The sequence below is a fragment of the Anabrus simplex genome, chromosome 9 (genome assembly GCF_040414725.1).
Source record: "Anabrus simplex isolate iqAnaSimp1 chromosome 9, ASM4041472v1, whole genome shotgun sequence".
Taxonomy (NCBI): domain Eukaryota; kingdom Metazoa; phylum Arthropoda; class Insecta; order Orthoptera; family Tettigoniidae; genus Anabrus; species Anabrus simplex.
This window is the reverse complement of record NC_090273.1, coordinates 68,742,933-68,887,111: the sequence shown is the minus strand read 5'-3', so window position 1 is coordinate 68,887,111 and position 144,179 is coordinate 68,742,933. Positions and strand designations below refer to the sequence as shown.

At 41.4% G+C, this 144,179-nt stretch overlaps 2 protein-coding genes across 4 annotated transcripts; one reads left to right on the top strand and one right to left on the bottom strand.

Annotated features, from left to right (window-relative positions):
* Positions 1-26,382: 26,382 nt before the first annotated feature.
* Usp5 (ubiquitin specific protease 5) lies at positions 26,383-73,927 on the bottom strand. Of its 3 annotated transcripts, none has more exons than XM_067153352.2 (4): positions 73,835-73,927; positions 69,749-69,839; positions 58,254-58,319; positions 26,383-29,705 (listed from the first exon to the last, which is right to left on the bottom strand). In XM_067153352.2, exon 4 carries the CDS (start codon positions 29,542-29,544, stop codon positions 27,127-27,129), a length of 2,418 nt encoding a protein of 805 aa, XP_067009453.2. In that variant the 5' UTR covers positions 29,545-29,705; positions 58,254-58,319; positions 69,749-69,839; positions 73,835-73,927; the 3' UTR covers positions 26,383-27,126. The 3 variants fall into 3 exon arrangements, with proteins under 3 accessions (XP_067009453.2, XP_067009454.2, XP_068085287.1); XM_067153353.2 differs by having other exon boundaries at positions 73,694-73,900; XM_068229186.1 differs by lacking the exons at positions 69,749-69,839; positions 73,835-73,927 and adding an exon at positions 58,916-58,940.
* Positions 73,928-76,252: 2,325 nt separating this feature from the next.
* Positions 76,253-139,490, top strand: LOC136880863 (protein G12). Its single transcript, XM_067153404.2, has 5 exons — positions 76,253-76,339; positions 106,457-106,508; positions 127,571-127,758; positions 134,278-134,502; positions 139,293-139,490. The coding sequence occupies exons 1-5, from the start codon at positions 76,253-76,255 to the stop codon at positions 139,422-139,424; spliced, it is 684 nt and encodes a 227-aa protein (XP_067009505.2). The 3' UTR covers positions 139,425-139,490.
* Positions 139,491-144,179: the final 4,689 nt, after the last annotated feature.

Here is a 144,179-nt window from a genome sequence, read left to right as displayed (position 1 = left end):
AACCACATGCCAGTTCTCCGACGGAGTTCTTGAGGTATAGGACATCCTTGGTCATCACCGATGGTTTGGAGAAGACAATCATGTCTCAGTATGTGTCCAAGGAACTTTGTTTCCCCTCTTCTTTATCGTATTTAATAAACATCGATCCTCTTTTTACGTTCTTTAAAACAAAGTTATTTGATTTTTATCTGTTCAACTTGTGTTTGTAACTCTCCTCCAAAACCGCATTTCAGCAGCTTCAAGTTTTGTTTTTCCTGTTTCCCTAATGTCCAGGTTTCGCACCTATACAGCAGCACACTCCAAACAAAGGTCTTGAGAAATGATTTTCTGGTCTCCAATCTGAGATGGTTGCTTAGCCGTAAGTTTTTCTTATTTTGGAAGGCTTGTTTTTCTACCACTATTATATTCTTGATTTCTGAAAGGGATCTGTTATCAGGGGTAATTATTATCGGCACACTTTATCTGGATGCATTTACACCCTAGTGCTGAATCGGTCGACCTCGGCAATCTTCGAGATTCGTACTGGCAACCTTTGAAACACAAACTATGAATCGCTTAAGCATCGTTGTGCGACAACTGGCGTACACTTTACGTACTAGTACTGTTGTTGTGTACACAGCAAAGCCAAACTATAGAATTATGCTAGGAAGAAGATTCGTATCGAGAAATGTTATATAATGTTACATAATGTGTATGTGACACAGTTGTTGGCTTAAGATGATAACGGTTTAGAAACTTCATATCGATCGATCATATTCTCGATTGAATTCAGATTTCATTTGCATTCAGTTGGCAGCACTACTGGGACCGGGACAGCTCCCTCCTTACTCCTCACCGCCGTACACAAATGCACCAAGATAAAGTGTGCCGATAATACACTAGCCAAACAGGAGAATTCTGTGACTTGTTCTATCGGTGTGTTATTTAATTTTAAGTGTTTTCTGCCTGTAGGCTTCTTTTTGTCCACTATCATGAATTTTGTTTTCTTTATATTTAGTTTAATTTTTTCTAAGGATTTGATGAATCTTACTCATATCCTTTTCAGAATAAGCTAAGAGAGCAATATCATCCGCAAAGCGGATACTGTGCACCTGAACACCGTTAAAATTCACCTCTTTAGTGTGCTCTTTCATTTCTCCAACTGCATTTTCTATAAACAAGTTAAAGAGATATGGTGACAGTGGGCAGACTTGACGCACTTCTCTTCTAATTTTTGGTTCTCTTGTGGTACGATTAATACACGGTCCTTTTTTTTTAGCTCGTTCCGTGTGTCAGCGGAACACGCACGGAAGCGATAACGCGGCCGGGTGACTCATTTGCCGAGAGATATATTGCTTCATGACCGGCTAAGATGATCTACTACAGTGCGGTAGCGACAACCACTGCTTCACAGCAAGAGTTTAGTTCAACATCTGTAGTACTGGTAGCGTGTTCAATGTGTTCGCTTCAAAATAGCGTAGTTTCTGTAGGAATACTAATCGTGTGTTTAACTAGTGATTTATACAGTAGAACAGCGTGTGTTCATTGTGTTGTGCTATGCGAAGCATTCTTCGTATACAGAATGCCGCTTTCGATTCATTCGAAAGTTTCCTGGCATCCTCCCTCCCCAAAGGAGTACGGTACGTAAATTAGTAAAGAAGTTCCGCACCACCGGGACCATTCTTAACAAAAAAAAAATCACGCAGGGGACGAACCGTTTTAACAGAGGAAAAGCTTGACGAAATAGGAGCTCTATTGGAAAGAACTTCAACAAAATCCATGTCGCGTCTCGCCGTACAAGCTAATGTGTCATTATCTTCTGCCCACAAAGCAACAACACTGTTAAAAGCAAAATCGTACAAACCCACCCCTGCCTAATATTTAAGAGAACCTGACAGTTTCGCTAGGGTTCGGTATTGTAAATGGTTGCTTCAGTCAGTTCACGATGGGTATGTTAACCCAGAACTTTTATTTTATAGTGATGAAACATGGCTACACTCAAGTGGCTGTGTAAATAATCAAAACAATCGCTACTGGTGTGCAGAAAATCCCCACCAGCTGCATGTCCGTCCACTTCATAGTATAAAGATAGGAGTTTGGTGCGCAATAAGTGCTCGCAGAATTATAGGGCCTATATTTTTCCGTGAAACAATAAATGGTGATCGATATATAGACCTCATTCTCAGACCATTATTTCAAGAGCTGACGGAAGAAGAAAGGATTAATGGTTACTTTATGCAAGAAAATGCGTCGGTACACACTGCTAATCGGTCTATGGAGTTAATACGGGATGTTTTCGAAGATCGTGTTGTTAATTATTCCCTAGATCTCCTGATTTAAATCCCTGTGATTATTACCTGTGGAGGGTGCTGAAGGGAAAAGTGTATGTGAACAACCTTCACACAAGAGAAGAACTACAAGAGAACATTACAAAAGTTATTTCAAACATAACACGGGCTGAGATTCGCTGAGTGTCTGCAAACCTATTTACGAGGTGTCAGGCGTGTTTGACAGCTGAGGGACAACATTTTGAACATCAAATGTAATGCCATATAGGTTTTAGACTAATAGTTTCACTAGAAATGGATTTCTGTAAGTGCGAATTGCCGCGATGAAGTGGGGAGGAAAAGCGCGCATTATACTGGCTAGCGACGGAGTGTCATTGCGCCAGCCGTGCCGTGCTCTGAATGGTGCTGCGGAGCGAGCCAAAAAAAAGACCCTGTATTAACTTCTGTGGTTTGGGCTTTATATAGATTCAGAATAAGGTGCCTGTCTTTCCAGTCAAGTCCCATATTCCTCATTAATGAAAAAGCAATTTCCACCCAACATTTTCAAAAGCTTTTTCCAAGTCAATAAATGCTACATAAGTTTTCCTGTTGACTTCTATGACAGCCTCCCTAGTTCCTTTCTGTGTTCTAAAGCCGTACTGATCGTTATCCAATTGTTGTTCTATTTTCCTTCTAATTCTGCCTTTAATTATGATAAGTAAAACCTTAGAAAAGCCGCCTCTGTGGTGTAGTGGTTAGCATGATTAGCTGCCACCCCCGGAGGTCCGGGTTCGATTCCCGGCTCTGCCACGAAATTTGAAAAGTGGTACGAGAGCTGGAACGGGGTCCACTCAGCCTCGGGAGGTCAACTGAGTAGAGGTGGGTTCGATTCCCACCTCAGCCATCCTCGAAGTGGTTTTCCGTGGTTTCCCACTTCACCTCCAGGCGAATGCCGGGATGGTCCCTAACTTAAGGCCACGGCCGCTTCCTTCCCTCATCCTTGCCTATCCCTTCCAATATTCCCATCCCCCTACAAGGCCCCTGTTCACCATAGCAGGTGAGGCCGCCTGGACGCGGTACTGGTCATACTCCCCAGTTGTATCCCACGACCAAGAGTCTGAAGCTCCAGGACACTGCCCTTGAGGCGGTAGAGGTGGGATCCCTCACTGAGTCCGAGGGAAAAACCGAACCTGGAGGGTAAACAGATGATGATGATGAAAACCTTAGAAACGTAGAAAGGATCGCTAATGTTCTATAATTCGAACAAACGCATGCATTTCCTTTTTTGGGGAGTGTAGTTGTTATACTTTTAATAAAATAAGTTGGTAAGGCTCCTGTTCTTAGCATTCAGTAATCACTTCAAACAGACCATTTTTAATGGTACCATCGCAGTTTCTCAAGAGTTCTGATAGAATGGCATCCACACCAATGGCTTTGTTCTGTTTTAGTTTAGAGAGTCCTGCATCGAACTCTGCTGTATTGATGGGCGGTCCTCTGTCGACTTCTTGAACTGATATCACATCCTCCAAATATAATTCAATATTAACAATAGCTTCTCCAGCATATAAGTCTTCGAGGTATTCTTTCCATCGGTCACTAATATTTTGGATTTGAAAGAGCAGTTTTCCATCTTTATTTTTAACCACATTGCTTTTAGTTCTTTTCTTGTAGCCTAGAGATTTTATCTTAATGTATGCTTTATCAGAATACCCCTTCTTCAAATCGTTTTCGATTTCACCACTTACTTCGTTCATCCAGTTGTCTTTGGCTAGTCGGCATTATCAAGTTTTAAAATTCTTTGTCTTGTTCAAATTGTATTTTCCTGAATCAGTTCCTTTCTTCAATGATCTTTAGAATTTCTGAGTTCATCCATGGTTGCCTTGGTTCTAATTTTGCTTTATCGAGGACTTCTGTGGCAGCTATCTCTAAGCCATCTTTTATATCATCCCATCCCGAGTTACCTTTCTTCACTTTGGCAGCATTCTTGAATGTTTGTAACACACTAGAATCTTGAAGTTTATTTAGGCACCATTTCTTCTGTCTGAGTGCTTGGAACTTCTTGAATCTGACATCACATTTAGCTGCAATAAGAATGTGATCACTGTCGATTTCAGCACCTGGATAACTATGACTGGATTTCACTTGATTTCTGTACCGTACCTCTGTTTAACCACTATGTAGTCAACCTGGTGTCTTGTTGTATCTCCAGGTGCCTTCCAAGTACAACGTCTTCTTTTGGGAACCTCAAAACATTTGTTTGATATAACCATCTCGTACTGCTCACAAAATTGTAACAGTCTTCTGCCTCTTGAATTTGTTTCTCCCAGACCAAATTTACCACTGTATTGAACACTTTCATTTGAACTTGCAGAGCATTAAAATTACCCATCAAAATCACATTGGCGTTCTTGTCCACAATTTCAAATAGTTCTTTGATGTTTACATCGTCATTCTTCTTGTTGGTAGTGGGGAAATACACTTATATTAAGACCAAGTCTACTGATCTGGCTTTTACTTTCACCATGAGGATTCTCTCATTAATATGATAAGTGTTCTCAACATTGTGGACCCATTTACCTCTCAATACGATTGCCACTCCACTACTTCCCGTTCTATTGTTGCCACTGTGAATTATTCGGAAGTCCTCAGATCTGAAGTCACCATTGCCGGCCCATCTTGTCTCACATACACCTAGAACATCTAATCTGTTCTTTGCCATTGATTTTTTTACTTCCTCCAGTCTTCCCAGTTTGAGCAATGTTTTAAAACTCCATGTGCCAATAAAATATGTATTGTTTTCCTTGCGAGGATTTCGCGGGATGACGACCGGAGAGGCCTCGCAGTTGTCCCCACTCTTGCCGTATCTTGGCTTCCGATTTCCATGATCAGTAGAATCAACTTTATCATCAGAACTCAACATGGCTACTATACATAGGATATCCTTACGATCTTTAATGCAGTAGTTTCCCGTTGCTTTCTGCATCATCATGCCGTTGACCTATAGATTCTTCCTCCTTGAGGGACGGTTTGCCATCCCAAGGGCAAGAGATTGCCCTGAACCTTCACCTGCTCATCCGCCCTCCTAAGAGGCCGTTGACGTGGTGGAGGAGGACTCCTTATCCCGGGAGTCACTCGGCTTTCCTTTTAAGTCGCCTTCTACGACTGGCAAAGGTTACTGTGGGTGCATTCTAATCCGCAATCCACACGGACAAAGGGCCACGAAGGGCTTGAAAATGAAAGACTCCCTAGGCCTCAAATGCTCTAATACCGTCGGGGTCGGAAAAGAACAAGAGTTGTCCAAGGGAGGTCGGACAGGATAGATGATAATGAGGAGTCGGGCACAAGTAAGTGTAAGCAATGCCAGGACTCAGCTAAGGGCCTCGTGGTTGCCAACCCACGCTCCCAAGTTGAGAGCCCTTGGTCCCCCTTTTAGACGTCTCTTACGACAGGCAGGGGATACCATGGGTGTATTCTTCATCTGCGTCCCGCACCCATAGGGGGTGAAATTCGCTCAGACAGCAATAAAAAAACTTACCATTTTGTACCTTTTGTTTCAATTTTGTTGTCTACCTCCCAGGAGCTGCCTGGCCGGGACGGTAAAGGCTTACTCGGTTCACCCGGAAGGACGTGGGTTCGATTCCCCGTCAGGAAGTCGAAAAATTTAAGAAACTAGATTTCCACTTTCGGAGGTGCATATGGCCCTGAGGTTCACTCAGCCTACACCAAAAATGAGTACCAGGTTAATTCCTGGGGGCAAAGGCGGCCAGCGTAGAGCTAACCACTCTACCCTACCAAGTGGCGAGGTTACGAACAGTGGAAGCCTTTACCTTCCACGCCTGCAAGGACCTTCATCATAGCCTGTACAGAGATGACTTTGACTTTGTCTACCTCCCACAATATCCCCCCTCCCTCTCACGCACACACACTTATCACCGCTACTGGATATAATCACTACCAGTGTCCGGCTCCATGGCTAAATGGTTAGCGTGCTGGCCTTTGACCACAGGGGTCCCGGGTTCGATTCCCAGCAGGGTCGGGAATTTTAACCATAATTGTTTAATTTCGCTGGCACGGGGGCTGGGTGTATGTGTCGTCTGCATCATCATTTCATCTTCATCACGACGCGCAGGTCGCCTACGGGAGTCATATCAAAAAGACCTGCATCTGGCGAGCCGAACTTGTCCTCGGACACTCCCGGCACTAAAAGCCATATGCCATTTCATTTTCATTACCACTATCAGTACAAGTAACTCCTGTAAAATGTTGGCATTGTACGTTCCCTTCTTGTGAGAACTGAGAGTCGCCTGCCATCGCAACGTGTTCCATGTTACACCTCTGCGAAGGCCAAGATAACTCTCGTGTTAAAAATGGAGCAACAGCGACTTCAGATCTCTTCGAAGAACCAGCAATGCAAATTATATTGGCAAAAACAAGCCATTAAAAAGGTTTTAAAATGTTTAGTACCATGACACTCGATCAAGCATACTAAGTGTGACTGTAAAAAAAACCGGTCTGGAAATGCGAGTTTTACTTGAAACCCCTCCAGCACTAATTATCAAGCCTGTTATTCGATGAAACATGTGGCATTCAGCGGTAGCATATTCTGAGTGACTCTTTCATTATACGCCAAGACACTTAGTTTAACTCTGAAACCAAAAACATCAACATTTTTATGGCGAATTTCACCTGCATGGCCTGGATTTCAAATCGCGGTCCACTTGGTGGCGGTTATAGTTTTAAGTGGAAGTAAAACACTAATCACAAGGGGAAAAGGAAGATGTCTTACTATGGATCTTTCTCTCAAATTTCTCGGCTTCTCTAAGCCCAGCCTTTCCTGTCATTTAGAGGTAGTCACTTGCATTCTTGCATAAAGACACTCCCTTTACTGTGTTATGTCTGAGCTTAGCTTGTCTTGAGATGATCTTTCCCTTGAACAGGCTGTATGTTCTACGGAAAGTAGTAGCAATCTTCCCTTTCGTATTATTATTATTATTATTATTACTAAGGAAAATACCCCTTCAGGCTTTGATTTCTCCCGTTCTCGCAGTGCTTGCGATACGTAATTGAGTTTTTAAAACTTCAATTGCTGTGAGCTTGCATTCGCGAGATAGCGGGCTCGAACCCCATTGTCGGCAGCCCTGAAGATGGTTTCCCGTGGCTTACAAATTTCACACCAAGCGAATGTTGCGGCTGTACTTTAATTAAGGCCACGGCCGCTTCCTTTCCACTCCTAGTCCGTGTCGGCGCGTCGTAAAGCCAAATTGTATATATATATATTTTTTTAAACTAAATTGCTCTGTGAGTTGAGTGGTTCTCGAATCTATGCAGCAAGCGGTTGCGGTGTGTTCTTAATTTTGTGTATAAAGATAGTTAACTTATTTTAGCTGGGTTCGTTTCCTGACCGGGCCGATGACCTTCGATGTTAGGCCCCTTTAAACAACAAACATCATCATCATCTCGTTTTCTGAGGTTATAACATGTCAAAGAATAACAAAAACGATACCAAGGTGGACAACAATATGGAAATGCAGAAGTCCTTGGAGAGCCAACGTGATGGTGCGGAAGGGATTGTTAACTCGAGTGACGCTAGTTTTGACCAAACGAAAACTGCAGCAACTGTACATAGAACATTCTCTGACTACCTTCCTGGACAAGCTGTTCGAGAATGTCATCACTAGGCTCAAAGACAGTATCGATTCTAACACTAAGGTAACACAACTTAGCAAACGTGATTAAGAAACCAAGGAAATGAAGCGGCAACTTGAAAATATCAAGGAAGACTCTAGTAATGAAAATTAACATTTCAACCAATACCTTACGCGAAATAATGTGGAGAAGCACGGGGCACTGCAACTACCACTTGAAGAGGTATACAACATCGTTACTGATATCGGCAAAGTAGTTGGGTACAAAATTACCAAACAAGACACATACATCACACATAGAATTCCTTCCGGTAATAAAACATTGTGGTGATGTTTATTAACAGATGGAAGAAGCATTAATTTATGACTGCTCAGAGAAATGTAAAAAAACTGTCTTCTTTCGAGGTAGGTTTCGGTATGCCGAATGATCACTTGGCACCGAAAGCAAAGGAGCTCCTCGAAAGAGCTAAAGACTTGAGGATGAAGGGATTCAAGTGCATATGGTCGCGGGAAGGAAATACAGTATATTTGCAAGGAAAGATGATTTATCAAATGCTAATGTCATCAGAACCCCTCCGTATATATTAAATCTTGAAGGTGTGTGATAGGTACCGGTACTTTGTTGTGTCTTACATAGGCCTACTATGGATATCATGGAAACCAGTTAAGAAAGCTAGCCTTCCTTTGGACATATCATTGTCACTTCGTGGAGAATATGAATTCGTCAACGAGATTTGTTCCATCAATTATGGATGAAACACTCTCTTTGGAAAACCGTGTTAAAGCCATTTGTGATAATATCATTCCTATAATAGGTAAATTGATCAGGATGAAATACAAGGTAACCCATGGATTGTTGAAGAGTATGCTTATTGGGAACCACCTCACTTACATTATCCATATTTAGGCATGTTGTAGGAAGGAACAGTTTGAAGAAATCAATACCTTGAATAACAGAGTAATAACAGAACTCTTCAGCCTACACCTGTTGACTCCAGCTGCACGTTTGTACAAATATTGTAACATCCTACCACTCACCAGTCTCCGTCAAAAAGCCTCAGGTAGCATGGTGTATAAGCTAAAGCGTAAGTTGATACACTCCTTCCTTGGTGCGATTTCCGCTTTTTCCTAAGGTCATGTCAGTCTCTTCTGTCAGATTTTGCGGAATGAGGTTCCAAGATTTTTTTGCACTAGCAGCCGTTTCATCCTCATTCCTTTCGTCTGTCCGCTGTTGGAATTTTAACATGGTATTCTCATCATTCAGCTTTTCTATTTGCCATTTTTGATCATTCTCTTCTCAATCTTTTAAAACTTCAGTATTCCCTTCATCATTACCAGGTTGTAACCTGTTTCTGCAGCAACCCCTGGATAGCTTCTGCTGTCTTTTACTTGGTCCCTAAACCTCTTTCTTTCTTTCTTTCTTTCTTCTTTTTTTCAATAGTATGTCGTGTTTGCTATGTGCCATTATCTCCTGTCGTTTTCCAGGTATACCTCATTCTCTTATGGTGATTAAACCAGGTATTTGTGATGACAAGTTGATTCCTTCACAAAATTCGATTAGTCTGTCACCCCTATCATTCCTCGTGGTAGTGCTGGTGGTGATTTTTGTTTTAAGAGGAAGTACAACTAGGTAATCATCCTCTCTGAACAAATTAAGTGGAAAAGAAAGTTAAAATAAAACAAAAAAATATTGAATTTAGCCGAAAAATCACTAAAGAATCAAAAGGGAACGCGAGTTCCCTGAGTAACAGAACACTTGCAATTTACATACCCTTGATTAATCCACTGTCGCACATTAAGCGGATGACGAGATCAGCAGTGGTCGCGTCATCGGCTAATATGCGTTCGAGTGTTTCGTGCAGGCCGAGGCTCTGACTTAGGCCAGACAGATCGGCGCACTCTGCGAGGATGTGGGCCACAGTGAAGTCGACACAACAAGAACACACTGAGGGGTCTTCCCTCTTTAGTAGATAAGAGTGCGTAGATCGTCCGTGACCTATCCTCGGCCTACACAATACTATGGCCTCTCCCCGTGAAGGGCGGCAAGAGGACCGCCACACGGTGGTTGTCTTCTTAATTGCTCTCAACTTGTTGGGAGTTCGAATAGCTAGTCACTCCGATTCCCAGGACGCCAAGATGGTTCGACGTAGCTGAGAACAAATCTCTTCAGCAGGTACATTCATATGTCTAGGAGGTAAAAGTACCGCTTCCTTTGCAGCTTCATCCACAAGTTCATTTCCCGCAATCCCAACGTGGCTTGGAAGCCACGTGAAAATGATTCTAGTTCTAGCGTCACTTAACCTGGCTAGAAGGTCATGAATCTGTTGCACCAGTGGGTGTAGCGAGAAAAAGGTTCTAGTAGACTGCAGAGAACTTAACGCGTCGGTGCATATAAGAAAATGGTTTCTTTCGTCACCCAGCGCAAACTGCAGAGTTTCGTCCCTAATCCGCAATTACCAACAACATCCTCCTGTTTTCCTACTATGGTACTGCGTTTATGTCTCCAAGTGTAATAATATTTTCATCATCTTTTACTCTGCTTATAGCATTTTCAATGTCATCGTACACTTCTTCTATTTTTTAATCGCCGGGCTGAGTGGCTCAGACGGTTGAGGCGCTGGCATTCTGACCTCAAGTTGGCAGGTTCGATCCTGGCTCAGTCCGGTGGTATTTGAAGGCGCTCAAATATGTCAGCGTCGTGTCCGTAGATTTACTGGCACGTAAAACATCCCCTGCATGACAAAATTCTGGCACCTCGTAAAAGTAGTTAGTGGGACGTAAAGTCTGTAACATTATTATTATTATTATTATTATTATTATTATTATTATTATTATTATTATTATTATTTCTTGATCGTCGTGATCTGATGTAGGTATGGAAACCCGTATGACTATTGTGTCTGTTGTTTTTGTTTCCAACCTGACCAGTATCAATCTTTGATTAAATTGTACTAGGCCTAACCTTTTACTCTTTGTCCAAACTCTTTGGTCAAAATTAATTCTACTCCTGCTTGTCTTGGGTTTTCTGGGGCTGTTCCCGAGTGTATAACTCTGAAATTACCACTCCAGAAATGTCCAGTGTCAGGCCATCTTATCCAGGAAATGTCTGGCTCCATGGCTAAATGGTTAGCGTGCTGGCCTTTGGTCATAGGGGTCCCGGGTTCGATTCCCGGCAGGGTCGGGAATTTTAACCTTAATTGGTTAATTTCGCTGGCACGGAGGCTGGGTGTATGTGTCTTCTTCACCATCATTTCATCCTCATCACGACGCGCAGGTCGCCTACGGGATTCACATCAAAAGACCTGCATCTGGCGAGCCGAACTTGTCCTCGGACACTCCCGGCACTGATAGCCATATGCCATTTCATTTTTATCTCGGAAATCCTATAATATCAATCTTCATCCGTTCCACCTCGTGTTTAAGGGTTTCCCGGTTCCAGTTTACCACATCTCAGCATTGTATTCACCTTCCATGTTGCTATTCTTCTTTCACCTTCATTACGATTGGCAGTTATTGCGTGAAATAACGTTCTCATATGAAAACGTGTGAGCCAATACATTTTGTCAAAAGCCTGTAAAAATATTGCATGTTCAACTATGAACCTACTAATACCATTAACGAAAGTGAAAACAGAATATCTTTATCTTAAACAGTTCACGACTTATTTGTGGTGGACATCTTAGCTGAATAACCCTGCACAAATTGTGAATAACTGTAGATAGAATGTACACCTACTTGGATACTAGAGGCGTGCTTTATTCAAACATGGGACGGGGAAGATGTGCTTTGCTACATATGCAACCCCCATTACACATGAGTGGAACGTGTAATCTAAGATGCCCACTTTGCTCCAATTCTTTCAGCAGGCGGTGATGAGCAACGCTCTCGAGACCCATTCTCGTATGCTGCGAGCTGTGCGACATCCCAGTAACTACGAGTGTAAGCTTGATAGTTATCATCAACATTTCTCATATGGAAACGTGTGTGACGATAAATTTTGCCCAAATCATAGGAAGGCACTGCATGTTGAACTATGAGCTCCTTAATACCATTAACGAAAGTGAATACAGAATGCCAGTATTTTAAACTGTTCACGAGTTATGTCAGGTGGACTTCTTAGCTGAATAACCCGTATATAATACCAATATAGGGGAGAGTCCTACAGTACCGGCCATCTTAACGTTTTCCCTTATAAAAAATAAAATGCTCTACGCTATGAGATTTTCATACAATAATCTTGTACTTTACTAAATGCTTTTTCAATGTAAGGGTGTGATTTTCATAAAATCTTACCAAAAGTTCATAATATTTAAAAATACAACAAAGCTTAATTTCCAAGGTCTACAAAAATCTTCTTCCAGTACCGGCCAGTTACTATTTTCTAAGATATAAGTTATATGTCTAATATATTACTAATATCAAACAAACACAGAAAGAACTCGACAACACATAATTATTGGAATTGACATCCACTAAATTCAAGTTTGGTTTATTTTTTGCAATAATTACAAATAAAATACAAAATATTCCCGTGGTCTACACATCCAACATGCGCCCAGTCTTTGCATTTGGTACACTGCACCCATTCTTAATCCAATGACTCACAACAAATAATACATGATGTGCCTTCTTCCATTTCCTTAGTATTTACATAATAATTATAATACAAGTGCTTTCCGGCAGTTTTGATTTCCTTTTTGAACTGGTGAGGTACGTTTAAATGCTCGGCCAAAGCGAATGCTAATTGTACATTTTGTTTCCTGCCCAGAGACATGAAGATTTTCTAGATCCTTCATATAAGTAACCAACTGATTTTACATATCGCAATAATCTGAGGAGTTAGATCCATAGCCACACCCACTCTAAGTGCTCTCAGACGATCTCCTAACGTACTTCCTCGCGCACAAAAAGCCTCAGCAGCTTGCCTTGCAGTCATTTTGTTAGAAATAATTTAGTTCAGTGCCATCTTCATCCCGTCCTCGATCCACTTTCATTTTACTTTACCCCCCTTCTCTGTCATTTCACTATGGAAAGTGATACGAAGTGGATATCATTTTATTTCTTTAAAGTCCTATTGGCCGGTACTGGAAGACATATGGTTGGCCGGTACTGTACGACACTCACGTGAAGGAACTTCCCCAACTGGATATTGTTTAATAGACGATGTCGTGAAACTCTTACCAGGTATAGCGTCCTCAAGGAATGTATATAATATATAAGTAAAAACATAATAGCTTACCTGGAAATGGAGTACCTGGGGCTTGAAAATAACTTTTCGCGCGCGATCATAGGCCGGCCAATGTACAACACTCACATCTCACATAAGACTTAACGCTAAACGAAACCCCCAAAGTATGACACGCGGGAATGTAGCATCCTTCATATGCCACCTGTAAGCTACTGCCATATAGCACCTAAAACGAGAACCAGCAATGGCCGGCACTGCAAGCCGGCCGGTCCTGTAGGACTCTCCCCTAATGGTCCTATATTGGACATTATACATTTTCCAGCTAACTCATTCTTTGTTGCCTGCGTTTCGCCCTCGTGTGCTAAGTTGGGCTCGTCAGTTGGGACACCTCCCAAGACGCAAGGCTAGTGCATACCGTGGAGGCCACTGCATAGGCACACGAGGGCGAAACGCAGGCAACCAAGAATGAGTTAGCTGGAAAATTTATAATGTCTAATAACGGACCATTGTATTGGTATTATAAATTTACTCATTCAGGACAAATATTTTAAGTTCCCTATGGGAATCAAAATCTATATCATAACCTGTATATATTTTGTTAATAACTGTTATTAGGATGTAAACCTACCTGGATGCCTCACAATCGTTGTCGGCAGAGTAGTTTCTTGTGATTCAGACTGGACATTCCCTTGTCGCTGAAGCTCCGTCTCTCTTCGCACGTCGCAGTCCGCAATTTTTTCGGCTGGGTGGCGCTCTTCTCTTCGCATTCCCAGTCGGCCCAAGAACAAGCACAACGGGCAGACGCCTAGTTGGCTGTCGCCTTCCTGATCCACCATGTCTACATGCCTCGTCAAGAATGTGGAAAACTCTTATTCCCCGAAAGTCATCCGGACCCGGTTTCACAACGACAACCTCGCAGTTCAGTGGGTTCTTCGCCTCTAAGATGCCTTATCTGGGCAACCTTCGCCTGACATTGTGCTATTCTTTGACTATACCTTTCATGGACCAAGGTTCATCGCTCAAGGCTACAAGACCTCTCTTTGATAAAAAAATATAAAGTTGTCCCCACTCCCGACCGTATTTTACAACAAATAGCCTTTGATCCTAACTTCCCTATCAAAATCCCGCCCTCCTGTTTCGCACCGACTACTACTGCCGTCACTTCTTCCGTTCAATCTCCCTCACCTCCTCTTACCACTACTACTCCCACTATTACTACCACTACTACTACCACTATTACTACCACTACTACAGCCACTACAGTCACCACCTCTCCCGAGCTTTCTCCGTCCTCTTCTACCGTTACTTTAACGTCCAGCCATCCTTCTCCTATTATGTCTACCCTTACCACCTCCCTCGCTATCAGTACTCAGCTACCTCAAGCCAACTCCAAGAATGTCACCACTGCAGCTCCGCCATCTTCCCAGCGCAATGAAGACGTCTCCTCATCCGCAAATCGACTGCTTCTTCTTCCGAGCTGCGTCGTCCGTGGGATTGACCCCGCCGTCCCTGAACGCGATTTACTCCATGAGCTCCAACTGTGGCGTGATAAGTCAATGTGGGGTGCCAATAAATATTTTATTCATACCAGTGGCAAAAGGAACGAAAACCTTAGCATAGAAAATGAGATGGTCGACCCACAACAACAAAGATCGTCAAAAGATAATCATTGGGACACCACAACGCTCAAGGTAAACCAAAGTTATTTCACTGGTGGTGACTTGTCGGACCACGGAAAGACTTGCGCTCAATGCCTCGTTGGGTGAAACCTAGCAGATTTTATCATTCACCAATCAGCAGAGCCAGTGGACGCCACGGCGGGCTACCCGAGAGGGGTGTTCGTGGTAAGTACAATTTTTTTTTGTTTTAAAAAGAAGAAGGGAAAAGGAAAAGGTAAAGAATGAGAGAGAACGTACAACTGACCAAATGTAAGAAAAGGAGAATGGTTTTAAAACAAGTTGTATTTTAAACTTCAAATGACTAGAATAAGCAAGGTACAACAAGCAAAGAAGGGGAATTACAAACTTTTGACAAGGGCTCAGCCCGTTTGACAACCAAGACACAATCAAGAATAATAATTATTAAGATTTCTTGGGAACTATTATTATGACTTTCAAGAAAAGCCCAAGACCAAGGTTCGACAGGGAAAACTAGAATCAACACCTATATAATTACACAAACACTTTAATTAAGAAACAAAGCCACTAAATCTTTATATAAACAATGATTTAAGGCCACCCTTACAATCTTCATTTTGCACCCAAAGGAGGGCAGGAGAGTTATAGCGCATCGGAGGACAAGAATTTTTAGAACTCAATATCCGAAAGGAAGGAAAGAAAAAGGAAGCGGAGTAAGGAGGGAAGAAGAGAAAGAAAAAAAAGGAATGAAGAGGGGGGGCGGGGGGAATCCTTCCAGGCTGCTTAGACGCTATCACGTTGGCAATGTAAACGACCACTCGGGTCAGTAAAAAGTTCAAGGTGTGGCAACACTACTCTCACTTGTCCAAGCACAGTTTATTCAGGCGTATGAGATTGATAAAGGTTCTAGTCTGAAGGACTTAGTTAGAATAGAAACCATGAAACCCATAAATAATTTAACATTCAAAGTTCAAATCTTGATATTGACCGCCAAAGATATAAAAGGTTGTAACTTTTTGCTCACCCAGTCTGTTGGTAAATCAATGCAGCTATTCACAAATAAAAGTAGGTAAAACGTCGCAACGGACCAGCCGTTGGCGAACAGTTCCGCTCTCTCCACTCGAGTTGTTTTCCAACTGAATGTCTGACCGCCGAGAGTAAGGAATAGCTTGCTTATATAAGTGGTGAACATATTCGAGAAGTTACTCGATGAAAAATACGTAGGTGTGACGTCACAACGAGGAAGCAGCAGCAGTGCCAGAGAGCAGGCCAGTTAGTGAACAGCTGGGCAAGCAAGCAGATGAATGCGACAGAAGGCAGAAGGTAAGAATAGTAGAGCGGTCGTAACACAACAGACAGGCGTTCCAGCACAACGGGCGTTTCACATCTTTAATGACGACGGCCCGACCTACATGATTCGCCTCCATCTTTCATCCGCTTCTGATATCGACCATCTCATCAATACTGGTGTCCGCTTCCGTCGAAGACATTATCGAGTGGAAACTTCTCGCACCCCTCCACGTATTGACCCTTCCCTCCCTCGTACCCCCTTCTTCCCGCTCTTCGTCCGCCTCGCCACCCCCCCCCCCCCCCTCCGTCACCTGTCAACCTACCCGCTTCACCACCCAATGTTCTCTTACCCCCGCTTCAGATCATGGATCTTCTCCGTCTCTGCCACTTCTGTCACCAACATGACCACCACCCTATATTACCTTCTCTTGCAACATTACCCTACTCCTTACTCACACTTCCTTCCACAGTCGTATACTATCCCATCTCCGTCTCTGTAATACTGTATGTTTATGTAACTCTATGTAGCACTTTTCTGTAATACGCGCCCGAGATGCCTTACTATATAATAAATTCTTCCTCTTCTGGTATTGGTTGGGGTTTTGCACGTGCGGGGTGCTTTGCGGGTCTTCTCTGGGTCCCGCCTTGCGGTGACCGGTCCCCTCCGCCACTATGAATCATCGTTACCCCTCCGGTATGTACCATACATACCTTCTATGTAGTCTTTTTCAATGTACCTTTTCTATTTCTCCGGCCGAAGAGCTCCTTTGTTGAGCTGATGGCCCGCTTCCCCTTCCTGGGGAAGAATTGAAATAACTGCTTTTCGCTTCGCTTCAGACTGGATCGGAGGTGTTCTGTGACGATTCCTCTTCATTGATATTATGAGTCTGTAAGTGCCGCATCATCCTAGAAGTATTTCTGCCGATGTATTTTACTTCTTTTGAATAAGCAACACAGTGGGCTGTGATACGTGACATTTCTTAAAAATAACCGACATCCATGACTTACGTTGCGTTTCGGACATCGTCTTCAAGTTGTCGCGTACAATTAGACACAATTTCACATTGCACCGTGATATATCGAAGTACCTAATTATGACGCGAATACTCTATAACATTGTAAGGTATTATTTCCTTCGTCACCAAAATATCGGTAAACAGAAGCAGTGGTCATAATATGATATTGAATGGGGGGTCTGATAACGATGTACACCTACCTGTCGAAAGAACTGGAGGTAGATCTCGAGATTCTCGCGGTTGGTACAGGTAGTCGGAGCTGAATGTTGTTCGTGCCGAGTATGCTTTCTCCATTTCGTAAATACGTGTCAACAAGCGACTATGGCGTTCATTTTTACCGAGTTCTATTTTGACGCAGTATAACATAATTATAAAGGATACGCATTGTACGCAGTGGTAAGTACACGAATGATTACGCTAAGTACAGAAACTGACGGCTACTGTAGGTACAGCTACATGGATGCTAGAGGCGTGCATTATTCGAACTGGAGACGAGGCAAGATGCGCCTTGCTGAGTATGCAACCACCATTACGCATTAGTGGAATGTGTAATCTAAAGTGCTTCAGTTTGTTCCAATTCTTTCGACAGATAGGTGTACATCGATATCAGACCCCACATTCAATAACATATGACCACTGCTTGTGTTTACCGATATTTTGGTGACGAAGGAAATAATACCTTACAATGTTATAGAGTATTCGCGACATAATTAGGTACGGTACTTCGATATATGACGGTGCCATGTGAAATTGTCTATAGTTGTACGCGACAACTTGAAGACGATGTCCTAAACGCAACATAAGTCGTGGATGTCGGTTATTTTGAAGAGATGTCACATAGAACAGCCCGTAGTGTTATTTATTTAAAAGAAGTAAAATACCGGTACATCGGCATAAATACTTCTGGGATGATCCGACACTTAAAAGCACACAATATAAATGAAGAGGAATAGTCACAGAACACCTCCGGCCCGGTCTGAATTACAAGAAGCTTCCCTGCCAACAACGATTGTGGGGCATCCAGGCAGGTTTACATCCTAATAACAGTTATTAACAAATTATACGGGTTATTCAGCTAAGAAGTCCACCTAAAATAACTCGTGAACAGTTTACGATACTGACATTCTGTCTTCACTTTCGTAAATGGTATTAAGGAGCTCATAGTTCAACATGCAGAGCTTTCCTAGGCTTTTGACAAAATTTATCTTTAGACACGTTTCCATATGAGAACTGCTGATGATAACTATCAAGCTTACACTCGTAGTTACTGGGACGTCGCGTCGCAAAGCTCACAGCACACGAGAATCGGTCTCGAGAGCGTTGCCCATCATCCCTGCTGAAAGAATTGGAGCAAAGTCGGGCATTTTAGATTACATGTTTCACTCATATGTAATGGGGGTTGCATATGTAGCAAAGCACATCTTCCCTGTTTCAAATTCTGCATCATTCTTGGTGTGAGTCTCCTGTATTGCTGTAACATCTACTTCATTCTGCAGCATCAGACGTGAAAGGTATTGACTCTTATCAAAGGACATCGATTCAATGTTCAAGTGATATATTTGTAAGCTGTTACCAACAGGGATTGAGGAGTGTTCTGAGCATGGTTGGTCCTGAAAAGGACTTTTCGTTGGCAAAGTTCTCTTGCATACTTGTTGCTGTGTAGCAACACCTTTGTGGAAGAATCAGCCGATATTAAACCGTTGCCCAGGAATCGCCCGATTGCAGTACGGCAACCAAAATCTTCGGGCAGGCTCCTTCCTAGATCCCCGGTAGAACACAATCAAGGTGCATGTATGACTTGTCATTACAAGGGCACTGAAATGAAATAGCGTATGGCTGATGTAAGTGAATTACAGATCTGTTGGTTCTACAATTATTTCTCTGAATGATTGTCAGTTTCTGTCTTTCTTTTTGTAAAAAAAAAAAAAAAAAAAAAAGTCCCATGGGGAGGGGGTTTCCAACTCCCAGTAACCCGCCCCCAACCCCCTGCTCCAAACACAACTTTAAGAAACACAGCAGATAACACGGTGAGAAATGAAGAGATCGCGATAGTTCAAAGCGATAAATTACAAGACAGCAGAGGATAGTACGTAGAGGGGCGATATGGTGTATTTCACTTTTATCGCTGCCTGAGAGGACGTAAAGGAGTTTAATTCCTTCATCTTGAAAATTAACGAGCACACACATAACAGCAACGTCGCTACCAAAGGCCAGATGCGCACAAGCTTAATCTGAACTTACTGAAATTAAATTCATATAGCAAGTGGTATATAAACAGCATTACTTGTGTCTTACAGCCGGTTCGGCGAATCTATCCCTTAGCTGTCAACTGTAATATGAGTATTGTTAATTCATTCGTTCATTTATTTCAATTGATTCCAACGAGCCTGCAGGCTCAAACATAGGAATTGTACAGGACATTAATTAGGAGCGGCAGTTTTCTGACGGCCTCTTAATGGGATATATTGTAGTGAGCACTAGTGATGGGCAACGCTCTCGCTCGAGACTGACGTCGCCGATCTCGATACTCTCGCGAGAATCCCGAGACCGATCCTCCTGTAGCGCAAGCTGTGCGACGTACCAGTAATTACGACTGTAAACTTGATAGTATATCATTGGCAGTTATTGCGTGAAATAACGTTCTCTTATGGAAACGTGTGAGCCAATACATTTTGTCAAAAGCCTGGAAAAGTACTACATGTTCAACTATGAACCCCTTAATACCATTAACTAAAGTGGAAACAATGTCAGTATCTTAAACTGTTCACAACTTGGGGTGAACATCTTATGTGAAAAACAATGCATAATTTGTGAATAACTGTAGATAGGATGTACACCTACTTGGATACTAGAGGCGTGCATTATTCGAACCAGAGACGGGGAAGATGTGCTTTGCTCCATATGCAATCCCCATTATACATGAGTTGAACGTGTAACAGGTGTGATGGGCAACGCTCTCGAGACCGATTCTCGTGTGCTGCGAGCTGTGCAACGTCCCAGTAACTACGAGTGTAAGCTTGATAGTTATCATCAGCAGTTCTCACATGGAAACGTGTGTGACGATAAACTTTTGTCAAAATCCTATGAAAGCACTGCATGTTGAACTATGAGCTCCTTACCATTAACGAAAGTGAATACAGAATACCAGTATCTTAAACTGTTCACGAGTTATGTCAGGTGGACTTCTTAACTGAATAACCCGTACAATTCGTTAGTAATTGTTATTAGGATGTAATCCTACCTGGATGCCTCACAATCGTTCTCGGCAGGGTAGTTTCTTGTGATTCAGACCGGGCCGGAAGTGTTCTGTGACGATTCCTCTTCATTGATATTATGCGTTTGTAAGTGCCGAATCATCCCAGAAGTATTTTACTTCTTTTGAATAAGCAACACAGTGGGCTGTGCTTTGTGACATCTCTTAAAAATAACCGACATCCACGACTTACGTTTCGGACATCGTCTTCACGTTGTCGCGTACACTTCGACACAGTTCATATTGCACCTTCATATCTGTGGCTTGGTTCTAAAAGGGCCAATGTCAAAAAACCTGTTTTTGAGCTATGAGCATCTGACGTTTTTCTTATACGTAGTTTTCCAAATTTTTTTTCAACAACTAACTTTAAACAACTTTATACTTTCTTTGTGATAGTCGCCTTATTAAACGCTAATCTTTTCTATCGTATTCTTTAAAAATTGCCAGGTCTCTAATCTTTATTGGTAATCTAACATTATTGACGAGGGCTTATTTAATTAAACGTTAACTGTTTGTTTAGTACTTAACAGAGACATTGGCTCTTTTAACATGTTGCAAGCCAGGATAAAACGCGTTTGTCTCATTTAATATCTCAATTTTGGTAAAAAGTGACATTGGCCCTTTTAGAACCAAGGCACAGATATATCGAAGTACCTACCTAATTATGACGCGAATACTCTATAGCAATTTAGATTGCACATTCCACTCATGGTGGTTGCATATGCAGCACGGCGCATCTTGCCTCGTCCCGAGTTCGGATAATGCATGCCTCTAGTATCCAGTTAAGTGTACCTACAGTAGCCGTCAGGTTCTGTACTTAAACCATTCATTCGTGTATCTACCAGTGCATACAATGCCCGAATGCGTATCCTTTATAATTATGTTATACATCGTCAAAATAGACCTCGGTATAAATGAACGCCCTAGTCGCTTGTTGACACGTATTTACGAAAATGAGAAGGCCCGTGGTTGGCTATTCGCATATTCGGAACAAACAATATTCAGCTCCGACTACCTGCAGGCCTACGACACGCTGCTCGCCGCACATTGTGGGGACAACGCTCTCGAGATTTCTCGCGAGAAATAATGCCTGCGCTAGTCTCGAGAAATCGTTTCAGACTGCCCATCACTAGTGAGCACCACCTAGATGACATCTACCGTATAACGCTTACTAAGAACTCTGTCAGCTACAAGTTTTAGTGTCTCATCAGCTCAGTTTGGTGTGTCATATTCTAACTCTCCTGTGTCCAAGAGTCTGTCCTGAGCATGGTGAATTGCTTTGTTGTAGGTTCTCCCCAGTTAGGCTCTCGAGCTCATTTACCCATCTCAATGGAGCACATACTCTTGGCCTTCGTCCAGTGACTTTCCCTTCAATGATAGTCTTCTCCAGTCCACTGGGTTTTTGGGATTGAATTTAAAATGAGTAAAAAAAAGGGGATATTTCTTTGCCAAAGAAATCCATAAACTAGCAGAAAATACGGAAACAGGAATCTGAACTAGGTGTCTCTCAGATGCTACCAACCCTATGTCACACAATTTTGTGTGGGGCAAGTCACCTCACCCTCAGTTCCTTACTACGCCACTGCACCCCGCCATCCTTATGAAGACTCCAATTACTGTTTAATGTCTGGAAGAAAATGAAAAAGTTCTCACCTTTCTGTTAATACATACACACACATCGGTGACCTATGTCAAAAGACAAATCAAGACAACCTTCTGGGAGAACTGTCCTTAACCTAAAGGACGGTTCCTTGAATATATCAGAAGCCTGGAAACAACAGTAGCAACAGCATTTCCTGGCACCCCAACATCAAATCACTTAAAAACCTCTGCAAATGGCTAGCTGGGTTTCTTCTGCCCAGTCGGCGCTGGAGGACATTACACTGCTCATGGTAAGTCTGTCACAGCTCTTTGCAAACGGGAACACTGCAGTGCAATTATGAAGAAAAGCAGGCAGTGGAGTATACTGCTTTTGAATAACCTCCCCATATGCTCAGAGGCAAGACAGGGACTTGAATAGTGTGACAGATGAAGTTATAAATTAATTTAGATGAAATTCTTCACTGGCTTCCACACTTTGATTTAGAACTGTTATGAACTTGATAAAAGTATACCTTTGCATAACTGTCTATACAGAGTGTAACAAAGTATAGCCAAACTTTCAAGACACATTCTTCAAACAGAGAAGAAAATATGCTATATGGGTGTGAGTTCAGAAATGCTTTCCTTCAATGATAGAACTAATTTTCAACAACTCTACATAGTACATTAATCGAGGGTAACACAGGGGACTAGAACACACCAGCAGAACACGAGAAAGACTTCTCACGCGAAATGTTCAAAATGCCTTCTGTTAACACTGATCTGTTCATCAAACAACAGTCACACTGAATCCCAGTACAAGATGCAGTCTTCATGCCAGTAAAAATGCTAAGAGGGTATTCTGAACATTCCATGTGGTATTCAGGTATATTCTGTTCCAGTGTGTTTACCATGATTAATGTACTATGTAGTTGTAAAAAAATGAGTTATGACATGGAAATAAATAGTTTGTAGACCCCTGTCCACATAACGTGTTTTATTGTTCTACATGTGAGGAACGTGTAATGAAAGTTTGACTATATCTCGATGCATAATGTAAATATTAAATTTATCATATGTTAAATATAAAACTGCTATGTTCAGGTCATTCTTTGCAACTCATTTTGATGTAAAAGTTCAGGTAAAAGAAGCTAACTGGAGCGAAATATACATGCATAAGAAACATTGAGAGTAACTCACCTTGTAAGTACACGTGGATAGAATACACATAAAACTGAGCATGAACTTAAGATTGTTAGGAAACCAAGCAATAAAAACTTTCTCGCAATACCAAAACGGTCATATTTTGATGTGATATTTCTGTATAATGAAATCACACATCACTTCAATCGCAGTTAATAAAACTTTTTTCCGTTTATGCCAGCTATTTCCAAGGTTACAGGAGCCAAACCGCTTACTTTAGCAGGAGCTATAAGGCCAGATGCCCAGGGGCGTATTTTCCTTGTATGCAAGGCATTCATTGCATGCGTTATGATTACGCAAAACTCTCTGAAGTACAATTTTAGGTTGTTTCAAGTCAAGTATTATTAATTTCATCTCTCAGAAGTTCAAAAGTTCCACAGAACTGCACTAGTTCCGTTACCTGGCTACGTGTGGTACTGGTGTAGTCTCGCCATCTCATCCACTGCAGAAAGAAAGAGGGAACAAATTGAGAAGTTACAGACGTAAGGCGTTCAATCTTAAAATTGCATTCAGTGGCAAATGTAGTTCTGAAACCCTCCGCATGATGTCACTGCACCTGAATCTTTGTCACCATTCACGTGCTATCTTCTGCCAACTGGTAACAGCTTTGGGGAAAGTCGGAATGTCCAAGATAACGACGAGCAGGAAGCACGGGTTACCCCTGGCGAGATGAGCTCTCTTCGGTACGCACCCTATACGGCTGTTCCATTTTCCAGGACTGGCCTTAATGAAGATAACCAGTCCAAAGCTGTGTGGAGGTTTTTTCCGATTTAGATTCTGTTGCTGTTAATCCATTCAAAGAGATGCTAATATTTTGCTACCTTGTTCTAATGCAGAGGCAGAAGGTCCCTTAAGTGAACATAAAGATGCGTAACAGGCTCCACGTCAGAAATGCTTCACGCCAGAAACTCTCTTAAAAGTGTTATAAATTCTCTGAAAATGCCTTGTGTAAAGACAGGAACCTCAGCTGCATATTCTATTCCAATTACAACACAATGAATCCTCTTATCCTCTACAACAGCAACTACACCAGATGAGAAACCTGAGTCTTCCCATTTTAATTATGCTGTATCAATATTCCTTCCACACAGAACTAGTCCACAAACTTTCACTTAGTGAGATTTTAACCCAATTAGGGACTTCATGATAGTTGGCAAGACTGCCAGTTTTTCATACCTCCCCTGAAGTGGAAGGCGGGCCTCTTAGATGGTGACGCCGTCTCTCAGACCGGGAGATTTATTATGGTGAAGGAGATGCTCGGAGAAGGCGAGGGGCTTGGCGGCCGTGGCCTATACCAGGAACCGTCTCGGCATTCACCTTAGTGCACGACAATGGAAAATAACGGGAACCATTCTCAGGACCGCCGACGGTTGCGGCCAGCCACAAGGTCCAGCCCTGTCCCGTCTCCCGATTGCAGGGGCGTAGACCACCGTGGCCACCCTTTCTCTGCTCGGTTGGCCGGTCGGAGTGCAGAGCTGTTGGCCACGGACCAGCCGTGGCCACTAATGGGCCGAAACCCACTCTGCATCTACTGACCGAAACAATGAATCTAGCAACTGCCGAAATTCAGTAAAGACTGCCAAACATTATTAAACGCAGCATGTCATTTCATCAAATTAAAAGGGGATTTTTCTATTCCTTAAATCAGGCCAAATAAAAATAAAATCAATTTGAAAACATTTATGCAAGTACCAAGCTATATCGCCGATGCGTCTGGAAATACTGCTATGTGACAATGTCACCAAAGAAGTACTGACACGCGGCAGATATATCATTAAGAACGATAATTCTTTGATAGAAATTCGCACAATATTGAACCTTAGATAAATGAATCTTACATGCCAGAGTTCTGAGCTGAAATATTTCTCACGATTTTTTGGGCACCACACAATGATAGTAAAAAAACTTCATTTTTTCCTGGTGATTTTCCTAAAGAGCAATTCAGTAAAGGAATTGAAGTCTATAGAAAATATGTTGATATAGTACGACTTAAATCCGAATTGAGGGCAATGTTCAGACGTCACCAAGGAATTCTAAAAAAAGAATCGCAGGTTGGAGTTCACCTACATGTAATTAGGGTGAGTAGAATTGTAATTTACTAAATAGATTGTGCTACTGCATTGTTACTAGTTGCATGCCTCCGTGGGGAATCCAGGATACGCCACTGCATATGCCCTTCCCAATATGTGATTTTTCAGGTGACATTCCCAACAAGGGATCACTGAGACTCAAAACTTGATTCATCCAGCACCTAAACCATTATGCTAATCACATTTCCTTATCATTTTAATGTTTGAAATAAGTTGAAAAATGCTATGAGAGAAATTGACAGTTATATTTGTTTAATAGACCTAGAGAATGCATAAGATGGAGTATCAAGGGAAAAGATTTTTGCTGTTCAGAGGAATTATGAAATCAGGGGCAAGTTATTGCAAGCAATTAAAGGCATTTATGATAATTGGGCTAAAGTGATAATTGATGGTAGAATGAGTTCTTGGTTCAATGTAGTAACAGACAAGGCTGTAATTTTTCATCTTTGTTGTTCATAGTTTACATGAAATCATTTGCTGAAAGATATAAAAAATAATAGGGAGGGATTCAGTTAGGTGGAAATGTCGTAAGCAGTTTAGCTTATCCCGACTTGGTCTTAATGGCAGATTGTGCTGAAAGCCTGCAATCCAATATCTTGGAACATGAAAACAGGTGCAGTGAGTAAATGAAAATTCTCATTTCCAAGAATAAAGCAGTCAATAAGAAACAAACTTAAAAGGACTGAATGGCACGTCAGTAATACAAAGATGATAGTACAGTAAGTGAAATAGAATCAATGTGCAGCAAAACTAATGTAGTGAGCTCACAGTTGAAATCACCAGAATTCGGTCAGAAGAACGTCAGCTCTCAGACAAAACATGATCTCCTTACAGCGATCAGTTTTCAGACAGGCTTTGCTGTACAGAAGCGAAAGCTGGGTGGACTCGGGATATCTTATTCACATATGTATGTTGGGTATTCAGGCAGAAGGCTGGTTGGATCCTCAACAGGTCCACCATTAGCTGTCATAGATGGCCTAGGTGTCACTGAAGAGGCGTACTAGGGAAATGAGTGAAGTAGTTTCCCGTTGCTTTCCTCGCTGGGTCAGAAGTTGCCACTGCATATCAGTCTGCCAAGCCCACTGAAACGCGTGCACTAACCAACCCTAAGAGCAACATTTTCACACCATTCATTGCAGGGACTAGCTCCATAACGAATGACATTACTAGCATCACTCATACCTCAGCCACTTTCATACTGTCAAAGCCAAGGATAAGACTGAGACAGGTCAATGAAAGTAACAAATTTATTCTAGCCCATACCAGAAGACATAGTGCACTGTTAACACTACATTTTGCCAGCAAAGGCAAATCTTATTCATATGCAGGGGATAATAAATATGGGAGGAGCAAAAATGATTGCTAGTGCAAACAAGTGGGAAGAATGGCATGAGTGTGGTTGAAATGAGGAAATAAAGGCTTCAGTGGTAGGGTCATGTGAGACGAATAAAGGAAGATAGGTTACCTATGAGAATAATGGACTCGGTTGTGGAAGGCAAGAGAAGTAGGAGACAAAGGTGACAATGGTTAAGACTTGGTTTTTAACAATTTGAAAAGGAGAGGTATGGAACTACCCAAGACCACAGAGCTAGTTACAAATAGAGGATTGTGGAGGCATTTAGTTAATTCACAGAGGCTTGTAGACTGAATACTGAAAGGTATAACAAGTTCAATTAGTTAATATACAAACAATATTTAAGAACTTCATGCTTCAGTAATTTTCTCAATCTTACAACAGCAAAATTCAACAAATTTATAACAATCTTATTAAGTATGATGGAAGATGGGGTAATGGTAGGATCAATGCAGTATATTTCTAAACCTCAAAGCAAATAATATTCAACATAAATAGTTCAGATATACAATTTGTTTCAATGACAAAGATATTATTAAGCATTTCCTTCTCTCATTCACAAAATCATACAAAAGGAATTAAATTAGCATCTCAAAAGTTAGCAGTTCACACAGATTAAAGCCTTACAGTCGCTCATATAAATACAGGTAACCAAGTTCTTTGGGAGGATTTTCAGACAAGGCAACCTTATTGTCATTGAAGAGGACCCAATGACCATCGCGAAGTATGTGACACACATAGTGACCAACCATCGATGATGTCCCCATGTGAGAGATGAAAGCCACCATTCGATATTTGCTGTCGCCATCACGAAACTTTGGTTGCTCAGGAGGCTGGGACATCTCTTCAGCATCCACTTCAGCCTGGTGATTGAAGATCCAATCGGCAGCACGTTCTATGTTGTTATCGGTAGCCTGAAGGGCCTTCACAGCCTGTGGTCTGGTAAATCCCATACTTGTTATCATTGTGACAGCATCTTCATTAGGGACAAAGGTAGCAGATCCAGATTTTCTGTCTGTACCGGGAGGAACAAACGCATCAGCAAAATCAGAGTCTCCTATGTGGCTTAAGAGCCATGTGGTAGCTTGATCAATGCCAGCATTCTCAGTGAAGAACACAGATTTCTTGCAGGCTTCAAGAGGAAATCCCATCCTCACAAGCTCATCCAACACAGCCTGATCCAGGATGGGAGCAGGAGCATCATCAGTCAAGTCCGGCAGAGGTTCTTCCCCAGGCTGAGGACCACTCCCACGTAAGGTAGCCAGGTCGATCACGTCTGGCATTTCCACTGCTACATCCAGTTTGATAGGCACCCAATCCTCCCGCAAAGTGAATTTCTTCAAATGAATCAGAAGATAGTCGGGAAATGAGCTCAGGCGAGTTGTCTTTCTCGCAGTAGTTTTCTGGTTCACTGCCGTGCTATAGAAACCAGTGATAATTTCAGGCTGTGAAAAGGCTTCCAAACAAGAGGAGAGTTTTATACGTGGTCGTACTAATTCACTAGGATCCCAGCGTTGTCCACGTGATTCTGCTTCTGCCCTGCGAGCCTCAAAGGCCAATACCTCTTCCTTATTGATAGCTGCTTCAAGAGGTATAGCCAGAGGTAAACTATATTCTGCCCTGTACTTATACTGAACTTTATTTGATGTTCCACACTGAAATCTGTCCTCCACTGAAAACTTAAAACATTCTGAAGGATTCTGTTGATGTCGACTATGCCTTTCTAATGTATTGATGAGGTGCATGAAAAACTCTTGGGCGTCCTGCTGGCGTTTCGTTGAGAACTCAGGGTGGCCCTTGCTTATGAGGTGCTTAAACATGTGAGGGGATATTCCAATCTGTTCATCCTCTGCATTATCGGTGTTAGGAGGTGGCTTGGAATATTTACCTGAGAGCAATCCGACACCAAGTTTTGCCATCTGAACATTGAAGTCTATAGCAGGATCACCAGACACACTATCAAATATGGCAGGAGCACCATCCACAAATCTTTTACAGAAGTCTGGTATTGTGTAGATAACTTGCATCACACTATTGAGGTAACAGGAATTTCCCAGGTTTATTAAACCAGTGTATCCCGGACCATAAAGAGGAATGAGCTTATGACCTGCTTCTTGTAACGTGTTCCATTCACCGACACGTTGGTTTAGATCAAGCTCCAATTCTACCATTGACTTATCTGTTTTTTCCATCTGTGATATATTTATGCCAAAATGACTAAGATGCTGAGCAAGGTTTGGGTCCTCCACCATATCATCTTCATCATAGCTAAAAACATCTCCTTTACCATCAGGAGTAATGGTGCCCAATTTCACAGCCAGAGGATAGTTTGTTTCACGATAATGTTGTACCGCATGATCGTTTCCGCCAGAACCATCGAAAAATTTTCGTCCACATAAAATAGAACCATCGGTTAAATTTAGCCACAGGTTCTGAGTAAGATCACATTTCTCACACTTCCATCCACTGGGAGGAATGCGCTTTCCATTATCCAACTGTAGAAGACAATGAGCATGCTTCGATACCTGACGAGCCTCGCCATCCCACGTTCCAGCTGAAGCCTCTAGTTCAGCCAATGTTGATGCAGATTCAGCAGCCAGAATTGCCTCCACACATTCACGAACTATCTGAGGTAGAGTTGGATCTGGATATGGCAGACTGTCAAAAGATGGTAAAATAACAATGTGATATGTGTCATTATATATGTACTTCTTCTTCCCAGAGTCTGGATCGAAGCCTCCTTCTACACCTATTGCAAGGCGAGTGATCTTCCTTTCAGGCCCATCTCCCTGTTGTTGATCTTTGGGTACCTCTTTCTTCTCTCGCTGTATGTGTAAGAAGACAGCATTATTAGATTTCCTAAAATATCGTTCAACATGTTCTCGACCTAAACCTATGAATGAAGTCAAGCTCACATAAAGCCCAGTCTCAGTTTCAGGGGTATCAAATGAGAAAACACATTCATCCTTATAAATTCTATCAGTTCTATTAGGCACTCGCACACTTCCCAAATGAGGGACCAAGGCATCTATTGCGGCCATGTCTCAAGGACATAGGATTCTCTACACTTTTAACTAACGAACAGCTGACCAAACTCCAGTTCACGATGTCTCTCAAACTGTGCGATCAATAGGTAGTTCCATTATTGCAGCATCAGTATTCTTCAACTATGAGTATGGAAGTGCTATTTTCAGCTAAAAATCTGAAACAATTGAAAGGAACATTCAAAAAAATACAGTATGATGAATAGCAGTGAATCAATATAAAATATTAAAAAGTCAACAATTCACATTATTGATATGACAAAAGGTTATACAAGGGTATAGTACAATCAGTTCTACAAAAGTGAACTTGATATGATATACTAAAATACAATGCTGGCCATTAACAATGCTACACCAGGAAGGTAAGGAGAGAGCAGAATCATATTTATTGTATGCATATATGTGATGGGCAGAAGACATGATTCAATTTACAGGTAATTTTGAGGTACAGAGCATGCATAAATTAGTACCGAGAGCTGATACCTCAGGCAGCAATAATAACTGTAATCCAGCTGGGCATCGAGTTGAAATGAGCTTGGATGACAGACAAAGGTACATCATTCCATGCGGCTTCAACTCTATGTCAGAGTTAATCAATCATAGTGGCTGGCAAGTTGTGGCATACCAGGCTCTTGGCAACCCACAACCAGATGTTCTCAATCGGCGACAGATCTGAAGAAAGTGCTGGTCAGGACAACAGTCGAACAACCACCATCTTGAGGAAGATCAGGACAGCATGGGCAACATGCAGTTGTGCATTGTTCTATTGGAAGGTAGCATCATGGAGACCTCGAAGATAAGGCACAATCACGGGCCTAAACACATCAGAAATGCAACGGCCGCTGTCCAAATTACCAGCTATGCAAACAAGAGATGAACGGGATGTGTACCCAATCACACCCCAAATTATCACTCCAGGTGCTGGGCCCATATGTCAATGACGAATGCAGGCTGGCAGCATTCATTCTCCTCAGCGCCTCCACGTGTGGACACGTCCATCATAATGTTGTATGCAGAACCAGGATTTGTCTGAAAAGACGTGATGTCACTCCTGTCTCAGCTGCAACAATGGTCATCCTGTTGATAGTCAGGTGCTACAGATGTCGTTGCACTGTCCATGTGGACATTTGTTGTCCTGCAACCGAACAAAGTTCCTGACTCAGGGTACATGATGTGTCTGTGCGATTCCACAAGGCCTTGCAAACAATGAGTCTATCCTCTTGGGCGTTAAGTGTTCAGGGACAACTGAAATCCTGCATGGCATTCTGTATGGTCCTCCTGGATCCATCAATTCCACATTCACATGCCAGTCATGGGATACCAACCAATACGAACAACAATACCGCAGAACATTAAACCACAGTTCCAGTAGGCCATGATCCTCCCGCGGTCAGACATTATTCCTTCTTACATGAGGCATAACGCGACCTATACAAAAACAAACAACCAACGTTCAAATGCGACTTCCAACTGAGAGACCCACTGTGAAATCTTCCCTTTTACATGGACTGTGGATAGCGTTACACCTTGCTTTGCGCACATGCCCTGAATTGTTAATAACATTTGCATATCCCAGCATGTTGTACATTTCATGTAAATCCGACGTTTGTTGCATGCCGCCTTCATGGTGTGCCAATTTTAAATACTGAAACATCAGAAATGTATAACTACGTAAACTGAAAATGAAAAATGGGAAAACTTTGATTATTTATAATTCGGAACTACTTGTAATTTAAGTTTGCAGGTTTTTAAAAACCTTCTTAGTGAAAAATAAAATCTACAACTGTAATTGTGTGCAAGTTCCTTCAGCCACTGATGTGCTGGTGGTGATTATCGTTTTAAAAGGAAGTACAAATAGGCAACCATCATCTACTAACACTAATAAGAGGGGAAAAATGGAAGGGGTCCAACACTTTGAAAACATAAGGTATCGGTCAAAGAATAAGGCCGCAAAGGGTGTGAAAATGAAAGACTTCCTGTCTTGTTACCTAAGGCAGTCAGGGTCAGAAAAGAACAATAGTTGACAATACACAACTCTTTTCTTTTTTGCAACACATTATGTTGATGAGCCTTTCTGTAGCCATGCCCAAGCACTAATGCCTATCCAAGCCACTGCTATGGCACCATGTAAATGTACCCATTTCCTTTCAGGTATTTTTAAAAGTGGCCAGTGGCTGTGGTGCACATTGGTCCTAAAAGATGCCCTATGTAAACAGACTCTTACACGTCAACCACTTGCATAAGTCTTCAGTCCTGCTACCAATAGCATAAAAGACAAGAAATAATCATCTACAATACAAAACTGGTCAATACAGCACGAGTTACATACAAATATCACAGGAAGACAGTGCTGATTTGAAGACATTTGTTTGTATCCCATTTATTTAGTCAAGTAGGGTCTACACTTTTACAGAGTTTTACAAAATTTGTTTTGAAACTTTGACGGGCTGTTGTCTTGAATTGCCACCAGCATATCTGGCTACAAAAAAGCTACTGCTTCCCTCGTCGATGTCAATCTGATCGACAGTAGAAACTGGCTTTTATGTAATTAAATGGGAAAACTTTGGCTACTTATAATTTGGAACTACTTGTAATTTAAGTTTGCAGGTTTCTTAAAATCTTCTTAGTGAAAAATAAAATCTACAAATATTTTTAATTTCATGAAGATTTGAACATACATTCACAATTCAGACACTAAACTAAACCGTTCTCTTTTCACGCAGAAGGGAGCCTTGAAAAGCAGAGAATTTTAGGAAATATATCTGAGAAGAGGGAGCGTGGACAAGCTCCTACATGCTGGACAGATTGCATAAAACGTGATAAGGAAAGTCCGGATGATGTATGACAGTGACAGGCTGTGAGTGGGCCAAGAGCAGTTGCAGCCTGTACACCCATGGCCTATGGGCTGGAATTGGTGATATTCACCTGTTTGCTACAATAACAACATTGTCCTGTTTCCAAACCTTACTTCAGTGAAACATTCTCTTCCACCGTGTGACCTTGAAGAACATTCTGAAATACTTGTTGGACTGCAAGGATAGTTCTAATTAAGATTCCAGAACTTAGGCACTCTCGCACCTCAGTTTGACATATCTGCAACTTCATTCTCAGTAAATGTTGATCCACACAGCTGCAGCTAGAAAATGATCAGTGTGACAGAAAGCAAAATGCATCTGAGAGATTACTACCAGAAGTTTCCTCATTTGGGGTTCCCACATTTACATAACATGAAGCTAAGATGACGTTTATGTTTGACACAACGTACTTATGTGGGAACTTATTTGCAGTTATGAAACTAAATAAGTCTGGTTCGAAAAACAGATTATCCGATTAAAACATTAAAATAGTTCTTAAGTTACAATGTGCATAGAATATAATTCCAAATATTGAACCCTTGGTTACAGGCAAAATGATAGGTAAGCATTAAGACCACAACAGATTTACAAAAGCAAACAAGCTGTTTTCAACTAAAGTAGTTAAAGTATGAAGGCTTTCACGGCCGGTGTCAATAAACGTGATACAGGAGAGCGTATCTACACAACGCCACAGAAGATGACTACCGCAGCAGTAGTCGAAACGTCTGGGAGAAGCGAGAGGAGTGGACCACGGCATAATAGCCTGGAAGATTTTTATTATATAACTAAAGTAGTATTCGTTTTTTGTTTTGTATTGGTTTAATGTCACACTAACACATTAAAAGTTTTCAGCAACGCAAGGATGTGAAAAGGGATAGGAATGAGAAGATAGCGGCCATGGCCGTAATTAAGGTACAGCCCCAGTATTTGCATGATGTGAAAATGGGAAACCACAGAAAACCATTTTCAGGACTGCTGATGGTTGGATTTGAACCCACTATCTCCCGAATGCAAGCTCTCAGGTATGTGACCCTAACCGCACAGCCAACTCATTTGGTGTTAGTTTTGTAACATGCACAAGAAGCCGTTTAAGTTTGATAGTATTTGAAATGTTGCAGTGGCAAATCTGTAAATACACTGCAGTTCAATATTTATTATAAACTTATATTTGCTCTCTTACGTCTAAACTGTTTACGTAAGTCCCTTCATCAAACGCTAGATCAGCTGTGTGTGGTGAAAGTTTTTGCCTAATTAAGTCATTTTTAAAAAAGTTATTGTAGTATATATTTTGCTATTTTTATTTCACCAATAATTTTGCTAAATTTTTATTTCCACTTTTCAGCAATAAGAGCTAAACCAAAAGGTAGTTTTTAGCATATTTGCAGAAAAACATCATATTTTACTTTCACATAATGTACACGGAACATGACAGTTACGCTTTTGCTGAAAACGCATATTACATAATATATCACAGGATGGAGTTTTGGAAAAATGTAATCCTGCCACTTTAACAAGTAGAGTCTAGCCTATGTATTATTTACACATCAGTCTGACAATATATTACAATATGTTGAAAATGACCTCTCACTATCAACATTACTGACTGGGATCTATAAAGTCTTCACTGCAGCTTTCACAAACTAATTTCAAGGAAAGAAGAATGGCAATTACATCAATATATTCACCTGCTCTACACGAACTACCACTAGAGCCCTACACGCTATGTGTGGTTCAAGATATTCTTATGTTGATAGTTCTCATTATGCTTCTTGCATCAAAGAGCGATTTCACAGAACTTCAATTATTTTGTGCTTTGTGTTTTGAGTTGAATTCGTAAAATTTTGCAAATATACGCTTTGCAAAGAACAGGTGCCTCTATTAACCCCTCAGCACCAACCTCTATATGTGGTATAGACCCTCTTTTCTTCCGCAGCCGCCGACCTCTACACGTGGTATAGACCCATACATGGTTTTGCACTTACGGCTATAGCGCAAAGAGTTTTCGAGTTATCGATGTGCAAATTGTTTTGTTTCCAAGAAGAAATGTTGGGGTTTACCAGCGATGTAAAATAAGAATTGAAGATCGTCAAACTGTAGTTGTTTTTACGAGGATAAATATTTGTAAGTCTGAGCACTGATGTCTGATTTTTCAAGCCTGTTTGCTTCATTTATTCCCACAGAATAAAATAAGGAAATGATGATCTGAGAAGTTTGTCTTTTCGCGTAATGTTATTTGCTCTATTTTTACATTGATTGTGCGGTTTATTTATTATATTTGTCTTTATTTCTCGGCTTGTAATATTTTTGTAACTCTCCACAAGCGCTCTATGTAGGCATCAGTTAGTGCTGCTTTCTGTCATATGATACGAGAACCAGTTGTGCGTGTTATATATCTCATTTGAAGGACGATGTCTCTACCTTTTATCTGAAATATGTATCAAGTTGGTTTGTTTTGTCATAAATGTTACTCCCCTCATTCAGTTCCGTCCTGTTGCTTTCGGTCTCGCTGCAGCTTCATCAGTCCATGTGACGCATCGTGTTCAATGGCTAGCTCCAGCCGTCGTTTGACTGACAGTAACGTGCCTGAAATATTGTGTAATTCAGATGAAAGTTTAGTCGGAAGTAGCAATGACAGAATGAGCAGCAGTGATAATGAAACAGATGACGTGGTAAATTATGAGTGTGACGATGAGGAGGAACCAGTACCGGTACTTGGAAATTTCGTGCGGGAGCCTATAGATAATTATACATAGACCTACAGGTCAAAGGGAAATTTTCAACAATGAATTCAGATTCCTAAATTCTACACTGCTGTTTGTAGAAAGTGAAACACTCAGAAGCAATGGTCTGAAACATGCCAAAATCAGAGGACGTGTAGAACAATGGAACCAAAATAAGTGTTTTAAATTGCAGAGAGATGGCGTGCACATAGGCCCAGCAGTGCCCTTCTGTGTGTGACCGGCCAGGGCAGTGTTACCCAATGCTCAATCAGTGTGGAGCCGTCATACAAAGTGGAAACGTGTAAGTGCCACTATGCCTCGCCGACATCACAGGATGGAATATCAGCATGTGAATGCGTTCGAACGGGGCAGAATGGTAGGGCTCCGGGAGATGGGTCTGTCGTTCCTTGACATTGCGGCTCGTACAGGGTACGCTGTTTCAACAGTGAGGCGTATGTGGAACCAGTGGAAAGAAGAGGGTCGTACACAGCGCCGACAAGGTACTGGACGACACAATGTGACCACAGCGCGAGATGACCGCCATCTTGTCTGCTTGGCTGTAACGGACAGAACAGCTTCGTCCGCGGTGTTGGCTCAACGTTGGAGCACTGCAACGGGTGTAGGGATGTCTGCATCAACAGTTTGACGCAGTCTTCTGAGTGCCGGACTGGTGGCACGCTTCCATTGACCAGCAACCACCAACGCCGTAGACTGCAATGGGCACGTGAACACCAACACTGGCATGCTGAGTGGCAAAATGTAGTGCTTTCGGACGAGTCCCGCTTCAACTTGTCCTACAGTGATGGACGCATACATGATAGATGCCGCCGTGGTGAACGCCATCGGGCAGACTGTATTGTTGGGCGGCATAGCGGACAAACGCCAAGTGTGATGGTTTGGGGCGCAATTGCCTATAACATGCGATCTTGCCTCCTATGTCTTGAGGGCAATATGAACAGCTACCGATACATCAGAGAGGTTTCACAGGCCGAGGCACTGCCCCTCCTGCAGACCGTTCCAGATGCCATATTCCAGCAGGACAATGCCCGACCGCATGAGGCGAGGAATGTGCAAGTCTTCTTCGAAGAACGATGGATACCACTGCTTCAGTGGCCTGCCCGTTCGCCGGATATGTCACCCATTGGACATGTCTGGGATATGGTCGGTCGGCACCTTGTTCGTTCAGGTCCTCCTGCAGCCACTGTTGATGATTTATGGACGCGCCTATTAACTGCGTGGCAGAGTATTCCCCAGCAGCATATTCAGGCGCTCTTTGATTCCATGCCATGATGTCTAGCGACTCTGATTGCAGCACGTGGTGGCGCTACGCCGTACTGAATTTCCACTGTCACCGTGCATGTACAGTTCTGTAATTGTAATCATTTGTGTCTTGTCATGTCCCTAATATGTGGAATAAATTGTATTGTGATCACAGCTCTCGGTCTTGGTATTTCACTTTCTACAAACAGCAGGGTATAATAATATTCAGAGAAGTCACAGGGACAAACATTGAGCAGTTATCTTATCGGGTTCAGCTAGTGGATGGTTTGTTTACAAAATACGCTCGCTCGGGTGGGGATCGAAATATTCAAGGCCGGCGCGCATCAGATAATACCGTTCCAAGGTTGGAGGAAAGATACTTTATGAGGAAATTAGCATCCAAGAGTGAAAAATCCAAACCTCAGAGACGTTGTATCCTCTGTTCAAAACACGGCAAAAAACAAACGTTGGTGTACTGCTACCAGGAGTGTGATGTGGGCCTGTTTCGAAGAGTGCTTTGAACTCTATCACACGAAACTAAATTATTAAGGTACGGTAATGTCTAACAATTATGTAATTATCTGCATGTAGATAGTTCTATAATAAGGAATTCCAAATTTCGTGAATATCGAGCCAATCTTATACTTGCAGTACCGCTATAAGTGAATGAACGTATTTCAGTCGCGCGTAGTTGAAATCTCATCCGGCCACGGGGTAGGAAGTTCTTTAAAAGGCTGCGACGCTGAGGGGTATTAATAACATGAGTCACGATATGGACACTGCACAACACTGACACACCGAAGCAAAGCGAGAGCCTCATGTACAGTCCATACTGCAGGAAGAGCAACAGCCACCTCGCTAGGGCTAAGCCTGTATGAAGGATGAACTATAATTTATCAGCTTCATGGTCCATATTGATAGTTTGAGCTACAAGTATGAAGGATGAAGTCAAGCTGGACAGTTCACTGTCTCTATTACCGTTGATCACAGTTATAGACAATATAATGAAGAACATTAATGAAACATCGGGTGAAATTAATGCGGTTGCCATTGCTGATGACATCAAAAATTGGGGAGAAACAGATGACGAGATACAGGCAAGACTGGACATGTAGAAGGCCAAGTTTCAGGAGTTCCACCTTAAGATCAACAAGACTGAGGGTAAAACAGTAGTGATGGCGGTGAAGAGAGGTGGCTGACCAGCAAGAATCGAAATGACAGACTACCAGTTGAAAAATATGGACAGTTTCACCTGCCTGGAAAGTATAATCTCCTGAGACAACATAACCACCAATAGGATGCAAGAGTTCCCTCTTCTACCACCAAGCAAAAATCCTTCTTTGGGATGAAGCAATTCCACAGAAAGCAAATTTAGCAATGTTCAACAGCTACTTTATACCGATCTTGAACTATTATCTAAACATGCACCCTCACAAAGAGAGACTCCTCAAGAATGCAGATATCAGAAATGAAATTCCTGAGTGCCACTATCCTGAAGACCAGAATGAACAAGCTAAAACTATGAGGACATGAGGATAGAAGCTGGGATTAACAGATCTCTACTAGAAAGAGAAAACACATTCAGACTACGGTGGTTCGGCCATGTGATGAGAATGGAGCCTATGACAACAGATCGAGCGCACTTGGAAAGATAGGCAGAAGGAAAATGTCTTGTTGAAAGACCTAGGGAAGTATACTGTATGACGTCATGATAAACAAGACATTCATGAATAGAAAACAGTGGAATAGGTTTATCAATAGTACCCAGGAAACTGGAACTGTAAACCGATGATGAGCATCACAGATTCAAAATATGACTGCATTTGGCCAAAGTGTTGCAAGTGTTTACCGCATTTGGTAGAAGAAAGCCAGGCCAGCAGCGGGCACAACAGTGAACCAAGAACACACGCTAGTTCGGGATGGGACGATTCCTGAGTTTCCGGTTTCATCATATTGCATTAATTTCGACGTTTCTGGATGCTACGCAATGTTCTTTATCAGCACTAATTACTGGTCCCTAATTGGTTATAATAAAACTTGTTGTGATTGGTGGGTGAAGGAAAAAGAATGGACGCTCATTGGTTGTTTTACGATTTCCTAATTTCCGGAGAGAAGCACTTCGCTAGAGCCAAGCTCTTCCGAGGCGTCTTCAAACAGTGTCCACTGAAGGGAAAGGTTGCCTTCTTCAGATGACAGGTCTTCTTGGCCCCTCCAACAGGTAAGCACTTAGTTGGTTTTCATCTTTCAGGTTATCTTCAAAATGCAGTGTTCCATTTAATTTCTTTTGCCGGAGCTTACTCGTTTTTTTCCTTCAATCGCCAAAATTTCAGTAAAATGACCCGGCAAGTCATATCAGAATTGTGTTAAGAGACAGTTCCAATTTCATTTCTTGATTTTGTAAATTAGATATTCAACGCCTTTCGATGTAATCGTAAAATGTAAATTTCCCCTTGGGACTGTCTCATTTATCCTGTTTCATCTTAGTGTATTCCCATTTAGGACGGGCACACTTTCTCAGAAGTGTTTTTGAGAGGGGTGCCTCCTAAAGGTGCCCTGCACTAGGATATATATTTTATATGTTGTTTCCCTTTCTTACATGTACATACTTATGACTGCATAATGTTACTTTCCTTTTTCTTTCCATCAGTATTGTATGATTTAAATGTTTCACCATGAACAGTGGAATGTAGTGTGAGATGCTCAGACCTAGAGGTTAAATAACCTAAATTCTACCCTCGGGATAAATTGTTATTGTGAAAAACTATCTTTGATTTTTTTAAAGGTATTTTGTTGATTACTTGCGCTCTAATTTGAATATAAATTAAGTAAACTTTAGAATCACCTTTGATTTCACTTCTTCAGCATTGCTAATACCTTTCATCGCCTGGATATGGTTCCCAGCCGTTTCCCAATTATCCTTTCTTAGCCGTCATGTTGGTTAACCTGTTTGTTATTGTTTTCGGTGCTTAATGTGCGTATGGTTTCAATTTCATACATATTATTATCATGTCTCTTTGCGATTAGTGTTGGTATGTAACAATGTGGTTGCACAATAGTAGCAAAAATATTATTATTATTATTATTATTATCATAATTATTATTATTATTATTATCATTATTATTATTATAACTATGAACTGTAGCCGTTTATATACCAGAACGGTTACATATAACAAGAACAAAACATTCCTCACAAGTCTCAGATTCTTATTAGAGGTCTTCTTGACAATTTTCAAAATACCTTGGTAAAAATTGGATACTAAAGGGACAATGAGACTTCTCAAAGAAACGAAACTGTTCAAGGTAGTGAAAATAAAAACTGACTGAAGACAATCTCTTAAGAATATGGAAAAGTCAGGTGCATCCTTTAATAAAATACGGACTGTCACAAGATTCACACGTAACCAAAGCCCAAGGTAATGCCAGAAGGAAATACCTGATAATCAGCATTATTCAGAGGTCTGTGGAGTTCAACTTGATTACCTGAGTCTGGGATGCAATGGGTACTTTAGGACTTGAAATTTGGTACTATTTTTCAATTACTGAATATAAACAAAACCCACTCATTTTTACACCACAACTTAACTTGATCTGGAAACATCACCCATCTTGTTCCAACCATTATTTTTGGACATAAAATTCCACATCTCCCACACACACATACTGCACAAGTTGAATTTATTTCAAATAACTAACTACTAGCCAAACATTACAGTCATTCTTGAATTATGTGAGGAAGAAAAAAATCTTAAGGTTTGAGTTTGTCTGAAGAGTAGTAATTAGCCAGACAAGGGTTGGTAGGTGGAAGATCTTTTATCCTGAAGTTTCTTAACATATCAATGAGATCTCTCTCTCTCTCGCCCCCCCCCCCTCTTTTTTATAAAATATATGCTGTGGTTGAGTGCCACCTTTAACCCTAAAGCAATCAAAATTGCAAGATTTCCCTCGCATATTATCTTCTGGAGTGCTTTTCATTTTACTAAGCAATGATTTTAATTATGATTACCAATTTTACTTGAAAAAGAACATTAACAATATTAATGCTATTCAACAAATTAACATACTGTGTTATTTAACAATATTTACTGAATATTAAGCTTGTTGAACAATATAGAATATGATTAAAATTGAAATTCAATAAACCCCCAAACCCCATGGCATTACAGCCCTTGGCCTACCAAGCGACCGCTGCTCAGCCCGAAAGCCTGCATATTACAAGGTGTCATCGTGGTCAGCACGACGAATCCTCTCGGCCGTTATTCTTGGCTTTCTAGCCCCGGGCCGCTATCTCACCATCAGATAGCTTCTCAATTCTAATCACATAGGCTGAGTGGACCTCGAACCAACCCCCAGGCCCAGGTAAAAATCCCTGACTTGGCCTGGAATCAAACCCGGGACCTCCGGGTAAGAAGCAGGCACGCTACCCCTACACACCGGGCCCGCAAATCAATAAACAATACTTTAAATATTTATTTAAATGTTCATTAATTGTGGTGAAATGTTTCAGAATACCTAACTTTGAAGTTTTATATTTTGTAAGACATCTTACATGGCCATAATAGCAAGTAAGTTTACTCATTCTCTTGTTTCACTGAAGATGAACGACAATTTTTCAGCAACTTGTTTACCAGTAGTGTTTGAGATCATGAGACACACTAATTCTTAAAAATGTTGTAACATTTTGGAATGTTGAATGCACCATGTTTTTAAAAGTGAGTATATAGAATTGTAATGATACTGTTTTATCAGTTTTAAAATCATCTGATATACAATGGGTACTTGAAATTAACTTTTTTTAACATCCCACTGACATAGATAGGTCTTATGGTGACGATGGGATACAAAAGGTGTAAGGGGAGGAAAGGAAATAGCCATGGCCTTAATTAAGGTACAGCCCCAGCATTTGTCTGGTGTAAAAATGGAAAACCACAGAAAACCATCTTCAGGGCTGCCGACAGATTAACCTTTTCATCTGCAAACTCTGTTGTCGCGGGTCCCTAAACGGCATGGGACCCAGAGGCCAGTATCTACTCTGCCTACCTGATAATTCAGTCAGAACTGGTTAAGTCATCAGTCTCAAAGGTAGTACAGTAGAACCTTGGTTATACGTTCCCGGAAATGATGTTTTCCCGCATTATTCGTTGAAATTGCGTGGTCCCACAAGCATCCTCATTAAATCACATTGTAAAAATCCCGCATTATCCATTCCTCGAAGAAACGATTTCCCGGATCAACCGTCCAGAAATTTCAGTCCCAACAACGCCAAGTCCTTGATCACGCGTTTTTCAAGAAACTGTATCTTACGAAAGGACGACTACGGCATACTTACGGATCTTAGTGTTGATGTCCCGTCATTGCAGTAATTTGAGGAAGTACCCGTACTGTACCGGAAAAGTGATTGGCGGTGAACTTGCATAAGGGATCATCTTAGCATCGCATTCGGATAGCACTGTTTACAGAATCCTCAGAAATCATAAAACAGAATGCCCACAACAATTGGAAGGGGACAGAACGCATTTCGACAGCTCTATTTGAAGATGGAACGAGTTTCGTCAAATGTTCGTACTTGCAAAACGTCTACATTATGTCCAGGGGCCTGTTCCACAAACGAACTTTGCAACTTTTCACTTTTCAATTCTTGCAAAGTGCAAAGTCTTTCTGTTCCACCATGAACTAGGTTGTACTTTTAAATTTCTTCGCAAAGTGAAAAGTCTTTGCGAATGAGTGATCCGATCGAGTTTCTTCCATGAGCAAACTTTATAGGCTTAATACTCTGATTTTAATGCTTTACTTTTCGCGGCGAACTTGGCGGTATAATTGTCGTACCATTAAAGTTTTTATCATGGGAAAGAAAGGTTATTACAAGAAGCTGGCTGTGCTGGAAGTTGTCAAGGAGAAACGTGACATACTTTTTTGACAACTTTAAACATAACCTCTCAAATGATGACACACATCAATGTCAACGAGAGTACCGTCAACACATCCACACACAGAAGGAAATTCACCCTTCATTAGAAATCCCGTCGCTATATTATGAGGATTATCAGGCCAACGTACTGTTAGGAAATATTACATTTACTATAACATCTCCGACTTTGGTAACAGTTCGCAAATAATTGATTTTGATGTCCCATGCATTGCTGCTACACCGTGCAGCTGGGCATCATTTACTAACCAATGTAAGCATATACGAATTTGTTCTTTTTCGGAAAGGAATTGACTTCTTTTTGATGCATGTTTCAATAAATGCCCGATCATTTCAATAATATAGTTAGCCTGTGTTGGGGTAATACGAAATCACTCGCGTTATTACGTCGAAGTGAGGTTATGAAAATTAATCATTTTTTTTGTACGTTCTATTATTGGATTCTTCATCACTGCTCCTCACTTGATGCTAACAAAAGCTCGCGTCGTAACGTGTTTATATCACTAAACCAAATTCTCCGCCGAGAAACTAATGTAGATACTTGTTAATTAACATATGAAAAGGGAATCATCTCTTTGCAAGATTTATGAAAACTTTTCACTTTATTTCTTTGCACTTTGCATTTCTGTACCAATGGTGGAACATAACAGACTTGTAAAGTGAAAAGATTCCTAACTTTTCACTTTTCACTTTGCAAGCTAAATCTGAAAAGTGACGGTGGAACAAAATCTGAACTGAAAAGTGCAAAGTGAAAAGTTGCAAAGTTCGTTCGTGGAATAGACCCCAGGGTTAGATTTTTATTTTATTACTTTTTTCCGAGTGTATCGCCGAACAGGTTTTCGGCATTTCCCTCAGGGCACTGTATAGTCTCTGGGCTTTCAGGCAGGAATCGAATCTGCTCCTTCTTAAGTAACACAAGTTTAGTATTTTAATATTATCGTATACGATTACGCAATCGAGACCAGAACATATGTTGTACCTTGCATACATAAAGCCATGGGATGTTTTCGGATTGCCTATTACTGTTTTCGCCTTAATATAAGACTGGGAATTTCACGTTATTGTGTTAAAATGTTATAAAAACCGCAGTAGTTACATTAAAAACTTTGTATCATTTCATTTCGCACTCGTACTGACTTGTACAGTGAGCGCGCTTTCCAGCTGAGCTCAAGGTCATGAATAATCGTAATTTTGGAAGTGTTAATGATATTTATTCTCTTTCTAATTTGATTGTGATTAGTGACAGGCAGAATTGAATATAATGCATTCGAGAACTTGAGGATTGACACTTACATTTGAAACCATATTCTCGAGTTCAACATAACCTTTAAAAGTCAATGTAGGCCTAATTTACGTGGTACAAGATTTCTGTAAACTGACTAGGAACAGTATACCGGTGACCATATTACAATGGAAGATCAAAAAATTTAAAAAGAGGATTTCGCCATCATGTTGGACGCTTTTGTATCTAATGTGCTTTATTTTATTAGACTGAGCTCGATAGCTGCAGTCACTTAAGTGCGGCCAGTATCCAGTATTCGGGAGATAGTAGGTTCGAACCCCACTGTTGGCAGCCCTGAAGATGGTTTTCCATGGTTTCCCATTTTCACACCAAGCAAATGCTGGGGCTGTACCTTAATTAAGGCCACGGCCGCTTCCTTCCCACTCCTAGCCCTTCCCTGTCCTATCGTCGCCATAACACCTATCTGTGTCGGTGCGACGTAAAGCAACTAGCAAATATTTTATTAGATTAGAGAATTAAAACTACCTGTGGTCGATTGTTGTTTGGCTTGGTGTTACGGGTATTAGATTTTTCGAAGAGTTTTGCTGAACTGAAAGAAGTTTTCAAAGGAATTTGACGAAGTTTCCCCAGTGAAACTGAATGTAATTTTTTAATTCGTGTACCGGTAATTAACGTTTGAAGCCAGCCCCACGGTCTAACTTGCCTGCCTCTCACCCGGAGGACCCGGGTTCGATTACTGGCCAGGTCAAGCATTTTTACCTAGATATGAGGGCTGGTTCCAGGTTCAGTCATTCTACGATTACCTTTAATAGAGGAGCTATTCAATGGTGATATGGCGACCCCAGTCTAGAGAGCCAGGAACAAAGGCCAAGAGATAAGTCATACTGACCATGCGTCACCTCGTAATCTGCAGGCGTTCATACCAAGGGCGGTCACTTGGTAGGCGGAAGGACCATTGGGTTTGTAGTTTGGTTTGGTTTAGGGGCATTTGTAAGATTATAAGTATACATATTTCATTTTTGTGATGTTTAGCCAAATTGTTGACGGTTCATTTGTTCCCAGATTTTTCGTTTTCCCGTGTTGTACGTTTCTTTTTCATGGTCCCTCCAAAAACGGAGAATCGAGGTTCCACTGTACCTCCATTTGCCTGAAACATTTCTACCAACAAAAGAGCCGAATAAAGTCATATACAGAAAGACAACAATTTGGAATGGAACACTTAAAAGGATAAACACACTGACAAGTCACTGTAGGAAGATGGAACAACAGAAAGAAAAACAAAGCTAATTTTAATGAAAAGCAAAAACAAACGGACAATCTTGACAACTTCACAATTATATTGCCGTCTTCGCATACGAAGGTTTTCCCTCATCAGCCCCGGATCTGCAACGTCCATTTCTTCTTAGCACCCAACAAGCTTGTTTTTGCTTCTCCATATCAGGAGGGCAGCCATCAATACTCACTGAGGGATTTTGACAGATCTTCAGTATTGATGTGGAAAGTGATCAGTATAAAAAAATATAAAAGGTGAATACATAAGTTAAAAGACCACTGATCCCTCTTCCCACAACGTGTCATTGTGTTTCTCTGGCAGTCTCTTTAAAACTAAAACATCGACTGTTGCTATGTTTTCCTCCGCCCACGTGACACGTGAACACACTCACAGCATTGCTATGTCATACAGTATGTGTTCGTAATGTTTCTTCTTGTTCTTGATCATCATACATAGTGAAAACTTTTTGAAGAATTTCAATCACTGATCAGCTGAGAATTTTCATCTTAGTATCCAACAGATTGCTTTCTGAGGCACATTTTGCTTCTTAAGGAACTTTTGACCGATGGCACAAACTCCAAGTGAAACCACTCATTGAACAAATCCTGCATTATCGAAGCTTTGTTCTGGTATTCACATTTAAATGGTAGACATTTTACATATTTGAACACACTAGGATTTTTAGATTTGCCTATTAATAACATCTCGAGTTTGTGCGTTCTGGCAGCATTAGAGGATGGCATAAATGCGAGTCTGTCTTTAGACACCTTTCTGCCAAGAGCACTAGCTTCTGCTTTGTAGACAAATGTTAGTATCCAATGTTTTGTTTGGTAAAAGTCTCCAGAACAGTCTGCTTTCGTCTGTGGTATTTAACTCTTTCTACAGTTTCTTTAAAATAAATTCTTTATATGGTTCAATGGCTTCTAAGTCACAAGACAATTTTTCTCCTGTTGCGGTCAGCAAAGGGATTCCAAATAGTAATTTTAATTTATCAAGCCATCCGTTACTTGCATGGAAGTAGTTTTTTTCATTATCTGTGTATGGAATAATCTCTCGTTTCCTTTGATAAAATCCCCTGAAATAGGAGTTTATGTTTATGACGCTCCTGAAGGAACCATGTGTACAAAGCGACTTCTACTAACGGGTACTCACCAGTCTTGATGATGATGATGCTTGTTGTTTAAAGGGGCCTAACATCTAGATCATCGGTCCCTCACCAATTTTTTAAACTTTTCTCTCATTGGCCTTGCTGTTCAAATTGTTTACAAACTCTCCAATTTTATCCCGAACAGTGGACAGTAAGCAGGTTCAGGATACAGAAAGAGAATGGGTGGCCGTCAGGGATGCTGTAGTAGCAACAGCAAGGGAATGCCTAGGAACAACTGTGTGTAAAGATGGGAAAAAATGAACATCTTGGTAGAATGATGAAGTGAGAGCAGCCTGTAAACGTGAAAAGAAGGCTTATCAGAAATGGCTCCAAACAAGGGCTGATGCAGACAGGGAATTGTACATAGATGAAAGAAACAGAGCGAAATAAGTACAGTAGTTACTGAATCCAAAAAGAAGTCACGGGAAGATTTTGGTAATAACCTGGAAAGGCTAGGTCAAGCAGCAGGGAAACCTTTCTGGACATTAAGAAACAATCTTAGGAAGGGAGGGAAAAAGGAAACTAACAGTGTTTTGTGATGAGTATACTTTCTGTATTAAATTTGCCATGTAAATGGGGTCTGAGTTTAGATTGAGTTTCAAGGTTGATAGATAAAATCTAGGGTCGTACCATACTCAGTTAAAATCGAGTTCCACATAAATAGGGATCATATTAATATCATATTGAAGGTGACTGCATGCACTCTCCACATTGGTCTGTCAAAAATAATCTCCATAATCAAATCTGCGCTATTCATTTTCATTCATAATTAATAGCCGATTGGGTATTAACAGGCAACAGAACCATGTGAAAATGATAAATTGTCATCCAGAGAAGTACTTTTAATATATCCATAATTAACTTAATAGCCTACTTCACTTTACTAACCTATTAAAAAAAAAAAAATTTAAAGATGGACACATTCAATCGATCATGTTCCAATAGATTATATCGATCAAAGAATATAGGTAATATCAATATTACTGCAATTCTGTACTGCTTATTAAGTGAATCTTGCTTGGCGGATTCAGTACGATATTCAATACTACAGTACATGTTAACAGAAATTGTGTTCAGTACAGTAAGTGTGTTCAAATCGCTTTCAATGCCCATGTAAATGTAGTAACTGTTGTCCTAAGGAAAGAATATCTCTGAAAGGAATGCAGTTCCTCTGCAACCTAACCTCAGTGTATCCAAGTTGCCGAAGCTGTAATAACCAACTTGTAGACTTGTAAACATTGGTATGGTATGGTATGGTATTGTGAGTATAATTCAGGAATCATACAACCTATGCCTTTGCTGGCGAGATGTAGTGTTTACAGTACACTATGTCTTCTGGTATGGGCTAGAATAAATTTTGTTACTTTCAGGGCCGATTGTTTATACCGTTTGATCTTAGATCAGAGATGAAACTGACCTCGATTCACGCAAAACTCAGACATTTGTATTGTATAAACGTTAATCTGAGATCAATTCGCACTAAACTGAGATCAACTTTGACTGGAGAAATTTCTCTGATCAAACTCTTTGATCTTAGTTCAAGGAGTTGTTTTCTACTTGAGATATAAGAACAGCTGATTTGTTAATAAAATATTACCTATGTTGTTACACTGAAGTCTAACCTTATACATTGCTAGCTATAGTTGTTGTCCGTATATAGGCAATATTACGTTTCTTTTACTGCAGTGTAATGTAATAATTCTATAACATAACCTTGATAAATCGCTTACGTTATTATCTTATCTCGTTCGTATTTTACAGATGTCTGATTACTTTGATTTCTCGGATATATCTTCTGATGATGAAAATAATTAATTTCGTCGGGCTCCCTGTGTTATTCAAAGATATGAGATTCATTGACGTTTCCGTATTGAACTGAGATCACAGAGATGAGATATCTAATAGGTTCCACCTATTCAATACTAATTACGTGTTGATGTTACTAATACGAGGTGTGTTCAAAAAAAGACCGAACTTTGTAAATTGCGCGCAAACCGCAACATTGAGCGAGTTGTGACTCTGGCGGCAACTTCTGACAACAGACCGCTGTTTTCCGCATTCCATTGCCTGCATTATCAGTTGAGTTAGAGCCTCTGAAGTGATTGCGTGTGTCACATGTTCGTCGAATTCTATAATGAAACAGCTTGAGGAACGTGTGTGCGTGAAGTTCTGCTTCAAAGTTGGGAAAACGTTTGTGGAAACACTGGAGATGAGACGTGGGTGTACGGTTACGATGTCGAAACCAAAAGGCAATCACCACAGTGGGTGGGGAAAGGTTCTCCTTGACCGAAAAAAGCACGAATGAGTCGTTCAAACATCAAGGTGATGCTGATTGTGTTTTTTGATTGGAAAGGCACTGTCCATCACGAGTTTGTACCCTGAGGCCAGACAGTGAACAAAGAACTGTACCAGAATGTTTTAACGCATTTGAGAGATGCTGTGCGCAGGAAGAGGCCTGAACTGTGGGAAAACAAATCCTGGATGTTGCACCATGACAATGCGCCAGCACATGCCTCTTTCTCGGTCTGCAGTTATCTGGCAAAACATCCAATTCCTGTTGTGCCCCATCCGCCCTATTCTCCCAACTTGGCTCCAGCAGACTTTTTCTTATTCCCCAAATTGAAAACCACCTTGAAAGGACATAGTTTCCAAGACATTGAAGAGATCAAGGAGAATGCGACGAGGCAACTTCGCGCCATCAAAGAAAGTGCATTCCAGGAAGCATTCCAAAAGTGGAAGAAACATTGGCAACACGCTGTTGATAGTGCAGGGGACTATTTTGAAGGGGACAGTCTGTGAAATGATGTAAGCTACATAATAAAGTTTTTCTAGCCACAGTTCGGTCTTGCTTTGAACACACATCGTAACTTTTATTCAACTTGGGACCGGTTTTGACACATAAAATGTCATCATCAGCCATAAAATGAATCACAAATATATAAGCAAACACATAATAATCAAAACTATTTTAAATACATATTGAAATATGATCATTAAAAATCTTTAACCGTCCATTCACACCATGTGTTAAGATAAATCGCCATAACAGAAGAGTAACGGCATAATAATTAAATCTGGAGCAGTGACACATTGAAGTATGCATATAGTCTTTCACTAATCAAAGAATAAAAGAAGGTTCGTCAATATGTAGTCTTTGTGCATCCGTTCAATAGAAGGCTCCGACAGGCTTCCAAAGTAAAGAGTCATTTAAAACATTCACACATGCTATGCGTCAACCAGAGCATCGAGAACTTATTTGAATCACTTGGTATGTAATTTATACCTGATAAAATTTTAACACTGATGAATATGAAATCAGACAGTGGTAAAAGACGTTAGTCTTGTGAGGAGATATAAAATGTTATATGTGGTAGGTCTGGAGGGGAGAAGACGGACTGGGGGGAGAGAAAAAGATCTTGTTAGGGGAGTAGTAGGTTTAACGTGGGGTGGGGGTTTGTAATGGGATAGGGTACTGTGTATCACGCTAAATATTGACCTATTCAGAAGATTAAAATAATTAAATACAGTACTTTAATTAAAAAATCAAACAGAATGCTAGTTTTTTCAGAGATTTCGTTCAGATTCAAATTGGAGTTGAAGAACTGGTCGAAGTGAATGAAGCAATTTTCTGCGACGTCAAGAATAGGACCTTTGTCCATATTCATGAGCACCTCTATATCTTGTTGTATGTTACTGAAGCTATGCTTTGAATCTTGAATGTGCTGACCAACTGCCAAGTATCTATTATATTTTGTAGCATTAACATGTTCCATGCATCTGATTTTGAAGTTCCCCCCTGTTTGACCAATGTACGAGGATTGACAGTTTTGACATTGGAATCTGTAGAGTCCTGATTTTTGGTAAATGTTAGTCTTGTTAATTGAGCTGATATTATATATGATATCCATATTTCTATTGTTAGTTCTATATGCGAATTTGGTGTTGTGTTTCTTCAGAATATTTGTAACAACAGTCCAGTGGAATGTACAATTTACATACCATTGTCATTACTGGCAACGGAGCGCGAACTGCAACTGAATCTAGCTAAGTACGGAGCGGTAATTCATTGCTGAAGATGTCTGAGAACTAGGATACAAACACCCCCCAGTCAGAGCGCTATCTACAGCTACTTTGTCTTTAGAATAAAAATTATAACCTCTCATAGTCGTGTCGTGTCCAGGTCTCAAACGAGATTCCAGTAGACAGACTATGGAGGCTGCAGAGACGGATATCAACTGATGTAACTCAGCTAAGCGACAGTGATGACTGAACTACAGTAAAGCCATTGTGTGGATAGGCAGCGCTTTGAATTTAGAGCAATTTCTTGCCCTTCGTTCGGTCCATTACTTGCCAGATTCCACTGTCATCTGTGTCTATATTGTCATCGTCACCATCCACGACATTGAGTGGTTCAGTCTCCATGGTCTTCTGGGAATAGGGAGATGTGGTGAGTAAGCACTCCGCGGACGGTGATCTCACAGATCGGGAACAGTGTGCCTTCTTCCTGGGAAAACTAGGTTCCCCAGAAAGTGATTGAGCAAGAGGGCGCTGGGGCCTGTTGCTCTTGCCCACCTCTTCTCTCTTTTTTTGGAGGAGAACCGACAGATGGCTTGCCGGTTTTCTTCGCGGATCTCGTGACCCTCGATTGGGTTGGAGAAAGCTGCTTCTTCAATTTCTTAGGGGAGGTCTGGGCCTTCCCCTTCTCCTCCTTCTTGGTCTGGGCATTGGAAGGAGGGCTGGACTTTCCAGGCTTCCAAAACCTTCCCAAGACCTTCAGTTTCCTTCAGTACTTGTTCCTCTTGTTGGTGGCTGAGACTTGTCGATGCTAGCTGTCTAGAGATAGATGGTGCAAAACTCTGTGGGGTGATCCGCACATTAGAGACATTTTCAGCAAAGGAGATGGAGAACTCTGGAGCAGCCACCGATTTGAATTTTCTCCGGGCGTCTGGATAAGAAAATTTATTCAGAGCCTTCATCTCCTGGATCTTCTCCTGCTTGAATGTGACACTCCTAGGAGAAAGGAGCATGCACACCTGGACAGTTGAAGCACACAGGTGGGGTGAGCAGTCAACCCCGACATGCTCGCACTTCCCACACATTTTACAGGTCGTCGAACTTTGACATCTCAATGAGATGAAGCCAAACTTTTGGCAGTTATAGCACCTCATTGGTGCTGGAATATATGGACGAACGGTCAGTCGGTACATAGCTACTTTTATTCTTTCAGGTACGGTCTCAGCGTCGAAGGTAAGGATGAAAACTCCCGTATCGAGCAGCCTGTCACCTACACGCCTCTTCAACCTCTTCACGTCAGTTACACACAGACGTGCTAGGTATCTGATCATTGTATCATCAGAAGACTAAACCAAATCCCTGTGGAATATAACTCCCTTGCAGGACTTCAGGGTTTGGTGCTTCTCGATTTTGACCTCTACCTTTCCAAATAATTTGGCTTTAAGTAGCTGTCTGGACTGTTCAGCCGATGATGTCTTGATTAGTACAGATCCAACGCGAAGCTTGCGCATCTCGTCGACTTCACCACCAGCAATTTCTTCAATCGAATTACTAATTAAAAATAGACATTTGTCTAAAAAGCTTTTGCCATCGACCCTGGAAGCAACCAGGAATCAAGGTAAATGTTTGTCACTTAGATAATCTACAAGTACTGGAGTATATTGCTTTCTTTTCAATCTTTTTACTTGTTTAAAGGGACCTAACATCTACGTCATCGGCCCCGACAGTTGGTTCTTTCTAAAGACGCCGTTTTTTTGAAAGTAAAGAAGAAGAAGAGAGAGGCTCCATCTTGGTCCCACAAGTACCCAGGAGAAGAAGGTCAACCTTTAACAGAACCCTGACGTGCCAAAGACAAGGCTAAATACTCCAGAATGCGCCGGATATCTGGAAGGAGTCGCTAAGAACTACTCTCCTAGTAGCCATGCATCACCTCGCCATGAACCAAAACTTGTGATTGGGAGAGGATAAAACCTCCGTACTAACCTATTCTACCCGAGGCAGAGCTCTCAGGCAACTCGGGGACACGTTGTTAGTCTGACCCTACACTGAGGCCAATCCAGCATGAGTAACCTGAACTGGCACAGCCCTCGGGATCAACAAGCACACAAGCCCCCACACCGACATCAAAGTCATGGTGTCCCTAGAGGGGAATAATTAATTTTGTGCTGATTCCAGATTTCACTCTTCCTGTACATAAGTACAAATTATTTCCTGTGAAAAATATTAATGGGAGTAATGACTACTTTTGAAACTTCTTCAGTTTTGATTCTAGTTAGTGATTTTTACTGGACTACGTGGCTCAGACAGTTGAGGACTCAAAGAATTGGAGGAATTCTATATCAATATGGATCAGTACGCCAACCCAAATTTTAATCTGAACGAAATAACAGTAAAAGCAAACAACCTTTTCAATGCCGCAATCCCTCCCTTAAAAAACATTTACTTAAAGAGAGTTAATAAACAAAAACATACAACCGTGCCTAAGAAAGACATGCCCCCTTCTACCCCAATCCTCCCCACAGCCATCTCCTTTGCCCCACCACCTCTCCCCTCCAATGCTGCAAACAGCTAGTCCCCTTCGTACTCAAAACAGTGTACGGTGCGCTCCCGACAAGCACACAAATGACAGGCCAAGACTGCAAGTAAGTGAGTAACATGCATATTCAACTTTTTATAACACGTTCCATAGACATTCTCTAACAGTAAAACTCTTTTCTTTCTTCTTTGTAGATTATCTGACAGTCCTACAGAACGTGATTATGGAGAAGGGAACATTCGCACTTTAAGTTAATGGGACATCAAACCCAACAACTTGACCCTGAGCAAAGCATAAGAAGATTTTAAATTTATTGTTCAAAACACGCGACTCGCGCCTATGACATCGCACAAGCTCATCTAGACACATTATTATTTATTGCCAAACCTTCTACTGATGCGAATTTTATAAAATACAGTACCTTTTAACTCAGCATTAAGATGTTTTTAATTTAAAATAATGGTGTCAACATTGCAATTGAATGAATGAGTATATGAGTGATCATCAAGATCAGTGTCATAACGAACTGGTGAACATTTTAGACTTTCAAAACTACTCTTTCAAGCATATTTTATTACCACAACATTTCATAGTAATTTAGCATTAGTCATTTGTAGTTACCATAAGTAGTGTTTTCATATTATATGTAGTTTTTAATAAGACAAAGGTTCTTCAGCAGCTGAAGATGATTTTTAGTCAAAACCGGTACTGTTATGTAAAAATATTTTAAGTACCTTATAATAAATAAATGTACTGATTAGGTGGAAAGTTCCTACCTTTATATTAGGGTAATTGGAATCATCAATATGGATAATGAGTTAACAGATTATAGTACTCTTAGTAAGCGGTAATACCAGGCGAATTGGCCGTGTGGTTAGGAGCGCGCAGCTGTGAGCTCGCATCCCGGAGATAGTGGGTTCGAACCCCACTGTCGGCAGCCCTGAAGATGGTTTTCCATGGTTTCCCATTTTCACACCAGGCAAATGCTGGGGCTGTACCTTAATTAAGGCCAAGGCCGCTTCCTTCCCATTCCTATGCCTTTCCTGTCCCATCATTGCCATAAGACCTATCTGTGTCGGTGCGACGTAAGCAAAAGAAAAGAAAAAAGAAAAAAAAAAGTAAGGAAAATTCGTGATGCGATACCGATATGTTTATATGTGCCTAATCCTGATATAGGTTACTGTATCAAGCGACAAACATTCACTACCCTTCAACGTACCACTCAACACAAAATAAATTTCTAACTTCTCAATGAAATGCGAAATGAAAGCACAAATAGACTTACTGTGTTATTCAGCAATCTTGCTGCTAACCCACAAGCAAAATTGAACATTCCTTGCTTGCTCCCCGAATGTGCAACTTATCCTATGAAGTTCAGGAATTTAAGGCCTTTTTCCGTAATCGTGCAACTGTGGCGACGGATCTTACCCGAGCTGGAAATCACGTTTGTTTCACAAGGGATGACAAAATTTTCAAGGCTAGGAAAAATGTGATCATACCAATCAACAAATTATTAAACAAATTATTTTAAAACACCACCTAATCGATACTTATTTTCCTGCCTTTTGGCAGAATTATAAAAACATGATCATATACAGGACATGTTTTGACCACTTAGTGGTCATCTTCAGCTGTCTGTAAAATAGCTTAGATGAAACAATGCGATTAGTAAGTACATTAAAATCTTAAATTACTTTCTCATCGGAACTTGTAACTATTGCATAAAGCGCTTGAAATTTGAAAGAAATGGGGGAAGGGGGTGAAGTGGGGGGGGGGGGGATTTTAGTGATGTGGTGTGTAAAAAGGTACTTACATTACAATTCGAATCTACAGTAATATTTGTTTAAAAACTTATTTTCTAATAGAACATATTTTTAAAAAATCTTAGAATGTCTGTAATTGAGGTGGAAAACAAAAATAAAAATTGTATGCAAATTATGCCCCAAAATGCCATTATTAATGAAAAAAGCACTTCTAGAGTCATAACACGTACCAATGGCACTGCTAAAATTAAATGTAGGCTACTGTCATGTGGAGCATAACTGCTGATGGTAGGAAAGTTCCCCCATATGTAGTATATAAACACTTCTGTTTACCAAAAGGAAAGTTTCCAAATGGTATTCATGTTCGAGTACATGAGAAAGGTTGGATGACAGCAATGTGATTCAAGACTGGCTGAAGACCATATGAGGTAGCCATCCTGGAATGTTACTGCAGCAGAAAGCCCTAAATTGTGCTAGACAGCTTTAGGGGACATGCGATGGACACCGTTAAGAACCAGCTGAAATCCTAACGACGGACCTTGCAATCCTCCCAGCAGGACTAAAAACTATCCCCCAACCTCCCTGATGTGTCCATAAATAAGCCATTTAATATCATCTGAAAAAGCTTTATTCTGAACGATGACTTTGGTTACATACCTTCACACCACTTGGGACAACACACAGACAGTGATTAGACCCACTACTCAACCAACTGTTATTAAGTCCTTTTTCACTGTTTCTTTTTTTGTAGTAATATTGTGTAATATGGAAGGTAAAACTGATTTATATTTACCATATACAGTACGTAAGCCAAAAACTTGTGTTCACCACTTACTGTTTTATAGGCTTAAAAGAGTTCTATGAATAGATTCTCACTGCTTGGAGTCTAATTGGAAACTGAAATTGTTGTCAAAAGTTCCAAAAAGACCAGCATCTCAAATGCTATCGATGACGAGAATGCCAGTGAAGGGAAAGATAACAGCACAAGAGACGACTGTTCAAATGAAAGCAGCGATTAGGTAAATTGTCCTAAATCAGAGCAGCATTTTTTGTGTGTGTGTGTGTTTCGAAAGCTTATGAAATACGGCTGCTGCACCAATGCATGTTCTTTTATGTAACATATTCATACTTCTGAACTTACTATGTGATATGCCTACTGCTCAAGCAAAAGAGAAATAAATGACTGGTATCAAGATCACCGTCTTATTGTACCGTTACTCGGAGAACGTAACAGCTGATGAATGGAATGACATGAGTAAATTAGATCCAGGACCTTCCACTACCAGTCTTATCTATATATATATATATAAAATAAGAATTTTGTCTGTACATTGCTCAGAATTTAAAAAGGATGGTATTTCTGTATCGGTCGTGTCCATAGTAGCAGGGAAATGCACTTTTTAATTTTCCGTAATTTCCGTCTGTATGTATGTATGTATGTATGTATGTACACGCATCAGGAGAAAACGGCTGAAGAGAATTTAATGAAAATCGGTACGTAAAGTCGGGAAATAAGTCGCTACAATTTAGGCTATAAATAATCTTATTCAAGCTGAGAGAAATAGTAGTTTAGGGGAAGACCTAAAATTTAATTCTCAAATATTTATGTTATTAGTGGTCATATCTTAATGAAAATCGGTATGCAAAGTCGGGAAATAAGTCGCTACAATTTAGGCCATAAATAATCTTATTCGTGCTGGGAGAAATTGTAGTTTAGGGGAAGGCCTAAATTTAAATTCTCAAATTTTTATGTTATTAGTGGTCCTATCTTAATAAAAATCGGTATGCAAAGTCGGGGAATAAGTCGCTATAATCGAGGCCTAAATAATTATATTCACACTGAGTGAAAGGGTAGTTGAGGGGAAGGACTAAAATTTAATTCTCAAATATGTATCGTATCGATAAATACTACATAACTAAAGTTATATAGTATTAAATTTTCTACCATTTATGTCTTATAAATTGTTACCGTACCAGCTATGATCACAGATATTCATGAATTTGAATTTTTTTTGCTAAGTCCATATCAACACCAAGTCACGAGAAAATGGGTAGACAGAATTTAATGAAAATCATTATGTAAAGTTGGGGAATAAGGAACTACAGTCTACACTATAAATAATTTCGTAAGACGCCCTAATATCACAGAGTCGAAAGAAAACTAAATGTGAAGACCTACAATAAAGAAAGCTCATAACATTGAACAACAATAACATTACATTATCATAATGTCATTTAATGGTCGTGAAAGTCTACGTATGAAGATTAACAATAACATTACATTGATCATTGTTTGTTGTGATGTGCTTTGTGTCTTCTGTTGCCAGTCATGTCCGACAGATGGGATTACTGCTGTATACCGAGGATTTTTTTCAAATTTGCATTACGTCGGACCGACACAGATAGGTAATATGGCGATGATGGGATAGGAAAGGGCTAGGAATGGTAATAATAATGTTATTTGTTTTACGTCCCACTAACTACTCTTTTACGGTTTTCGGAGACGCCGAGGTGCCGGAATTTAGTCCCGCAGGAGTTCTTTTACGTGCCAGTAAATCTACCGACATGAGGCTGACGTATATGAGCACCTTCAAATACCACCGGACTGAGCCAGGATCGAACCTGCCAAGTTGGGGGCTAGGAATGGAAAGGAAGCGGCCCTGGCGTTAATTACGGTACAGCCCCAGCATTTGTCTGGTGTGAAAATGGGAGACCACGGAAAACCATTTTCAGGACTGTCGACAGTGGCTTCCGAACCCACTACCTCTCGAATGCAGACTCACTGCTGCGCGCCGCTAACCGCACGGCCAACTCGCCCAGTCGTACCGAGTATAACAGCCTGCCTGAATATTGGCAGGAAGTAGCTGGGGAGTTAGATAACTTTCTTCTTAAGCACGCCATTCCTCTGGCTCGTAAATTTTCTGATACTACTGGCACGTAACACACTGGTTCATCACAGCATTCGAGCTATTCAATCCCTACCCTGAGGCACTGATTGGAATGAGCAGTGTGTATATGTAATGCAACAATGACAGAGGAGTGTTCATGGCTGTCTGTGGCCTGCTCATTGCAGCACTGGAACTTTTGACTGTTAGATCGGCATCGTAGCACTGTTCGTTAAAATTGAGAAAATGTGCGTTTTTTCATTTGAGCGAGTATTTTATATGATAACATTGCTTTTAATCCCTACATTCCTACTGACGTTTATATAATGGCCTAAGTTAACTAACTGTAGTTAGGAAAACCACAAAGGCAGTCTTTCTTAGAATCCCGTAGCGAAGCAAGGGTACATCAGCTAGTTTATAATATAAATCAAGGACAAATTTCACCTTCACATTATGGCTTAGCAATCGAGCATATAGAGTACTTTTTAATATTCACCTCCACAGCGTAATGGTTAACACTACTAGCTGCCATCCCCGGAGGCCTAGGTTCAATTCACGGCACTGCCAGTTTTAAGATTGGATGAAGCCAAAATTTACTTACTGTTTTTTTAATACCAAAATTTTGGCATATTTCACCAGGAAAAAGTAATTCGAAGAGAAAAACAGAAACAACAAGCAACACCTTCAACTAAATGATGTAGAATCACTGATAGGTCATCAGCAAATCTACATAATATATGGCTTTCCTTTTTTTTTTTGGTTGAATTACTCTTATGCTGTTTATGTGCTAACAGGCTACCGCAAAAAATGGATCATTCTCTACACACCTCTGCGACCGACAGCATCCAGTTTTCAAGGTAAATCATTTATGTTAAGCATATAGGCATGTTTATAGCTAGTGTTAGATATGTTCGGATGTGTTTTAATTTGTCATATTTTCAGTGTGCGTACAGATAGAACACTTCCGTCTTCAAAGGATTAATAAAGAAGCAGCTCTGGAAAGAGGAAATTACTACAAGAATCACTGCCAGTAGGCCAAAATAATCACTAAATTATAGGACAATCCTCACTTAACCAAACTTACCCAAGTTACATAAGCTTCTCGGACTTTCACAGCATTTGCTATTTCATGATCCAAGTCCCCTGCTACCTGTAACAAAAATTCAAATTTTTACATTGGATACTTGTACATGCAGGACCAACCAAGATTTTAGCAGCTGTGCCAAAGAATCTCAAAAGAAAACTCTAAGAGGTTATAAAAATTAAGGAACAATATGAAATTAGAGGAAGGCTACAAAAATCTTCAATTCCCGGATGCCCATTACATAAATTACCAATATGCCGAGAATACCATGAAAGCACAGGGTGAACCCTGAAGTTACATAACAGCACCAGAAACTCCCACCTGACTATCAAGCAACAGGTATATTTCAGATGTCTCAAGATGTCCCACCCTTTCCCACCACACTTGCAGTAGCCAGGAGACAGGATAGACTATAAGGCGAGGAACAGTGACCACTTTCGCAGTTGATTTTAGCTGCCTGGGGAGACCTCGCATTAAGTATGTGTACAACAGTTGCCTTGATAAAGAATACTGCAGTGTATCTGAGACATCAGCAAGCTGTAAATAAGATAGAGAAAACAACAGCACAGTTCTACCAAAAAATAAAAATAAAAAAAATAATAGAAGAATTTATCTCTTGGGCTTGTAGACCACGTTAAAACTAATGTTTTTGTAAAGCTCACCAGCCAAGTAAAGGTTGGGAGTGCATATCCACAGTATCAGTCCACTAATGACTTGCAGAGAATGCCAAGTGCAGTTTCTGATGAAACATTAGGAGCTATTAACTCAATTCAATCACAGCCTACAAGACAGGAATATAATTTCTTCTATGTTCATAAAGCTGTAGTATTATGCTTTTGGACAGGGTCTGTATCTGAAATGATTATGCTGACATCAGCATCCAACTTCAGCTTTGGCTTCTTGATAGAACAGTGAAACCTTGATAAGATGCTCCCATTTATTAAGCTATCTCAAGTAATTAACACTGTAGAAGCAAAGAGGGGCCATATAGGATTTCTTGGAAACAAGTTGTTACAGACCAATGTAGAAATAAGAGAAGAAACCTTTCCATCACAACCCTTACTGGAATACCAGGACAGTTCTAAGATCGCCTTTAAAATGTATTCAGTGTATTAAAGCTTGTGTCCATTATGTGTGTAATAAGGAAAGCGCTTTCCTTAGTAATAAGGAAAGCGCTTTCCTTATCACATAGATTAAAAATTTTGCAAAAGCACAATGAATACACTAACTCCAACCAGACAAAGCTCGCTGATTCCTTAGGAAATCCACTGTCTATGTTAAGAATGATATGCCAGTATAAAATCTCCTTTACAATGAGAAACATACAAATTACAAAATTATGACCAAAAATATGGTTTCCGATTGGGGTACCTAAATAAAACAGCCCGGTAATTTGTGACGATAGGGTTTTCTGAATTTTATTTAGCTATCTCAATTGGAAGCCATATTTTTGGTCATGCTATCCCGGGCGGGCATACACAGCAAGTAGAGATGTAGTTCTACCCTAGAACATCGGCACTGCATTTGTGCTTATTACATGATAACTTGCAGTGGTGTGGCCGGTGGATGGGGGTGGGTCTCTGCCCACAAGTGGGCACAGCCCGTCCATGGTCCAACAGCTCTGTACTCCGACACGCCAACTGAGCAGAGGAGGGGTGGCCATGGCTCTACGCCTCTGTATTCGGGAGACAGATGGTCTAGTCCCCACCGTTGGCTGCCCTGAGAATGGTTTTCCGTAATTTTCCATTCTTCGGCACGAAGACAAATGCCAGGATAGTTCCTAGTTTAGGCCACGGCCACCAACCCCCTTCACCATCTCCGAGCACCTCCTTCAGCATAACAAATCTTCTGGCCTGAGAGACGGCATAACTGTCTAAGAGGCCCGCCTCCCCCTTCAGGGGAGGAATGAAAACATTTTAGTAGTAGGAGTGGTGACTATTGAGTTTCCTGAATTGTATTCAAATTATACAATTACAGTAGAAGTCCGTTATAGCGAGAATCCACAACAGTGAAAAATTTACTCGCTATAACGGATTGTCGTTATATCCAATTTTGTATAAAAGTCGGAAAACCTTTCATCCACTTTAAAATCGGTATGAAACGGCAATCAGTTTGTTCAAAACTTCCGTTTCCGCAGATGATATCCACACTACGGCTTACTTGTTTGTTATTTTTTGTAATCCGATACTACGTGAAAGAGTATGTTTAATTTCATTCTGAAAAAAATATAGTACCGTATTTTTCCGAATCCAAGATGAACCCCACTTTTTTCTTCAACATTTTTTTATCAGGCTCAAAAAGAAGTTTGTAAAATCATATGAATGCCTTGTTGTACTGTAGGCCTACGCATTTTTAGACGCCGAACATTGAGTTTCGTCACGCCGTATTTCATTTTCTTATTTTTTTTTTTTTTTTTTTTTTTTTTTTTTGCGGCTGCACAATTATTCTTTATTTCCGCGGGTTTAAGGACCATTAACTGAACATTAGCATCATAATACCGAAGAGGACTTGTTGAAAATTTTCTGGCAATACCTATTCCATTCATCTCTACAACGATCCACCAGGAAATTATTCTTGCTGTCTATAAAACTGTTACTTTAACTGTTACTTTTACGCAGCGTCAGGTATAACCGGCTACCGCTACACACACGTCTCGCTTGTCGGGTTCAGCCAATCGCGAACAATGAAAGTCAACGAACGAGTTTATTGCGCCACGGTATAACCATTCCTCCCTTGCGTTTTTCGTGCACATACCTCACAATTTCATCTTCAACTTCTTTAAAGCATCCTGGTTGCAGACCACTGAATGCATTTTTTGTACAGTACGCATTTTTTTAGCTCTTTGTCTTCACGCTAACGCCAAATATTGACTTTAGTTAGGCATATGCCGTATTTTCTTGCGGCTGCACAATTATTCTACATTTCCGAGTGTTTAAGAAACATATATTGGCATCATAATATCGACTAGATCCCGCTGAAAATATGCCGACAATACTTTTTCCACGTATCTTTACAATACGACTATAAATCACGAAAATATTCCTGCTGTCTATAAACCTTAATTTTACTAGTGTCAAGTACAATAGACGCGTTATGACTCTGCCACTGAGTAGCCATGGCTTTTCTAAGAATTCGAAAGGTCGCATGTTTTGATGCCATTCTGCAGATTTGAGAAACACACAGCCGGTTGTCGCGGCTAGCGATGTGTAGTAAAGAGTTCTGTGCGCGTGTGAAAAGAAGCAGCATGGTTACCGCGGTCATTGCCAGTGGTGTCCATTAACTTACTGTTAGGCCGCGAATGCAACAACCCTTGAGTTCTCGCATGAGATTCTGATAAAAAAAAGAGGCTTGGATTCAGAGAAATACGGTATCACTCCAGAGATTTATGTGGCAAACACCTCAGCTTTCTTCTTCAAACAGCGTCACCTAACCTAACTGTATATGTAGCCTATCATGAAAACATATTTGAAACACATGTAGAGAAATAACCTCCTCGCGAAAAATTTACATGTAAATAGCCGTAACTCGACGCAAGAAGATATGAAATATCATCTGAAAACAGTGATGTACTCTGCCATATCTTGAGGTGTATCCCATTCTTACTTAATTTCCGTATACCGGTATAACATTAAAATGAAGATACCATTTACTTCCATCTTTATTTTTAGCGAGTTAACAACTGCTATCGGCCACGTTATTTACGCATTTAGTAAGAAAACGTGTTATCCTTTTTCATTTCGAATTTTCTCTAGAGAACAGCAGTCGACGGGTATTACTAATCAACTCCAACTTCACCTTTGAATGTCAACGAGAGAACTCGCAAATGCACAAAGTGAGAAAACTATACCGTACCGAAGATGATCGATCGCATTTTGTTGCAAACGTTTCAGTTTTCTTATTCGAACAGCGTCACGTATCCTAACTTAACCGTACTATACGTATAATGAAAACACACTTCAAGCGCCAGTAGAGAAATTATACCTTTCTCGCTATAAATTTTCATAATAGCCTTTCCGTAATTTAACCAGACGCAGCAAAATATAAACTAACCTCTGAAATCAATTAAGCACTCTGCCATATCTCGAGGTGTATCCCATTATTACTTAATTGCAGTATTTAGCCTCAAAATTAAGCGGTCGTTTAGTCAGCCTTAATTTTTAACGAGTTAACAACCGTTATCGGACACGTTATCTATGCATTTATGTTGAAAATATGTTCTCTTTCATTTCGAATTTTCTTTACGGAACAGCTCTCGACGGATATTACTAATCAACTCCGACATCGCCTTCGAATGTCGACGAGAGAAGTCGCTAGTGCACATAGCAAGGAAACGATGCCGAAGGTAATCGATCGCATGCAATATCATCGCTGCAGTGCATATATATCAGTAACGGAAAAAATCGCGCACGCTTAATCGCTCGTAATAACGGATGCGCCAGTGATGGGGTTCTCGCTGTAACCGAAGGACGATACACAGTTTAATATAGAAATTTTGAAGGGACAGAAAAAAGTCGTCGTTATACTCGTTATATAACATATGAGTAACAACACAGTAAAGGTTTCCACCTATTCAATACAAATATATTCACAATATTTTAAAATTACATAGAACTAGTTTCGACCCATCTAGGGGTCATCAGCTACATCAAAGCAAAGATCACTCTTGACGAAATCCTAAGAACATGTTAATTATAAGAGTGATCTTTGCTTTGATGTAGCTGATGACCCCTAGATGGGTCGAAACTAGTTCTATGTAATTTTAAAATATTGTGAATATATTTGTATTGAATAGGTGGAAACCTTTGTACTGTGTTGTTACTCATATGTTATTCTCAGTTCAATACGGACCTACAACATGAAATTTATAACCCTTAATACTCGTTATATGCCGTACTCGCTATAGCGGACTTCTACTGTATCTTGCTTAGTTTCTTCCCACTTAATACGTGATATTAATATAGTCCCTTGGACAGCATCTCACTGAGGTTTCACAGTAGTTCTTTTGAAGCTGATTGAAGATCATTTGGCCAAATGTTATATGTTGGTTTTTTATTTTATTTTTTTATTTATAGTCTGAGTCTTTGAATTCTTCTATCATTTTCTTCAAATCGCCTGGCTGAATGGCTCAGACAGTTGAGGCGTTGGCCTTCTGACTCCAACTTGCCAGGTTCGATCCTAGCTCAGTCCAGTGGTATTTGAAGATGTTCAAATACGTCAGCCTTGTGTCAGTAGATTTACTCACACGTAAAAGAACTGCAGAATTAAATTCCAGCACCTCAGTGTCTCCAAAAACCACAACAAAGTAGTTACTGGGACATAAAGCAAATAACATTATTATGTATTTTCTTCAAACCAGTGCAGATGCTTTGTCTTAGCGAGTACTACAAATTCCTTAGAAGCTACGAGTACTGTTGATTTAAATACTGACCAGTGTTGTTAAATGCTATCTCAATATTCAAATAGTAGTTTATCATTCAGAAGAGTCTGCAAGTTCAATTTAGTTCCCTCATCTTTAAGGCTTTCAGTGTTCTGTTTGGATCTTATCCTTTTTTTTGCTTCCATAGTTTATGATAAACTTGTAGCACCATTAAAGATGTTACAATTAGTGGTCAGTACTTGTCATGGCCCCAGAAATTCATACATAACAATGGTAGTGGTGATCAACAAATTTGTTCTCTATTACAAATCCAAACTGTGAATGAGGGTTCATTTCATCTTTCCCTTTTCAAGAGAAGGTGTAACCACTACCTTGCTCCCGAGCTGACACTCTCCCGTTTGTCTATATCAAATTATTCAATGTATGAGCTACAAGTGCAGTTCACGCAGTGGTCGAGTGTCAGCGTCCATCTCAATTCAAAAGTTTCATATAGCATATTTAATTTTCCTACTTGAGTTTCGACCTTATATTGTTTACCTTCTAGATCTAGCTGTTCAGTTAGGTAGCCTAATGGTTAGGCTTACTATGTTCACAGCACCTTTCCTAATCTCCTCGCTACAGAGTTCGATAGCTGCAGTTGCTTAAGTGCGGCCAGTATCCAGTATTTGGAAGATAGTGGGTTCGAAACCCACTGTTGGTGGCTCAGAAGATGGTCTTCTTTGGCTTCCCATTTTCAAACCAGGCAAATGCTGGAGCTGTACCTTAATTACGGCCACAGCTGCTTCCTTCCCACTCTCAGCCCTTTACTTTCCCATCATTGCCATAATACCTATCTGTGTCAGTGCGACATAAAGCGACTTGTAGGGAAAATCTCCTTCCTATTCAGGATGAGAAGAATGGATCCTAAATAACACTACTCAGTCATGAATGCAGCAAACAAGTTGTTATACAGCCTGTCTTCAAGCAAACCAGCGATCCCACTCCTGTTGCCCACGTGTTGCATTGTCACCAAGAATTCTCAGACAACACAATCCCGCTCCCGTCACAACTCTCCAATCGCCGTAGGACTTAAGTGTGCACATTAGGACCTGTTGTTACTGTTTCTCAGAAAACACCATAGCAAGAGATCTGTTAATGTGGAAATGCAGGCGAACTAACAGCAGTCACATTTTGAACTTTAGCATTATCAGTAAACACCAAAACATCATAGTGTCCTGAATTTGCTTACTAGAGAATCGCAAACTATGTACTGTACATGCATTAGTGTCATGCCAAATGTTGAATAATCAAATAATTTTCAGAAAAAAATAGAGTAAATTTGAAATTGGTAATGTGAGGAAAGTTTTGCTGTTGTTACTGCAATCTCCACACTATCAACATATTCTATAACCAAAGACATAATTTTTCCAGGTTTTATATGTGTAACCTGTAGGCTTACGTGTGATTGCCTATTACTTCGGTAAGTACAAATTATTGTTACTGCTATACAACATAAATTCTTTCAATCTGGATCCTTATAGTACAAGTAATTGATTTAATCTGAAACAGTGAGAAAAAAACTAATATTATACAATGAAAATAAATCAATTTCTTGAAATATAGTGATCTATTCATTTCAAACCCCCTCCAATTAATTTATTGATGTCACTGTCAAAATGTCTGTCAAAAGTAGCTACTTCTGACTTATAGCCTACAGCCCAGACACAAAAGAATTACAAAAAACATTTGCTGAAGAAATGCAATTTTTAATCCTAAGTAGGCCTCGTTAGTAAAATGTTACTCGAATACACACAATGAAATGAAATGGCGTATGGCTTTTAGTGCCGGGAGTGTCCGAGGACAAATACACACAATATAAGTCTGCTATAACAAGTACGGCATTAGTGAAAACCTCTCAACAATAATCTTTTCATTCCGCTTAGATATCTGTATAATATCCTTCCATTACAACAAGAACCCTTTCACTGATTCATCCGTTATTATGAGCAAATTAGGGCACATTTTTTCTGTCACTGATATTTATACACTCCAGCTTTTATAATGAATACAATCTATCATCTTCCATATTGATTTCTTGGTACGTGCATGAGCAAACTCTCTCCAACATTAGAAGATGCTGTCAATGCTGATTAACAATACTCGTCGACTCACAACTCTACTAGTGTAAACACTGATCACTGAAGTTCAAAATGAAAGGGAAGAAGATGTTTTCGCAGTTCGTGCATAAATAACATGACCGACAGCAGTTGTTAACTCCTTAAAAAAAGGTTGAAGTAAACGACCACTTTTTTTAATACTAGGCCCTAAAATTAAATAAGGATGTGATACTTCTCGAGGCATGGCATTGTGCATCACTGATTTCAGAGGTTAGGTTATATACTCTTGCGACTAGGTATTCCCACACAATTTTTAGTGAAAAGGTTATCATTACTCTACAGGGAGCTTGAAATATGTTTTCATAATACATACACGGCAAAGTTAGATTAGGTGACGCTGCTTCGAGTAAGAAAATTGAAACATTTGGTATAGAAGCCTCTACAATGATGCTATTAAGTTTATTAAGAATGAAACTGAACATACAAAGTTCACAGATTATTGGAATTAGAAAACAGCATAAATAACAAGTAAGCTGCTATATGGAAAAGATCTGTAAAAAGTTTTGAAGAAACTTTTTTTTTAAATCTTTTACAACTTTTACAGAAAATCAGATACAACAATCTGCTATAGAGAGTAAATTTATCAGCATTATGAATCCTCAATGTAACGGACTTCTACTGTACCGTACAACATTCCAAAAATGATAAACTTCTTCAAAGAAGCACTGTAATTGGTTTTCAGTTTTACAAGCAACCACAACAGTACTTAAAAAAGCAACTCATCACTGCTGTTAATGGCTAGATTTATGAAGTAAACATATCTCAAAAGTGGGAGATTTCATCATAATTGTATGTCAATTGCAAATCCATTATGAACATCACTTATTACTTCACAGCCTAATTACACAAAATTTGTTATCTATATATATATATAAAATAACTTGTCCTGACTGACTGACTGATTCATCATCGCAGAGCCAAAACTACTGGACGTAACGAAATGAAATTTTGGGGATATATTCATATTAAGATGCAGGTGCTCGCTAAGAGAGGATTTTTGGATATTCCTTCGCTAAGGGGGTGAAAAGAGGGGTGAAATTTTAAAATGAGTGTGTCTATATCTCGAAAGTTTAAAAGTTTACAGATGTAAAAATTGGTATTTAGAATCTTCTTTAAAAATAAGGAAACACGTATTTTTTTGTTTTCAGAAAATCCCAATAGGAGGGGTGAAAAGGGGTGAAAATGGGGAAAATGGGTTGAATGCCCTTAATCAGTATACCAGTACTTATATCTCAGAAACTGAAGATATTACAGACCTGAAAATTGGTACTTTTGATCTCTTTTAAAAATAAAGAAACACGTATTTTTTTGTTTTTGGAAAATCCAATTAATGGGGGGTTTAAAGGGGGTGATTTTTTAAAATGAGTGTATCTATATCGCAAAACTGTTACAGTTTATAGATGTAAAAATTGGTATTTAGAATCTCCTTTAAACATTAAGAAACACGTATTTTTTTGTTTTCGGAAAATCTCAATAGGAAGGGTGTAAATGGGTGAATAATGGGTTGAATGCCTTTAATGAGGCTACTTATATTTCAGAACCTGAAGATATTACAGACCTGAAAATTGGTATTTGGGATCTACTTTAAATGTAAAGAAACACGTATTTTTTCGTTTTTGGAAAATCCTAATATTGAGGGGTGAAAAGGGGGGTGATTTTTTTAAAATGAATGTGTCTACATCTTAAAACTTTAAAATTTACAGATGTAAAAATTGGTAGTTAGAATCTCCTCTAAAAATAAAGGAACACGTATTTTTTTGTTTCCTGTAAATCCCAATAGGAGGGGTGTAAAAGGGAAAAAAATGGGTTGAATGCCTTTAATGAGGATACATATATCTCAGAAACGGAAGATATTACAGAACTGAAAATTTGTATATGGGATCTCCTTTAAAAATAAAGAAACACGTATTTTTTTAGTTTTTGGAAAATCCTATTAATGGCGGTTGAACAGAAGTGACAAATTGGGGTGAATTTTTTGAAAGATTATCTTGGAAATGTAAAATGTTACAGACGTAAAAAGTGGGTGTTTGGAATCTCCTGTAAATGTAAAGAAACATAGGTGATTTGTTTTTGGAAACTCCACTTAAGGGGAACCCAAAAGGGGTGAAATTTTAAAATGAGAATTTTTACAGTATATCTAAAAACCTTAACATGTTACAGAAGTGAAAAATGGTATTTTTATCTCTATTAAACATAAAGAAACGTGTATTTTTAGTTTTCGGAAATACCACTTTGGTGGTGGTGGTGGTGGTGGGGGGTAAAAGTGACTGAAAATGGTGTTGAATTCTTTTAATTAGGCTACTGATATCTTAAAAATGAAGATGTTACAGACGTGAAATTTGATATTTGCAATCTGCTTTAAAAGTAAAGAAACACGTATTCTCGGAAAATCCAATGAAGCGGGGGGAGGGGGGTGAAAGAATTGAAAAATTAATTGACTTTAATTGTATGAGAATATATACATCTAATAAAAACTAAAGTTGTTACAGACGTGAAAATTCGTATTTGGATCTCCTTTAAAAACAAAGAAAAACGCGTTTTGGGGGGGAAAGCATCTTGGGGGGCGGGAGTGTAAAGGAGTTGAATTCCTTTCATGAGGACACATAAATCTAAAAGTGAAGAAGTTAGAGTCGTGATAATTGGTATTTAGAAGATCCTTCACTATTAAAGAAACAAGTATTTTTTGCGGGAAAATTCACTTAGGGGGGGGGGGGGGAGTAGTTTGAAATGAAGTGACAAAAGTAAATTCTATTTATGGGGATACTTATATCTCAAAACTGAAGGTAATAGACGTGAACATTGGTGTTTGGAATCTCCCTTAAACATAAAGAAACACGCCGTCTTTTAATTTTTGGGGGGGGGGGGGGGGTTTGGCAGTAAAAACTAACGGCGGTGGAGTGTAAAAGGAGGTGAGGCCAATTGATTTTACTGTTCTTAATGTACTTATACGGATCCTCCGTTGCTCAGGCGGCAGCGCGCTGGCTTCTCACAGCTGGGTTCCGTGGTTCAAATCCTGGTCACTCCATGTGACATTCGTGCTGGACAAAACGGAGGCGGGACAGGTTTTTCTCCGGATACTCCGGTTTTCCCTGTCATCATTCATCCCAGCAACACATAATAGTAATAATAATAATAAGAATAAGAATAACATTAATAATAATAATAATAATAATAATAATAATAATAATAATAATGTTCCGGACCGTCGTCAAATATGCGGACCGCGCTGGAAACGGCTCCTGGACGGGTAATGACTAAGAATGCAGTCCGGCCGCGGGTTCATTGCCGCCAAGGCGCCCAATATGACACTACGCCGGATCTCCTGAAGGATTTTATCCAGATTAAAAATGATTATAGGAAAGTACGGTATGGCAAAGATTTACGGACCCAACTGACCGGGAAGAATGCCTGAGCCTAGCCCGGGAAGTACGAAATCGATTGCTGGAAAGGAAGATTGAAAAATGGGAGGAAACCAGCCGTAATCTAATAGAAAACGAGTCAGATCGGGAATTTTGGTGGATTCTCGCTGAAAACGTGTCAAATCGCGAATTTCGGCGGATTATATATCTAAAACAATAAGCATTCAATTATAAATTTCAGTATAATACCGTAGCGAAGCACGGGTACCTTGCTAGTTAAGTCATATATAGAAAGACTGGAACATGAAGCGGTGACACATGATAGGATAAACATAGTTCAGTGTAGAAGGAGCCACGGAAAAGGAGACAGGGACAAGACAGATCTGTTGAAGCCTGTCCTCCTGATGAGGCAGGAAAGCAGAAATGAGCTCGCTAGGGGCTGAGAAGAACTGGGATTGATGAGGAGAGCGCCTATCTTCTTGAAGACGTCAGTGTACAAAATGTGGAGATTGTCCTCGGGCATTGCATTTATCATATATGTTCCTACCATTCCACACGACTTGTCCTTGTTTGTTCCTTTCCATTACTTAGTAACTGACTAACCTTACGCTGAATGGTGTACAACTGGACAGAGAAGTAGGCCTAAGTTACTTAGGTCTTCACTTTAACCTTCCGTCTTGATAATCTTCATATCCTGCATGAAAACAGAAACAGATCTATTAATGATATGCAGTTAAGAAAGGAATATTTCAGCAACTATAAACTGCTGCATGAAAAATATTGATGTCTGAATCATGTTCCCATCTTTCCAAAGCTGTCCTTATAGCTAAAGAAGAATTCAAAAAATAACAATCATTAACTTACACTTCTCAGGAGGAATTTGGTTGTCAGTAAAAATTACCAGACCCTGATATCAAGGAAGAATTCAGGAAACCGTGATTAATCCTTAAATGCACAATTTCTTATTTATTTTAAATATGTTTTTTCATTCCAAAAATAATACATTAATATAAGAAAAATATTTGTAAAAATATTTGTAAAAATATTTCTAAAAATACATATTTTTATTTTTTGGATCAGTCAATATTTTAAGAGTTTTGAATGTTTTACGTACCGGTGAATGTAAAACTGTACGATTACTGTAGCAACTGCCACATTTCAATCTTAGGGATGTCCTTGGTTGCGAATTTTCTGAGGTAAACAACATTTCATTTGTTTTACTGTAACCATTTAAATTTTACACTTCACTCCAGCAGATTAGCAACAATCATAAAATACTGATCCTTTTTAATACACTAGTAACCACTAGCGAGTTTGTCTGCAAGGTAGAAGTAAATGCACACTTGTAAAATCGTAAACAGATATAACAAGCAAGTATATTCTCCTTTGCACATATGCAATGCTTTCCATTTAAGGATTAAATTGGTATTTGGAATAATCATAATTATATAGCCTCAAGTAACATGTGCAGACATTTTCTGTGACCATTTAGGATGCTGCATCACAATTTCAAAATACTATTTTACTCCATCAGATGGTAGAGAAATTAGAACTCTACTTGGTGATCTATAGGTCAGTTTTAATTGTATTCAGTAAACACTGAATATGTCACCAGACATCTTTCAAATGCAAACATCATAGTATATGGAGTGCCAAATGCCTTTCCAGAGGCTGATACTTCACCGCTGATCAACAGAAGAAGTTGATATACAGAAAAATATGTATGATTAAGTACACATACAGTTATAGTCAGTGTAAAAATGTTACACAAACTACTGTAAGTACCAGGTAGTACAATGGAACCATCTCCGTTTGTCAGACAAAATATTAAAATTCTACTACACGATGTACAGCCTAATCTTTAAACTTTGTAAGCAGAGGCCCATTATAATTCAAGCTAATTGGAGCTAACACTGCCTTGAATTACAAGAAATAATTGAACAGTAATGCAAGATTAAATGTTAAGAGAGTCCAAAAAATATTAAACAATACAGTAGATACCTGTGGTGGGTACAGGTAACATCAGCAAGTTTAAAAGAAACATGAATTTAAATTTTAAATAAACTGACAAGAATCTTTTGCTTTAAAATAGAGCTTCATATTTCAGCTATAATGTTATGCCTTTTTTCTATTTGTTTTACGTCACACCGACACAAATAGGTCTTATGGCGATGATGCGATAGGAAAGGCCTAGGAATGGGGAAGGAAGCAGCCGTGGCCTTAAGGTACAGCCCCAGCATTTGCCTAGTGTGAAAATGGGACGTCATAGAAAACCATCCTCAGGGCTGCCAACAGTGGGGTTCGAACCCACTATCTCACGGATATAAGCTCACAGCTGTGTGCCCCTAACCCCACGGCCAACTCGCCTGGTATGCCATTTCTATGAAGCATGGAGTTAATTGGCAATGCCACATCTAGCACTACCAAATTCTCAGTGTGTCATCCCTGGTACAGTCTTAACAGACACTTTTTAGTCACCAATGTCTCAGTGGCTCACTCATCATTTCAACAACTGAAACATCAGTCAAGGTCTGTACTATTCATTTCAATGAATGCATAACACTGGGAATTATCCCAGAGACTTGGGGAAAATCTACAGTAAAAATGCTTTACAAGGAAAAAGGAAACACTGGAGACCCAAATAATCATACGGGAACTGCACTCAAATGCACACTGCTTAAATTACTGATGGGATTAATAGCAAATTGACTCCAAGTTGGCTCATTTGCCTGAAGGGCAATTCTGTTTCAGAATGGGTAGATCCACTCTATAAGCTGTTCAGTGCCTCCAAAATGACACAGAAGCTGCTTTGTTAACGCGTAAAGAACCTTCATTGAGTTTACAAAAGCTTTTGATTGCATCAACAGGACTATTCTTATAGAGAACTTAGAAACAATCATCGGACATCAAAACTACCTAAATAAGGTAATTTAAAACATTCAGAGTTAAAACTATATAGAGATCAACGGTGACCTTTCCAAATCAAAATCTCTGAGACAAACAATTGGCATCCTGCAAGGTGACCCCTTAATCCCTTTACAATTTATAATTTTACCTACAGCAGACGTCCTCAGTCATTAACCTCTGAAGAGGTTAAAATGAACATCTACGCTGATGATATGGTAACAGCTTCTGTCACAAAATGAACTACAGACAACTTTCAATCGACCGGAAGATTGGGCAGAAAGAAATGAACTGTACATTAACGACAGAAAAACTGTGTCACTGACCTTCAGAAGAGGAGGAAAACAAGCTGCATTCCATCATATGATCAGACCAATATCTACATTGATACACTTCAAATATCTGGGCGCGACGTTTCAAACAACCTTGCGCATTAAAGACAGGTTCAGTGCAAAAATAAAAGCAATGAATCACATAAAGCAACTCAACAGATTATCGCTTGGAACAGCCATAAAACTATTCCCCGTAAAGATATTGCCTGCTGGAACATATCACCTGCAAAACACATGGGAATAACTTACCTCACAAAAGGGTGCTTAAAAGAACTCAAAGCTATGTTTCTCAAGAAGATCATGTGCCTGTCTAAGTTTACACCATCCTGTTTGTTCTATGTAATGGCCAGAGAACAGTATTACGTAGAAGAACTACGGTACGGTTTACAATGCTTCTGCCTGCAACAACCGGATACAAGACTGTCCTCCATGAGCTATGACAAAAAGAGAAGAGACCTGGACTGACTTCTATACCTCCAATGCTGATTTTTCAGAACTGGATGCAAGCAAATTATGAGCTGCGTTATATTATGACCAGATTTGCGATACATAGGTTTCACCATCTGATATACTGTAATTCAAGATTTCACCAACCAGGATCAGATTATCTGCAAACTCTGTGGAACGATACGAGGAAGATACTGCTTAATGTATGGTAAAAGAGAGACAAGCTTCTGCATCACAGAGTGATGGTGATAAAGAGTTCTCTATATTTTATTCTTATTTTTACATACGGCTATTGGGTGCAATAAACATTTCATTCATACATTCATAAATTTATAGAAAACTGCCTGTTACGAGTGTTCTACTTGAGATGAACAGAATATGAACAAGCCGAACACTTTAATTACCTCATCAAATACCCACTGAAAATCAAGTTGAAACTGAAGCAAACGTGGTTAAGAACAAAGCACACGTCAAATTCTTTACCTAACCGATCTTGTGCACGGTCTATTAGTCTGGCAACGATGGTTTCAAAAGTTAGGTTAGGTAGCAATGAGTATCGCTGCCATAGTCAATACAGAATTTTGGATGGAATATAGTACTCTGAGTGTGTATTCAAAAGAGTAAATCTTTTCTGGTCAAGTTTCTTAACATACCAGTACGTCTTACAAATTATTCTAATAAAAACTACGCCACATTAATCAGAAAACTAGTAAGATGCCCTACACTTTGTCTTGGCAAGAGCACTATACCTATAGTCACAACAGAAATATAATATACTCAAAATGTATGTATTAAATACTTAACAAAAAAGAAATATCAAGTTATACGAAACGTTAATCTCAAATAACGTCATGACATTACATACCTCACATATAAACTAATGCGAGTAGTCAGACATTATGAAATGAAATTTCTTTGTCACAATAAGGATACTCTGGCTTTGCGTTGCGAGTCCATTCACTTTTTAAATACTTTTATATATAATCATTAGAATGAAGTGTATTACCGGTAAATAATCATTTGCTGCAGCAACTGATCTGTATAACGCTTCGTCAGGGGGGGGGTGACACAAGGAGTAAATATATTCTGATACATGACTACCGCACTACTCTTTGCTGGTAAGTTACTGACATCTCGAGAAGTAAAAAGTTATTATCATCACTGTATTTCTTATCAGTTATAATGTAGAGAATATTGTCTTGCTTTCATTGATGGTTTGTTACAGAAGCGCAACGTATCTTCGATCATCACCAAGGATCATGTAAGAGAAATCATCACTGAATCCAAAGATTACTTTGTCAGAATGTACCCTTTGTTATTGTAGTGTTAATCCACGGCCGACTTTCATCACAGATCACGGATATATATATATATATAAGACTGTCCTCCATGAGCTATGACAAAAAGAGAAGAGCCCTGGACTGACTTCTATACCTCCGATGCTGATTTCTCAGAACTGGATGCAAGCAATTTTTTATTTTTTTATTTTTTTTTTTTTTTACGGGGGGGCCCCGTAGCCCGCTCCGCAGCCATGACCATCAACTCAATCTATATGGCCTCCGACATGCTATTAGTTTCTAGGAAGAAAGAGATAGCACGGAAGAGTAGGAAGTAATACAAGGAGTATCTGCCGGTTTCCGAGTTAGACTCGCTACCACGGCAAGAGTTTGTACTGGTTGGATAGTGTTAAGGTGTGGTATTGAAGGGTCAGGGGAAAACCACATAGGCAGGAAGAGAAATAGCCTACATGTAAAACCGGACATCTTTTGATAGCACATGCAAGGATGTGGGCTGGAAAAGTTCCAGTGGTAGTGTTAGTTGAGAAGTATCATGCACCAGCTAGCCATGAACCATAGTCTCGCCGTTCCATCTGCCAGGGGATCAGGCCGTCTGGGCACTGCGGTGACTAGCGTGGGCCTTGCCGGCTGCGGAGCCATGCGTCGAGTACCACTAGGGCCTGCCGCACAGCACCACCTCCTTGGAGTCCCTCGTACCCAGTCTCCGATCCCGGAGAATGAGGCCAAGCCCGCCGAGGCGGGAAACTCCTGGAAGGGGGTGGGTCGTGACGCCGGGCCTCCTTCCTCTCCGCCCGCGGTAGACTGGGCAACTCTGATGAGAGGCCGGGTGGCCCCCCGTGCAGTTGGCGCACACCGGCGCCTCCTTAAGTGTTACGCAGGCCGTGTAGTGGTGATCACCCCCACAACGGTTGCACCTCACTTGGAGCTCACACCTCTCCTGCCGGTGGCCCTACCTGAAACAGCGGAAACACTGCAAGAGCTGTTGAAGGGGACGTTTCAATCTCACCTGGTTGCCGCTACCCGCTGAGGTCCTCTCCTGATTGGCTCCTCGCTCGGCTGCTATCCTGGGAGCAGTCCTGGGTTGCGGCTGGGTGGCCCTCTCCTGGTGGGCCAGCGTCATCTTCTTCCTCCTGGTCCTGGGGCGGTGTCTTCTTCTTCCTCCCGGGGATCTCTTCTCGGCATGGGAAGAGGCCTCTTCCTGGTGGCCCTCCTCCCGGCCTGGTGATCCCGGGGTAGCGGGTGGTTCCGCTGCGTCGCCGTCTTCTTCCTTCTCCTGGCTGGCGGCGGTTGCGTCGGTCGGTCGGTGCTAACACTCGACTGCGTTCCCTGTCCTGTGGGGCGCGCATCGATGTCTGCATTTCGACAGTCACATTGGCAGGCTGGGCCTGGACAGCAACCTCTGAACGCCAGGGGGCGTCCTTCTTCACTGCTGTGCAGCTGTCCGCCGTCCCGGGCGCTTTCCTGGATTGTGCCCGGGTAACAGGCCCTTCTTGGTAGGCCTGCGTCTGCGTCCACTTCGCCCTGGCATGTGGTCGACGGTCCTGGTTGGCGGCCTTGTTGGTTTGCGTGTACTTCGTAAAGTACAGCGGACCAACTGGGTGCGCACCGCCGCTGTCCTTGGTCCTTGGCTCCGTCTGGGTGACTGCCTCCTGGTAGCCTGAACCTCTGCCGTCCAGCTGCGCCCTCTGTCCTGGTAGCCGGACGACCTGGTGTCGCTGGGACGCCAGCTCCTCGTAGAGCTGGAAGCGGTCGGCGTCATTGGGGTGGATGATCACCGCCCAGCCAGTGATCACCTCGCCGATGGTCTCGATGATCGAATCCCCGATGAGCTCCGCGATCGCCATAGGGAGATCGATTATGCGCATCGTCTACTGGTAGTCGTCTCTTCCCCTACGGTTGTAAACCAACAGCGTCGGGAGCCTGAAGTCGGGGGCGTCCACCGTCATGAGCGCCGCTTGTAGTTTCATTATGGCTCCCCTGCAGTCATAGTCGACCTATCTCACTGGAACGGATAGCTTCTCCATCCTGGTCCTTCTGAAAATAAATACTGAAAGAGAGAGAAAGCGAGCACTGAAAAGTGCTCAGCTTAGACAAATGCTCCGTCGGAAGAGTACTAATAAGTAGGGATGGGCTGCGAACGGAGTCGCGAAGAGTCGAGACTGCTACCTCTGGGAACCAACGCTCTCGACTCCAGTGTCGACTCCACTGATGCAGTAACGCCATCTGTCGGAACTGCTTGGAATTATAGTTCCACGTTCCTCCCTTGGTAACTCGTGATACGATGAATACAAGATTAATACAGCAAACATTAAATATTGTTTCGGGATTTTTATCATCGTTAGTGTTAATGTTGTAGGTCTATTTTGGCGACGATGATGATAATGATGACGATAATTGTAGTGGTAATAATAATCTGACAGTATACGTTTACATACTCGCCAATATTAATATCAACGAGTTCAGCTCCGCTGTGTAGGGGGCAACGCGTGGGCCTGTCACCCCGCGGTCCCGTGTTCGATTCTCGGCCGAGTTAGGTTTTTTAAATTGTAAATGATTAATACCCCTGGTTTGGGGCATAAAACAGAAAAGAAAAAGCGAGTGCTTAGAGTATGATTTTACAACAAATATTTTACCAAACATTGTGCGTAATAATAGCCGCCTCCGCAGTCTAGGGAAGCCCCGGGATCGATTCCGGTCAGGTCAGGGATTTTTACCTGTATCTCAGGTTTCGTGATCACGTTGAGGTAGAGACCGGGTCTAGAAAGCCAAGAATAACGGTCGAGAGGATTCGTCGTGCTGAACACATGTCACCTCGTAATCTAATGGCCTTCGAGCTAGGCAGAGGTCACTTGGTAGGCCAAGGCCTACGAGGACTGTCGCGAAAAGGGGCTTTTGTGTATACTACTACTACTACTACTAATAATAATAATAATAATAATAACAATAATAATAATAATAATAATAATAATCCTCTGTGGTGTAGTGGTTAGCGTGATAGCGTGATAGCGTACTGGTCATACTCCCCAGTTGTATCCCCCCGACCAAGAGTCTGAAGCTCCAGGACACTGCCCTTGAGGCGGTGGAGGTGGGATCCCTCGCTAAGTCCGAGGGAAAAACCGAACCTGGAGGGTAAACAGATGATGATGATGATGATGATGATAATAATAATAATAATAATAATAATAATAATAATGCAACAAGACTTAACGTGGTCCTTGAATTATAATGATAACCTACAATCTGTTTTCCAGTCAGTGACCGGGTCAGGAATGGAATGAATGAAGCCCCCATACTGCGGCGAGGATAGGAATTGTACCGGTTGCCGAGGCCTGTCGCTCTCCTATGGGGCAATGATGAATGACTGACAGATAAAATGAAATGATGTTGGAGAGTGTTGCTAGAGTGAGAGGCCAACGCACTGCCGCCTGAGCCATGGAGGCTTTTGATGTTCTAATCTATGTTCGAATTATGTTAGGGGATTTACCCATATTAGATTTGTTTTCATCGTTCATGTGCAATTCATTATGATTTACAGTACTATCGATATCTGTTTATCAATTTCCTGATCACGACAAATAAAGACGTGAAATTAAATGTCCGTGGTCTGCTATGCCGATACTTTCTGACTTGACACGTTTAATTTCATTTCATCTACACCATTACGTTCTTACTTCACTCTACAATACTCTTAAAAAACCCAATGGGCAAATGAGCAGCAACATGTATATCATCATCATCATCATCATCATCATCATCATCTGTTTACCCTCCAGGTTCGGTTTTTCCCTCGGACTTAGCGAGGGATCCCACTTCTGGAGTTCAGACTCGTGGTCGGGGGATACAACTGGGGAGTATGACCAGTACCTCGCCCAGGCGGCCTCACCTGCTATGCTGAACAGGGGCCTTATGAAGCGATGGGAAGATTGGATGGGACAGGCAAGGAAGAGGGAAGGAATCGGCCGTGGCCTTAAGTTAGGTACCATCCCGGCATTCGCCTGGAGGAGAAGTGGGAAACCACGGAAAACCACTTCCAGGATGGCTGAGGTGGGAATCGAACCCACCTCTACTCAGTTGACCTCCCGAGGCTGAGTGGACCCCGTTCCAGGCTCGTACCACTTTTCAAATTTCGTGGCAGAGCCGGGAATCGAACCCGGGCCTCCGGGGGTGGCAGCTAATCACGCTAACCACTACACCACAGAGGCGGACAACATGTATATTTCATGTTATTTTCCGCGCCTCGACACGCAAGCGGCCCCGCAATGAGAGTCAATTTCTCTTGGAGTTGCGAGGCTTCATGCGAAGAGACCGTGTGGCCCCGCAATGCGCATCAGGTTAACTTGGAGTCGAGAGGCTTCATGCGAACCGAGACCGGTGTTCGGAGTCGATGGAGTCGACGCTCTCGTTTCCAGGCTTCAGTCGCGCCCATCCCTACTAATAACTTAATAGTAGTTGTCTGGCTTGCACTTGGGAAGTACAGATCGCCTGGCGAGGAGAGGGACAGCGGAGCAAGAGACACGTACGTGTTCTCGCTAGCACAGTCAAGATGAGCTGCGTTATGTGATGACCAGAGTTATATTCCTGAGCTCCATAGTGCTGAATGGGAACTTGGGCTCAAGAAAAGGTTCGCGCACTATATATACCTCTAGCTCGTTGTTGTATATATATAGAAGTGTTCATACTCGTTTCATGGAAAACGTATCCGAGGTCTACGAGCTATCAAAGAGAAGTGCGGACTCAACTTCCCAGAACAATTCGTTGTTTATAATACCATGGAGGTGAAGCTGTTTCCTCCACGTGGTTCCGTGGATAACTTGGGCTGGTTGTTACGTATGTGGAGGTAGACTTCCTCTACCGGTACTGCCCTGATCGTCAGCATTCGACTCCTACCAGACTACCAAATTTGATCTCCTGGCAAATAAGCAAGCAAAGCATATACCAGGCTTCTTCCATGATCCTTTCATACGCAGTGGCGTTATAAAGGGGGGGGGGGGAAGGAAGGGCAACCGCTCCCCACCACATTTTATTCCATTTCAGCCGTCCGAAGTTAAGAATTATAGGAATTATTTAAAGAAGCGAATTTGTACAAGCCCTGTTGTCTTATCGGCTAATTGGTTCCTTTATTTTCTTTAATATTAGGCCGAACAAATGCGGCTACTTTTCCTTTTCTGTATATATTTCCCCCTCACGCCCCTCCCATTTCTAATTCCCAATAGCCACAACTGTTCATAGGAGCGTCGAATCATTAATAAATTGCTTCAAATGGTACAGAAATGAAAGAAAACAATATTGATAGGCCTACAGACTTCGTTTTATAAATCTTCAGCGAGAGTTTTGAAGGCAACGAACCAGTGTCGCCAGGTCCCCAGGAAAAGACAATGTCTTCGGGAACCACAGTAAATCCCTCCTGTAGACAAAATATCCCTTGTTCAGTGTGAATAATAATAATAATAATAATAATAATAATAATAATAATAATAATAATAATAATAATAATAATAGTAGACTAATAATAATAATAATAATAATAATAATAATAATAATAATAATAATAATAATAATAATAATAATAATTGTACCTGGAGGTACACCTCAACCCCACACATTTAAAAGAAGCGCCTTAAGGAACGCTATCTCGAACAAATCTTGAAACAGCTAGTGCATGAAGTTGGGACATTGATCAGAAGATGTCACTACTAACTGACTGGATTTCTTTGTTTTGTTTGTTTTGTTTTGGTGAATCACTAGAAGTTCGCACTTTTCTCCATAGATGCCTCTACTTAAAACCTGAGGTCATGCAATCTGGTGCAAAGTGGAATAACTAGTGATTTGAAGAAATTTTGTATTTATAGGTTTTCTCAACTGAATTGACTTTCATTATTTTTGGTACTACAAGGTTTGCAACACTTCCTTCTCATCCCCCCAGCTTTGAAGTCTGGCCAATGGCAAATTTTCTGTATTTATTTTTTCAGCCAATCATAAGCTTCTTGTCACTTTTGATTATCCAGTAAAATGAGAGGGTGTGTCCGAATTTAGTCCAGAGGCTTCTCGAAACTTCCCCTCGGGTGGTTTTTTTTTTTTTTTTTTTTTTGCTAGGGGCTTTACGTCGCACCGACACAGATAGGTCTTATGGCGACGATGGGATAGGAAAGGCCTAGGAGTGGGAAGGAAGCGGCCGTGGCCTTAATTAAGGTACAGCCCCAGCATTTGCCTGGTGTGAAAATGGGAAACCACGGAAAACCATTTTCAGGGCTGCCGATAGTGGGATTCGAACCTACTATCTCCCGGATGGAAGCTCTCAGCCGCGCGGCTCTACACGCAAGGCCAACTCGCCCGGTACCCCCTCGGGTATAAAAGCTGCGGCTTTTCGAGCTAACTTGTCTTAATGATCGTCGAACTTCTGAATGTGTGTGCTAAGACAGGAGGCGTGGACCCCTATCTTCAGGCAGAACATCAGCCAAGGTAATAGCCAATAGTTTTTACATTTAAGTAGTGATCTCCGCAAACTGACCCGAGGGGAAGGTTCTAATCTTTAACTAGGTAAACACCATTATTTTTAATGTAAATTTTTCTCCTTTTAATGTAAAACTTCATGTGAGTCCTAGAGACTTCAACTGTAAATCGGGGATAGAGAGTGCGTTTCCCTCTTGAATTCCCCTTCAATTTATCTTGAGGTGACTACGACTTTGTAACTGTTTTTCTCTGGTAAATCATAAATTAATTTGTCCTTCTAGTCACCGCAGTAGTTTGGGATTAGCCTCTGCATCATCGGGCCGCAAGCCCCAGTAGGTTTCTAAACTTGGTTTTCAAGGAGCGCAAGTGTAGGTCTCCATACATTTTGTGTTTGGGCCAGCAATGTAACCTGTTCTTCTTCACGTAGGCCCGGTAGTGTGAGTACTAGATACCCCTGCGTAATAGAAGTAATTACCATGGCGTTGTAAATCGTTGGGTGTGCCTTGAGAGGCATAGTAATGTAATTCTATTGAGCAAAGAAGCTCTAATCTTTAATGTAAACTTAAAGGTTGCCTTAATCAGGCTGTAAGAGTTGGGAGCGCAGTCCCCCACGGTTGAATTTGGAGAGCATGTAAGCTCTTTTCTAATATTTGTGTAATATTGAGTGGTGGCCTTGAGAAGGCCGTAAATTTGTAACTGTTGGAGCAAAGTCCTCTTGAAAATTGTGTTTTGGGAGATTTATCTCCTTATCTAAACGCAACAGTAGCGACTCTGGAAACTTGTCAATTTGGAGCTTGGAGCTCAAAACTTGTAAATTACCAATCCTTGGGTTTTCTATTCTTGTATCAAAATTGCTATTTTGTACCTGACTACCCGTACCTGAAATGTTGTTTGTTAACATTTAATTTTCTGAAAATAAATATAATCTTTATTTAAAGTTCTAAATTAATTTTTGTCTCTCGTACCTTCTTTCACTTCTGCTTTCCACGAAAACCCGGTAATAATAATAATAATAATAATAATAATAATAATAATAATAACCAAGCTATTTATGATCCTGAAGATGATAGGGATCAGATACCGAGAACGAAGAATTATCTACAATCTGTATAAAAATCAGTCTGCAGTGATAAGAATTGAGGGCTTTGAAAAAGAAGCAGCAATCCAGAAAGGAGTGAGGCAAGGCTGCACATTGTCCCCTCTCCTTTTCAACGTTTACATAGAACAGGCAGTAAAGGAAATCAAAGAGAGATTTGGAAAGGGAATCACAGTCCAAGGAGAGGAAATCAAAACCTGGAGATTTGCCGATGATATTGTTATTTTATCTGAGACTGCAAAAGATCTCGAGAAGTTGCTGAATGGTATGGATGAAGTCTTGGGTAAGGAGTACAAGATGAAAATAAATAAGTCCAAAACAAAAGTAATGGAGTGCAGTCGAACGAAGGCAGGTGATGTAGGAAATATTAGATTAGGAAATGAAGTCTTAAAGGAAGTAGATGAATGTTGTTACTTGGGTAGTAAAATAACTAACGATGGCAGAAGTAAGGAGGACATAAAATGCAGACTAGCACAAGCCAGGAAGAGCTTTCTTAAGAAAAGAAATTTTCTCACTTCAAACATTGATATCGGAATTAGAAAATGTTTTTGAAGACTTTCGTGTGGAGCGTAGCATTGTATGGAAGTGAAACATGGACGATAACTAGCTCAGAAAGAAAGAGAATAGAAGCTTTTGAAATGTGGTGTTACAGAAGAATGCTGAAGGTGAGATGGATAGATCGAATCACGAATGAAGAGATACTGAATCGAATTGGTGAGAGGAGATCGATTTGGCTAACCCAAGACTTGTTCAGTTGGTTTTTGAAGGAAGTGTAGGTGGTAAGAACGGTAGGGGTAGACCAAGGTGTGAATATGACAAGCAGATTAGAGCAGATGTAGGATGCAATAGTGACGTAGAAATGAAAAGTTTAGCACAGGATAGGGTGGCATGGAGAGCTGCATCAAACCAGCCTATGTACTGATGACTCAAACAACAACAACAACAACAACAACAACAATAATAATAATAATAATAATAATAATAATAATAATAATAATAATAATAATAATAATAATTTAAAAGTAACGAGCATTGCTCACAATACTAGCGAAATACTGTGTTAATACAATTTTGATTTATTTACTAGCAAATGTACCCGTGCTTCGCTACGGTATTCTACATTGCATACGGATATCCAAGTACCAGTACATTAGTGTACATGCATTGAATAAGATTTTTTAAAATTCCATGTCTCTTAGCGTTATTCGAGAAGCAGCATATGGAGGTCCACATACGTTGTTTCCAATATAAAGTGCGAATTTTGGAGTTGTGATGATAACGGTAGGTCCACTTGCCTACTGCCATTCACAATCGAGGTGGAAATTTTCACTATAATGACAGGCCCCATTACCTACTGCGTGGTCACAATCGATTTGGGGAGTTTTCGTTGCAATGACAGGTCCCATTTCCTACTTCCTGACATATCAGTTTAGGGATTTTATTATAATGGGAGGCACCTTCTCTACTGCCAGTCAAAATGGAGTTATACTGTTATCATTATAATCACAGGCTCCTTTTCTTAACGCCAGTCAGCTCACTGCCAGTCACACCGAGTTAGTGAGTTTCCATTATAATAGCAAGTCACTATGCCTAACGTCAGTCACATTTTAGATGGGTGAATTTGTTTATAATGGTGGACACCCTTGCCTGCTGCCAAACACAATCAGGTAAAGGAGTTTTTAAAAACAATTCCATGCTACCTAACCTTATATCAGTCAAATTGAGAAAGAAATAATTCATTACAACGGTACACAGGAGTTGGAGAAGGACCCCATTCCTACTGCCAGTCAAAGTCGATGTGGGGAGTACTGATTACAATAGCAGACGCCCTCCTGCTGAGAGTCATTAACGATTTGTAAGGTATTCATTACAATGGCACACACACCCTTTGTAGATAGCTACAAATCGACTTCAACGAATAAATATAGATCGACATAAGAACGTACAAAGGGCACAAGGAAAGTTTTGCAATGTGAGTGAACGCTTTAGTCTTTTTCAAAATAATTTCCACCACACTCAATACACTTCTCCATATGTCGAAACCAGTCACTGACCAACTCTGCCACTTTTCTTCGGTTACATTTTCACACTCTTGATCCCATCATGCCAGAAGCTCCTCGTCGGATGCAAAATGCTTCTGGGAAGAATGCGAAGTCACATAGGGCAAGATCAGGACTGTATGGAGGGTGATCAAGCACAGTAAACCCTGATCTGGCAAGAAAATCCATTGTTACATTAGCACGATGTGCTGGAGCATTGTCGTGATGCAAGAGCCAAGTGTTGAGCCGTGACCTTGGACGGAACTGTTTGAGAGCCTGGATGACCTGAGGCAGACAATTCTCACTGTACCATTTCTCAGTAACTGTCCTTTGTGTTTCTAGCACAACCCGGGTCAGGATGCCCCGTTTAGTGAAGAATACTGTAATCATCCTTTTCTTCACTGACCTTGACTTTCGCACAGTCACAGGAGTACCCTCATCTTCAAACAGCCACACCTTGTTCTGGGATTTTGTTGGGGCATCGTAATAATAAAGCCAAGTTTCGTCACCTGTGACGATGCTATTGACGTTACGCGAAGTCCCATTTTCAAACTGTTTTAGCATTTTTCGGCACCATTTCACTAGATGTGCCCTTTGTTCCTCTGAAAGTGAATAGGGCACCCAAAGGGAACAAACCTTTCTAAAGGGCCCCATACACGCGCAGACTTCTGGAATACTTACCTACACAGAGTTGCCTCCGGGAGGTAAGTCGGAAGTATGCAGTTGCACACACACGCTCAGACTAAATGATTATTTACCGAGGAAGTTGAATACGACGCGCTCAGCTGTTTTCTGTTTACGATTTTGCGCTTCGGATGGTTGAAAAATATATACGGATTGAAATTAATTAGATAGTCGGTATAGAAGATGAGTTGTTATTTGGACATTATGTAGTGCTCTGCACGAAGAAGACGCGCAAAAAGAGATTTCAGTTTTCATATTTGTAGGTTACCACGTTTACATTTATTGCCGCAACTCTGAGGTAGCGCTTTCGTCGCAAAGTCTCCGGCTGAATTCAAGCAGCGCCAGAATGTCAGAGACTTGCCTGCAGACATTTTGTCGGCAGACTAATAGGCCATACACACAGAGACATGTCTGAAGAGATTGGTTTGCGCAGACTGACCTCCGACTATGTCTGCGCGTGTATGGGGCTCTTAACATGTAGATGGTCGTGTAGAATTGAATGAATAGCTGGTGCAGGGATGTGGAGGGTCTGTTCTACCTGCCGATATATCAACCGCTCTCTTGCTGCAACATTTTCCTCACAGCTTCAATGTTTTCCTCAGTCATTGATTCAGATCGTCGCCCTGAACGAGGATCGTCTTCAACCCCAAAATTTCCCCTCTGGAACTCTTTGTACCAGCGGAAAATTGTTGTCCGATGTGGACAGTCTTTCCCCAGCACAGGAGTAATTTCCTCCAGGCACTGGTCAACAGTTAATCCACGAGCAAAATTGTAGCGGATGATTAAGCGATATTCACCTTTAGACCACACTGACATCTTAACTTGCTTTCAATCCCACTGCTTGGTAACAACTGGTGTGAAAGTCGCGCCTTGCTGTCTTCTAGATCGGTTTTCACCCTTCTTTTCATCCCTCGCCATAACAGGAGTGTCCAGCCAACCGTTCTTGCGTATTGCAAAACTTTCCTAGAACCCTTTGTATATGCATGTTTACCTCCATTTAAAATGTAACTGCTGGTAAACGGTACATCATATCGACAACCGGATTGTACGGTAAGGCGCCACATTTAGTAGTCTAAATGGCTGGTCCTATGATATTTTCTGTTATCTCTTCTATTTATGGCTAAGATGTGTTAGAAACGTTGAATAGGGTGAAATATGGGTAAGGTTTTTTCACACTGCATTACTCTTCGGATACTTGTGTGACAGCTACAAACATAGAATTTGGCTCATACATAGCTACTGGGTGGGCCAATGTTTGTGCAGAATTTGATGATCCTATCTTTCCTATAAGATTCAAACCATCAAGTATACGTGTAAAATGTGCAAAATTTACGTACAATCCAGAAATAGAGCCAATTTTAAAGTAAAAGTGATAGTGGTACGTCAAAATGTCGTAGGACCAAAGTTTTAGATCACTCCAAATTGAACGGAGATTGTGCCATCCGTTTTTTGATGCGACTTACCGTTTAGCCACCAAATACCTCGAAAGGAAGGTTTGAACCGTCATTAAAATTGCCTCCATATTTCGATATTTTTCGGGGGTAAAAATGAAAAATTTAAACAAAGCGTAATTTTTCCGCCTGTTACAGGCTAAAAGCTATAATTTTGCCAAATTTCAATTCTCTAGCTAGTCTGGCAGATTGTGACGCCATCTTGATTTGGTAAAAAATTAGGGCTTTCAGGAAACTTTTAAGCCCATGAAACCTATAAGTTTATCGTTTTGGGTAAATATATCCGACTGCGTTCTTATGCTGAGCCCCTAATTTGAGACTCCCAGCGTGGTACCCTCAGGGTATTTTGAGAATTTTCTATTTTTCTAGGGATCCTGAAGTCATCAGCTTCTCTGGTACCAAGTTTTAAGTTTCTAAAATGACTGGAAGTGCCTCATTAATTCAGGTCTATTTTCATTTTTATACCTTAATTTATATACAGGGTTATTCACCTAACATGTTACACAGAAATAACTTCTAAACCATTAAAGATATTGGCATTCTGTTTTCATATTCGTAAATGGTACCTAGGGTCTTGTAAAATAACGTGCTACTTAGTCTCATGGGGTGATTGATAACCGAGATATTGATACTAACTCCATATTTTTAAATAGAACGGCACAAATTCATACAGCTGGCCTAAAAGACCAACTGCGTACAAGTTCAAATATGTAAGTATTTTCAAAATCGGACAATCACTTTTTGAAATATAAATAAGAACAGCATGCGCGGTTTTGCTGCCGCATCAGACGGCGTGAAGTCGGGCAAGGACATATTGAGGCGCAAGCTGCTTCCTGGCCTTGATTCCAGCCACAGAATGGACACCAGGCATGTACTGTAAACATAATGTGATGTACCGTAACATACCCTGGGTGTGCAACGTTATTGTATGACTGGCGAACACACAACGGGGAAGGGAGATTAAAGTTGCATTGTTTTGTTTTGACATGTAATAGGTTGCGGTCAGTTGAACGTTTTTTCTCACGGATGGAAATGGGAAGGATTTGGAAAGGAAGTCGGCCGTGGCCTGTCACAAATGTACCTATCCCGTATTTGCCTGGTGTTGAACATGGGACACCATGAAAATCACTTTCAGGTTGGGCGAGGCAGGACTCGAACCTACGCTCTCCCGAATGCACGTTACTACAGTCGCGCTGGAGCTCTGCGGAGATCAATGCGTGTAAAATAAAACATAAATAATAGTGTTGCTGCCATCTCACCACGATCAGCTCTGAACAATTTCTTTTCTAGAAGGAGGTCTTCCGGTGTTTTGTGTTCTCAACTCATAGAGTAGTATGAACTGTACACTAAAACCAGTGACAATTATAGCTTTCGTTATGTTCTTTTCAAGGCAAAGTACTTATTTTATTCCTTTTAAACACATCAACCCTTTCTGTCCTGTCATGTGTTCATCTGTCATACACAATTTGCAAACCCATCACATGTGTACGAGGTGCTTACATGCCTGGTATCCATTCTGCGGCTGAACTTACTTCCAGGAAACTGCTTGCGCTTCAATATGTTCTTGCCCGACTTCACGCCGTATGATGTGGCATGCAGAACAGCGCATGCTGTCCTTACTTATATCTCAAAAAGTAATTGTCCGATTTTGAAAATAATTACATATTTGAACTTGTACGCAGATGAACTTTTATATCAGCTGTATGAATTTGTGCAATTCTACTTAAAAATATGGAGTTAGTATCAATATCTCGGTTGTTAATCACCCCCATGAGACTTAGCACGTTGTTTTACAAGATTCTGCGTACCATTTACGAATATGAAAACAGAATGCCGATATATTTAATGGTTTAGAAGTTATTTCCGTGTAACATGTTAGGTGAATAACCCTGTATATAGATCGTTCCAAACCGACTTCAATTTATTAATATAGATTAGACTTAACACCCTTCCCGAGGGGTTCTAGAGGCGCCTTGCCCCCATAGTACGTTTTCCAGATAGTAGGTAATATTTGTACGTCCCCCACCCCAAAGGATGCCGAACTTGTACTTAAAAAATATCTGGATTAGCGCTATTCATCTCAGCAACCCCCAGAAGTATGGATTCGGCACTATTTTCGATTATTTTTATACATAACTCACCCATCGCCCCCCCCCACTCCAAAGGGGGATGGACTTGGACTTTTAAAACCCCGAAAAGTATGGATTCGACACTATTTTCGGCTATTTTTATATATCACTCTCCTTTTTGGCCCCCACTCCAAAGAGGAATGAACCTTGGACTTTAAAAAATCCGGAGTGTTACTATTCATCTCAGCGATCCCAAACAGTATGGATTCGACACTACTTTCGATTATTTTTTTATATCACTCCCCCTTGCCCCCCACTCCAAAGGGGGCTGAACTTGGACTTGGACTTGAAGTTGGACTTTAACAAAAACCGGGGTGTCACTATTCATCTCTGCGACACCGAAAGGTATGGATTCGACACTATTTTCGATTATTTTTATATATCACTCTCCTTTTTGGCCCCACTCCAAAGAGGAATGAATCTTGGACTTTAAAAAATCCGGAGTGTTACTATTCATCTCAGCGATCCCAAACAGTATGGATGCGACACTATTTTCGATTATTTTGATATATCAATCCCCCTTGCCCCCCACTCCAAAGGGGGCTGAACTTGGACTTCAAAAATTCCGGAGTGTCACTATTCATCTCAGCGACCCCGAAAAGTATGGATTCGATACTATTTTCTAATATTTTTATATATCATCCCCCTCGCCCCCGCCCCTAAGAGCACGGTACTTAGAGCGTCTTACCCCTAAGCGGTTCGTCTCCAGATACTAAGTCGTAAGTGTACCAAGTTTGGTGTAAATCGCTCCAGTGGTTTAGGAGATGTAATGCGTACATACAATGACATATTTATTTATTTATTTATTTATTTATTTATTTATTTATTTATTTATTTATTTATTTATTTATTTATTTATTTATTTATTTATTTATTTATTTATTTATTAATCTGTTTACTCCCCAGGGTCGGTTATTCCCCCGGACTCAGCGAGGGATTCCACCTCTACCGCCTCATGGGCAGTGTTCTGGAGCGTGAGACTTTGGGTCGGGGGGATACAACTAGGAAGGGGGACCAGAACCTCTCCCAGACGTCCTCGCCTGCTATGCTGAACAGGGGCCTTGTGGAAGGAAGGGAGATTGGAAGGGACAGGCAAGGAAGAGGGAAGGAAGCGTCCGTGGCCTTAAGTTAGGTACCATCCCGGCATTTGCCTGGAGGAGAGATGGGAAACCACGGAAAACCACATCGAAGATGGCTGAGGTGGGAATCGAACCCACCTCTACTCAGTTGACCTCCTGCTGCTGAGTGGACCCCGTTGCAGCCCTCGTACCACTCGTACCACTTTTCAAATTTCGTGGCAGAGCCGGGAATCAAACCCGGGCCTCTAGAGGTGGCAGTAAATCACGCTAATCACTACGCCACAGAGACGAACCATTTATTTATTTATTTATTTATTTATTTATTTATTTATTTATTTATTTATTTATTTATTTATTTATTTATTTATTTATTTATTTATTTATTTATTTATTTATTTATTTATTTATATGTATTAATCAGTGGTGCCGGATTTACAATTAAATATTAAAACCTGTTGCAAATAACTATGCCGCAAGCAGAAACTAAAAATCCACTTAGGCCTATAGCGCATTACTTTTAACAGGTTAGGCCTAGATCAGCTGAAAATATCATACACAGCTCCTACGGTATGCGCCCTTGCATTGTCGTGCAGATGGGTGGTTTACGCATAAAATGTCGTCATTTTCTTCTCATCGCTACTCGCAGATTGTTTTGCAGAAACGAACAGTAGTACTCCACACGTTCTGCCTTGGGGAGCGGTATGTTTATGATACCGTAACACCATCTGATTTTTTGTTAAATCGCTGGGGCTGGGAAATGCTCAACCTCCCGACCACTACCACCACCCATACTCTCCGGATTTAAGTAACTGTGACTTTGACTTAATCCCTAAGATGAAGGAACCACAGCGTGGGATTTGCTTCCCGAACAGTTGAAGACGTTTTGCAGGCCATCGATCGCTCTCTTCGCACCATCAATCAATCAATCAATCAATCAATCAATCAATCAATCAATCAATCAATCAATCAATCAATCAATCAATCAATCAATCAATACTGATCTGCATTTAGGGCAGTCGCCCAGGTGGCAGATTCCCTATCTGTTGCTTTCCTAGCCTTTTCCTAAATGATTTCAAAGAAATTGGAAATTTATTGAACATCTCCGTTGGTAAGTTATTCCAGTCCCTAACTCCCCTTCCTATAAATGAATATTTGCCCCAGTTTGTCCTCTTGAATTCCAACTTTATCTTCATATTGTGATCTTTCCTACTTTTATAAACGCCATTCAAACTTATTCGTCTACTAATGTCATTCCACGCCATCTCTCCGCTGACAGCTCGGAACATACCACTGAGTCGAGCAGCTCTTCTTCTTTCTCTCAATTCTTCCCAACCCAAACATTGCAACATTTTTGTAACGCTACTCTTTTGTCGGAAATCACCCAGAACAAATCGAGCTGCTTTTCTTTGGATTTTTTCCAGTTCTTGAATCAGGTAATCCTGGTGAGGGTCCCATACACTGGAACTATACTCTAGTTGGGGTCTTACCAGAGACTTATATGCCCTCTCCTTTACATTATTACTACAACCCTTAAACACCCTCATAACCATGTGCAGAGATCTGTACCCTTTATTCACAATCCCATTTATGTGATTACCCCAATGAAGATCTTTCCTTATATTAACACCTAGATACTTACAATGATCCCCAAAAGGAACTTTCACCCCATCAACGCAGTAATTAAAACTGAGAGGACTTTTCCTATTTGTGAAACTCACAACCTGACTTTTAGCCCCGTTTATATCCATCTCACAACATTTTCGAGGTCACGTTGCAGTTGCTCACAATCTTGTAACTTATTTATCACTCTATAGAGAATAACATCATCCGCAAAAAGCCTTACCTCCGATTCCACTCCTTTACTCATATCATTTATATATATAAGAAAACATAAAGGTCCGATAACACTGCCCTGAGGAACTCCCCTCTCAACTATTACAGGGTCAGACAAAGCTTCACCTACTCTAACTCTCTGAGATCTATTTTCTAGAAATATAGCAACCCATTCAGTCACTCTTTTGTCTAGTCCAATTGCACTCATTTTTGCCAGTAGTCTCCCATGATCCACCCTATCAAATGCTTTAGACATGTCAATCGCGATACAGTCCATTTGACCTCCAGAATCCAAGATATCTGCTATATCTTGCTGGAATCCTACAAGTTGAGCTTCAGTGGAATAACCTTTCCTAAAACCGAATTGCCTTCTATCGAACCAGTTATAAATTTCACAAACATGTCTAATATAATCAGAAAGAATGCCTTCCCAAAGCTTACATACAATGCATGTCAAACTTACTGGCCTGTAATTTTCAGCTTTATGTCTATCACCCTTTCCTTTATACACAGGGGCTACTATAGCAACTCTCCATTCATCTGGTATAGCTCCTTCGACCAAACAATAATCAAATAAGTACTTCAGATATGGCACTATATCCCAACCCATTGTCTCCAGCATATCCCCAGAAATCTGATCAATTCCAGCTGCTTTTCTAGTTTTCAACTTTTGTATCTTATTGTAAATGTCATTGTTATCATATGTAAATTTTATTACTTCTTTGGCCTTAGTCTCCTCCTCTACCATACAGAGATTAGACAGTGCCGGTGGGCTCCGTAAATTTCGCGTGGCAGAGAATACGTTTTAATTAATTAAATAATTAATGTTATTGGATTTATGTCCCACTAACTACTTTTACGGTTTTTGGAGACGCCGAGGTGCCGGAATTTAGTCCCGCACAATTTCTTTTACGTGTCAGTAAATCTACCGACACGAGACTGACGTATGTGAGCACCTTCAAATACCACCGGACTGAGCCAGGATCGAACCTGCCAAGCTGGGGTCAGAAGACCAGCGCCTCAACCGTCTGAGCCACTCAGCCAGGCAGAATACGTTTTATACAAGTGGCTACAGTCAAAAGTCTGTAAAACCTAGAACCTTTTATGAAGCCTTTGTATCTAGAAAATATATAGTTGCCACCGCTAAAAATCTTCCCATGTAAGACAGTGGGTTTTATGGTCTTCCGTGGTTTCCCATTTTCACACCAGGCAAATGCTGGGGCTGTACCTTCATTAAGGACACAGTCGCTTCCTTCCAACTCCTAGCTCTTTCCTATTCCATCGTCGCCATAAGACCTATCTCTTGTCGGTGCGACGTAAAGCTAATTCTAAAAACTACATGTTTGTGATTTCGTGCTACTTTAGAAAAGGGAAAACCATGAGCTGTGAGGGAGTTTACTATCAGCAAGCAATGTTCCATGTGCTATCACAGCTTTCATCTACTAAAGTAATCACACATCCCTAGAAATTACATTAAAATACTGTCCCTATAGTCTCCAAATCCCGATAAAGAGTTGAAGAAACAAAATAATACCACGCCGGTTTGTACATAGTTACGTCTCATCATCTGGATGTACGTCAGCACAGAACAAATTCTGTAATCTTATCAAGCAAATCTTCATAATCTCATGGGAAGTCTTCAAAACATGGCATACAAACACGAATCAATCACTAAAATTAAGCCCAATAATTCAGAGCTGTCATGAGATTTAGTTCGGTAGAATTATGATAGATCAAAGTAAAGAGATGGAGCTTAATTCAAAATTTATGGAAAAGTCGGGAGACGGTAAAAACGATTCTTCTAACAATTACCATTTTTCGTATTCTTTTTCACTGTCAGCTTACCATTACAATAATCTTATTGTGATATTATTTATACCTATAAATGGTTCTTCATTTTTTACCCACTGTGAGTGGGGACAAAGAATACATCCCTTTTCTTTGTTTGTATGGGCCTAATTTGAGCATTTTGATTGGGGGCGGAGGGTAGTGATCACCGGGAGGGGGGTCCATGGCCCTCCCTTATGAGAGTAATTTGCGACCACAAAATTATTGCTATTATTGTCTCTTTCCTTGAATATTCTATGTTAAATACTTTAATTTGACAATCAAACATCGGTTAAGTAAAAAACATTCCCGCAGAATTACAAAGTACACCTAATTCAAATTTATTTGTTACTTGGCCTGTTTTTATCCGTAAAAGTAAAAATCAAACAAACAACATGGACAAACATAACCTTTTCTTTATTTTACGTAATCTGATCACATCGAATTTTTACACAATCAATCAATGAATCAATCAATCAATCAATCAATCAATCAATACTGATCTGCATTTAGGGCAGTCGCCCAGGTGGCAGATTCCCTATCTGTTGTTTTCCTAGCCTTTTCCTAAATGATTTCAAAGAATTTGTAAATTTATTGAACATCTCCCTTGGTAAGTTATTCCAATCCCTAACTCCCTTTCCTATAAATGAATATTTGCCCCAGTTTGTCCTCTTGAATTCCAACTTTATCTTCATATTGTGATCTTTCCTACTTTTATAAACGCCACTCATACTTATTCGTCTACTAATGTCATTCCACGCAATCTCTCCGCTGACAGCTCGGAACATACCACTTAGTCGAGCAGCTCTTCTTCTCTCTCTCAATTCTTCCCAGCCCTAACTTTGCAACATTTTTGTAACGCTACTCTTTTGTCGGAAATCACCCAGAACAAATCGAGCTGCTTTTCTTTGGATTTTTCCAGTTCCTGAATCAGGTAATCCTGGTGAGGGTCCCATACACTGGAACCATACTCTAGTTGGGGTCTTACCAGAGACTTATATGCCCTCTCCTTTACATCCTTACTACAACCCCTACACACTCATAACGATGTAAAGAGATCTGTACCCTTTATTTACAATCCCATTTATGTGATTACCCCAATGAAGATCTTTCCTTATATGAACCCCTAGATACTTAGGCCTACATTGATCCCCAAAAGGAACTTTCATCCCATCATCGCTGTAATTAAAACTGAGAGGACTTTTCCTATTTTTGAAACTCACAACCTGACTTTTAACCCGCTTTATCAACATACCATCTCTTTCTGTTTGAATTAAAATTAGTTACTTTGGAAATGGCAACATCAGTTTTACTTTTGATAGTCAAAACGCCTAAGAGGATAACTCTCTCCTGGGCGATCATGTTCCTGCAGTACGTTTTTGGACACCGGCATACATGAAAAATACGACTCACAGGTTGCTTAATTGGCGACATTTTAATTAGAATGATGGAGGAAGGTAAAATTGAACAATATTAGACATTATTTCTATCAACTTGTCTGCCTCTGTGGTGTAGTGGTTAGCATGATGAGCTGCCACCCCCGGAGGCCCGGCCCTACTACGAAATTTGAAAAGTGGTACGAGGGCTGGAACGGGGTCCACTCAGCCTCGGGAGGTCAACTTAGTGGAGAGGGTTTCGATTCCCACCTCAGCCATCCTCTTCCTTCTCTATCCCTTCCAATCTTCCCATCCCCCACAAGGCCCCTTTTCAGAATAGCAGGTGAGGCCACCTAGCCGAGATACTGGTCCTCCTCCCCAGCTGTATATCCCTGACCCAAAGTCTCCAGATGGGATCCCTCACTGAATCCGAGGGGAAAATCAACCCTGGAGGGTAAACAAGATTAAGAAAGAAAGAAAGAAAGAAAATTTCTATCAACATTATATAGAAAGCCGATACAATTTTGCAACGATCATTTTGTTTCATTGAGCTAAATTAAGCAGAGTAACGAAAAATGTAGTTGTAAAATATGTATTTCTAAGTCTGTAATATTACGGAAATTTGATTTCTTTCAAAATATTGGGGTGGCAGTTGCTACCCTTAGCCACACCCGAATTATGCCTATGTTTGTTTGTACATTCTCACTGTACAGTATACCCTTAATAGGCGGTGTCTACTACCTCCTTGTTGAATATCATTAGTAGGTTTAGACTTTCACCTCAGTCGGTCGTGTCGAGTACAGTGCGCCAGAAAAGTTCCTCCGCAACGGCTCCGGACTAGAGAGAGCACTAGTAACAATAGATATGTGGTCTGATGGCCGTGACCGTTGAGGCATCAAGTCTATAAGGTCTGACACCGAGGTTAGCCGGTTCGAGTCCCGCTGATTGAAAGAATTTTCACCATCAAATCCAGTAGGGCGATTGGGCGGGGGGGGGGGAGTCGACGCCCGCCACTTTATGGAGAAAACATTACATTTGTATTCCATTTTAGCCGCTGAAACTGGGAGTTATAGGATTTATTAAAATAGCTATTTGTACAAGCCCTCTTGTCTTATAAGCAAATTGTTTCCTTTATTTCATCATCATCATCATCATCTGTTTACCCTCCAGGTTCGGTTTTTCCCTCGGACTGAGCGAGGGATCCCACCTCTACCGCCTCAAGGGCAGTGTCCTGGAGCTTCAGACTCTTGGTCGGGGGATACAACTGGGGAGTATGACCAGTACCTCGCCCAGGCGGCCTCACCTGCTATGCTGAACAGGGGCCTTGTGGAGGGATGGGAAGATTGGAAGGGATAGGCAAGGAAGAGGGAAGGAAGCGGCCGTGGCCTTAAGTTAGGTACCATCCCGGCATTCGCCTGGAGGAGAAGTGGGAAACCACGGAAAACCACTTCCAGGATGGCTGAGGTGGGAATCGAACCCACCTCTACTCAGTTGACCTCCCGAGGCTGAGTGGACCCCGTTCCAGCCCTCGTACCACTTTTCAAATTTCGTGGCAGAGCCGGGAATCGAACCCGGGCCTCCGGGGGTGGCAGCTAATCACGCTAACCACTACACCACAGAGGCGGACTCCTTTATTTTCTTTAATTATTCATCATCATCATCATCATCATCTGTTTACCCTCCAGGGTCGGCTTTTCCCTCGTACACAGCGAGAGATCCCATCTCTACCGCCTCAAGGGCAGTGTCCTGGAGCTTCAGACTCTTGATTGGGGATACAACTGGGGAGAATGACCAGTACCTCGCCCAGGCGGCCTCACCTGCTATGCTGAACAGGGGCCTTGTGGAGGGATGGGAAGATTGCAAGGGATAGGCAAGGAAGAGGGAAGGAAGCGGCCGTGGCCTTATGTTAGGTACCATCCCGGCACTCGCCTGGAGGAGAAGTGGGAAACCACGGAAAACCACTTCCAGGATGGATGAGGTGGGAATCGAACCCACCTCTACTCAGTTGACCTCCCGAGGCTGAGTGGACCCCGTTCCAGCCCTCATACCACTTTTCAAATTTCGTGGCAGAGCCGGGAATCGAACCCGGGCCTCCGGGGGTGGCAGCTAATCACGCTAACCACTACACCACAGAGGCGGACTCTTTAATTATGAACGAAATTATTAGCGGAAATACGCACAAAATGTCATTGTCGCGGCTAACAGATCCGTATAGCGCCACAGCAAGTACTGGACTCTTTGCATGTACTGTGAGGAAGGGTAGCAGGGGTATATTTTTTGCCCAGGTCATGGACACCGAGGTATGATTCACCCTCTTGCAACGCGCATTCGCAGTCTGGCGCCTCTTTAGCGTCTCCTGGCTCAGTCCGGTGATATTTGAAGGTGCTCAAATACGCCAGCCTCGTGTTGGTAGATTTATTGGCACGTAAAAGAACTCCTGCGGGACTAAATTGTGGCACCTTGGCGTCTCCGAAAACTGAAAAAGTAGCTGATGGGACGAGAAGCCAATAACATTATTTATTATCTTTAGTGTCTATTAGTTTCTTAGTGTGTAGTCAAATAATAAATGATGTTTAATTCGTATATAATCCCGCCGTACTTCGATTTAATTGTAATACATGTGTAATATTATTCCTTCGGAGAAAGTTTTACTGTATAGTATTGAATCAAAATCTCAAAAAACTAATATTTCTATCAACCTTTACATCTAGGTCATCGGCCCCTAATGGTACGAAATGAGACGAAATGTAATGACAAATTAAAAGCCTAAAAACATCCACCGACCACAATTCAAAACGTGAGGACGAAGAATGAATGGATGGATGGATATGAATTTAAAACGATCAGTGGAACCGACACACACTGCCTCACATGCACAGAAGCTGGCGTAGAACAATAGTATTACTGACCAAGGGACAGCTTCTATAGCACAATACTGAATCGAAGATACTTGTAGTCGAAAGGGGTCCAAAATCCAAGTCAGCGGCCCCTCACACTGGTACTTATCGCTAGGAAAGTAGAACCATGGTATTTGTCATGTTGCGGTACTAATCAAGAGTAGCGTAGACTCGCGGTATTCCACACATTATGATACTACTCACAGGTAATGAAATTCGCACATGTAATTACAGACCTACGCTGTCTCGCACATTGCGGCGCCATTTACAGGCAACGCAAACCTATGGTGTCCCTCACAAAAGGGTACTAATCACAGGGAATCGTAAAGATAGTGGGTACTAATCATAGGCAAGCCAGAACCAGAACCAGAACCAGAACCAGAAGTATATGGTGTCGCTCATATAGTGCTACTAATCACAGGTACTGTAAAAGCCGTCGCGCTCTCGTTTGCTACTAATCACAAACCTATTTGTTACCCAACATAGTGGTACTACGCGTAAGTAAAAGCGACCCATTGTGGTACTAATCACAAGTGGTTTCATAGTCGCCCCTTTTAGTCGCCTCTTACGACAGGCAGGGGATACCGTGGGTGAATTCTTCGTCTGCGTCCCCCCCCCCACCCAGAGGAGGTTTTAAAATGTGAATATAATGTTGTAATAGAACGCATAAGTGCAATAAAACACTTTTCACCTAATAAGTTAAACACTCCACTGTGATTTATCATAGTTCACGTCCTATCAAGAAAACTCTTCCTTTGTGAGGTCCACTGCAGTCATAATAAAAACAAATTCGTCAAAAAAACATCACTTTGTTGTTTAATCATGTTAATAGTGCATTACCCTGTCATATCTGATCCCTCCACTTGAGATCCATCACAAAGAACTGGTTCATCAACAAGATTGTTCACATCTACCTCGGCACGCGTGAAAGTACCGAGATAACAAGTAGCTCGACCGTCAAGCTCGTCAAGTTTGATAATACTGTAACCCTTTGTGCCCATGGGTTTCAGTATTTTGATTGTGTTAGAGTAACTCTGCTTTATCTAATATTAATAGATTATGTTACTATCATTTTCATTTCCCCTTCTCCAGCTCCTGCCAGGCGGGGTTAATTATAATTAGAGTCCGAAAGTTCAGGCATTTAGACAGACAAATAAGCACTTAAAATTTAGAAAATAGGCATTTATAACGACAAAAATGGACACTAAAATAATAAAGATGGTTTAATGTAAGCAGCGTAATGCACATCTGCACTCCATTTTACTACGTACTTTTACGTGCTCCGTGTGGGTGGGGGGTGATAACTAGGGCCCGGGTTCATATGCACTAAAAACTCCGAAAATATGCATGCCATATGCACTAACAATGTTGTAAATATGCACGAAAATATGCACTGAAAATAAAATAAAATACAATTACCAGACGCATTATTTAATTTCAACTCAGTGTTAAATTGATAAACATGTTTAATTCCTTACAAAATGATGCATGCCAGTAAGTTCCAACAGTGTTTCAGTGTTTTCAGGAGTCAATAACTTTCTGTTGTCGGCCAGAATTAATTTATACGCTGAAAATGATCGTTTTACGTCGACGGACGTAAATGGATAATACTTCTTCTTGCAAAAATTTAAGCATTTTTAGAGTTTAATCAGGTGAAACACTGCAGCAGACGAAGAGCTAGTTAAGAGATGAACGCACTTGTTCAAGCAAAGCTCAGAAGGCTACTGTAAGGAGAAGGAAAGAGTAATGTCAGAAAGAAGGAAATAACTATTGTGAAAAGCGTCATTATCCGTCTGACCTGCTTGTATTGCGACACTGAAAGCTTTTTCCTTGATCAGGGAAGGTTTCTCATGTTGCCAAAGGAAGTTCATTAAATTTTTCATTTCGTTCAGAAATCTTAGATAATCGGGCACACATAAGAGATAAATATGTCCGTATATGCACTAACGCTCAAAATATGCAGTAACATTCAAAATATGCAGCAACGTTCAAAATATGCATTTGCATATGCATTTTTTAAATATCCGGGCCCTAGTGATAACATAACATCAACGGTATCCCCTGCCTGTCGTATGAGGTGATTAAAAGGGAATCAAGGGCTCTCAACTTGGAAGTATGGGTTGGCGACCACGGTTCTCCTAGCTGAGTCTGGGGTTCCTTCCACTTACTTGTGTCAGGTTCCTCGCTCTTATCATTCATACCCGAACTCCCTTGGTCAACTCTTGTTCTTTCCTGACCCCGACGGTGTTAGCTTGTCGAGGCTTAGGGAGTACTTAATTTTCACGTCCTTCGTCGTCCTTCCCTTTCTTTTGCCGATATCCTCATTTTCGAGCTGTCAGATCTCTTCCACTTTCCTTCTGATTAGTGTTCATTGAAGATGTTTGCCAAGTTGCTTTTCCTATTGAAACAATAATCACCACCACCACCAACACTTAATCTTACGTAGCAGGACTGGGACCCGGCAACCCTCTCGACCATTTGGCTTGTGGAGTGAGGTTTCAGTAGAGATTTGTGTATTATTAAAATATCATTTGTGTAAATGTTATTGTTTATCTGTTAAGTTAAAATGAGTCCGCCTCTGTGGTGTACTGGTTAGTGTGATTAGCCTCCACCCCCGAAGGCCCGGGTTCTCTTCCCGGCTCTGCCACGAAATTTGAAAACTGGTACGAGGGCTGGAACGGGGCCCACTCAGCCTCGGGAGGTCAACTGAGTAGAGGGGGTTCGATTCCCACCTCAGCCATCCTCGAAGTGGTTTTCCGTGGTTCCCCACTTCTCCTCCAGGCAAATGTCGGGATGGTACCCAACTTCAGGCCACGGCCGCTTCCTTCTCTCTTCCTTGTCTGTCCCTTACGATCTTCCCGTCCCCCCACAAGGGTCCTGTTCAGCATACCGGGTGAAACCCCTGGGTGAGTTACTGGTCCTGCTCCCCATTTGTATCCCCAACCAAAAGTCTTACGCTCCAGAGGTGGGATCTCTCGCTGAGTCCAAGGGAAAAACAACCCTGGAGGGTAAACAAATTAAGAAAGACAGATTAATTTCGATATCTTAAAAACTGAAACAATCATAGACGGAAAATAATGATTAAAAATTGTCTGAAGTGACGGAAGGACAAATTCTTCATCAGAAATGGTATTACCTCAACTGGACACAAAAACCCACCTAATTGTATAAGCTTTGAATTTCCAGCGTCTTGTCAGAGAATAAAATAATACAATCCATGCGATGAAGGATCACGTAGGCCTGCATTCAAATTAATCGCATAAAGAAGTAATAAACCGTTAAGAGTCAAGGTCACCCTAAGAACAGTTCGCTGGATTTGTTCTATCCTAACGCTGATAATTTAGTTCTGGAAATCTTACTTCGTTTATCTTTCTGATAAGGAGTTCTTTGCAATTTATATAAAGCTACGGGTTATCTTTTATTCAATCTGTACTCTGATATAACCAAGGTAAGTACTGTATCCTTATTCATAAATCATGAGCAGCGGAATTTTATGCTTCACATTGTGGCTAATTATTTTAATAATGTTATTGGTTTTACGTCCCACTGACTAATTTCAAACGCTGGTAAATCTACCCACACGGGGCTGACCTATCTGAACACCGGACTGAACCAGGAACGAACCTGCCAACTCGGGTTCAGAAAGCCAGCGCCTTAAACGTCTGAGTGGTGGTGGTGGTGATTATTGTTTTGAGAGGAAGTACAACTGGGCAACCATCCTCTATATAACACTAATCAGAGAGAAAAAATGGAAGGGATCCGTCACTTCGAAAAATGAAGATATCGGCCAAAGGAAGACAAGGGCCACGAAAGGCGTGAAAATGAAAGACTCCCTAGCCCTCGCAAACCTAACAGCGTCGGGGTCGGAAAAGAACAAGAGTTGACCAAGGGAGGTCGGACAGGATAGATGAAGGTGAGGAGCCTGGCACAAGTAAGTGGAAGCAATGCCAGGACTCAGCTAAGGGCTCCGTGGTCGCCAAACTACGCCCCAAAGTTCAGAGCCCCTGGGGCCCCTTTTAGTCGCCTCTTACGACAGCAGGGGATACCGTGGGTGTTATTCTACCCCCCCCCAGGGGGTTAAACGTCTGAGCCAGTCAGCGCGGCAGATACCGGTACTGTTTTAAGAGAAAGTACCAGTTGATAATCATTCTGTTAATACTGTATGGGTCCAAATCTTGTCCCGTTTCTCTACTGGGTCGGGTATGAACTGAGATGAAACTTCCTTGCGAGATTTTACGACGGGATGCCCTTTCTGACGTCAACTTCTCAGAGGAGTACTACTAGTGCAATGTTTTCATTCCTCTCATGAAGGGGGGAGGCGGGCCTCCTAGACGGTGACTCCGTCTCTCAGGCCGGGAGATTTGTACCGGAGAAGGTGAGCAGATTGGCGGCCGTGGCCTATACTAGGACCTGTCCAGGCATTCACCTCAGTGCAGGAGAATGAAAAACCACGGAAATCCATTCTCAATAGCCGACGTACAGTGGGGCAGAAGATCTCCAAATCTGATATTAAATAGTTTAAGGGAACTGAAAAACAGTAGTGGACTGAGTTGGTAACAAATAAAATGAAATGTCGTATGGCTTTTAGTGCCGGGATATCCCAGGACGGGTTCGGCTCGCCAAAGTGCAGGTCTTTCTATTTAAATCCCGTAGGTGACCTGCGCGTCGTGATGAGGATGAAATGATGATGAAGACAACACATACACCCAGCCCCCGTGCCGTAGGAATTAACCAATTAAGGTTAAAATCCCCGACCCGGCCGGGAATCGAACCAGGGACCCTCTGAACCGAAGGCCAGTACGCTGACCGTTCAGCCAACGAGTCAGACAGTTGGTAACAAATGATAATAGATAACAAATAACGCTAAATATGAAACAAATTGTTAATTGATCTTCAAATTACAATGCGTTATAGCAACATTCTTGCGAAATTTGCACGCACAGCCTTTCTCAACAAGGTAATACTTAATGATTTTCTTTATCTGTGTTTTTATTTGTCATAATTGTATGACTTAGTTTTTATCAATAATATATGATGAATTTGAAGACTCCTCCCTATCACTATATTCTTCTATTGCGCACTGCGCTTGCCCAGGTAACATCATATTTAAAACTTCTATCGGAAGTTCTTTAATTTTCTTCGCAGAAAGTGGTCTGTGGCTTGAGATGACAGGGTCAGATGATATCAGAAGTCGGCAAAAATGTCTTCGTTCGTTTTATCTATGTCACACTTACGAGAAAAGTCTTCTCTACATTTCTTAATGTCCTTATTACGCGCTTCTTGTGCCTCTTTGGATAACTGACCAATAGGTAGTAAAGAATTCGCCATCACTTCTGGACCATGAATGAGTACTGTTGGCGGTATTCAGAACCAAGGGTACTTTTCTACAAATAACCTGGTTGCATTAACACAAAATGTTTGAAACTTCGCTTGATTAATACGAAAACCACTGGAAATGGCGATAAGTAAGTTACTACGCGAAATCGTTCTATTACTTCACGATCAAGTCCTGTTAGAAATGCCGATATAGCAGAGTTCTCAAAAAACCGTCTTGTTACCATCAATAAAATTGCCAAATCCAGGCTTTGGTCTGTCCACTAATAAACCCATCTTTTCTTGGAATTCTTTTTGAATATTTTCTTGTTTTCAGACACTGGCTTCTTGGTTTCTCTACGTGCCTGCCATGATTTAATTGGAATCTTGTAAGATATATGCAACAGACACTGAAAGCATCGAATCAAAATGTGCAGGACTGAAATATTAAATTCCAATTGAGGGGAGTGAACTTCCATTTGTAGAAATTTTTCATATCATTGAAATGTTTCGAACTCGCTCCACGAAAATATCATCTTTGTGTGTATTTTGTGTCTTTCAGGGCATTAAAAATATTCCCGTCAAACATAGTAAATATCAAACAGAGGCTTAAAATAATATTGTTTATTTGCCAGACATATCATAGTGGGTTGTAGAGCAGTTATCTGACTGTAAATGTATGTTTTCTCAGCTACCAAAAGCTCCGCACTCTCTGGTTTCAACCGTATTCTGATTGGCCTGCAATATCGTTGGCGATGACCGTGGGTTTTGCCAGAGAACCGTTTCGTTGTCTTCGGAATTTCTGTTTAGCAACTCCAGAGGGACGATAGATGACAGAAAGACACTTGAACCAGAAATGTGCGCTTCATTCTCACTACGTTTTCGTTTGTATAATATAATTTCGTGTAACTATTTCTAGCCGGGTGCAGCCCTTGAAAGGCAGACCCTCCGATTAGGGTGGGCGGCATCTGCCATGTGTAGGTAACTGCATGTTATTGTGGTGGAGATAGTGTTATGTGTGGTGTGTGAGTTGCAGGGATGTTGGGGACAGCGCAAACACCCAGCCCCCGAGCCATTGGAATTAACCAATAAAGGTTAAAATCCCCGACCCGGCCGGGAATCGAACCCGGGACCTCTAAACCGAAGGCCAGTACGTTGATCATTCAGCCAATTTCGTTTATATGGAGTTAAGTCAGAGTTCCCATCAATTCCCCATTTTCAAACAATTTTTAATTGGCAAAAGTAGCAGGATCTGCTTGATGCAAAATCACTTCACTTAAAGAGTTCACCAAAAGACTTCCTGTGTTATCTACCAATGCTCGTAGACCTACTTGAACACACCCAGCACTTACAGAAATGCATTCTCTTTTGGATCACTGAAGGAAATCTATTTCTGTCTTTAGATTTCACAAATTCATACTAATGTCTTGAAAGTTTGGCTTCTATAATCATGGAAACACCTTCCTCTTCAGTCAAGGCAGAGATCTTCTGTTGTGCCAAATCCCGAACAACTTTTCTAAATCACCTTGCTCGGAAAGGAGATGCATTAACAGTGACTTCTTCACTAACTTTGAAGCCTCTGTGTCGCCAATAGCTCGCAAATCATCTGAGTGGCATATGCTATTTCTTCTGATGAATACGTCCGCCACAGTTCCTGGAGCCTCTTATCTTTAGCGCAGTCAGAAGCTTCCGTAAAAGGCACTGACGGGCGACCTATTTTATTTTCTCTACTGACTTTATATATAGGAAAGCACAGTGTTGTCTGAAGCCATATTTCATTTATATAAATAAATATATACTATTGTACATTCTATGTGATTTGGACCATTCCTACTTATATTGTGACATGAATTGTGAAATAAGATGATTGAGTTCATTCTCAGAGGATTCGGGGCAATTAGTTAATACTCTAATGTGTTATTTCAAGAAACAGATCTGTTTTTTAATATTCGTTTACCCTGTTCCCTTCATGAGAGTGACTAAGTTCATTCTAGTTATGTCTAACACCTCTTCCTGAGATTCTGAAAAATACAGAAGAACGCGTGAAATTAGAACTTTTTTGTCGAAAGGGGCAAAAAAGGACAAAGTTTCTCATTACATACTTAAAGTAGAGTGTATGCTCGACGTAATGCAACAAAAAAGTTTGCTTGGCCTTATTTTGAAGGTGTCTGAATATTCATCAATTCATGAATTTATGGCAATTGTGTCAACAGTCGACACATTTATCTTTGTACGACTACAGACACAACATTTTCGCAATATTGTGGCGATATACTTTTACTTACCTTTCGAAGTACCAGCCATGTTAATTTCGTTTCATAATTCCTTCGCGTTTACACAATACAAGCTCAAACACACTAGCATACACCCACACCCATCGCGTACTGCGTGAGCTCACCAACTGACAAGATTTGACGTTGTAAGACGTCCATCCGAACACGCCAGGGGCCAAGTCGGTGCATGTTTCAGATAGAGCACTCTTCCTTGTACGCAGCCACGATCAGGAAACATGAATCAGCCGAGTTTAGATTTTTGAATATTTAGAACGTTTCACTGTCTCCTGCCCCACTGTGCGACGGTGGGGACCAGCCCCTCTCCGTCTCCCGAATACAGAGGCGGAAAGTCACGGTAGAGCCGTGGCCACCGCTCTCAGAGGAGTTAATGAGATTAAATGAATGCATGTTTGAATATTGGATATTTATTTCCAGATGTCTGTACAGAGTTTTCTCCAATTAATAGACCCTATGACATCTGGAATGTGCAAGTACCTGCATGGGCGCATATGAAAACTCCATCCCCCAGTCACGGATAACCACCAACCAAGGGATGAGCCTCCTATCTCTCCCCACCACGGATTTCCGGAAGCTGAGGAGAATACGCTGTCACCTCATGCCCTTATCTCAGTAGGTTTCCCAACTCATATAACTGCTATATATGCTAAGAGCGCCCATGCACGCACAACAGCGTACTCCGTTACCTACGCATTACCGCCAGGTGTGGTTACAGCCCTGTCTTTCCCAGTGCCTGAGTAATTGTGCATATAACTGTTCCCAAATATCACCACAATCTCCCTCCTTCCTTCCATTACTGTAACTACTCGTTTCCAGTAACTTTCGTATACACGTATTTCTAACTACAGCTAAGTACTTGCTCACATTACTAGAGTTATTCCATGATGAAATGATTGACGTGATACATGATAGTGGGAAGGGAGAGGGTGAAAGCCGATGCCGGCACGTAGCCTACACCTGTCGAATAGCACCAAGGGGTCTGCTCAACGCTTAACGTCTCCATCGGACGGACAAACCACCACATAGCCATCTGGCGGCAACCTCGTAAACAATTCGAACCAATCAATATCTTGTCTTCATAACGTATGTACGTGAAGATTCAAAAACTCGTTTGTTGAGTTATTTAATTGTCGATATTTTAGAACCGTAACTAAGAGAAAGTTAAGTTGAGATTCGAGAAACCAGCCATAAGTGATACTATTCCCCCAAACCGTTTCTAACACTAATATTTTCTGTTTCCTACTGAGAAACGTTACTGCCTGCCTGGGATAGCTCCTCCTGATATTCGGAGGGAAGTGGCGGCAAGATATGAGAGGACAAAGGCGGAGAACAGCAGGAGTCACCTGTTATTTGGATTTCGACCGCCTTCTAAAGGATTAAGATCAAGAAAGTGCCTTCTCGACGTCTCTACCACTTGAAACAAATGACCAGCAGCAGCGCGCCGAGACCTGTGGCGAAGTAGAATACAACACCTTTCAGAGTGGATGTGTACCTCATGAATCTCCACCTCCTGGACATCAGCTCAGCTGGGCTAGTTGGAGGTCACTTAATCGTTTGAGAAGTGGTACCGGAAGATCTATGGACAACCTCGAGAGGGAAACAGACAGAACCTTGTGATTGCGGGGGAAAAACAAACTACCCAACACATGTATAACTGTCAACTGTGCCCTCTCCAGTGTTCAAGCGACCAAAGAGGGAACTGCTGTTGCTGATTATTGGATGGACTCAGTGTGATCGCACGAATTATATGTTTAAAGTGCCGTGTATTTTGTGTAATGTAACGTGTATCTTATGTTTATGTATATTTGTACTGCTCGTGTTGTATCAACGCTCTGACACTAAATAATAATAATTTTCTGTTTCAGATGAAGCTACTCCTGGCTTTTGTATTTACGCTGGCTCTAGCAATCGGCTCTGGTAAGTAAAATACAAGTCCACGAATCATTGACTTACTACCAAAGGATAGAGAGCTTGGTGAGACACTCATCCTCTGTACTCGATAACATCTCCCAGCTGGGGGTGTGGAAGATAGAATCCTTCGAAGAATTTATTGGCAAAATAATTCGTCGGGATCAGCAGAAAAGAAGAGCCCGTGAAGGGAGGTAGAATGTCCTTCGTAGACACTGCAGACAAATATACGGATAGTCCTATTCTTATTTTACACAAAACACTTTATACTGGAAATAGAATGTTGAAAGCACGAACTGAATTTTCCGCACTAAAATACTACATTTACTAACACGTACCTGTAGTATACGAAAATATCAAAATATTATTTCAATACTTCTATATTGTTTATTAAAAGGACCCATAGAAAAATTTCCCGACGGAACCAGGCTGAGTGCGTTCAAATGTCTCGCAGTCATGGCTGTCCATCAACGGTTGCTAGGTAACATAGCGTCACACACTTCGCATCGCTAATTTCAGGTGATCCCCTCCCATAAGACATTTATGTCAAAATCACGCGGGCCGGGCTGAGTGGCTCAGACGGTTAAGGCGCTGGCCTTCTGACCCCAACTCGACAGGTTCGATCCTGGCTCAGTCCGGTGGTATTTGAAGGTGCTCAAATACGTCAGCCTCCTGTCGGTAGATTTACGGGCACGTAAAAGAACTCCTACGGGACTAAATTCCGGCACCTCGGCGTCTCCGAAAACCGTAAAAGAGTAGTTAGTGGAACGTAAAACAAATAACATTATTATTATTAAAATCACGCGGCGTCGTCAAGAGCATCCGGCTTTAAATCCCTGGCTAAAAGCGAAGTGGATGGCTCTGGTGACCCCAGGAATAACTGGGATAATCTGATAATGTTGTCCACGTTGTCGTTAACAATGCACTCAATCTATTATGTTGAAGATCCATGGCAACCATCTGGAAAACAGCTTGATAGTTAATAAGTAAGTCAATTTTACTCCGCTACGAAGTAATTATTATGTCAATACGACTGTTTATGAATGTATATCCATTTAAATAGGCTCTGCTGCCTCATAAATGAGGTGACTTAGTTGTAGGTAGTCTTGAATAATAACATATAAGCTTTAGAATTCTCATCATCTCCTTTGCATTTTCTCGCTTGTGTGGGTCTGGATTCTTGAATCTCTTTTTTACTTCAGACGATCCCTAACATCCCGAGGGTTGAGTTTTGCGAGGCGGATGTCGTCGATCACTCTCTCCAGCCAACATGTTCGTGGTCGTCTTCGAGGCCGACGACCCTCCAGGACGTTCCGATGAAGGGAGATCCTAGCAGCTGAGATGTCAGTGGTGCGGGAAGTGCGAAGTAGAAACATCATCAGCCATGGTAGGTCGATGTAAACCAGGCATGTAAAGTTCACGAGCTCACTGTCAGGTTTGCGTGCATGAGAAACAGCTGGTACGAGCTCTAGGTCAGGACGTAATCAGATAACTCAAGCCTGGAGGGGTGTACCTTACACGTTCACAACTACAGTACTCCGTTGCAATATATGTATATATTCTGTCATATGTACACAGATAATTAAAAGTGTTCAACACGGTGTTTACAAAAAAAATGCGCGAGACAATATGCTTTGTGATCACCGTGTACCAGGAAAATAAATAATTACTTTAAAGGTTACCATAAGCAATGAAGAACAAAATAAAAGGCATTTAATTTGTTAGGCGCCTTAACTTGCTCATCTCTCCTACGAACAATTATGAAGCTGAATATTGCCGAATACTACGCCGCTATAGAGCCTCCGTGGCTCAGACGGCAGTACTCCAGCCTCTCACCTTGGTTCAAATCCCGGTCACTCTATGTGAGATTTGTGCCGGACAAAGCAGAGGAGACGGGATTTTCTCCGGGTGCTCCGTTTCTCACCTTTCATTCCAGCAACACTCTCCACTATCATTTCACTTCATCTGTCATTAATCATTGCCCCAGGGTAGTGCGACAGGCTTTTTTTTTTTTTTTTTTTGCTAGCTGCTTTACGTCGCACCGACACAGATAGGTCTTATGGCGACGATGAGACAGAAAAGGGGTAGGAGTGGGAAGGAAGCGGCCGTGGCCTCAATTAAGGTACAGCCCCAGCATTTTCTTGGTGTGAAAATGGGAAACCACGGTAAACCATTTTCAGGGCTGCCGACAGTAGGGTTCGAACCTACTATCTCCCGAATACGGATACTGGCCGCACTTAAGCGACTGCAGCTATCGAGCTCGGTCGACAGGCTTCGAAAGCCCGTACAGTTCCAATCCTCGCCACTAGATGGAGGCTTCATTCATGTCCCGGTTGAAACTAGAAACATGCCGCTACTACATCGCTTCTGTAGCAAAACGTCATGTTTAAAAGCTTTAACAAAAGGAAATAGCCTGCAATAAAAGTAAAGTAGCATCTCCAACCATGTCCATACAAAAGTACGGTACACAAAAACACACAGTAACCACTTAATGTCAATCCTTGCGGCACACCTTATGTCGTGGTTCTACGCCTCTGTATTCGGGAGACGGAGAGGGGCTGGTCCTCACTGTCGGCTGTCCTGAGATGGTTTGCTGTTGTTTTCCATTCTCCTGCATTAAGGTAAATGCCGGGACAATTCCTAGTATTGGCCACCCTCTCACCTTCTCCGCACATATCCTGGCCTGAGATACAGCCTCACCGTCTAGGAGGCCCGCTCACCCTTCACGGGAGGAATGAAAACATAGAGGAGTAGTAGTAGCTGTACTGTATGATTTTGCATGTCACACAATCCTTTTAGCAATTGTTCGCACACTGTTCGACTGGACACTCTTAATGCAGGTAAGTCTCATGAGAGTCTGGTAATCGGTATCTGAACCTAGTCTTGTTCAAGTCCATTTCTAAAAAATACTGCTCACACCTATATGTGCTTCCGAACATCGCTATTATTTCTCCCGCGAACATTCGGACTCTCAGGAAACGAGATGGGTTCAATCGTTGATAAAAGGAAACACCTGGTCCTTGTATTGCTCTTTGAGCCTTACGTCGTACTGAAGACCTGGCCTTTACATTTATTATGAAATATATCTTGAAGATCATTTAGAAGACGAATATATTTCTCCGACTCAGTATCAAAGTTCAGAGATCCCAAGGACTCAACATGGTAGAAATCTGGCTTCCTACTTTGATTCTTCCAAAAGGTTAGCTTAAATTTAAATTCCAACTAGCAGTTTCCCGCTGGCTCCGCCCGCAATGTACAAAGTATGGTGTTGTTCGTTACTATCCTCACGGATCTATTTGCAAAGTTCCGAGTTAATGAAATAAAGCACATGATCTGCTGTGGTAATAGAATGTAATATTATGCCAACATAACACTTGAAAATACATCACACAAAGAAATTGAATTAAGGGAACTTGGGACACATTTTCTTATTTTCCACAATTTTTGAGCAATCACAATGAAATTTTTATGGAATATGTAGGACTACTATGGAAAGAATATATCTTAATTTCAGCTGAATATCCTTATTAGTTTATGAGATATGGTGTACTTTGTGTTTATGACACTCGCAAAACAGGCAACTTTCAAAAAGTTCCCTGCGGGATGGATTTTTACCTGAGAGTTTGAAAACTTGTGAAATGATTCTTCCTTATAACATAAAAAAACTCTAGGATGGAATTTTTGATTCACCCTATGTTGATCAATTAACTCCTGTTTCAAATTTTTAATTTTATTTCATGTAATTTTCCACTAATTTTCTGTACATTTTGCCTCATAAAATGAGTATATTGAAGAAAAATGCAAAATCCATCCTTCAATTTCTTTGTTAGGTCACATAGAAGCTACACACAAACTTTGGTAAATATAGGTTTAGATTTGACCCGCATGGAACACTGCAGGTTACAAAAAATGGTGTTTTGAGTTAAATGAATTTTAGTTCTAAAACCATTAAAAATTTTCATAATGGCCTTTCCAAATCTCTTAAAATTCACTAGCACTATACCTCCTACCCTCCTGTTTCTTCTTGGCTTCCTCCCTGTGCACCTTGAGGATTTTCAGTCTTTTCCTGGCTGTTTTCTTTTGTTGGGTGACTGACCGCTGACTGTCAAATTTTCTTCTTTCATCTCTGTGTGGCAAGTTTGGTGGATACTGGTGAAAGTTTATATTTCCTTACAGCCATTTTCATTTCCTGTGTTGCACTGCATCACATGTTGTATTCTGAAACTGCATTAGAAACAGCTATTCCAAGTCTTTTTGAGGACACAAAAGTCTCTTTTGGGCACTTTTTCCATATACATGCATGAAGACTTACATTGGAATTTTGAGTAGCCCCTCTACAACATCTAGACAGAAGTTCTGTTGATGCCAGCCTTTGGTATACAGGCACAATTTTCAGCAGCATTGCAGTTGTGAATTAAACTGACATTTTTTGTGGGTTTTGAGGGGTTTGTCCTGTTGTGATACTCTTGTTATAGAAGCACCATGATTCAAGTCCTAAGAGGCATTTCTTATGCTTAGGATCTTCATCTGTGGAGGAGTAATGGTATAGTGAGGCATATATTGCAGATTTCATATTATCTACTGAGGGAATATTTGGACAAATTGCCTGCCTATAATAATTTGTGAGCTTCACAATAGTTGCTTCTTTCAAACTTCCAGGACCCCTTCCACCAAGTTTAGTTCCTTTTACTTTCTACTCTTTCACCAAATTCCTCAAACCAGTCCCCATCCTTTTTGCAACATGGTTAATGCACTCTTCTTTCTTCAATTGTACATCTGGTCAATATACTGCTTCATTTGAAAGGTGGAGAAATGTTTTGGCATCCCCATCAAAAAGCACAGTTGTGTAGCGCATGCCACATTCTTCCACTGATCTTTTCCATAAAATATCAGCTGCAAATACTTTCACTGCTACAGATGATCCCTCATAATTCCTGGAGCATTTTCCCACATGCTTTATGACCTTCCAGCCATACATTATATTCTGGAGAATCATCACCCAGTTCATGAGCAGTTACAACACACATGTGACAATATTTAGATAACACATGGTAATCTATAACTAATCCACTCAGAATGTCAATCACTATGCCAATGCCACAGAGAGATGTATGGCCACGCTTGTGCCATGTTCCATCAAATGATACAGCAATGTCAAGCACTTGTTTACCTACATTGGATGGATCTACTTCCTCATGATTTGATATAATATTCACTAACAATTTCCCGCAACCTTGCTTGCAATTCACGAAACTGACCAAAACAAACCCAATAGTAAACAAGGAAGTGTATAGGCTGATGTCAGGCTGTCCACTAACTTATTAAATATATGCATTTGGTTACAACTCTCAAACATATTAAAATACTACTTCTATAAACACATAGAATTTTTCAAGTCAAACATGTCACTAGAATGGATATAATTATAAACATGTTCTAAAATATTAAGTTTTATGTTGACTAAATTATAGGTTGAAGTAGTTCATAACATAGCCAACAGATGGCAGTATATATTCCAGTATTCAAAAATTGTGTCATCTCAATGCTACTGAAAAGAGGGAATTAATGGTAACAGAAGGGAACACTGATAGCCGAGCATACAGAGAAAAGGGGGCGTGGTGGAGAATCAAATGACCGTGCAGAGCCACTTAGAAACGGCCGTAACTACGTCAAAAATAGTCACAGCGGCACAAAACCATTTTTGTTATGTAGAGCAAGGTTAATATAATTTATTTATGCCAGAATTCAAATTCCGACAATTTCATCCATTTACCGAAAAAAATGTGTCCCAAGTCCCCTTAAACGTTCCTTGGAACAACACTACGCGCCGAACTGTTAAAAAGTCCTTCAAAGATCTTCGTCATGGAGACGAATGTACTCATAACTTTCCTTAGAATCTACCAGTTTAAGTAGTTACTACCTCAAAAGAAAGCGCTTGATCTACTGAGTGTTTTAGACCAAAAGGAACTGCGTACCTCAGTTAGAACCAAAGATATGATTGCTTCAAAGGGAAAGAAACGAGACGTCATATTGAATGTGCACTCATAACTTTCCCCAGAATCAACCAATTTGAATAGTTAAGAGCTGAAATGAAAGTTGATCCACTGAGTGTTCTTAGGCCAAAACGAACTCCGTACCTCAATTAGAACCAAAGATATGATTGCTTCAAAGAGACAAAAAATGGAAAAAATCAAATAATTTGAGAAAGGCGGAAGTTATGATGATGATGCTTGTTGTTTAAAGGGGTCTAACATCGAGGTCATCGGCCCAAAGGCGGAAGTTAAGTGATTTATAGTGCATGATGACTAATCTGTGCATGAATACCTTTCAGTTAAAAAATGAAGGAAATCGACTGGATAGAATGGCTGGACTGACTGACTTTAGTTTTCATACATATTTTTAATATATAGAGGGTATAACAGCGCACATATCGGCTATTACATTGTAATTCCTTTGCATCTGTTGATTCAATTCCTTTAGACGTGTTGCAATATGTGCTAAAAACACCAAGTCTGAAATCCACTTTGGATCACGAATTTGCCCTTTTCAACCAAGAAATTCAAAACCTCCGTACGCCCCCCCTCCCCCCGCTCTGTTGTAACCTCTGCACCTCGGAATAATACGACACATCGCTGTGCTCGCTGTCGATCAAATCCATATAGTGTTTAAAATGGTGATGGGTTAATCCGCGAACCCGAATATAATTCACAGTTTTCGTGACAGTGTCCATTATATAAGTAATTTTGAGCGATTTTACACAAAGAGCTCCTTGAAGAATCACACAGTGAACGGCTGTAAAGGAACTACCGTAGTGCGACTGTAATTTTGATTTTCGTCGACCAATGAACCCCGATTTTGCACCCGTCATAGCAGGAGCACCGTCTGTCGCTAGACATACGAGTTTCCCCAACAAAAACCCATTCTTTCGCAGACTGAGAAACAGCGCTAAATATGTCTAATCCGGTTGTAGTTGTCTTCAGACGAATTAAATCTAACTATTCCGTTACTCGTAGTGAACTGTCTACTTCGCAAACAAAAATAACCAGCTGGGCAACATCCGCAATATCTGTACTTTCATTGGTTGCAATTGATAAAGCTGTAAAATTCTTACAGATCTCAAGCTTCACCCTGGTGTCTTCTGCAATATCATCGATTCTTGAAGCTACTGTGTTTCTTGACATACGGTACTTAATGATTTGTATTTCTTTCTTTCAGTAGAAGACAAAATTCTACACTGCGGTAACTATTCTTTAATAATTTCACCCTCAGTAAATAAGTGATTTCCCAGTGCAAATGTATGAGCAAGTTCATAGCCAGCCCCAAGATGTTGTCTCTGGTATTCTCAGAATTCTCGCCATATGAAATAATGAATGCAGATATCAGAAGTATGCACCCACTTAAAGTATACCACATATTTTTAACTTTTAATAGCTCCAAATGTCTGCCTCTGTGGTTAGTTTGATTAGCTGCCACACCCTGAGGCCTGGGTTCGATTTTCGGCCCCGCCACGAAATTTGAAAAGTGGTACGGGGACTGGAACGGGGTCCACTCAGCCTCGGGAAGTTAACTGAGTAGAGAGGGTTCTATTCCCACCTCAGCCATCCCACTTCTTCTTCGGACAAATAATGTAGGGATGGTACCTAACTTAAGGCCACGGCCGCTTCCTTCCCTCATCTTTGTCTATCCCATTCCGATCTTCCCATCATCCCCACAAGGCCCGTCTTCAGCATAGCAGGTGAAGCCGCCTGTGCGAGCTACTGTCTTTCTCCTCAGTTGTATCCCCGACCAACTCTCTCACGCTCCAGGACATTGCCCTTGAGGCGGTAGAGGTGGGATCCCTCGTTGAGTCCGAGGGAAAAACTAACCCTGGAGGTTAAACAGATTAAGAATACAAAAGTCAAAAGTAGGTCCAGTTGAATTTTTGTCCGTCTGTCTCGATATTACTGTGAACTCTGTTTACTTCATGGAAACACAACATCGATCGTCATGATCGTTCCGAACGAGTGGTTGCGTGGTTTGGGTCACGTACCTGAATACTCCACACACACACATACAGTATATACATACCAGGTGTTTGCATATGTTTTTGCTGGGTTTTGCGGTTAAAAACCACGTAATTTTCAAGGGAAATTATTTTTTTGTTTATTCAAAATATTGGCCATCGGCCTCTATACACTTCGCCCATCTTTCAGGTACAGTAAGTTACGAATACCATGCCAGAGAAACTGCTTGTCTTTTGCGGCAAACCATTCTTCGAGCCATTTTCCAACTTCCCCGAAATTGCTCAAGTGCTGCTCCGCGAGCGCATGCCCCATTGATGCGAGGAGGTGTTAGATGGCGCCAGATCGGGGCAGTACGGCGGGTGAGGAAGGATGTCCCATCCAAGCGATTTCAAAGTGCCTTTCACTTGTTTTGCAGCCGGGCTGGGTGGCTCAGACGGTTAAGGCGCTGGCCTTCTAACCCCAACTTGGCAGGTTCGATCCTGGCTCAGTCCGGTGGTATTTGAAGGTGTTCAAATACGACAGCCTCGTGTCGGTAGATTTACTGGCACGTAAAAGAACTCCTGTGGGACTAAATTCCGGCACCTCGGCGTCTCCGAAGACCGTAAAAGTAGTCAGTGGGACGTAAAGCAAATAACATTATTATACTTGTTTTGCTGTGTGAGACGGCGCTTTGTCGTGTAACAAAATCACTTTGCCAAGTCTTCTGGCCCATTTCGGTCGTCTTTCGATCAATACGTGAATGAAATTAATCATTTGTTGACGGTAGCGTTGTACCTTAACGGTTTCACCACGCTTCGAGAGATCATAATACACAATACTGCTCTGGTCCCACCAGACACAAAATATGGTCTTCTTGCCGAAGCGATTTGGCCTTGGTGTTGAAGGACCGGCTTCGACAGGTGACAGCCACGATTTTCTCCGCTTCGGGTTTTCAAAATAAATCCATTTTTCGTCAACCGTCACAATTCGGTACAAAAATAATTTTCTTTCGTGGCGTTGAAGCAAGCATTTCACAAGTGACTTTCCTAGTGCCATTTACTATTGAGTTTGAGTCCAGAGCGCGCACCGTCTTTCATATTGAAATCACCACATTTTAATTGTCGAAACCATGTCTCACATGTTTAATCGATGGAGTGGGTTCATCGTATGTTTCTGCAAGCAAACGATTACTTCCCACAGCCTTTTCCTTTTGATTAAATAATAAAAGCAATGCGTCTTGCAAAAGTTCTTTTTCCGGCACAAACGTCGACATGATTACTGAACGATACTGCACAGACGCTAGTGTTTGGCGGACTCAATTTATGTGTGTTGGAAGGTTAATGTCAGACGAACAAACTGACGTATGTGTCGAATTCATACGCTGCGTACTGTTCGCTGACGCCACCTCTTAGTGAAACCGGAAGCATACACCTGGTACAGTGTTAATAGATTATGTTTGCCCAATTGTAATAACTCTTAAAACAATAATCACCACCACCACCACTCGTCCCTTTCTTACTCTGATTAGTAGGGGGCAGCAATTAACCTATTTTCATTTCATGTTAAATAATAATAATAATAATAATAATAATAATAATAATAATAATAATAATAATAATAATAATAATAATAATAATAATAATAATAATAATAATAATTTTATTGCTTTTACGTCCAGTAACTACTTTAACGGTTTTCGGGGACGCCGAGGTGCCGGAATTTAGACCCGTATGAGTTCTTACGTGTCAGCAGGTAAATCTACCGACAAGAGACTGACATATTTGTGCAGTTTCAAATACCACCGGACTAAGCCAGGATCGAATTTGCCAACTTGGGCCTCAGAAAGCCAGCGCCTTAACCGTCTGAGCCACTCAGCCCGGCGATATAAGTCTGAAGATTGGTCTGGTGTACATCAAATGCCACTTCTATGGAGACCCAGACGCGATAAAAAAGCTTTAGACAAGAAACACATACACTGACTGACAGAGCAAATGCAACACCAAGAAGGAGTGGTCAGAACTTTATGCCAATTGCAGGGTAGACTGACGTCACTGAGGTATGCTCATGATGTGAAATGCGCCGCTGTGCTGCGCACGTAGCGAACGATAAATGGGACACGGCGTTGGCGAATGGCCCACTTCGTACCGTGATTTCTCAGCCGACAGTCATTGTAGAACGTGTTGTCGTGTGCCACAGGACACGTGTATAGCTAAGAATGCCAGGCCGCCGTCAACGGAGGCATTTCCAGCAGACAGACGACTTTACGAGGGGTATGGTGATCGGGCTGAGAAGGGCAGGTTGGTCGCTTCGTCAAATCGCAGCCGATACCCATAGGGATGTGTCCACGGTGCAGCGCCTGTGGCGAAGATGGTTGGCGCAGGGACATGTGGCACGTGCGAGGGGTCCAGGCGCAGCCCGAGTGACGTCAGCACGCGAGGATCGGCGCATCCGCCGCCAAGCGGTGGCAGCCCCGCACGCCACGTCAACCGCCATTCTTCAGCATGTGCAAGACACCCTGGCTGTTCCAATATCGACCAGAACAATTTCCCGTCGATTGGTTGAAGGAGGCCTGCACTCCCGGCGTCCGCTCAGAAGACTACCATTGACTCCACAGTATAGACGTGCACGCCTGGCATGGTGCCGGGCTAGAGCGACTTGGATGAGGAAATGGCGGAACGTCGTGTTCTCCGATGAGTCACGCTTCTGTTCTGTCAGTGATAGTCACCGCAGACGAGTGTGGCGTCGGCGTGGAGAAAGGTCAAATCCGGCAGTAACTGTGGAGCGCCCTACCGCTACACAACGCGGCATCATGGTTTGGGGCACTATTGCGTATGATTCCACGTCACCTGTAGTGCGTATTCAAGGCACGTTAAATGCCCACCGCTACGTGCAGCATGTGCTGCGGCCGGTGGCACTCCCGTACCTTCAGGGGCTGCCCAATGCTCTGTTTCAGCAGGATAATGCCCGCCCACACACAGCTCGCATCTCCCAACAGGCTCTACGAGGTGTACAGATGCTTCCGTGGCCAGCGTACTCTCCGGATCTCTCACCAATTGAACACGTGTGGGATCTCATTGGACGCCGTTTGCAACCTCTGCCCCAGCCTCGTACGGACGACCAACTGTGGCAAATGGTTGACAGAGAATGGAGAACCATCCCTCAGGACACCATCCGCACTCTTATTGACTCTGTACCTCGACGTGTTTCTGCGTGCATCGCCGCTCGCGGTGGTCCTACATCCTACTGAGTCGATGCCGTGCGCATTGTGTAACCTGCATATCGGTTTGAAATAAACATCAATTGTTCGTCCGTGCCGTCTCTGTTTTTTCCCCAACTTTCATCCCTTTCGAACCACTCCTCCTTGGTGTTGCATTTGCTCTGTCAGTCAGTGTATTTAGTAGGAACTTTGGGCATTAGAAAAATGTCTAAATGGACATTAGAAAAATGTCCAAAATCTTACTCGTTAGAGGAAACACAAGCAGAGAATGTAACCCAGGATGAAAAACCTTTGCAGTGATTGGTAGTATTTTAAAGGGTAATTCAGAAACTCCAGCACAAGTAATTCTTGAACCAAACGAAATTACTGAAATGAAGTGCTGACCTTTTGTTTCGTGTGAAGGAGAAAGAAATTATTTCTGCTTCTAGCGCTTTTCCCACATTTGTGAGGTCGCGAGTGCGAACTGTGTCGCACATTGTTGATTTGGCGCTGTTTGACGGCCGGATGCCCTTCCTGTCGCCAACCCTATGTGGTGTGTGAATTTGAGGAGGAGAGTGTTGGAACAAACACGAACACCCAGTCCCCGAAATCCTGACTCGGCCGAGAATCGAACTCGGGACCCTCTGAGTCTGAACCGAAGGCCTCAACGCTGACCATCAAACAACTACAAGATATTTTGCGAGGCAATAGACGAGATTTCTCTCCCGACAATCTCAACAAATATATGAAAATTCAATGAATCGAAATCGAGAGGTTGTGGGGTTCGGATCACACTGATGTCCGGTTGGCCATTTTTTGTGTGTGTGTACTTAACATCTCTTCAACACGGATTAAATGTACGTAAAACGATATAATAGGGTGAAAATGACCACAACTTAGACGTATATGTTGAGACAAGATCTACATTAATTATTTACAATTATTATATAGATAGGAAAAGCCTCCGTGGCTCAGACGGCAGCGCGTCGGCCTCTCACCGCTGGATACCGTGGTTCAAATCCCGGTCACTCCATGTGAGATTTGTGCTGGACAAAGCGGAGGCGGGACAGGTTTTTCTCCGGGTACTCCGGTTTTCCCTGTCATCATTCATTCCAGCAACACTCTCCATTCTCATTTCATAGCATCTATCATTCATTAATAAATCACTTTGGGAGTGACGACCCCATCGTACTAACAACCTATATATGCTTCATTCATTACACCCCTGACCCGGTCAATGACTGGAAAACAGGTTGTAGGTTTTCATTTTCATTTAGATAGGAAGCACATGAATTGTGTTGAATTATTAACTAAGTATGAAGTAACTATCTAACTAATATTTACAACTGAAAAATACAAAATTTGAAATTGGCTTCCTGTAAAAATGTGTGCATTCTACCTTATGACTACATCAAGGTACAGGACACATTTAAAACTGAAAAATACAAGTATGCACGTCACTCTTAACTTATCTCTGCTTCATGATACAGGGCAGAGCAGTTTTACCTATCATTGCAGCACAAATGAACTTTACAAATCTTACAAATTGAGTAAGGCCTAGACTCAACTTTCTGTAGGCTGTACACTTCACATCTTCCTCTATTCAGTGAAAATGCAGGCCAATGATACCCCCTATTTCCTAGCCTTACATCATTCGACACTGAATAGGCACCTTTCTCTCTTTTAGGTTGGGGTGCATCACTTGGCATGGGTCTTTGGCTGGATCTCTTCCTTCCTACGTTCTTTTTTGTCACCAGTCCTTGGGCAACAGCTCTTCTGAATTGCAGGACTGTTATCTTTGGGTACATCTGGTTATGTATGATGAAGGCATTGGCAAGAATTATGTCAAATATTCCCCAAAACCACCTTTGCCACCACTTTCTTGACTTTCTATCAACACAGTACAGGACACACAGATGATCAGCTTTGTCAACACCTCCCATATCTGCATTGTAGTCTTTTACTACAATGGGGCACTTAACCTCTATTTTAGTGCCATCATTTCTTGTTCTTTGCACAACTCATGATGTTCATATAGCCTATAGGTATCACCGTCGAAGGGGGCTTTCTTCTCCATCCTCTGTTGGGCTCAGGAAGTTTAGCTTTCTTTCTTGCAGTCTTACTTTCAATTGATGGACCATCTTCAGCATTTGCTTCAAAAACATTGCTCAGTTCATCCCTTTGTCTTATTTTTATTGATTTGCATGTGTAATATTTGTATTTGTATTAGTGTTAGGCCATTGATGGGAAAATAAATAAATACTTACAGTCAGCAACTTCCAATTCTGCATCAAATACTCTGGTAAAATTATCAACTGTTTCTTCTTTGTCACTGCCTTCCAAATCGGTTAAGTTTCCTCCATCCACTGGAATATCTTCACATAAGACAGCAATAAGTTCATCTTCACTTAATCCTTTTGTCTTAGACCTAAACATTTTCAACATTTCACTCGAATTCTAACTAACACAACGTGCATAATTCTTACCGCCCTCCAACAACACTAAGGCATGGAACAAAACACTCACGACACGACTGTCACTAGCTGCCCATCGGGACTTGCAAGTCCCTGTTAGAAATGTGTGAATATTTATGATATTACGTATTAGAAGCCTTGTGCAGTAATAGAAATATATTCCCAAATATGCATGCTTCATAAATATAATATAAGTTTATTTATACTGTCACACAAGGCAATAAATAATTTGAAAACTGATTACACTTTTCTCTACGGTTGCCTAGATACCACAGCTGAGATATAACCATTTCACTGCCATCTGTTGACCAGAAATAACACTACAAGTATATTGCTTCCTGCTCAGAAGTGGGACTAGCAAGTCCCAATAGTCAAGTGCCATCAAAACTCTGCCAATAAAATGTGAATGCACTTTTATAAGGGCGGGACTTGTAAGTCCCAATGGTCAAGAAGGGGTTAGAAGCTTTATTCCTGTTAGAACAAATTTAATCTTCTTCTCCTTTCTTCATCCGTTTACCCTCCAGGGTCGATTTTTCTCTCGGACTCAGCGAGGAATCCCACCTCTACCGCCTCAAGGGCAGTGTCCTGGAGCGCTAGACTTTGGGTCGGGGGATACAACTGGGGAGGATGACCAGTACCTTGCCCAGGCAGCCTCGCCTGCTATGCTAAACAGGGGGATTGTGAAGGGATGGGAAGATTGGAAAGGATAGGCAGGGAAGAGGGAAGGAAACGGCCATGGCCTTAAGTTAGGTACCATCCCGGCATTTGCCTGGAGGAGAAGTGGGAAACCGCGGAAAATCACTTCGAGGATGGTTGAGATGGAAATCGAATCCACCTCTACTCAGTTGACCTCCCGTAGCTGAGTGGACCCCGTTCCAGCCCTCGTACCACTTTTCAAATTTCGTGGCAGGGCCGGGAATCGAACCCGGTCCTCCGCGGATGACAGCTAATCACAATAACCATTACACCGCAGAGGCGGACACAAATTTTATTTTACGGGAAGAAAAAATAGAAATACGGTGAAACGACGCTAAATATTTGCGTCCTCTGGCATAGGAAAGCACTTACCAGTTACAGATTTCTGTGATCCTCGCACTGCGTAACTCAACCGTATCAGAAGACGCTAAAAATACACAGGATTTTCTAATGGCGAAACGGGCATAACATCGCTCACCAAACAGCGGCCTCAATACGAATGTCAAAACATCAGTTGTGCGGAGGAAAAGATTGGATCGCTGATAATTGGTGAAAGGGTGATTAAACCCAAAGTTATTTATGACCGCATCTCGATGCGTTTATCGGATATTCTGAGGCACAATTAAAGGAAGCTGTAAGAAGTGACAAAGTCGCTATCATATTTCCCTGCTTCTTTCGTGAATTACTTCCTTCGTTTAAGCATAGTGTAAGAAATACGTTGTAGAAAATAAGTCAAACAATTGCTCTTGGTCTATCTTTTATCTCATATCTGTTTGCTGCCTTCTGAAATTACTAGTTTTAATGAATTTTTATAGTTTTTCATATTCGAACGTGTTGCAAGGAGCGGGCGAAACAGCTCGGTAAAGAGAACTCTAGTGGCAGTAGTCGGAAGTATCTCGAGGCCGTGTCTATTGTGCTGTATTTCCCGGCCTTGAGTATCTCGTAGGCAACACTGTCACTCGGGTAGGCTGCAAGGCCGCAATAGTGTGACGTCAGCAGCTGAGATCTCGTTAATGTAGCGACCTTATACAGCACACAGCACACAGCACCAAGACCAACTCCAGTCCTCAGACCTTAATGCTACTCTCGATTGTTCAAAGATGGCGAATCGAGTAGCCGAAAATTTTGGAAACGTGGATTTGTTTTGGTTTGTTGTTATCGTGCGTAGTCGGTGTAATTTCATGAAAGTTGACGATAAATGTTATTTTCTTTGTAGAATGTAAGTGTGCGAGTGTATTTACATGAGTCAGTGGACACTTAGGATCTGTAATTATACGCAGTAATATGAGAAAGTGTTTGTTTTGCTCGTGTTGAGAACCAGGTTTAAGTCTAACTGTGGCAATGCCTCTCATACAACTATTCTTAAGTTTTCTACGAAATAAAACATTAAGAGAGAAATGGATTAGGAATATACATCTTGATTTTTTTGAAATCGATGACAAAACTCTAGTGTGCGTACATCATTTGGGAATAAGTCTGAGGTTAGGGAAGACTTTTCTCTAGTTCCAAACGGTGAACCTATTCGTGTTCCTCGAAAAATATTAATTTAGGATATAATTGATATTGTGATATTCCGTGCGTATTTACATGGTCTGTGTGCTACAAAGTGTCGAGTGATTTAGATGCATTTTACAATAACCTGTGCTTGTCTGTGGAAATGTTTGGCTGGATCTTGCAGTATAACAAAACTTATAAGTGTGACAGATGGAGCAAGCTGTATACTGTTACACAGAAGAAATAGTGACTTGGAGGGCTTAGCTGGGTTTGTAACGCAGATTTTTACGCTACCAACACCTTCCGATTCATGCTGTGGTTATCTGTTATCAAGCAGACTACGCCAAATTGAAGCTTGTCCATGTAGGTTAGACATCAGTGTGTAGAGACAATAGAGTTCTTGCACTCATGTTCTTTAATGGGTAAAAACCTATTATAGTGCCTGAACGTTTCATTACTAAGGTTACCATCATTGTATGAAGAATTGCAATGCCATTATGTCAACATTATGTTAGCATTACCAGGGCCGTTCATTGGGTTAACATAATCATTTCGGGTGTACTCGGGCTAAGTGACTCAGATGATCAAGGCGCTGGCCTTCTGACCCCAAGTTCGCAGGGTCGATCCTGGCTCACTCCGGTGGTATTTGAAGGTGCTCAAATAAGTCAGCCTCGTGTCGGTAGATTTACTGGCTCGTAAAAGAACTCCCGTGGGACTAAATTTCGGCACTTCGGTGTCTCCAAAAACCGTAAACATGTTTGTTAGTGGGACGCAAAGCCAATAACATTTTTATTTCGGGTGCACTTCCTTTTCATTGAGTGCTGAACATAAGAAATTGTCCACCACTTCAAAACTGAGGCAACAAACTATGTTTCATAGTTGTCATGAGACCGAATAAACTGAGGATTTTCGCACTTTAATTTATTTTTAAACGTTCAAAATGATGTTATAAATACCATTTTAACAGTTTTATCATGTATTTTCATCTATCCAGTTAAGTGAAATCTAACAGAAAACCTTATTTGACTAATTGACATTTCTAAATAATCAGCTTGTTGTTCTCTTTTCTAGTAGAATATATGTGATTCTAGTTGATTATATGTGGTGCGTACTTGTTGGTGAGGCATTTTCATACTGAAAAAGTGATTTTCCCTACGATGTTACGTGTATCATGTTAAATTACCGTCGTTTGTATAATATGTACGTGATATGTTCGTGTTAGCCAATACCAGCAGTCCGGCTACTTCGGCCGCCATGTTGTTTTAAATATTACGGTCTCAGGATTGGAGTCGGTGTTGCACGGAGCTAGCTAGAACAACGCATCAAGTCGGTCGTGGCGATATAGGCCTAGTTCCTGTTTTTACCGCCAGCGCTGCATTGCCGGCATGAAAACACGATTGTTCATTCATCGCTATTAGCGCAGTCATAGTACAGGGCAATGACTGAACAAAGATGAACTAGGCCATCATAGCTCAATTGGTACGTTCTCCCTTCAACACATCGTAGTATCATATTTGATCATAAGCTCACGTGGAAACATCATATTAACGCAATTCGGCAAAATACGGACGGGTATATCCAAATCCTTAAAACAGTTGCGGGTGGGGGGGGGGGGCAGATCCATTAGTAGTTTTATCGTGCTACGATTCGCTCTGTATTAGATTATTGTGCATTGTTTATAGATATGGCCGCACCTTCCATAGTAGCGCATCTCAATATCATACAATATAAAGCGCTTCGAATATGTACAGGCACATTAAAAACTACTCCCACGAATGCCTTACTGGTGGAAACAGGTAAATGTCCATTGTGGATCCGAAGAAAAACTCTAGTGTGTAAATACCTTCTAAAGAAATTTGCTTTGGCCCGGTCACCATTAATTCCAAAATTACAGCTTCTACATGAGTATTATACACAACATCCTCCGAGAGGCGAACGAACTCCTGCTCTCTATCAGGCATACAAACTGTTGTTCACACAGAGCGATACATTTTTACGTTTTCCAAAACTTCCTATGTATTCTATCCCTTATAATAGCCTACTTTTCCAACCTAAAACCATAGTATCCTCTGCAACACACTTTTCGCCTTTAGAACACAATTCTTTTCATAGTCCTCCCGCGTCCAAAAAAATAAGAATTTTCTTATCTGAGAACGAGATCAGTATTTACACTGACGGTTCTAAGTCTGCGCAAGGCGCAGGAGCGGCATTCTTTATTCCCAATTTCAATACAATTGGAACCTTCCATTTACCAAATAATTTTTCTATATTTTCTGCAGAATTATTTGCGATTAGACAAGCCCATATTCACATTCAGCAACAGCATTATAAACGAACAATTTTATATACGGATGCTCAAAGTGTACTTTATGCATTAACCTCTCCCAAGTTCTCTCATAGTTGGTATCTCTACAATGTGAAATATTTGTTGTATCAACTCGAACAATCAGGAGTGTACATAACAGTAGTGTGGATCCCAGGACATTCCGGTATTTTTGGAAATGAGCAAGCTGATTCTGCGACTAAGGCAGCTAGTACTCAAAATACAGCACCAATTCTTGTGGCGCTTCCTCCCCTTGACTTCCTTCCTGAACTTTACGATGCAGCATATAGTTCGTGGCAAGAGGATTGGCAATATTCCGCTCGTACAAAATGCAATTATTTTTTAACAAATTCAGGCGCAAATTCCTTACAAACCTTGGTATTTTTATGGATCATACACTCGCCCGCATATCACGAATATCACACGTCTTCGTTTCAACCACGCGCATACACCGCAATATAAGTACCGTTTCCACCTTTCTAGTCTCTCTACCTGTGTGTGTGTGGCCACTCACACAGTGATAGTAATCACATTTTGTTTCAGTGTCCACAATTTGATTCTAACCGTCGTCAATTTATGCAACGCCTTGAAAATTCATCTATTCCCCTTACTACTAGTGTTTCCTGTTTATTGTCAACCCTCACTCCCACTTTAATTGATATATTAAATAAGTTTATTGATGAGTCCAAAGTACAGTTGTAAAGATGAGCTATTCCCGCTTTCATATTGTCAAAATATGTTTCTTGTTTCCACTGTAAAATTTATTCCATCCTCTACGGGTAAATACAAGCAAGTCATAATAATTGGCCCCATAACATATATTATCTATCTCACATTCTAAGTAGAAGATGTACACCGCAGACATAGTGACTGGACGAAATTCATAGAGTCCAACCCCCACCCTCAAGAATAATAATACTAATAATAATAATAATAATAATAATAATAATAATAATAATAATAATAGTAATAATAATAATAATAAGAAGAAGAAGAAGAAGAAGATCAGTTGGTAGAGCAACCTATGCAAAATCGGCAGGTTGTGGTTCGGATCACACTGGTGTCCGGTTGGCCACTTTTGTTCTCTACAACACGTACTAAATGTACGTAACACGACCTAATACGTTGAAAGTCGATTTCGAATATGAGGTCGGTAGATGTAGAGTGGGTCTCGGCCCATATTAAGTGGCCACGACTGGTCCGTGGTGACAACAGCTCTGTACTCTGACCAACCGAGCAGAGGAGGGCTGGCCACGGCTCTACCGTTGGTCTACGCCTCTGCATTCGGGAGACGGGACAGGGCCGGACCTCACGGTTGGCCCCAACCGTCGGCTGTCTTGAGAATGGTTTTCCGTGGTTTTCCATTCTCCTGCACTAAGGCGAATGCCGGGACAGTTCCTAGTATAGGCCACGGCTGCCAACCTCTCACCTTCTCCGAGCATCTCCTTCGCCGTAATAAATCTCCCGGCCTGAGAGACGGCGTCACCGTCTAAGTGGCCCGCCTCCCCCCTTCAGAGGTGGGGGGGGGGGATGAAAACATTTTTAGTAGTAGTAGACGAATATGATAATTCATTGTAACACCGATCTTTGTATGGAGTACAGTAAGTAGACTGAAAACTAAAAAGGAAATATAACATTTCCCAATCTATTTTGTTTAATCTTTCCGTGGCTTTCTGTAACTGCATTGCTCTTTTAAGCATACATTACTTGCGTATTGTTGTTTTTTATAAATACCTATTCCTTAAATTTTTATTTCCTGCTTGCTTTATACATTGTTAGTACTCTCCCTGTCAGTGGGGGCGGTAGAATAACACCCACGGTATCCTCTGCTTGTCGTAAGAGGCGACTGAAAGGGGCCCCAGAGGCTCTTGACTTGGGAGCGTGGGTTGAGGACCACGGGGCCCTCAGCTGAATCCTGGCATTACTTCCATTTACTTGTGCCAAGTTCCTCACTTTCATCTAGCCTATCCGACCTCCCTTGGTCAACTCTTGCTCATTTCCGATTTCGACGGAGTTAGAGCATTGGAGGCCCAGGGAATCTTTCATTTTCACGCCCTTCATGGCCCTTGTCTTTCTTTGGCCGATACCTTCATTTTTCGAAGTGTCGGTCGGATCCCGTCGATTTTTCTCTCTGATATAGAGAATGGCTGCCTAGTTGTACTTGCTCTCAAAACAATAATCACCACCATCACCACCATGTTAGTGCCTAGAAATCCATGCTTTACTGATTCCTGTTAATAGAGGAGGGTTGGCTAGTTGTACTTCCTTTTAAAAGAACAATCATCACAACCAGCTGTAGGCCAGCTCAGCCTTATAGAACACAAGATCGTGAGTCAATACTGGGTAAGTTTATCGCTAACTACAGGCCTACAAACTCACAAAATTAGAAAAGAATGTCTTTCTTCTTCATAAGACGTCGTCTCCAAACGGAGGTAGACGATCCACACGACCAGCTCCGATCTTGACGTTGCAGCCATGCCATGTGAATTTATTGGGATATCTCTCAGGATCTTTAATGCAGTAGTTTCCCGTTGCCTTCTGCATCCTAATGCCGTTGACCCAACTGGTTCCTCCGCCTTTGAGAACAATTTCTTGTCCCCAGGACAATAGATTGCCCTTACCCATACCCACTCATCCACACTCAAAGAGACTGTTGGCACTTGGTATAGGGGATCTCCTTATACCGGGAGATAATCGGTCCCTTCATTCGTTAGCCGTCTGCATATAAAATATTATTTTTATATGCAGTCGTTGCCCCCTCTCTACCGCGGGGAGGTGAATGTCAGGATTTCACCGTCATTGAAACAAGGACCAAGTGGCATTTCCTTGTTTCTCTGGTTCTTTAGAGAGGAAGAATGTCTTGCTTTACATATTTCCATTCTATAAACAAAACCAACTGTTCACAGGCAAGGAGACGACTTTGGAAGAAGACTTTGAGGACTTCTTCGCCCTTCTGCCCCAGAAGCAAATCCAGGACATACTTCTGAATCACTTGACTCAAGACAGCGAGTTTCAAGATGTCATCGTCTACCTCCAGAGTGATCACTGGAGAGAGTTCCTCACTTCCATAGAGGGGATACCAGAGTATCAAAAGGTACGAGACTCAACAGTCAAGTAGCTGTAAGCTTGGTGGGTTCAAACCACACTGACGACAGTTCTCAAGAAGGTTTCTGTTTTTTATACCAGGATAAATGCCAGGGTTGTACCTCAAGGTCACAGCAGGTACTGTCCAATTCCATGGTTAAATGGTTAGCATGCTGGTCTTTGGTGCAAAGGGTCCCGGGATCGGTTACCGGCTGGGCGTGGATTTTTAACTTTCTTTTAGAGTATGTAATCTCAGAAACCATTATTATTATTATTATTATTATTATTATTATTATTATTATTATTATTATTATTATTATTGTCCGCCTCTGTGGTGTAGTGGTTAGCGTGATCAGCTGCCACCCCCGGAGGCCCGGGTTCGATTCCCGGCTCTGCCACGAAATTTGAAAAGTGGTACGAGGGCTGGAACGGGGTCCACTCAGCCTCGGGAGGTCAACTGAGTAGAGGTAGGTTCGATTCCCACCTCAGCCATCCTGGAAGTGGTTTTCCATGGTTTCCCACTTCTCCTCCAGGCGAATGCCGGGATGGTACCTAACTTAAGGCCACGGCCGCTTCCTTCCCTCTTCCTTGCCTATCCCTTCCAATCTTCCCATCCCTCCACAAGGCCCCTGTTCAGCATAGCAGGTGAGGCCGCCTGGGCGAGGTACTGGTCATACTCCCCAGTTGTATCCCCCGACCAAGAGTCTGAAGCTCCAGGACACTGCCCTTGAGGCGGTAAAGGTGGGATCCCTCGCTCAGTCCGAGGGAAAAACCGAACCTGGAGGGTAAACAGATGATGATGATGATGATGATGATGATGATGGTGATGATTATTATTATTATTATTATTATTATTATTATTGCGGAATGGCTATAATTATTATAAAATAGGTCTTATGCTTTAAGATTATATTAACACCAAGAGTATCGCACAGAAATTCATTGTTTGTTTTTGTTAATATTCTCTACAGCAATCTCTCAGTGGTTTCACTCTTTTGGAACTCGTCACAAAACGGTAACGCTCACACGAGTTTTTGCATAAAGTATACACAAATTGATCACTGGGTTCATGAAATCCGTGCACTACCAGTCTTGTTACTGCACTTCTCATGTGACAGTTCCTGTTGTACATGGCATCCGTGGCGTAGAAATCCCCGTCTATGCTTTCTGCTTTCATCCTTCTGATATTAAACAGCTCTTTCTCTTGTGTAGTAGACGGTAGTTGTGCTGTTGTTCTTAACTCCTCTATTACGAAAGGTTCTTGAGCAAGAAAATATGCTAGTTTCGAAAGACTTTTCTTATAGTCCATCGCATCGGCCCCTCTTACTCTTTGATATTACGGTCCCTAAGATGCCACGTGGACCACCTCACCATTGACCACGAAATAGCACTATCCTCTCCAAACTGTATGATATATAACTGGTCTAGATTTTTTCTTTTCGGACTTCATTCCTTTAGTAACCACTCAATGTAACTTCGTATTTGGATGTGGCTGTATGCTTACTAATGCTATTTATTTAAAACATTTCATTCTCCATACTGAAGAAACATGTACAGTATCTTAGTTTAAGCAGTTAAAAAAAACTACGAAATAAGCCTGTATTTATGTATTGCTATATTTTGTGCATTTATGTAATCAACAAATCCTTCAACATGGATAAGACACCAAAATAATGTTATGATAAAACATTAAAAATCCGAAGATTAATGAACAAATAATAATAAAAATAATAAAAAGATAAAAGAAAAAGGAAAAAAGAAAATAAAGGGAACACAGAATGAGGAAAACCAAGACGCCCCCAATCATACAGTATATCCCATTCCCATCACCTCTATTTACCCTCTCCTATATAAAGCACATCACCTTTAACCCCCCACAACTCTCTTGGCCAGAGAGTAGGTGTTCCCTACTGGGTGGCCCGCTTCCCCCCCTCAGGGAAGGAATGAAAGCTTAGTAAGTAGACTTTTCTTTTATATGTTTTTATGCTAATGCTAATTGCTTTATGTCGCACCGACACAGATAGGTCTTATGGCGACGATGGAACAGGAGAGGGCTAGGAGTGGGAAGGAAGCGGCCGTGTCCTTAATTAAGGTACAGCCCCAGCATTTGCCTGGTGTGAAAATGGGAAACCACGGAAAACCATCTTCAGGGCTGCCGACAGTGGGGTTCGAACCTACTATCTCCCGAATACTGGATACTGGCCGCACTTAAGCGACTGCAGCTATCGAGCTCGGTTATGTTTTTATGGATAACTTAGTCGTACATAGCTCTAATTGTTGTACTAGCTCTTTCTATTATAGGCGGTGTATCCGTGATGATGATACAAACTTCCAGGGATGATAGAGGACGGAAAAATTGATCAATTTGAAATAAAAGGAACCATATTCTGGAAAAGATCGATTCAAAAGTTAAGGAAAATTCTACTCATTTAAATCCGTTTACCTGCACAAGTTTCACAAGCTGTTCCATTGACAACAAATGTTCGGAATGGCGTCCCCCTGCGCCAATGCAGGCATGGCATCGTCACACAAAGTTCTGTCGTGTCCGTTGGAATATTCCCAGTGTCGTTTGAACAGCGTCGCAGTCTTGACAGGTGTCTAATACAGAAGACTTTTCACATGGACCCACAAGAAAGAATCAGGTGGGGGTGAGATCAGGTGAACGAGCGGACGTCTGTTAAGAACGGACGGACTTTAAACAACTTGGATTATTAATAACTTTTGACTCGAGCGCTTGCGGATTACGGTTCCTTATCTCAAATTGATCCATTTACTGTCCTCCATCAACCCTGAAATTTTGTAACATCGTCACGGGTACACCCTGTACGATGATTGTAGGAATTTAAAGATTTTTCCAAGATATCTCACTGAGTTGACTACTTATAAATTTTCATTTCTAAAATATAGGACATTCTTTGGTGATATCCCCCCTCCTTTTCGAAATACCATTTGTACAGTTTTGTCTTTTTTTATATCTAACTGATTCTTCTTTGTCCATTCTTCTACATTGTTAATTGCTTGCTGTAGGTGTTCCTTCTTTGTTGATTCAATTGTGATGTCATCCCCGTACATGTAAACATCTGTATCTTTGTCTTCGTTTCTAATAGTTTCAACTATATTTGCGGTGAATAGGCTATATTAAAAGCGATAGGACTAAATGGTCCCTCACAATAACACGTAGTTTGTCATACACGGTAAAATGCCACCCACCCTCGTCGGAAGTTCTGTCTTACAAAGGCTGCGCCAGGCTAGCAATAACCAGACAAAATTATTATTATTATTATTATTATTATTATTATTATTATTATTATTATTATTATTATTATTATTATTATTAACATTTGCTCACGAATATCAAAAAATGCCATTTTTTGCTAGTTGCTTTACGTCGCACCGACACAGATAGGTCTTATGGCGACGGTGAGACAGGAAAGGCCTATGAATGGGAAGGAAGCGGCCGTGGCCTTAATTAAGGTACAGCCCCAGCATGTGCCTGGTGTGAAAATGGGAAACAATGGAAAACCATCTTCAGGGCTACCGACAGTAGGGTTCGAACCCACTGTCTCCCGGATGCGAGCTCACAGCTGAGCGCTCCTAACCGCACGGCATCACAAAATGGTTAGCGCAGTAACATTATTAACAAATTATTAAAAATACTTGTAATCAGCCAACATTAACGAAGAATATACCAAATTAATGCCGGTTTCTGGAACGATGATATATCTGTCCGATGTACTGCTTTGATTTTGTGCATTAGATTGTGTTCCCTAGACGGTCAGGCGCATGCGCTCAAGTAATGCATCGCATTTTAGCTTTCCATGCAGCTCCTATTATGGGTATTCGACTAGTTCTTGCAGTCGTGGGTGTCAGTTTCGAAGTGTTTAAAGATACTCAGAAAAATTTGACACCGTTTGAGGATTTCTAATGAAATATACACACCAGCAGCATAACTTATGTCAGCGCGATCCTGTTTGCACTGAGCCTTATAAATATACCGCATCTATTCCCTGTTATTCCAAAGTATCAACATTGTTTGACCTCAATATAACGATAAATATCGGGTAACTAACATAATATAACCTGTTAGTTCCTTGTAATGTAATATCGCTAATTAAAAACAGCTCCACGATAAAAGTATATGCTCAATGCCAATGCACGTAGGCCTGCATATACACTGACTGACAGAGCAAATGCAACACCAAGAAGGAGTGGTTCGAAAGGGATGAAAGTTGGGGAAAAAACAGAGACGGCACGGACGAATAATTGATGTTTATTTCAAACCGATATGCAGGTTACACAATGCGCACGGCATCGACTCAGTAGGGTGTAGGACCACCGCGAGCGGCGATGCGCGCAGAAACACGTCGAGGTACAGAGTCAATAAGAGTGCGGATGGTGTCCTGAGGGATGGTTCTCCATTCTCTGTCAACCATTTGCCACAGTTGGTCGTCCGTACGAGGCTGGGGCAGAGTTTGCAAACGGCGTCCAATGAGATCCCACACGTGTTCGATTGGTGAGAGATCCGGAGAGTACGCTGGCCACGGAAGCATCTGTACACCTCGTAGAGCCTGTTGGGAGATGCGAGCAGTGTGTGGGCGGGCATTATCCTGCTGAAACAGAGCATTGGGAAGCCCCTGAAGGTACGGGAGTGCCACCGGCCGCAGCACATGCTGCACGTAGCGGTGGGCATTTAACGTGCCTTGAATACGCACTACAGGTGACGTGGAATCATACGCAATAGCGCCCCAAACCATGATGCCGCGTTGTCTAGCGGTAGGGCGCTCCACAGTAACTGCCGGATTTGACCTTTCTCCACGTCGACGCCACACTCGTCTGCGGTGACTATCACTGACAGAACAGAAGCGTGACTCATCGGAGAACACGACGTTCCGCCATTCCCTCATCCAAGTCGCTCTAGCCCGGCACCATGCCAGGCGTGCACGTCTATGCTGTGGAGTCAATGGTAGTCTTCTGAGAAGAGCGGACGCCGGGAGTGCAGGCCTCCTTCAACCAATCGACGGGAAGACGGGAAATTGTTCTGGTCGATATTGGAACAGCCAGGGTGTCTTGCACATGCTGAAGAATGGCGGTTGACGTGGCGTGCGGGGCTGCCACCGCTTGGCGGCGAATGCGCCGATCCTCGCGTGCTGACGTCACTCGGGCTGCGCCTGGACCCCTCGCACGTGCCACATGTCCCTGCGCCAACCATCTTCGCCACAGGCGCTGCACCGTGGACACATCCCTATGGGTATCGGCTGCGATTTGACGAAGCGACCAACCTGCCCTTCTCAGCCCGATCACCATACCCCTCGTAAAGTCGTCTGTCTGCTGGAAATGCCTTCGTTGACGGCGGCCTGGCATTCTTAGCTATACACGTGTCCTGTGGCACACGACAACACATTCTACAATGACTGTCGGCTGAGAAATCACGGTACGAAGTGGGCCATTCGCCAACGCCGTGTCCCATTTATCGTTCGCTACGTGCGCAGCACAGCGGCGCATTTCACATCATGAGCATACCTCAGTGACGTCAGTCTACCCTGCAATTGGCATAAAGTTCTGACCACTCCTTCTTGGTGTTGCATTTGCTCTGTCAGTCAGTGTATACCAAATATAAATATAAATGTGTAATTTATACTCAATTACTGTTACCAGTGCTTTTATGGATACGAATGCGGTCACAGATACAAATGTGATAAGACTCGGTAGTATTAAAGGGTATCGTAAATAATATTTGATCAACAGGGGACAAGAGAATGTTATTTGTCGCAGGACGCAAATTGTCGCCTATAACCTTAACCAATCGTATGACAGTATATTTTAGCCTGAATCTGTCTTTGAATTCACTTTCACTACTGTATACTTCATTAGAACGTAAGGCCGACGATGATATAATCGTGGTCCTTCTAGAATGTTGACCATTTCTACAATTTCTTCGTCGGAAGAAGATGAGGAAGCCATAGAAAATTTTAACAAACACAATATTAGCTACCGATACTGAAGTACTAAGCATGCGCCCACGAAGTTAACACATAGACATCTCCTGCTCAAGGCCCTCTAAGTTATCAGGCAATTTATCGAACTGATAGATGTATCTTACGTTCGTGCTACGCCGTACCGGGCCGTGCGGCTAGGGGCGCGCAGCTGTGAGCTTGCATCCAGGAGATAGTAGGTCCGAACCCCACTCTTGGTGATGGTGGTGATTATTGATTTTCCGTGGTTTCCAATATTCACAGCAGGCAAATGCTGGGGCTTCATTTCCATTCCTAGGCCTTTCCTATCCCGTCGTCGCCAAAAGACCTATCTGTGTCGGTGCGACGTAAAGCAAATAGCAATATATATATATATATATCACATTCCAGAAACAGGGCATAAAACACTCCTAACATTAATTTGTCATTAGAAACTTATTTTTGCACTAGCACCACCTTAACGAAATGGCACCACCCATCCTTCAGCTGAAGCAATGTGAGTTTGTGTTTGAGTTCTCTAACATAGAGGATAATAATGGTTTATTTTTTATGTCCAGACAATAGAATATCTGGGATCAGAAGGAGTGAATATTCAGAAGATCATTGATCTCCTCTCGCCCATTGGTGTCCGCTCATCTGGACGCAAGACCCTGGTGGAGCTACTGGATGAGATAGCCGCCATCTTACCAGCAAAGGACCTCCAGAAGTTATACACCGACAAGATCAAGACCAGCCCGCACTTCGTCCACTTCTTGGAATATCTCCATGGACCAGATATGGCGGTATGTTGATATGATTTCTATGGAAGAAAACCATGTCCCATAAATTTCCTTCTAGCTTTCATCTTTCCTACTTGACCTTCCTTCGTCAACTCTTGTTCTGATCCTATCCCCACGGTTTGCGAGGTTTTGTCCGACTGAGAAACCAATTTACAAATTAAACTGATAAGAGCTTCTTAAGGAGAGCCAGCCCCGCCTATCTTAGCAATGTCAACATTCAGAAAATTTAGTGAGCCTTTTCTAAAGAACTATAGGTCCTAAGAATTCATTTATTCACACTTTGTAATTTAGATACCAATGAATGTTTTGGTTTTGGATTATATCGTTTCTTTTCTAAAACATTTTTAACAGCAAACTTTTTTGCACATTTTCCACACTTATGTATCTTGTAAACAAATAATGAAATTTAAAATATCCCAAGTTAAAAAGTAGCCAACCGGGCGAGTTGGCCATGCGCGTAGAGGCGCGCGGCTGTGAGCTTGCATCCGGGAGATAGTAGGTTCGAATCCCACTATCGGCAGCCCTGAAGATGGTTTTCCGTGGTTTCCCATTTTCACACCATGCAAATGCTGGGGCTGTACCTTAATTAAGGCCACGGCCGCTTCCTTCCAACTCCTAGGCCTTTCATATCCCATCGTCGCCATAAGACCTATCTGTTTCGGTGCGACGTAAAGCCCCTAGCAAAAAAAAAAGTAGCCAGAGATCGCAATAATCTGTATAAATAAAATCGTAACCACCGAGTGTCTGAGCATTGAGTATTTTTGCAAAATTTTCGTACAGTTATCCGTTTCAGGTGTAGTAATGACAATCTGCATATTTTTTTAGCTTTGGTGTCTGTCTGTCGGTTTGTCTGAGCTGTTATGACCGCAAAACTAGTTCCCGGCAGGGTCGGGAATTTTAAGCATAATTGGTTAATTCCGCTGGCACGGGGGCTGGGTGTATGTGTCGTCTTCATCATCGTTTCATCCTCATTACAACGCGCACGTCGCCTACAGGAGTCAAATCAAAAGACTTGCCGCTTCTTTCCCACTCCTAGCCTTTTCCTGTCCCATCGCTGCCATAAGACCTTTCTGTGTCGGTGCGACGTAAAGCAACTCAAAAAGAAAAACCGTAATCACCATCACCGCCACTGTCATGTTGAGAGCCGTGGTATTGCGCTAATAAGTCGTCTCCTACTGTATTTTACCGCCCTTCTCCCCTCCTCCCACCTGCAGAGGCGATTATGAAAGTATGGCTGAGTGGTGGCGGTGGTGGTGATTACTGTTTTAAAACGAAGTACAACTTGGCAACCATCATCTAATAACAACACTAATTAAAGGAAAATGGAAGAGGTCCGACGCTTCGAAGAATGAAGGTGTGGGCAAAAGTTCAGGAAGGGCTACAACGGGTATGAAAATGAAAGACCCCCTACTGTCAGATTAAAAAATATGGATACTCGAGTTTAAGCTCCTCTAAAAATGAATGGGTGCACCAATCTCAAACTTGTCCCAAACTTAGCACTACACGTCCGTTGGATTACAACTGATATTAAATTTTGTTCTTCCAGTTATATAAGCTTCATAATGAAATTCAATGAACCTTATATTTGAAACTTGCTCTTCAATCTACAGAAATATACATTATTTTCTAAAATTCTTGGATTTTGAAAATTCACGTTGTTAAATTTGCATCCAATCACCATTCTCAAAATTACTTCCAAAATGTTTGATACTTGAAGTTATTTCCTTTTTCTTTTCTTTCCTAAAGTCAGTAACAAGATTAATAACCTGCACAGTGAGGGGAAGAAACAAGTTTTTATGTACTTTAAAAGTACGGAATGTTATTTTTATCAGAAAATATTTATTTAATCAGTAACAAACTTTCTATTAAAGATCGAGGTACAGATTATATAGACAGCACAAGGAAATTGTATACAAATATTTTGAAAACTGTCGACGTTATGGTGTACTTAAGAAAGGAAATATATTGCAGTATTGAGACTCAAGCTATAAATATACGCATGGCAGGCTGGAATTGGTTTGAGTGTCCACCAGTTTTGATCAGTGTTGGTGGTGGTGGTGATCATTGTTTTAAGAGGAAGTGCAACTAGGCAACCATCCTTTATTAACACTAATCAGAGAGAAAAAATGGAAAGGATCCGACACTTCGAAAAATTAAGTTATCGACCAGAGAAAGACAAGAGCCACGTTGGGCGTGAAAATGAAAGACTCTAGATGCCTCGAATGCTTCATTACTATCGGGGTTGGAAAAGAACAAGAGTTCACCAAGGGAGGACGGATAGGATAGGTAAAAGTGAGGAGCCTCGAATAAGTAAGTGGAAGCAATCCCAGGACTCAGCTAAGGGCCACATGGTCGCCAGCCCACGCTCCTGAGTTACGAGCTCCTGTGCCCCTTTTAGTCGCCTCTTACGACACTCAGTGGATACCGTGGGTGTCATTATACCACCCCTACCCACAGGGGGCCAGTTCTGATCACATGGGAGTACATTTTAATTTTCATCTCCTGACTTCATTCAAATACATCCCTGTTTTTGTTTTTGATTTATTTTCATCTCGTACTCTGTCCGGCTCCATGGCTAAGTGGTTGTTCCAAGGGGTCCAAGGGTCGGGGATTTTAACCTTAATTCGTAAATTCCGATGGCTCGGGGGCTGGATACGGTATGTGTGTGTTTTGTCTTAAGTAATATGAATTATCCTAGATAGGTACAGACGAGCAGGTTGCCTATAGGCCTTCCCAGATGCCATACGACATTAATACTCTTTATCTAAGATTCCATGTAGACTCATAAAATAACAATATCATCGACAAATCTCAGAGTTTTGATTTCCTCTCCTTGAATTGTGATTATTTTTCAAATTCCTCCTTGTTTTCCTTTACTGCCTTTTTAAGTAATCACCGGAAAGGAGGGACAATGGCGGGGGGGGGGGGGGGGAGAGGCAAACTGAAGCTTTCTGGATTGTAGGATTGCTGCTTCCTTTTAATAGCCCTCGATTCTAATCACTGCAGCAGTAGCCGCGATAAGAATCTCGCCCCCCACCCCAATAATTGAAAATGGGCCCCTCGTTTTCTGATAACGGAAGTTACAAGTTTATTTCATAGTAGGCCTACAGGGTTGTATGTTATCACAATGAACAACAACGATGCAAAGATATTATTATTATTAATAATAATTAATAATAATAATAATAATAATAATAATAATAATAATAATAATAATAATAATTACATAATTTAGTTTTCAGATCCGAAGGAATTAAGATAATACACTTATGTGGTACGATCACACACACAAGAAATGCATATTCCAATTATGGTAACGAAAACACGCTGACCGTCACAATATTAAGAGATAATCTCGTTATTAAGACGTCCGACTCGTTGGCTGAATGGTCAGCTGAGGGTCCCGGGTTCGATTCACGGTCGGGTCGGGGATTTTAATCGCTTCTGATTAATTCTTCTGGTTCGGGGACTGGGTGTTTGTGTCCGTCCCAACACCCTACTCTCCATATTCACACAACACACTACACTACCAACCACCACAGAAACACGCAATAGTGATTACATCCCTCTATATAGGGTTGGCGGCAGGAAGGGCATCCGGCCGTAAAACAGGGTCAAATAAATAAATAAATAAATAAATAAATAAATAAATAAATAAATAAATAAATAAATAAATAAATAAATAAATAAATAAATAAATAAATAAATAAATAAATAAATAAATAAATAAAAGTAAATAAATAAATAAATAAATACATACATACATACATACATATATATATGTGTGACGCAGTTCGTATCTGCGACCCCACACGTGTGGGACAAGCGGTAGGAAAAGAAGAAGAATCTCGTTCTTAGGACCAAATAATTTACAAATCAACCGTCCATCGTAGGCCTACTTAGCTACACTGACTGCCGAGAGTTTTAAACAGGCTCGAAACTTCAGTATTTAGAGTTTAGATAAGGAGCATGTCTTTGTTATCACTAGAGATGGGAATTATAGGCACGAATAGGTTAGAATGCAAACGTATTTGAACAAGGCGCAAGTGAAATCTAGCCGCTCTACAGATATGTCGGGGAGTTGCATAAATTTTAGGGGTTCTATAGTTCAGATCGATAATATTTATGCAAATCTCACCTCAGAACCGTCATGCGGGTAACATACACTTGCGCCTTGTTCGAATACATTTGCATTCTAACCTATTCGTGCCTATAATTCCCATCTCTAGTTATCACATCTTCACTGATTACTGGGGTCTCAGAACTGACTAATTACTTCGAAAGCCTTGTTGATTGTTGTGAGTGGCAGCAAGGTATGGTTATTATCGAAACAGGTTGAGAAACTCACGTTCTTTCAGAAATAACTAGCGTAGTTCTATTGATGAAAGAAGCTTTGCACTACGACGGATTAAGTTTGGAATAACCCTCTGTAATGTAAATAATACTGTGTTGTGTGTTGTAGTTTTATCAATATGTAAAATCACTCTTCAGCTACTGTATTAAGAAACAGTCATGCGCCCCTCACAAGCCATGCCCCCACCCCCGCCCCGCGGGGTCTGCGGGGTCCTTATCGCCACCTCTGCACTTCAGACTGTTTCTTATACAGCACAAAAATTTAAAAAAAGGATATATACATCTGTATGTATTGGTTTTTTAAACCCTGGAAGGTGCAAGTTTATTTTTAAAACTACGCATAGAGCACAAAGACAAAATATTAAACAGTAGCCGACTTCCAAGTAATCAGATACATTCAGTGTAATGCCAAAAATGTTGACATCTCTTGTCTGTTGCAGGCCCTCGTCTACGAAGTCCAGATCATGCCCGAATTCCACGATATATTTGAACGACTGAGTGAGAAGGGTGTGGACCTGTACGAAGTTGTGGAATACATCAAGTGGCTCTTTACCGGGAAAACCCGTCAATGAACTAACCACCTTATTCCATCATTCCAAACTGTAGACGTAAATGGAGAATAAACTTGCAAAAATGTATTTGTCAGTTTTATTTCTTCCCATAACTCTCAGTAAAGTTAACGTAACTCTTAGAAATGAAAATGTGAGTATGTCGTAGCTATGAATTAGTGATGGGGAATGCTCTCGCTCGAGACTCATGTCAGAGATCTCGAGACTCTCGCGAGAATCTCGAGATCGACTCTCCTGTGCTGCGATCTGTGCAACGTCCCAGGAACTACGAGCGTAAGCTTGATATCATCAACAGTCATTGTCTGAAATAACGTTCTCATAATATGTAAACGTGTGTGTCGATATATTTTATCAAAAGCCTGGAAAAGTACTGCATATTCATATCTATCTATTAAATGTTTTCATTCCCCACCCTGAAGGGGTGGGGCGGGCCACCAAGAGGGTAACGCCCTCTCTCTGGCCAAGAGATCCGGGCGGGTTGGGGAGATGTGACGGAAGAAGGAGGTGGATAAAGGATGTGAATTTATCGTAGCCATAAGACCTATCTGTGTCTTATTCCTATGTGAATATATAGGAGATGGGAGAGGAATTGTGCCTATGCCTAAGTATTGAAATTCGTTGAGTGAGTTTATTAGCATAGATGGTTACAAAGTAGTACAAAAGGTGTTATACAGATTTAGAAGTATGTAGGATGACATAACGGCTGTGGGACGAAGGTGGGGTTAGCGCTAGAGGTAAGGCTAAAATATGAAAGAGAGAAGTTATGCAGGGAAGTGAGTAAAGTATGGAGGGGTTGGTTGGGGGTTGTATTGGAGGAGAAAAACCGGATGGAGGAGGGTAAAAACGGATTTGTGGGCTCGGTGGAAGGAAAGGAGGAGCCGGCCGGGGACGGCGACGAGGTGTATGAGATCGGTTAGCAGGTTGGGGAGCAGAGCGAGATGGTTCAATGATGATGACGTCCTTGAAGGTGGATTCCGTTGTTGATGAAATGTTGGGCGATGTTCGGAGTCGGTAGATGAAGGCGAACAAGGTGGGTAGGTCCTGTAGCGTTGAAAATCCGAGTTGCTCTGCGAACTGGTGTTCCTGTCTGGCGGAGGTCTTGAAGTATGGCGTCGTTGGATAAGAGCGGGTTCACTCTTCGGATGACGCAGGTGCAATCGGTCGATGGTGGTGGCATTATGTCGGTGGTAGTGTCAGTTGCAGGCGCTGGTTGTTGACTTGATGAGGTGCGGGTAGGAGGCGTGGGGATAGTAGTGGTCATGATAGGGATAGGATGGGTTGTTACCGTAGTCGTGAGCGAAGTTGTGAGGGAGGTGTGAACTGAGGAGGTTGTGAGGGTGGTAGTAGTGGTGTAAGGAAAGGACAAGGGTTGTGACAGGGATGTGTGAGGAGGTGGATCAGGGGAATAATCCGGGAGTTGCTCTAAAATATTGCTGGGAGTGTCTTCCATGCGATGGAGGCGCTGGTAGATTTGTGCACCAGTGGCGAGAAGATGGTCACGTTCGCTGGATGTGTTAAAATGAAGAAGGAAGTCGTTTGATGGTACGGAACCTTCATATAACCTTGTGGCGCAGTATAATCCAGACTTGCGGAGTTCAGATAGGATGGTGTCTTCAGTGATGGATTGTTGGACGCCCAGGACAACACAGGTGTACATGTTGGGAGGCCGACTCCCGACTTGGTGTCTGTCCTATATGGTTTGTTGGGTCGACTGGGTGCGATGGTAGAGTTGCGGAGTCACCCGGCCGAATCAAAAATAATGAGATAAGGGTGTACACAGTCCACTGTAAAGACAGACGGCGAAAAGCGCGTGTGAGGTCTGATGTGTGTGCATATGAGCCCCTTAATATCATTAACGAAATTGAAAACAAAATGCGAGTATCTTAAACGCTTCACGAGTTATTTGAGGTGGACATCTTAACTGAATAACCCTGTATAATTTGTTAATTATTGTAGATACTATGTACACCTACCTGGATACCTTGCAATAATTGTTGTCAACAGTTTAGCTTCTTGTGATGCAGACCGGGCCGGAGGTGTTCTCTGTGACGATTCCCCTTCAGTGATATTATGGGCCGATTGCAGAAACGGTGTTTAGACGATGTCTACGGTTAAACAATGCCTAGGTATGGCTGCCGCATTGCACTGTTTAACCTCAAATGAGAGGAGTGAATCGCAATCAGAGGTTATGTACCATGAAACATAGAATCTGTATTACGGTATCATGTTGAGACGATTCCGAGAAGAAAGGTTAGTCCGACGGCCTCTCGCAGCAATTCATTTGAAATGTACGGGGAGGTAGAGCTTAAAATAAGATTTCGCTTTTCAAGAGGCTTGTTTCTTGAGAGTGACAAAAGGACAGTCCGGGTAACTGTCAACTTGAATACAATTCTTGGCAACTGATATATTTTATTTTATTATACATGGGGAAATTTCCATGGAATTATAGGTCACTTCGACTACATACATGTCAGAATTACTTGTCCCAATCGTCAGAGGGCTATCACATACATCGATCGGGAGGGATTCACTTATATTTACTGCCAAGTAAGCACACATAATAATGAAAACCAAAAAGTAGGTTGTATGTGATGTATATACTGTACATATAATCGTCGCGCGAATTCAGATAAGTTTTCAGCAACTATGAGATATGAAAAGGCAAGTGGTGATGATGGTGGTGATTATTGTTTAAAGAGGAGGGCTGGGGAAGAAGAGCCGTGGCCATAATAACAGCCCTAGTATTTGCCTGGTGTAAAAATAGGGAAACTACGGAAAACAATCTTCAGCGCTGCCGATGATGCGTTTCGAACCTACGACTTCCAGAATGCAAGCTACATCTATATGGCCCGTACAACATATTCGGTTACAGTACACAGTACTGTTGTTTCATCTTCCCTTCGTCGAAGCTATTTGCGAGTAGATTGCACTCACCATAACAACACTATAATCAAAGCTACACTTCTCCGTACGGTGGCGTGTCGCTTTATTGTCGATAATATTATGAGATTTAATTTCCACCGAAAGCGACATTCTTATCTGTGGGCAAGTCATGCTCATGCTTAGCCATGTTTGAGTAATGTGTAGGAAGACAAACAGCTGACTAGCGTTCGGCACGCACACCGACGGATTTCATTCGTTGCGACAAGCAAAGAGTTGCATGAAAGATACTTCTATCTCAATTTTCAAACCAATATTGAAGCTTTAAACGATGCATAGTTAAACACCAGCTGACCAGTGTATATGTAATGAAAATCGTGCTCGATTTAGACGTTGTTTAGGTAGACATTGCCGGCCCCGTGGTGTAGGGGTAGCGTGCCTGCCTCTTACCCGGAGGCCCCGGGTTCGATTACCGGCCAGGTCAGGAATTTTTACCTGGACCTGAGGGCTGGTTCGAGGTCCACTCAGCCTAAGTGATTAGAACTGAGGAGCTATCTGACTGTGAGATAGCGACGCCGGTCTAGAAAGTCAAGAATAACGACCGAGAGGATTCGTCGTGCTGACCACACGACACTTCGTAATCAGCAGGCCTCGGGCTGAGCAGCGATCGCTTGGTAGGCCAAGACCCTTCAAGGGCTGTAGTGCCATGGGGGTTAGGTAGACGTTGTCTAAGGTGTGACATTATTAAGGAACTTGGACTCTTTGGCAAGTAATTTTGAAATTCGCATCACATAATGGATTTAAGCTAGTATGCATCGCAACGCCGCCTGTTGGCGTAGCTAGTTGCTGAAGCCTCATCCAGCGCCTCCTAGAGAATAAGGCCTGGAAATACGAATGAGAGTAGCTGATGACGTATGTTGAAAGAGGCCCATGCCAGTAACTCAGCTTGCTGCCGCTTGGTGTATGAGGACGCGTTTCCCTATTATGTGTGTTTTTCATCGATTATATTAATGTTAATCGAGTCTTGTGTGTTAACACTCGTTTAATATTCCTATTAGTGTAAGTTCAGTTAAAGGTGATAGTACTTATAAATTGTTAATATTGATAAATTGTGTTTAAAGTGCCGGCATGGCCACCACGTGAGGTTAGAACTAAGCTTATTTTTAATGGTGTGGTGTTGTGAATTGCGATCACTGTTTTTCAAATTATGAATAACGATGCCTCAGAAATGCAGTGTTCCAAATTTTAAGGCCAATTATCGCACTGGCCCTTAAGTGAGTGTTTTCTCATTTCCAACTGACGACTCGGAGAGAGCTAAGTGGTTACGAGCTATTCGCCGAGATGATTTCGTTCCTTCCAAAAATGCAAAGGTAAGTTATTAGTGTATTATATATGATTTCAATCATTCAATCACTTAAGTTGTGGAATGGTCCTTGAAATGGAGCCCTGTGATGTAGGTGTGCGAGCTCCATTTCAAAACTCATAAGGTTGAAAGGACGACCAGCATGTATGATGAGAGAAATGGGAAATTATTGAGTGCATCTTTATCTCATCCAAGACTTGTGAAAAGTTTGTGGACAGGTCTGTTATATCTTTGCTGTTTATAAATGAAATACCGGTAGTAGATTTTTCATGGTGATTTATATCTTAGTGATTTAAGCATTTGCTGTATTGAATTGACCAGTTATTACATTTAGTTTGGGATGTGCTGAGTATTCACATTACTTCATAGGACTAATGTTGTGGGTATAGTGATATTCTGGGAAAACTTATAGAGCCTAAATTATGAAGGCATGTAAGGTATTGACTTTCAAGTATTCCTTCTGTGCTGGACTCGCGCTGAGCCGTGGTATCACGACTGAGCCCAGTCGTGTGACG

What these genes read in the sequence shown, in the direction of transcription:
- Usp5 (XM_067153352.2), bottom strand. Translation starts at nt 29,544, where the DNA reads ATGGCCGCAATAGATGCCTTGGTCCCTCATTTGGGAAGTGTGCGAGTG.
- LOC136880863 (XM_067153404.2), top strand. Translation starts at nt 76,253, where the DNA reads ATGGGCTGCGAACGGAGTCGCGAAGAGTCGAGACTGCTACCTCTGGGA. An exon ending in GGATACCAGAGTATCAAAAG is followed by an intron (nt 127,759 to 134,277) that starts GTACGAGACTCA and finishes TTTTATGTCCAG; the next exon opens with ACAATAGAATATCTGGGATC. An exon ending in TCCATGGACCAGATATGGCG is followed by an intron (nt 134,503 to 139,292) that starts GTATGTTGATAT and finishes TGTCTGTTGCAG; the next exon opens with GCCCTCGTCTACGAAGTCCA.